This window comes from Lissotriton helveticus, chromosome 6 (genome assembly GCF_964261635.1).
Source record: "Lissotriton helveticus chromosome 6, aLisHel1.1, whole genome shotgun sequence".
Taxonomy (NCBI): Eukaryota; Metazoa; Chordata; class Amphibia; order Caudata; family Salamandridae; genus Lissotriton; species Lissotriton helveticus.
In genome coordinates, this window is record NC_136067.1 from 2,015,312,548 (window position 1) to 2,015,456,726 (window position 144,179).

Here is a 144,179-nt window from a genome sequence, read left to right on the forward strand (position 1 = left end):
CCTGCCTCTTACTGCATGCAAATGCAATGCGTGCATTTTTAACATTGCGGCGGGTGCAGCTTGAAGCTCCACCCGCCGCAATGTTAAAAATAGAGGATGTGACCACAACCCTTGCGGTCACATCCTAATTGCACAGGAGGGAACTCCGCATGCCATGCGGAGGTTCCCTCCTGCTCTGGGGTCGCGGACGGACGCAAGTCCGTCCGCGATCCTAATGACCCCCTATGTTTGTATTTGTTGTCGACGTACTCACTACTCTACACTCAAACTTGAGATTTATTAATGGTCACCTTATATGCTAAAGAAAGAGGAAACTGTTTTATATGAGCATACAAGTCTTTAACAAGCAAAAAATCAACAGCACAATGTCCAATCTGCTTTACTTCTTCAATCTGATCAAATTTATTCCTCAAGAATTCAATTTCATCTCTGTTTGGATAATAAACAAAATTAAAAACTTTTCCAATGGCTCCATTTACTAAACCTTTTTCAACATCCAAATTACGCTGAAAAATGACCCGACAGTTTTCACATACATATAAAGTATTTTTTAAACCAGCTCTCTTAGATATAGACTATTCCAAAGTATCCAATTTTGATTTTATGGCTCTCATTTACATTATTTGTTGTTTTTTCCAGCTTCAAAAGTTCTTCATTGAATGTAGAACACTCATGCAGTGTTGGCATTACGAAAAATATAGACTTTGTTCTCCAATTATTTTGTACATTATTTCAGGACCAACATTTTCATTTGGAAAAAACTTTGTAAGTAGCTGACTTTGACAAGTGTTTTAAAAACTGGTTGCCCTTTTACAGAAGTAAGTTGTAGTAGGTCGCCCAATACAATTACATGTTTTCCTCTAAATAAAACATCATAATCTGTTTTTAAAATCTGCCGAATTCTTAAATGTAAAAAGGCAAGATTTACATTTGAGAACATGCTCACCTCATCAATGATCAGAAGTTTACTTTTCTTTAGTACTCTTCAAACTTCATAACAAGCTTCTCCAGATAGCTTGTGATATTCCAACTTATTTTCATGTCCAACTGGTTACATTAGTAAACAATGTAATGTAATTCCTTTAATGTTGTGTGCTGCTACCCCAGTTGGAGCTGTTACAACACAAGATACATGTGATTCAGTGATTTTCTGTAGATAAATGGTCAAAACATTAATAAAGAAACATTTTCCTGTACCAGCTTGACCACTGATATACATTTGAATAGGTTTAAATGATTTGCAGTTACATTCTTTTTTTCATAAAGTAAAACATGGTCTATCTTTTGTGTAACTTGCTGATATATTTCTTTCTGTTCAATATTTAATTGTTCTTCCAAGTTTCTAAACTCCATAATATCCTGTTGTGCGTGTTGCATTGCCGTTTACACTTCACTCATGGCTATTGCTGCTTCATTTTCAAGAATTGGTTCTCCTAGTGGATCTTGACTTAGTGGAGAAGAACTTTGACTATATTGAGAACTGCCTCTAGCAATTTCAGCTGCAATAATAGTTTCTTGTTCAATCTCTTCATTCAACATTTTGTGGATCATTTAAAAAAATGGTGCATTCAATGCTATCTTTACATGTATTAAAAGAATCTTAATAGCACTCAAAATCTCCAAGTAATTCCATTTCTGTAGGCCAAGGCTTGAAGAGTTGCAAAAGTGCTAAATAGAAAAATTCCTTTGTATCTGCAGTATCACAACTAGGTTTCCTGTGATTAATAAGATTTCAATTTTTTCATCCAATTACTGCATATTTAATTTTTCTGTAACATTTCTCTTTAATATTTCAGTACTTCATAGAGACATATGTTTTCCAGATGTGGACTTCTTTTAGGATAGTACGTATCCAACATGTTTGTTTTAACAATATCTGTACTTTCTGGTTCATTTAATGCTAAGTATTCGATTTCTTGTACAGATTTCAATACTCGATTTTGTGTTGCAGCAAGACCTAGACTTACCCAAATGATTCCTCTCGACTTTGAATATAAACTTGCGGATGTCGAACAATCGTGGGATCTAATCTCTTGATGGGAAAGCATCTTCAAGCTAAAGCTGTACAATGTGTTACTTAGAGTCTTCTCTTGTGAAATTTCTTCCCACATTTCTTTCAATTCTGTCTTTTCAGATTTTGTTATGTATGACGTAATATAGCGAGCAACAGCTATCGAATTATCTGCAACATACTGGATATCCATATGTGCATTCCACATTGTCAAAATCACTGAATTATAATCATTAATATATTTTGAATGTTTGCTTCTTTTTATATTGTAAGTATTCTTCAGAAATTGAGTTATATTGTACCTCACTGCTGACATGAAACTGTTGACTCTTTGGAAATGACTGGGCGTGGGAATCCAAAACGACATTTTGTATAAAATATTTCCTTTGACTTTTATTTCTGTTGACAATATTTCCAACATCGGTGAGTTTGAAACCGTAACACTTGTTGTCTTAAGGTATTTTCTTCTCCTGTTTTTGAAAATACCCTTGTAACATAGTCTTCAATGAAGGATAAACCAGTCTCATCAAAATCCATTCCAAATGTAGGTGCATCTTTCATCTATTATAGTATATGTTTATGAGGAGCACCACTGGCTTGGTACTCCTTTCTCCAAAAGAAATCAATAATTTCTCAAAGAGGAGTTTTTTGTTAAAATTGCAGATAAAATACATCATAGCTTGAAACCTATGGTTAAAATATCTGCACACATTTACAGGATCCAAGGAACACAGTTCTACAGCTGTGTTGAGTTCAATGTTTTTAATATTTGAATGTGCTTCTTGTAGAAATTCAAGTTAATAGTCCCATGCGTATTCAGCACAGCTTAGCGTAACAAACCATGTAGGGGTTCCTAAGTTCCTTAACATACAATTAAGTTCTCAGTGATGACAATACCAATACTCATTAGTACCTCGTTGACACTCCATCAAATAATCAGTTGAGATTCTAAATGATCATCTCTTTGTTGTACTTTGTCCATGGATTCCTTTGCAGAAACATGTTGAAGATAAACTCCTGATTTTAATCTGTGGTTCAATGCATATGAAAGTCCATACAAGTCACTTTCAAACAAAAGATGAAATATATATGGAATACAATGTCGAAATATCGGATCTTCTGAGTACAATCTTGCTGTACAATATTCTGAAGCTGGAATCTGCATGGGTCGATCATCATATTTTCCACCTTTTCCAGTGGGGAACTGCTGTGGAAAACAACGGGCTTCTAAACTTCTCTCCCAAATACTCATTGGAGTTTCCTTTGCTTTCTTCATTTGGAATAATTCAATTGTATTTCCAATCACTTCCTTTGAATGTAAATGATGTATATTATAATATTCGTAAATTTCTTCACTCCTGGGGATGTCTACATTTTCGATTTGGCCAGTAGAAACGTCACTATCTTCTTCTAAAACTAGCTCTTATTCTTCCAGATATGCATTTTTTGTAATAAAAATTGTTTTTTTTTGTGAGATATAACGTAGCCTTCTGTACTTTGCTGACATCTACTAACTCTTGCCATATTTTATGACTCTTTGTTGGAACACTGTTAAGTAGAAAAACTACAGGTTTAGTTCCATCTCTCTCTACACCAATAGTTTCAATATTTTCTTTAAATTTAGAGTTAAATACACAGCTCTTACTTTTAAACCCCTTTGTAAATATGATGGAGGTAGCTTACCTGTTTTAGGCACCATACGAATGAAACAGGTGCACAGATTGAATCAGAATGGACTCATACAAATTTAAGTCTACCAGTTCTGCAGGAATAGCTACCAGCTCTAGGTTATTATATACAGCTCTAGCTGGCATTTTGTTCTCTTCTAATTTGCTGTAACAATATTTATAAATAGGTTGATCAATACCCAACTCAAAAAGAACTTCCACCAACAAATAAGCACCAAATCCCGGCAACTTCTCAATGTTTTCCTTTTCACTTTTTAAATACAGATCAACATTCCTAGTTTGATTTCTATAGTAGACAGTGCTTTTGTAAACATTGGAAGTACAGTTTTTAAAGAGGGTATGGCATATATTGCCTTGTCTCAAGTAAGAACATTTTCTGGATTGTATTTGATTGAATTTGATGAGAAAAAGGTTAGTGCAGACGAACATTGTGTAAGAGAGTATAATCAGTTAAGAAGACTGTATGCTCCTAACTTAGGTGAATATCTCACATATGAAAAGCGTGTAGTATGTCCGAAAGAAACATATGAGAAACACTCTAGAGAGGTTGGAAAGAAGAAAACAATTTCACGAGAATGTTGAGGCTGAAAGAAAATGAAAAAGGACACTGTGGATGATATTGTAGGATACCAGTTAGAAAATAGTTCAGGTATCAACTGCTATGTTAATGTAATTGTGAACGGTGTGTTGTTTTCTAGAAGATCTTCATCATCAAATTATGGAAAATCGAGAAAATAGATAATGTTTTTTGTTACATTTTATTTTTGAAAAGTTAAAAACTGATAAAATTAAAATCCATACTGCTACTGACATATGGCATCTTTTAGATATATGTACTGGTTCTTCACAATATATACTTAATGTACAACAAAATCCTCAAGTATTTCTTATGTTTGTTCTTGTCTTGTAGTATTGGAAGATGAAGAAACACTAATTGAAAATCCTTTTGGTCTGTGTTACAGATGAGATAATAAATGTGAAGGCTGTAAATTTTCTTCTACCACTGAAAAAGACGCTACACTGTTCATATATTTGACAATTCCAGATTGCAAAACAGTGTCTTTACAAAATTAGTAAAATCAGCTTATCAGATGAACGAATTGTGTGGCAAATCAAGTGTCAATTTTAGGAAAAACTTTAAAGCAGTGGCTATTATTTTCCATGATGGAACTAGTATAGCATCTGGACAATATACTGTGTATTTAAGATGCAATAAAGGATTGACACATTGTAATGATGCCCATTTGGAATTGAAATGTTGGTTGCCTTAGGAATTGCTATCAGATATTTTTGGTGCCAAAGTTTTGAAAACATCATTCATCCTATTGGGACAATATAAACATGAATTAATGAGTTAATTTTGGATATTTTTAATGCAAATGATTACGGAAACATCATTCGGCCTATTGGGAAGATGTCAACAATTAGTGTTTGAATTATCGTTTATTCTCTTTGATATTGCATTTGGAAAATTGTTTTTGAAAGAAGTAGTTATTATATTTGATCTTTGTATTATATGCAATGTATATGAGAGTGTTTATGTTTGAAAAAGTGTAAACAGATAGTTGAGTTTGTTGTAAATATTTTGAACACTGATTTGTTTTTACATCTCATTGATTGTATTTCTTTGCCCGCTGTTATATGATGATCAACATTGAAATCACTGTGTATAGTGAAGTTCAATAGAATCTGAAAACAGCAAAATAACATGAATAAGTTATGTAATTCAAAAACTATGTTGTGTACTTAAACCTATAACATTATTTGCAATAAGTTTATGTTTTTTTCTCTTTTACAGAAAGTAAAAGTAAACTTTGAAAATATTTTAAATTTACTTTAAAATAAAACACATGTAGGGCAAGATGGCGGTCTAGCGTTAGAACAGTTTGCAGCAGGGCAAGATGGCGGTCTAGCGTTAGACCGGTTTGCAGCACCTCACTGAGCTCCGCTTCACTGCGATGATCGAAGATGACCCAAGCTAAAGACTGATGGCTGTTTGTTGATTATTGAAAAGAAAAATTGTGGAAGCCGAGGGAAACTGTGTATCGGAGCCTGAGTTTACGCCCTAATCTGCATCTGCATTCTTGCTTTTTACTTGTTGCTACTTATTACGGGACGCTATGCTACAAGGGATACTACAATGTAGCAAATTTAGGGGAAGCCACGAAAAACACTCAAACTTTCCTGGATTTACACGGAGATCCGTGGCTCCCCCGTACAGCGCATCAAGCAGATTCCGACCTGCTGCAGTGACTGTGCTTCGGTGGGTGTGTCAGGCGGTGCAGCCGCTGCAGCAGAGCTTCGAGTTTGTGGTGTGTGGCTTCGCCTGCCGGGTGCAGCCGCGTTTGAGGAAGAAGACGCCGAGAACGCCGACACTACCAGCAATGCCGCCGAAAAATGCCTCAGCCGCCGCAGCCAGAGCACGGGTCGCTAAGGCAGCCAGAATACTTCGCAAGGAGGCGGAAAGGCAACAAGGAGAGGGCTCATTGGACGGGGGAGAGTCTGACAGCATACCAGCCAAGGCGGTGAGATCCAAGGCAAAGAAACAACAGACTACACTGCCCACGACCAACACCCCAAGACAGGAAGTCCTCACCTCACCAAGAAAGCTAAGTACTACTGGGGGAGGTCAGTACTCGATTTATTGTTGAAGAAGAAACAATCGGCTCAGGCTAGTTCTCAGGCTGAGACTGAGTTACCGTTATCCACATCTTTGAATGATGGTCAGAACAGCATATTGGAGGAGAGCCTCTCAGTTCTCGCCATGTCTCAGACAAACGACGCTTTGAGCTTAAACAATGGAGTACCTGACCCCCAAAATGCTCCCGCCATCTTCCAGGCCATAATTGGGGATATGCCTAGTAACCTAACTGTCAGTGAGACCTCTGAGACTGCTGAACCCATACAAAATAGTGAGTTGGTAGAGGGGCTAAAAACTAATGTGAATCAAGCAGAGGAGGGGCGCGCTATGTCATTCACAGGCCCAGGTGGAAATATTTTAGGGGTACAAACTGAGCTGGCTAATCTGACTGTGGAGACAGCACTAGCTATAAACCAGACTATATCTATAACACCGACCTTGCACTCAGCTTCCACTGAAGAACTACTGTCTGGATCCCCACACATCTATCCCGAGCAGATTTTAGTAAATGAAGGTATTGATGAGCTATTACCAAATGTAACCTTGCTACAAAACGCTCAGATCCTGGAGGGTGAAAAAGATCTTAGCGAGTTTTATTCTTTTTCTGACGAGATCGGAGAGGTTGGAGCTGATGTTGTAGGGGAATGGTCAGAGAGCTATGAATCTACGGAGGAGGAGGAGGAAAACGAGGAGTCGGAACCTCATCCTTATTCTTCAGAAGATAGCTATGGGGAAGGAAGACAGAATGTTAACACTATTAAAGCTAAGTCTAAAGCAGGGTCTAGAGTTATGCAAAGTAATCCAGGACACTCTGATACCTGTCACGGTGCCAGCTCCGGTATCTCGGAGATACCTTCCACGGCGGTTGGGACTATTCTACAAGTGATAGCAGCTCATAGAGAAGAGACCACGCTAGACAGCAAAAGATCCCGGGCAGCTTTGCGCAAAATGCAAGGGGTTGTCAAGAAGCTCTCCAAAACCTGTAACCATATAGGCGAAAGAGTCACAGAAATGGAAGTAAGGGTGATGTCGGCGGAAAAAGACTCCTCTGAGAATTCTGAGAAAATCAAGCTTCAGGAGGCAGAGCTGATGGATATTAAATGGAAGCTTGAGGATTTTGAAAACAGGCAACGGCGCAATAATTTGCGCATTTTAGGTGTGACGGAGAAAATGGAGGGGGAGAACATGCGAGCTTTCATTATTAAGCTTCTCAGCGAATCTATGCCTGAAGTGCAAAATTGGAATTGGGATCTGGAAATTCAGCGGGCCCATCGAGTCCCGTTCAACTTACCACCTAAGCCAGGGGTGTACCCCCGTGCTATCTTAGTATATTTCGTAAATTTCTTGTTACGGCAGGTGGTGGCAGAGAAAGGGAGACCTGATCACAAATTATCTTTCAGTGACTTTTCATTCTTTTCAAGGCCCGATTTTTGTCACGCAACCGTGGAAAGACGGTGGCGGCTGCGCCTACTGATCAAACCATTCCAAGATAAGGGAGCCCTGGCATTCTTGAACAATCCCGCTAGACTAAAAATTATTCATGGTGGTCAGACAAAGTTTTTTCAGTCTGAAATAAAAGCAAAAGCCTATCTTGATGAAATATCCTAGATAAACTTTAGATAAATTCATAGGTATTTCTAGTAATAATCTGTATATGCTCAAGAAAGAACAACATTTAATCACGATCGGTCTGTATTTTGTAACATATACGTTGATATTTTTGTAATAACTGGCTGGTTTTGCTGAGAACTACATTGATGTCTGACAATCTATAGAAGCCACTTAGGCCATGGACATGGACATGGTCTATGATTTTTTTCTCTTATTTTACTTTTTATGCTTATTATTGACTTTGTTTTTTTTGTCAGGAAGCAGTAGCTCAGTAGAAGTGCAGCAATTTCATCACACGGACTCTGGTGGAGTCTGAATGCCTACGCAAAGGGGAGAGGGGTAAAGGGGGAATGTCTTGGGGTGGGTTCTGGGGGGGATTCTTGGGGTGGTGGGAAGGGGGAGTGTGGGGAAGGGGGGGTAAAAATAAAAAATAAACCAGGTCTATTAGCAAGAGTAAGTCTAATTTTTGAAACAATGGGAAAGGAGGTACAGCAGGACAAGGACTATTATTTGAACAAAGTTATCAGGCAATCTTTCTACATTAACAATGGGTAAACTTACTGTTCAGTCCTGGAATGTAGGGGAGCTCTTATCCAGAGACAAGCGCCTTAGATTGGGGGAATTAATGAAAATAAATCCTGTAGATATTTTGTGCATTCAGGAGACACATATTCCTTGGAGTAAAAGAGCTCTATTAAACCTCAAGGGGTATAACCTGTTGATAACAACATCCCAATCTTCAACTATGAGGGGTGTAGCAATTTTTGCGAAATCCAGCTTTGGACAGGGAATACGTTACTTATCCGACGCACATGGAAGGTGGGCAATCGTTAAACTGGCCAACGGAATTACTATATGCTCCGTTTACGGATCAAATCATGATGACCCCGCAATATTCGAAATTTTAGAAATAGAATTAGCTACGTGGCAAGGCCCGTTAATTTTCTGTGGCGATTTTAACATTTCACTTCTGCCATTACTCTCGGCTCAAACGCCAAAACAGAAATATATGGGTAGGAAACCAAGGGTATATTGTGCTGTTAAAAGTCTGGTATATAGCTTGGGTTTAACTGATATATGGTTACAAAACAATCCCAATGACCCCGGCTATACATACTTTTCCCACCCCCATCAAAATCATGTCCGGATAGACTACATCTTTACTTCCAGGGACTTAGCACCTTATTCATACATAAACAAACCACCTAAAATAACCTCGGATCACAATACTTTAGTACTGCTATCTACTCAAGATACCAATCCTGCTCAAAAGAGGTCTTGGTCCTTTGATAGGAAGCTGCTATCTAATAATGAATACATCAATTATATTAAAACCTGGACTGATGAATTTTTTAGTATGAATCGCTTTAGCGCGTCAAGAAATATTGTATGGGATACCTACAAATCTGCACTAAGGGGCGAGACTATCAGCTTCCAAAATAAAACTGGAAAAATCCTAAAAAAAGAATATGAACTGAAAATTGCAGCCTTAGCCAAAGCCGAGGAAGAACATACTGCCAAGAATATACAAAAACAAGAAGCCAGGCATTTGATGATGCAGGTAGCAGTGCTGAAATCCGAATTAAACACTAAACTTAGCCAGAAAGCTGCCCAAATATATCAAGCACACAGGAAACATGTTTATGAAAGTGGGGAGAAAGTGGGTAGACAATTGGCACTTTGTACACGTCAGAAAAATTTTAGGAATAACATCTCCTCAATAGTAGATAATGGACAGACTTTTACCCACGTGATAGATATCAACCATCAATTTCAAAGGTATTATCAGAATCTCTATTCAGAGGAAACTCCAGCTACTGAAAAGGATATAATAGACTATCTGGATAATTTTCTTACTAACTCTGAGGCTATGAAGTTATTAGATGATGCCACCAAGGAAGAACTTGAAAAAGAAATCACACTAGCAGAGGTCGGTGCTGATTTATCATTATTATCATCTGGTAAAGCAGCAGGCCCTGACAAATTACCAATTGATCTGTTTAAGGTCCTTAGCCACCAACTATGTCCTATTTTACATGATTTATTTCTTGGGATCCAATATAATGGTGTTCCACCAGCCTCTTGGGATGAGGCTACAATAATCGTTTTTCCAAAAAAGGGAAAATCCCCGGAACAGCTAACCTCGTACCGTCCTATATCCCTGATTAATTCGGACTCCAAATTGTATGCAAAGGTGTTGGCGCTCAGACTCAGTAGGGTCGTTGAACATCTTGTCTCCCCGTGGCAACATGGCTTTATTCCTGGTAAAGGAACCACAGAACACACCCGTAGGGCAATTGCCTTATTTGATGCCAAAGTTGCCACGGGGGGACAAATGTCGATGATCCTACTTGACGCTGAGAAATCCTTTGACCGCGTCTCATGGGACTTTCTTTGGGAAGTTATGAAACGTAATAATTTCGGCCCTAAATTTATCAAATCTATTAAATCAATGTATTTCCGCCCCAAAGCAAAAATTCTAGCAGCAGGGTCATTATCGGGACATATCAACATTTCTAGGGGCACTAGGCAGGGGTGTCCTTGCTCACCCCTGCTTTTTGCTCTATATATTAAGCCCCTTATTGTGAAATTATTAGAAAGCAACATTATTAAGCCTGTTATTAGTTATCACTTTGAAACTAAAGTATTGGCCTATGCTGATGATATCGCAGTCACTACATCCAACCCGAATGAGGCTATCTGTGAAATAGAGAAAGTGACTACTGAATTCGGACGCTGCTCGGGTTATTCTCTTAACAAAGGAAAAACGATTATTCTGTCAACCGATAATACCATCTGTCTGGATCAACGAAGAGCCGAAAAGGCCACGTATTTGGGTATTGTTCTTTGTACAAATATTAAGTTACTACCAAAAGCTAATTTTGATCCGCTAGTGGTTAAGATCAAGAACGATTTCGAAAGGGTTAACAGCCTCCATCTCTCTATTATAGGAAGAGCCAACTATGTAAAAATGAACACGCTACCCAGATGCCTCTATTTATTCCGGGCGATTCCGCTAGCCATTGATCAGGAAACGCTAGTGTTGATTAATTCACTTATATCGAAATTCATGTGGCAAAATGGGAAGATTCGGAGATCACTTGCATTATTATCACTCCCGTTTGATAAAGGTGGCCTTACAATACCTAATATAATTCTGTATCATTGGGCAGCATTTCTAAAACAGCTTACTCCCATGATTAGTGGTGATAGTTTAGAGAGCCCAGAAGGCTTTGAAGAAATACCCTCAATATATGAGCTCCTTTTAGGTCAGGAGGCTAAGGGCTTACTCCTACGGAAGACCGAGGCAAGAAATTATAAGGACTTTAAGGGAGAAGTTATAGCTAGCGCACAGAGAATTTGGAATAAAGCGGCCAAATATATGCATATCGGGAAGATCAACCGATATACGCCGCTCTGGCGTTCTAATCCCATTCAAGGTCAGGATTTTGCTTCCGTTGCAAAGAAATGGGACAAGTTAGGAATCAGAACAATTGGCGAGTTTCTAACAAATGATTTTGACACTACCTTTTTTGATCTGAAAGTAAAATATAATTTACCAAATGGAGATTTTTTTAAATTTGCACAGATATTTGCTAAATTAAAGGCCAAAGAGTCCCTAATTTGTCTTACTAAAATTGACATTTTGGATGCAATTCCTAGAATAAACAACAGGATTGGAACCTTGTATAATATTCTCCTGAGTAAGAAACATGATGATCTTGATAAAATTGAAAATAAATGGGCTACAAAATTAAATAACCCTAATGTAGACATCGATAGAGTGTTAGAGATGAGCCAGAAGTTACTTATGGCTAGTAATCTTAAAGCGCAACTGTATAAAACTGTATTTGACCTTTATTTTACTCCCGCTAAATTGTTTTTGTGGGGTAAACGTGAGAATGATTTATGCCCAAGGACCGGCAACCCTTATTCATATGTTTTATAATTGTCCTGAATTGATACTGATCAAAAATATGTTATTATCCTTTTGGGAAGAGATATTTAGTCATAAAATATCAGAATCAGAAACCTTGTTTCTACTAGGGCATGATTATTCCTTAAATTTAACTAAATCTGAACAAAGATTAATCTTTATAGGCACAGCAGTATTAAGGCTAATTCTGTCCGCTTCCTGGAAAGAAGCAGACCCGTCAAGTTTTCAGATGTGGCTAGCGCCTTTCCTAGCGGTCTATAGATATGAAACCGCTATATTTGAAACAAGAGGAGTCAAATCTAGGGCGCACGGGGAAGCAGTCTGGCGTCCAATTGCTAACTGGAAAGCTGGCATTATTCCTAGTGGTATTGGTTGATCCAAAAATTTTGTATTTATTTCTTATGTCCTAAGTGCTTAGTGTTGTACCTGAGTTTACTCTGTCTAAATCAATGTTTCTTCTTTTGTTTGATTAACTGTTCAGCTTGTATCACCTGCTGTATGATTTATTTATGTTATGTTACTCTATGTTATTTTAGTAAAGTGACTCTTGCTTTTCCTGGTAAAAAACAATAAAAAATAAAAAATAATAAAACACATGTAAAATATTTTTTATGAGATTGATATCTACTTCAATACAGAAGGTAAGATGAACTAAACAAATTATTAGGAATTAATGTTTACAATCCCTTTTATTGCAGTAATTTTTTTTTTTAACTCAGTCATCTGATTTCTCAAATCACTTCAGCAGTACTCACGCACGCCTTCAATCACCGAAGCATAACCTTTGTACATATAAAATCATCCAGGCATTACTAATCCACATATTTAGTCAGTTTGTCAGTACCCATACACTCCTGCAATTATCCAGAAATTACTTCTAGAGTCTTGTAATCACCCAAACAATAACATATACCAGTGGTCCCCAAACATTTTTAGGCGTGGGCCACATCATCTTTTCTTTCTGTGATGAGGGGCCGGGGTCAGTCTTATAACAGGAAATGACCTCTCCACACTATCGCCTCACACCTGTCAGGCATGGATACAATTCACCACAGGCAGACAACTCCATGACAGCAATCAACTCGAGCAAAAAAGATAGCCTTTTGTCCAAGCTAGTATATTCAGAATACACATCCATGGTGTCTGACAACACCTTCCCCTAGTCAGACAATCGCAATTGTGGTAAACATAGTAAGTAAATGCCGGGAAATACAGTGATTTTATTTTAAAAACACTATCTCACAATACTACATTTATTGCAGTATTATCCTTCCGTGTTTGGTACTTTTCTCTTGTAGCACACTGACCATTTGCTACCTCTTGTTCACTTTCGATACTTGCACAAATGCCACGACTGCCCAAGTAACGTTTGTTCTTGTGTCCTCCATTTATTGCAGTATTATAACTCTACTTGTACTTTGTACCCAGCATTCTGTTTCCTCAATTCAAGGTGATTTTGAAAGACCGGTAATTGATGACTAAATACATTTCTTGAAAGCTAGGAGGAGCGTTTGTGAATGCCAGTGAGCATTTCCCTGTGAGGATTTCAACTGCCTTGAAAAAGTCTGGTTGGGGCAATACTCAGTTAAACTCAATATAGGAGGCCGACACCTTTGTTAAAAATCTATGTCTGAATTCTTAGTAGTGGTGCAAATTAATACGCTTATGAGGTTTGGATTTAATCATCTTCCTCTTTTGAAAACGCTATATTTAATAAAAAACGCACAATAATAATCTCCATGGACCCCCCCCCAGCTAATAACACCTTTGCTTCAGGTAAGGTCCGCGCTACATAAAAAATGCACATTAATAAAACAAGTCTCCATGGACCCGCCCCCCCAGCTAATCACACCTTTGCTTCGGGTAAAGTCAGCGCTACATAAAAAACGCACATTAATAAAACAAGTCTCCATGGACTCCCACCCCCCAGCTAATCACACTTTTGCTTCGGGTAAAGGCCGCACTACATAAAAAACGCACATTAATAAAACAAGTCTCCATGGACCACCACCCCCCAGCTAATCACACCTTTGCTTCGGGTAAAGGCCACGCTACATAAAAAACGCACATTAATAAAACAAGTCTCCATGGACCCCCACCCCCCCAGCTAATCACACCTTTGCTTCGGGTAAAGGCCGCGCTACATAAAAAACGGACATTAGTAAAACAAGTCTCCATGGCCCCCCCCAGCTAATCACACCTTTGCTTCGGGTAAAGTCCGCGCTATATAAACCCCCCCAGCCTCCATGGACCTCTCATTCTCATTCGTTCACTGCTGCCCGCTCCATCCATGGTCCCACTCACCGGCTCACAAGGCTTACAAGGTTCCCGCGCCACTCCCGGTCTCCGCGGTCTCTGTGCCTGTCCCCGACACCGGACTCTTTGCGCACCCCACGCACGAATACGCGTGACGTAAGACGCGCGCGTACGCCGTCCAGTCAAGTGAAGTCACAGGCAAGCTTTGATCTGCGCATGTGTCCGAGGCAAAATCAGGTATAGACCGTAGGAATAACTGAATAACCCCGTGAATCTGGACGCACCAGGAGGGCCACTCGATTTCATTAGAAGGGCCGTAGTTTGGGGACCCCTGACATATACACTCCTTCAATCATCTACACATTAGTCTTGCACTGATGGAATACCACAAGCAGTAACCATGCACTCATGCAATCACCCAGGCATTATCTATACACTTACAAAATCATCCAAACAATACCTATCCACTAACAAAATCACCCAGACAGTACCAATGCACTTATGCAATCATTCAGGCAGTACTCATTGACTCATGGAATAACCCAGATACTACCATGCATTCTTCTAATCACCAAGACACTACTCATTCACTTCTTCGATTACGCAGGTACTACCCATGCACTCCAAGAAACACCTAGGGGCCAGATGTAGGAGGCCATTTACCGACGGGAACGGCCGATTTCGGCCGTTACCGACCGGTAAATGGGTATTTGTGATGTAGGGGGCCAAAATTTACCGATTCGGTAAATTTACTGAATCGGTAAATTTACCAAATCGGTAACAGAATCGGTATTTTTACCGATTCTGTAAGTGCCAGATGTAGGTGGGACTCTTCTGAGTCCAAAAATGCTGACAGATTCAGTATTTTACTACCCAATCCAATTGGGTGGTAAAATACTGAAACCAGGTGTGCATGCACATGTGTGCATGCACACCTATGCCATGTGACAGACAGACATGCCCTTGGGGCATGTCTGTGTGCCACATGGCACACATGCCTGTATTTGGGGTGCTAGAGGGTGTCAAAGTGACACCCTCTGCACCCTTGCTGGAATCGGTATTTACCGAATCTGTAAATACCGATTCGGTAATGCCCATTGATTCCTATGGGCTTCAATCATCAAATCAAATCAAATCATCATCAAACCGATTCTGAAATACCTACACCCCCCCCCCCTTTATTTTACCACTTCTTAAATACCGAATCGGTAAAATTCGGTATTTAAGAAGTGGTAAAATAGATTTACCTACATCTGGCCCCTAGTCACTACTGATGCACCTATAAAATCACCATACACTATCTTTACACTCCTCCAAACACTCAGGCAGTACCCATGAACCAATGCAATCACTAAGACACTAACCATGCATTCAAGTAATCATGCAGGCATTATAAATAAACTCATGTAATGACACAGGCATTACCCTTGCACTTATAAAATAACCCAAACAATACCCATGCAGTTACAAAATGATCCAGGTAGTACACATGTTGTCTTGCAATCACCTAGACAGAACTCATTCACTCATGCAGTAACCCAGCCACCACCAATGCAATAATTTTCTAATAACTCAGACAGTACTCATTTACTCCTTTAATTACCCAGCTAGTAGGCCTGCACTCCTCCAATCACCCAATCACTATTCCTACACTTAGAAAATCACCATAGATACATTATCTTTACACTCCTCCCGACACCCAGGCAGTACCTATACAAAAATGCAATCACCAAGACACTAACCATGGATTCATGCAATCAGCCAGGCATTACCATGGTACCATATACTTATGAATATTAAAGTGCATCATTCACCATGGCAGGCTCAGTCATTAGCCTATGACAAAGGGAAGAGTCCCGAAATGCGTCGGCTCCTGAATGAACTGCTTTCATCCCACCGACTTTTGCTTGCAGTCCTGATGTTAATAAAAGAAGCTTTCACTTACCTGTTGTTTGGGCTCCTTCGTCTGTGGCAAAAATCATTTGTTGGAATTTGTACGGCCGTTTGCCAGGCCGTGAAGGAGACCCGCTGCGTGTTAGCAGACCTGTTGACTGTCACATGCAGACATCGCATCAGGACAGGAGCTATAACCAGGGCACCAAGGTGCTGGCACAGGCAAAGGAGAAGGACAGCTAACCTACTGTGGTAACAAAGATGAATTACGGACAACCTGCATGGCGGCTCACTTGAGGATTACATCGATACACTACAAGTACCAGGATGCTGTGTGGCGGCATTTACCGCGATGTGGCCCTGCCCACTGGGGCGTGGTACTTATGAATATTAAAGTGCATAATTCGCCATGGAAGGCTCAGTCTCATTAGCCTATGACAATGGGAAGAGTCCCGAAACGCGTCGGCTCCTGAATGAACTGCTTCACCGACTTGTGCTTGCAGCCCTGATGTTAACAAAAGAAGCTTTCCCTTACCTGTTGTTTGGGCTCTTTCGTCTGTGGCAAAAATCATTTGTTGGATATATATATACATATTACCTACTGGCGGTCGCCAGTAGGTATATATAGTTAGGATTTTTTTCCTATGGGATTTTTGAAAATTCTATGTCTAATAACTTTGGCGTTTGTGGACTGAATTGGCTGAAATTTTCAGGAATATGGAACATTTTGTTTCTGAGCAGCCCCTGAAATTTTGGGGGGGTTTCGTCAAGGGGGGGCCGAGAAAAAAGGGGGGTCCCAAAACGCGTTTTTCCCATGTTAATTTCCATAGGGCGGTTGGCCTCACTTTTAGCCCGAACGGCTGAATGGATTTGCACGAAACTTGGCAAATTTGTAGGGACTGTTAGCCCGATGTGCCTTTGCTAGGTCTCAATATATGTGCTCCAGTGGATTTTGAGAAATTAACGTTCAAAAAAATATATATATCTGTAAGCGCGCTCCGGGCAGCGCCCCGATTCGCGTACCTGACGCGTAACAGAACTTCGCGAAGCTGATTGGCTCTCCGGTGTCTGTCAACATTCTAAACAGTCCGGAGCGGCCGCCATCTTGTCTCTCGGTAGGATCGAGAGACAAGAGGAGGCCAAAACAAAGGGGTAAATGACCATAAGGGGGCATAGTAGATCCTCCCTGACCCCCTAGGTTTGATGTGGAGGCTTTAAAAGGACCCTGCGGGGCAAAAAAATAAATATTTTTTTTTGTTTTTTTGCGTGGGAAGCGCCCGGTACGCGCACCGGGAAGCGGTCTGGGGAGCGTACTATAAGGAAAAAAGAATGATAGACTATGATATTTTGAAATATTGTATGTTTATTGATTGTTCTTTTTGTTGTTTTTTTTTGTTTTTTTTATTTAAGTAGCAGTATTTATGATTATTAAATATAAATTTATTTTTGGGATTGTGCACAGTATACTATAAGTCTGACTTTACATTATAATCAATTTGGTACTAGTTTATGAATTACATATAAAAATGATTAAAGACTCAAACAATTTTTTAATATTAAATATAATTTTATTTTTCCGATTCTTTTTCAAAATTTAATAGAACGTCTAACATTTGACTGTCCGATATGTCTTCTTTTTGACTGAACATAACTTCCACCATTTGACCGTCCTCATATTGAAGTAAGAAATCCACAGATTCTACACATTGTAGAAGTTCATGGTCTCGTGATTCATCCATGAATTCCAAGTCAATGGGTTCAATGATTCCCTCATTGTTCATGTGTAGGACAATTTCAAAGGAAACGTTCTGTTCTCCTTCCATTTTTGTGCTGAAATTTGCATACAAAATAAATATATCAGTAGAGATAGGGCACTGTTGGGTTTAAGTTCAGACGGGTACTTTTGAGGCGTGAAGTAGTACTATTAAAAAGTGCCTGTGAAAAAGCCTAAGTAAATTCATAATTATACCACAGAAAACTAAATCAATCCATAATTATATTAAACAAGCCTTTCTCAATGTCTAACTCTTACAGAGGGATAGTATATAACTATCTGAAAATGTTTTCAAATGTATAAAATAACATGTTACCTTTTAAAAACAAGTTTAAGTTGTGAGTGAAAATGATCTTGCAATGTAGTTCAGGAAGTAGTAGTCAAAATGGCTTTGTTTCTCTCTCTTTTTTTATATATATTCAGGTACATACCCAATCAAATGTGAGGTAAAAAAGTAGAAAATGAAAGTAACATTTTAATTGGTTGTCAATTCCAACACTTCAGATGTGTTTTGAGAAGTAATTTACCTCAGGGTATTTAGAGAGGTCTACAGGCTAAATGGCTAAATGGAATTTCAATCAAATTTGTGAAAATGGTAGGGATTGGTATGTAGTATGAGCTAATCTATATTTGGTGAAAGTGTCTCCAGTCATTTTTCTGTAAATTACTTTCCCACCTTTTTTAATTGAGCGCTTCCCGGTGAGCGCCCCGGTACGCGAACCGGCAGCGTTACGGGAGTCCTCCATTTTGTATTACGGTAGAATTAGGATACAAGATGGAGGGCAAAAAATGTTCAGAATGGGTAGAAGGGGGCACGGTAGACGTATCCTGACCCCCTAGGTTTTCTGAGGGTGGCTGAGGAGGTCCATATGTGCGAAAAAGAAACATTTTTTTAAATATTTTCGCGCGGTTAGCGTCCGGTGCGCGTACCGGGCAGCGCTCCAGGAAGCGTAAATTGTGAAAATTAGTAAAAAACATTTAAAATTTGTTTATGGTGATCATAGTTAGGGTAGCTCTGAGAAGAGCTTTTGGGTTTATGGTAGATTTAGGTACTTATAAGTAGGTACCAATGCACAGTCTTAAATTCAGAATGAAAATTCTGTTCCCCTCATCTGAGAAGTGAACTCCATCTCCTCTGTAGATATCTTGCATGTAGTAACGCAAGTTATTGTTGTACATGGAGCCCATTCCATGGTCTCTCATGTAAGCTGAAACAGACTTATTAACATGCTTCCTCGATTTCTCAATTTGTGGACAAAATTGGTTCGACCACCTCCATTTCTGTCTTTGGCATATATTTGAATATACCAAGGCAGTTTGAGGAAAAAGTGCCATCAATTGGTCAAAGGTGTCCTTTAAAAGCATTTCCAGACCTACCCCAGTCAAAGTGCCCAAGTCATTACCTCCACAGTGCACAATTAACAGGTCAGGTTTTGGCAAATGCAAAAAGGTTTTCACCAATGGTATCAATTGGTGACATTTTAATCCTCTGTGGCCAATCCACTTAATTTCCACATTTTGTAAATTGAGGTTAGGTAAATTTCTGTTATCAGCATACCTTTGAGCCCAGTAGATGTAACTATGTCCAACAATCCAGACAGAAAACATGGTGAGAGAAGGTTCTGCTGCAGTCAGATGAAGTGTGGCAATGAAATGGCAGTTGAAAAAATAAGAGTTTAAAATGAAAAAAACTGTGGAGTTTCTGTGTTAATGAAGCAGTAGCAGTGATTGGTGGATTTTGATTGCTGAAAACAGAAAGTTAGGGTGCATGGATGAGTTCTTTGAAAGATGTAATTTGAATGGTCAAGAAAAAATCATTTAATGAAAGATTGCACTGGATATGCAGGTGTACTGAGAGTTCAGAGTTCAAATGAAACATTGTTGTGTGAACTTGCAAACATCGGAGGTCTTTCAGGAGGTGGTTGCTATGCAAAAAAAGCAGAAAGGGCAGAGGGGGGAAGGGTGTTGATTTGAAAAAAGTGAGGGAAGAGTTTTGATTGGGTGACATGAGAGATATGTGTGATGAATTACAGCATTTCTGTGCCATTGTTGGTTGCAGCCTCTGGAGTGCATACCTTTTGCTCTGCTAAAGACAAATTGGTGTGTGTCTGAGACTGTTTTGAAACTCATAAAGTATTTGCTAAGGTGAGAAAAGATTCATTTAATTTAAATAGAGAATAGTATGCCTTAGGGATACATTTATGAAGAAAGTTGTGTATTTAAAATGTTGCTTTGTGTGAAGTGTTTTACAAATAGATTTAGTTTCTTTGAGTTACATAGCCATGTTAAAATTAATGCAAAAATGATGCAAGGGCCTTAAAAAAACGATTTCATGTGTCTTAGGGCATTTTAACTCACTTCCCCATGAATGTAGGAATATAATTGCTTTACAAGATGTGTTTAAAAACGTTTTTTGAAATCAATTAGGTTTCTTGATATGTACTGCTAGAGTTTAATAGGTTGCTTGGGGCATATTTACAAGGCCTTTGAGTCTCTCTGATGTTATTTTTCCCATTTTAATTTAAGACCTTTCCTTGTGGTGCAAGGTCCTTGTAAATACGCCCCCATCTGTGCTTGGCAAATTTAGATTTTTATTTTTTGAGTTACATAGCGATGTTAAAAGTGACCCAAAAATGGTGCAAGGGCCTTAAAAAAACGCTTTCATTTGTTTTAGGGCATTTTAAGTCATTTCCCGATGAATGTAGGTATATAATTGATTTAGATGATGTGTTTAAAAACGTTTTTTGAAATCAATTAGGTTTCTGGATATGTAGTGCTAGAGTTTCATAGGTTGCTTGGGGCATAATCATAAGGCCTTTGAGTGTCTCTGATGTTATTTTTCCCATTTAAATTTAAGACCTTTCCCCATGGTGCGAGGTCCTTGTAAATACGCCCCCATCTGTGCTTCGCAAATTTAGATTTTGATTCTTTTAGTTATATAGCCATGTTAAAAGTGACCCAAAAATGGTGCAAGGGCCTTAAAAAAACACTTTCATGTGTCTTAGGGCATTTTAAGTCACTTCTCCATGAATGTAGGAATATAATTGCTTTACAAGATGTTTTTAAAAACGTTTTTTGAAATCAATTAGGTTTCTTGATATGTACTGCTAGAGTTTCATAGGTTGCTTGGGGTATATTTACAAGGCCTTTGAGTTCTTTTGATGTTATTTTTCCCATTTTAATTTAAGACATTTCCCCGTGGTGGAAGGTCCTTGTAAATACACCCCTATGTGTGCTTGGCAAATTTACATTTAGATTTTTTGAGTTATATAGCCATGTTCCATATAGTGCTCACCTTCTGCGTAGTCTTTGATATGCTAGACTCCATCTGCACAATGAGATACCTAAGCAAAGGAAACACAGGTGATGTGATTGTGAAATGAGGAAAAGAAATTCCACATTTTTCAATTACATCACCTGTGTTTTCTAACTTTACGAATGACATTGTGCAGATGAGGTTTAGGCCTGTACACAGACACAAAAGAGGTCTGGCCTTTGTTCAAAAGTGAAGTGGACATGACTAGCTTCAATGGTAGGCCTGTACATGTATTATCTCCTCTGTACTCTTCAACAAGCTTAAATTTCATCTGCAACCCTGAGTAGGCCTCACCTCAAACAAACCTCTGAATAGGCCACACCTTATCGTCATCCTGAATCAATCATTTAAAATGTTAGGGACAGATTTATAATAGCCGTGTGCCTCTTTTGCGCCACTGTGCGTCACTTTTGTGACGCAGTGGCGGTGCAAAAGATTTGCTATGTGGCGACATATTTACAACTTGATACATCTAGGCAGATGTGTCATGTTGTAAAGTGCTGTGCCACATGAAACCGATGCAGCAGTGATGCAAAAGATGCACCATGTTGCAAGGCAGGCCTCACTTCATCTCCAACAAGATACCGTCAGTTTAAACTGTAAACATTTAGGACTGTGTAGGGGGCATGGAGAAGCTGAATCTTCTGTAAATGTCAAAATTGTTGTATACAGTGCTCAACTTCTGTGTACTCTTTGATATGCTAGACTCCATCAGCACAATGAGATAACTAAGCAAAGGAAACACAGGTGATGTGATTGTGAAATGAGGAAAAGAAATTCCACATTATTCAATTACATCACCTGTGTTTCCTAACTTTACGAATCACATTGTGCAGATGAGGTTTAGGCCTGTTCACGGACACAGAAGAGGTCTGACCTTTGTTCAAGAGTGCAGTGGACATGACTCACTTCATTGGTAGGCCTGCACATGTATTATCTCCTCCGTATTCTTCAACAAGCCTAAATTTCATCTGCAACCCTGAGTAGGCCTCACCTCAAACAAACCTCTGGATAGGCCACACCTTATCGTCATCCTGAATCAATCATTTAAAATGTTAGGGACAGATTTATGATAGCCATGTGCCTCTTTTGCGCCGCTGTGAGTCACTTTTGTGACGTAGCGGCGGCGCAAAAGATGCGAGTCTGGCCTTTGTTCAAGAGTGAAGTGGACATGACTTGCTTCAATGGTAGGCCTGCACATGTATTATCTCCTCTGTACTCTTCAACAAGCTTAAATTTCATCTGCAACCCTGAGTAGGCCTCACCTCAAACAAACCTCTGGATAGGCCACACCTTATCGTCATCCTGAATCAATCATTTAAAATGTTAGGGACAGATTTATGATAGCCGTGTGCCTCTTTTGCGCCGCTGTGATTCACTTTTGTGACGTAGCGGTGGCGCAAAAGATGCGCTATGTTGCGACATATTTACAACTTGATGCATCTAGGCAGATGTTTAATGCTGTAAAGTCCTGTGCCACATGAAACCTGTGTCAGGTTTCATATAGGCGTTTTGTTGCAGGGTGGGCATTCATTTGCATGAAAGCCCTGTAAAACTAACACAGTGAAATTTAGAAGATTTCACTGAGTCAGCTTTATAGCATTGCTGAATCAAATCCTTACGCCTGTTTGAAACAGGCATAAGGAGTGATGCACCATGCAATGTGTGGCTTGCTCCTGTGCATTGCAGTAGAAAAGTCGCGCTTACGACGTGATTCCTGCAATGTGCTGCTTTTGCGGCACAGATGCGTGACGCATCTGTGCTGTTTTTACTCAATGGTGCTCCACATTGTAAATGCGGCACACCATGGGTGGCAGAGCAGCGGTGCACATTAACTGGTTGGAAAAAGATCTCCGCCAAAGAGCCCCTCTTTGAGGTGAGCCCGTCGGGGATTGCACCGCCTCCCCGACGAGGAGCAACCGCCGATGATGAAGCATGACACCCTTCTGGGTGTGTGAGGCAAATCCATCCAACAAAATGGATGCCCTAGGGTGTTACTCTTACACCTTTGGTCACGCCAGTTAGATCTTCCCTTAGTCACACATAGGAACAGTCCGGCAACTCCTTTTTGTTGTATTCTCAGATACGGGCACACGCTGTGACTGGACCTTCCACCAATCTGAGTGGTAATTAGTGTCCATTGATCAAATGATCACCTCTCCTCCCTCTTTTTGACAAAAAAAAGATTTAGTGGATGTTAGGAAAGTCAAAAAGGCAACATTGTATTTGAAAAAAAGCAATAAGTACTATAAGAATGTATATGTTGCAGAAGAGGAAGTAAGTGAAGAAGAGGATAGCGATTTGTGTGCTGGTCAAATTGAGAGAGTAGAACCCTCTAAAAGTGAAGAAATATATGAACATTATAGTGTTCATCCTTTGCATTCCAAGGAAGTCATGGGGAATGCTATTGAGTTGTTTCAAATGAAACAAGCCAAAGGGAGTCCCATTAGTGTTTGGGAGGAAAGTTTGGAAGCTCGGTGTTTCCCACAGCTATTTCCAACAGGTCAAGGAGGAAGATATGATCAGCGACCTCATCAAATTCCTGCTTCTGAATACCGGACTTTACGATTGTATGCAGAAGATCCTAGGTTTCGACAATGCATTCCGTATTTGTTTCATCTCCTGTTTGAAAGCGATCTGTCTGGACTGTCATATGCAGTGAACCACATCTTGAAAAGTGGTATACAGATGCAAAACATCTCGGCAACTGACTTTATGGATAAAGTCAATGTGCAAGACAGTATTTTGGATTCTCACCTGATTAATCTCATGGCGTGTCAGCGTGGTACTAATGAGTACTGGTACCGTCGTCATGGTGATTTAAAATGTATGCTGAGGAACTTAGGAACTCCCACATGGTTCCGCACTCTCAGCTGTGCCGAGTATGGCTGGGAAGACTTACTTGAATTTCTACGAGAGGCAAATGGAAACATTGAAAATATCGAATTCAAGACACCCGGAGAACTGTGCTCTTTAGATCCAGTGAATGTATGCAGGTACTTCAATCATAGATTTGAAGCTATGATGTCTTTCATCATGAACAAGAAAAATCCACCTCTTGGAGAGGTGTTGGATTTCTTCTGGAGAAAGGAGTACCAAGCAAGAGGTGCTCCTCATATACATATGCTGCTGTGGATCAAGGATGCACCTAAATTTGGAACAGATCCAGAAGACTTAGTGATGAGTTTCATAGAACAGTATTCTACATGTGCTGTTCCAAACGCAAAGGAAGACAAAAGTCTAAGAGAACAAGTTTTACGCTTCCAAAGCCATCGTTGTGGAAAGTACTGTCGTCGTAAATTCAGAAACAAGGACAAGTTCTACACCAAATGTCGTTTCGCCTTTCCACGACCGGTGATTTCTAAAGGAAGAGTGAACAGTTTGATGTCTTCGCTGCGACATAATGTGATGAAAAAATCACCTAAAAACACATACAATTTGAAAAGGAACGAAGAGTCCAAGTACATCAACGACTACAACTGAGTGATTTTGTCCATGTGGAATGCTAACATGGATATACAGTTTGTGGCTGATAACTGTATGGCTGTGGCTCGGTATGTGACATCTTACATCACCAAAAAAGAAAAGACAGAATTGAAGGATATGTGGGAGGACATTTCCCATGAAAAGAGCCTTAGTAAGAAGTTGTACAGTTTCAGTCTGAAGATGTTGTCACATCAAGAAATCGGAACTTACGAATGTTCTGACCGGTTGTCTTCAGCAAGTCTCTATGCCAAATCCAGGAGTATCGTTTGGGCGAGTCTTGGTCTTGCTGCAATGCGTAATCGAGTTCTGAAACCTGTGCGGGAAATTGAGTATTTGGCGGAAAAGGAGCCAAACAGTACCGATATTTTGAAGACCAACATGTTGGATACATATTATCCAAATAGAAGCAGTCACCTCGAGAATGTTTGTCTGTATGAGGTTCTTCAAAACTACATATTCAAGAGGAACATCAAAGAAGATATTGATAAAGGAGTGTATGCTGTAATTGGAAGTGAGGGATGTCTGGTCAAGCAAAGAAAATGCCACTTGGTAAACCATCGAAAATTGAGTGGCGAATCTCCTGAAAAAAAGAGTTTTTCTATTTAGCACTTTTGCAACTTTTCAAGCCTTGGCGTGCAGAAGAGGAACTGCTTGGAGATTTCCTCTGTTATGAAGACTCTTTCAATGCCGCCAAGGAGACCATAGAATGTCCTGTTTTTCCCAAATATCTAGAAATGTTGAATGCGGAAATCGAGCAGGAAGCAACGTTTGCAGCCAAGATTGCTAGAGACAGTTCTCAGGACAGTCAGAGTTCTGTTTCATTGAGTCAGGATCCACTAGGAGGACCAGTTATCGAAAATGAAGCTGCCACTGCCATGATTGAAGTGGAAAGAGCCATGGCACATGCTCAGGAGGATGCGGTTAACTTAGAAGACTTGGAAAGACAACTCAACGTTGAGCAGAGGAAAATATATGACGAAGTTACCAACCAAATTGATCATGGATTAAGTCATGAGAAGAAAGAATGCTCATGTACTTCGTTGAAGCCTGTCCGACTGTACGTGAGTGGAGAAGCGGGAACTGGAAAAAGTTTCCTCATTAAAGCAATTTCATGTTATTTGCAGAAAAGGACTGAGTCATCGCTGTCTTGTGTTGTCACCGCTCCAACTGGACTGGCAGCACATAACATTAAAGTTATTACTTTGCATCGTCTACTGATGCTGCCAGTGGAGCATGATAACAAATTACAATACCACAAGTTATCTGGAGATGCTTGTTGTGAAGTTTCAAGAGTCTTGAAGAAAATGAAACTTCTTATCATTGACAAAGTAAGCATGGTTTCCAATGTCATGCTTGCCTTTGTGCATTTGAGAATGCAAGAAGTTCTCAAAACAGAGTATGATGTGTTATTTGGTGGCAAACACATCATTGTTTTCGGTGATCTTCTGCAGCTGACACCAGTGAAAGGACAACCTGTGTTCAAAATGCTCACGCATGAAGATACCAGGAAGTGCCTAGGGAGCATTGGCAACGTTAATATATGGTTAAACTTCAATTATGCTGAACTGTGTGAAAATATGCGTCAGGCGAAGGATGAAGATTACAAGAATATTCTACAAGATGTTAGAATCGGAAAAGTGACCGAGCATGGGAAAGAAGCTTTACATGCACGATTACTGTCAAATTTGTATCCAGAACAAGACGTTGTGCCTGAGAATATTTTTCAGAAAATCTGGAATATGTTTGATGCCAACTCTTGCAGAATGTGCCATCTTCAACAACAAAATGTTGTATTTAGAAAACCAAGAGATTGTGAAACTGGAAGCTATTGACAGAGTAGAGCATATGGGATCAACAATTATTTTGTCTGAGAATTTGAAATCAAAATTGGATTCATTAGAGAAGACTATATCTAAAACTGCAGGTTTTGAAAAGACTCTGAATGTGTGCTTAAATTGCCGTATAATTTTAAGAAGGAATTTACATGTTGAAAGAGGTCTGGTAAATGGATCAATGGGTAATGTTGTTGATTTTGTGAAATACAGAAATAGAGACGGAATTGAATTTTTACAAATTAAATTTGATGGCATTGAGGAAGTACAGCTAATTGGTCGTTGCTCTGCTAGGTTTTTGCTTGTAAAAGACTTATATGTTCGTCGTAAGCAGTTTCCTGTTTACTTGGCATATGCGGTGACAATCCATAAATCGCAAGGTTTAAGTGTAGACAGTGCATTGGTGAATATTGGCAGTTCTGTGTTCAAGGAGGGTATGGCATATGTGGCATTGTCACGAGTTAGAACTTTATCGGGATTGTACTTGATTGAGTGTGATGTCACAAACATTTGTGCGGATCTAGATTGTGTTAAGGAATACAATAGGTTAAGAAGAGAGTATGCGCCACATTTGCCTCAATATCCTTTGTTTGAGAAACGTGTGGTAGGCCGGAAACGAAGAAATGTGACCAATAGTAGGGAGGTTGTAGCAAAAAGACGAAAAGTCGATGAACCAGAAATTATAAGCAGAAAGAAAAAGGATTTTGTTGAAGATGTTGTTGGTTTTCAATTTGAAAACAGTTCTGGTGTCAACTGCTATGCTAATGTAGTGGTTAATGTTTTGTTTTCTCTAGAAAATGTAAAAGAAGAGACTGTGGTCAATTCAGATCAAAGATTTTGCAGTTTGTTGAATTCTGTGTTAGAGAAATGTAGCACTGATAGAACAAAAATAGAAAGTGTGTCTGAAATTCGAAATCTGTTAGACAGATGTTCAGGTCAAACACAATTCTCTCAAAATATTCAGCAAGATTGTCAGGAGTTTTTAATGTATATGCTTGATGTATTGCATGATGAAGGTGTAGATATAGATCACCTGTTTGGGCTTTCTTATCAATGGCAGCATGACTGCGAGAACTGTAGGGTATCAAGTACTACTAGTGTAGACTCAGAAAAATGTATATATTTAACTTTGCCAGACAGTAAATCAGTGTCCTTTAATAAGCTAGTAAAAGCAGCTGATCACAACATGGAGTGTAGCCAATGTAAGTCTGAAATGTTGTCAACATTATTTATACAAACATATGGCCAGTATGTCATTTTAATGTTCCAACGATGTAGGCCTGATGGAACAAAATTGACAACTTTAATTAAAAATGTTGTGGCTTCGCAGTTGTCAATATCAGGAAGGACTATTGTAACTGCAGCAATTATATATCATGATGGCCCGTCAACAACCTCAGGACAATACACAGCTTATTTAAAGTCTAGAAACGGCTGGTCATTCTGCAATGATTCTGTTTTAACTTTAAAAAAAAAATTGCCTTTTGACCTTAAAAATTCTTACCTGGTGTTTTTAAAACCAAAATTTTAGGGAAGGAATCTCTGGATTTTCTCTGAGGAATTTGAAGAGGTTCTAATGGCTCCTACACTATTTGGCCTTGAGGATAAGTGTAGTACAGAGTCAAAAGTTATTTTTGAGTTTTAAAAAGTTCCTGGAAAAAAAGAAGGTTTTCTTACAGAAAGTGGTGGGGACGGATTAGTTAAAGGACAACAGAGTATTTCCCAAAGCAAACGGTGTTCTTACCATAACACTTAACGTCATGGAAAAATAACTGCACTTTGAATAATTTCAGAAAAACTGTTTCTTTTTATAAGCTAATTGAAGCAGCCAATCAAAATATGGAGTAGGGGTAATGCAAGTCTGCAGTGCTGTCTAGATTATTTGACCAAACTTTTGGTTATAATGTCATTTTAAAATTCCAACTATATAAACCTGATGAAAGTAAGTCTTCAACTTTAATTACAAATGTTGTGGCTACACAGTCGTTGATTTTAGGAAGAACATTTGTAACTGCAGCTATTATATGACATGATGGTCCTTTGACAAGATCCGCTTATTACACAGCTTATTGAAAATGTAAAAAAAGCTGCTGTTTCGGAAATGATTCCCATTTCACTACGATACAATGTTGCCTTTTTACTTAAAAATATTCTTACTTTCTGTTTTCAGAAAAGAGAATTTAGGGTAGGTAAGTGGCCTATAATGATTCTAGGGGTTGATATAATTGTATCTACTGTTTTAAATTGCTTTGTGATTAAAAGTGATGTAGAGAATTAAATAATTGTCGTAGTCATAGAGGTAGTGTAAGTCTGCTTCATAGTAAGCAGTATCAGTGTCATAGGAAATGTGGAACATGAGTGAGCAAGAAGGGTGAGATATTACTAGTACAGGATTGTGAAAGTGATCTTGAACGTTTTCTTTCTGAAAGTTGCGGAAATACAAAATGACGGGATTTGCTTAGAAGAATTCCAAGAGTTATAAATGGCTCTTACATGATTTGGCCTTGTGGAAAAGTGTGGTAGAGAGCGAGAAGTCATTTATTGTATGTAACATATTTGTCAAAACGATGGAGCTTTTCTTTCAGAAAGTGGCGGGCTGGAAATATTAACAGCACAACAGAGTGTAAGCTGTTCATAGGATATCCTTCGACGTCATGGAAAGTAAGTTACTTTTAAGGAGTTCTGATTTCTGATTGGTTATGTTATATGGGTTTTTTAAACACAATCATTTTGATTGTGTTTTTTTCCCCGCTGTTATATGATGAATACCTTCAAGTCACTGTTTTTAGTGAAATTTGATATATTCTGAGAACAGCATAAATAAACCATTTAACATGTATATTTAATTCTGTACTTTTTGTATTTATGATATACATTTAGAACTGTGTAGGAGGCATGGAGAAGCTGAGGCTTCTATAAGTGTCAAAGTTGTTGCATACAGTGCTCACATTCTATGTAGTCTTTCATATGATAGACTACATCTGCACAATGAGATACCTAAGCAAAGGAAACACAGGTGATGTGATTGTGGAATGAGCAAAAAAAATTGCACGTTTTTCAATTACATTACCTGTGTTTCCTAACATTACACATCACATTGTGTAGATGAGGTTTAGGCCTGTTCCAGGAGACAGAGGAGGTCTGACATTTGTTCAAGAGTGCAGTGGACATGACTCACTTCGTTGGTAGGCCTGCACATGTATTATCTCCCCTGTACTCTTCAACAAGCCTAAATTTCATCTGCAACCCTGAGTAGGACTCACCTGAAACAAATCTGTGGATAGGCCACACCTTATCAGCATCTAGAAACAATCATTTAAAATGTTAAGGGCAGATTTATGATGGCCGTGCGCCTCTTTTGCGCCGCTGTTCCGTCACTTTTGTGATGCAGCAGCAGTGTAAAAGATGCACCATGTTGCAAGATAGGCCTCAGTTCATCTCCAGCAAGATACCGTCAGTTTAAAATGTATATAATTAGGACTGTGTAGGGGGCATGCAGAAGCTGAGGCTTCAGTAAGTGTCAAAGTTGTTGCATGCAGTGCTGCACTTCTGCGTACTCTTTCATATGCTGGACTACATCTGCACAATGAGATACCTAAGCAAAGGAAACACAAGTGATGTGATTGTGAAATGAGCAAAAGAAATTGCACGTTTTTTCAATTACATCACCTGTGTTTCCTAATATTACGAATCACATTGTGCAGATCAAGTTTAGGCCTGTCCAGGGAAACAGAGGAGGTGTGGCCTTTGTTCAAGTGTGAAGTGGACATGACTCACTTCATTGGTAGGCATGGACATGTATTATCTCCTCCGTATTCTTCAACAAGCCTAAATTTCATCTGCAACCCTGAGTAGGCCTCACCTCAAACAAACCTCTGGATAGGACACACCTTATTGGCATCCTGAAACAATCATTTAAAATGTTAGGGACAGTTTTATGATGGCTGTGCACCTCTTTTGCGCTGCCGTTGCGTCACTTTTGTGAGACAGCAGCAGTGCAAAAGATGCACCATGTTGCAAGATAGGCCTCACTTCATCTACATCAAGATACTGTTAGTTTAAAATGTATATTTTTAGGACTGTGTAGGGGGCCTGGAGAAGGCTTCTGTAAGTGTCAAAGTTGTTGAAAAACTGTTTGTCCTTCAATCTTTTCCCTTGTCTTTTCTAATTTTTAAATACATGTTTTAATATTTTTCAAATGTTTGTTCTCTTTTTCACAGATTGAAAGTATAAAAATAACAAGTAACTAAGTTAACGACAATTATAAGGTAAATGTTTTGCACTCTTTTCGTTACATTTCTATCACATTTAACTTCTATTAGTTCCACTGCTTCATTTCTTTAACCCTCACTTTCCTGCCTTTGCTACTTCCCTCATTCCTTTCTCTATTACTTACTTACTCTACTGCTTCCACTCTTTTTCTCAGTCCCTCTCTTCTCATAGTTCCTCACTCTTGTTCACTCACTCCGTCTCTATGATTTGACTTACATGATTTGGCCTTGTGGAAAAGTGTGGTAGAGAGCGAGAAGTCATTTATTGTATGTAACATATTTGTCAAAACGATGGAGCTTTTCTTTCAGAAAGTGGCGGGCTGGAAATATTAACAGCACAACAGAGTGTAAGCTGTTCATAGGATATCCTTCGACGTCATGGAAAGTAAGTTACTTTTAAGGAGTTCTGATTTCTGATTGGTTATGTTATATGGGTTTTTTAAACACAATCATTTTGATTGTGTTTTTTTTCCCCGCTGTTATATGATGAATACCTTCAAGTCACTGTTTTTAGTGAAATTTGATATATTCTGAGAACAGCATAAATAAACCATTTAACATGTATAATTAATTCTGTACTTTTTGTATTTATGATATACATTTAGAACTGTGTAGGAGGCATGGAGAAGCTGAGGCTTCTGTAAGTGTCAAAGTTGTTGCATACAGTGCTCACATTCTATGTAGTCTTTCATATGATAGACTACATCTGCACAATGAGATACCTAAGCAAAGGAAATACAGGTGATGTGATTGTGGAATGAGCAAAAAAAATTGCACGTTTTTCAATTACATTACCTGTGTTTCCTAACATTACACATCACATTGTGTAGATGAGGTTTAGGCCTGTTCCAGGAGACAGAGGAGGTCTGACATTTGTTCAAGAGTGCAGTGGACATGACTCACTTCGTTGGTAGGCCTACACATGTATTATCTCCCCTGTACTCTTCAACAAGCCTAAATTTCATCTGCAACCCTGAGTAGGACTCACCTGAAACAAATCTGTGGATAGGCCACACCTTATCAGCATCTAGAAACAATCATTTAAAATGTTAAGGGCAGATTTATGATGGCCGTGCGCCTCTTTTGCGCCGCTGTTCCGTCACTTTTGTGATGCAGCAGCAGTGTAAAAGATGCACCATGTTGCAAGATAGGCCTCAGTTCATCTCCAGCAAGATACCGTCAGTTTAAAAGGTATATAATTAGGACTGTGTAGGGGGCATGCAGAAGTTGAGGCTTCAGTAAGTGTCAAAGTTGTTGCATGCAGTGCTGCACTTCTGCGTACTCTTTCATATGCTGGACTACATCTGCACAATGAGATACCTAAGCAAAGGAAACACAAGTGATGTGATTGTGAAATGAGCAAAAGAAATTGCACGTTTTTTCAATTACATCACCTGTGTTTCCTAATATTACGAATCACATTGTGCAGATCAAGTTTAGGCCTGTCCAGGGAAACAGAGGAGGTGTGGCCTTTGTTCAAGTGTGAAGTGGACATGACTCACTTCATTGGTAGGCATGGACATGTATTATCTCCTTTGTACTCTTCAACAAGCCTAAATTTCTTCTGCAACCCTGAGTAGGCCTCACCTCAAACAAACCTCTGGATAGGACACACCTTATTGGCATCCTGAAACAATCATTTAAAATGTTAGGGACAGTTTTATGATGGCTGTGCACCTCTTTTGCGCTGCCGTTGCGTCACTTTTGTGAGACAGCAGCAGTGCAAAAGATGCACCATGTTGCAAGATAGGCCTCACTTCATCTACATCAAGATACTGTTAGTTTAAAATGTATATTTTTAGGACTGTGTAGGGGGCCTGGAGAAGGCTTCTGTAAGTGTCAAAGTTGTTGAAAAACTGTTTGTCCTTCAATCTTTTCCCTTGTCTTTTCTAATTTTTAAATACATGTTTTAATATTTTTCAAATGTTTGTTCTCTTTTTCACAGATTGAAAGTATAAAAATAACAAGTAACTAAGTTAACGACAATTATAAGGTAAATGTTTTGTATTCTTTTCGTTACATTTCTATCACATTTAACTTCTATTAGTTCCACTGCTTCATTTCTTTAACCCTCACTTTCCTGCCTTTGCTACTTCCCTCATTCCTTTCTCTATTACTTACTTACTCTACTGCTTCCACTCTTTTTCTCAGTCCCTCTCTTCTCATAGTTCCTCACTCTTGTTCACTCACTCCGTCTCTATTACTCTCACTGTCTCTGACTGATCACTCTTTCACTACTTGTTCATTATGCTTTCTCTGTGTAGTTGAAGCACACTAAGGGGCATATTATCAACACAGCCAATAAAATTATCGCTGCTTTTATCGGCAGAAAACTGCTGCAAAAGCGGCTTTAGTGGCACATTTCTGCCGATAAAAGCTGCAAAACTTTTATCGCCTATGTTGATAATATGCCCCTATGTTATTTACATTTCTTTGCTGTTTCAATTATTCCTTTTCTGTTACTTCTTCTTTTCTGCTTTCTGTTTTTTCTCTGTGTTATTCCACATGTTTTAATCTTATTTTGAACATTCACTCATATTCTCGAAGAAACTCTTCTTTGGTATTTTTCTACTCTCCTTTTTTTCTTTCACTTCCTTATCTATTTTGTTTTTCACAATTATACCCTCTTCCATCTTTTCTTCGGTAAATAGATCTATTAAACAGTATCTCTGTGTTACTCCCTATAGCTGTCTTTCTTTTAACATTACTCTCTGTTTCCTTCCCTTATACTTACTCTTCTTTTTTTTTTTTTTTTTTTTTTTGGTTCGCTCCCGGTTCGCGTACCGGCGAGCGAACCGGGAAGCGAACCAAAAGAAATAGAGGTTGCCAGAGTGCTAAACATTCTAGCAATTTTTTTATAAAGGGGAGGTAGTTCTGAAAAGAACTTTTTTTAAAATTATTTTTGTTGTTTTATATTTTTTTTAATATTTTTCTGAACAATTTTTTACTTTTTTTGTATTTTTTGAACGGTTTTATATTTTTTTTGTTTTTTTTGAGGGGGAACAACGAAAAACAGGCATTAGAAAGGGCTCAACAGGAGCAAAAAAATATATATTTTTTGGGGCGTTTTGAGCACTTGTGATTTTCAAATGCTCTGTTTATCAAATTGATAGTCATATTTGCACATGAGAGTAGGTTACCACAATAAAGGCACACTATCTTCATGTGCACAAAATTCTGTTGAATGTTCGGCACTGTTTCCCGCGCCTCTGGCCCCGACAGAGTTACCTGTGCCGATGTACTGGCCACAGGAGTTGGTGTGTTGTCTTGGAGGTGACGCATCTCTGCAACACTGTAATTCAGTGGATGCCACCTCTGCATATGACGGTGCATAGTATAGTTGCCGTAACTATACTTTTTATCTGTGCCTCTAGATGAAACATCTTTACATATGAGGCATGTCACGTGGCGAGCATTCACTTTTTTTTGGCCTTGAGGAAAAGAAAAAAACTGCCAAATAAAACTATCTTTGTGGTGAGATATCCGGGGCTCCTCACGTAAAAACTGTCTTGGCTGTACTTCCTCTTCCTCTTCTTCGTCCTCTTCCTCCTCTGGGATGGGAAGGAACTGTGGAGGTGGTCCTTCCTTCCTAGGGAGCTGCGCTTTGCGCCTCGGTTCGCGCTCCGGAACACTTCCGGGTGCGCTAACGCGGCGCGTCATAATACGCATTACGCGGCAACGCAATACGTCGCGCTTACGCGACGCGTCACGATGTTGTTTTCTAACGCGGCAGTTGCGCTAACGGAACGTTTACCGGTTCGCGGACCGCGTCGCGGCACCAAACTGAGCTAACGGGAAGCTACCTGGTGCGCGGACCGGTAGCGAAACAAAAAAAAAATTAAAAAAATGTATATATATACATAAAAAAATTATATTAAAAACATATCAAATATATTTTTCGATTTAAAGAAGAATACATTTTAAAGCTTTTGATATTTGCTATTAAAAAACCATTGAAATTCACTGAAAAAACCATAGGTTATAGACCATATTGAATTTTCAAGGTTTTGTAAATGCTAATTGTTAGACGGGACCTGGAGGGTCGGCCGAGCACAGTGATCGCACAGACAGGTAACTTCCCCCCCACAGATGGACACCACACAAAAGTTCAGGGTAACACCTTTTATAGGCACTTCTGGTAGTAGAGTGGTACGATACAAGGCGATCAGGACACGATGATCCTCTCAACTCTAGTCTCTAGTAAGGGAAGGGGGTAGCGGGACAGTCTTGGTACCCACGGGTACGGAGGTGTAACGGTGATAGCTCACAATCCTCGAGCTCGTTGTTCGGATGGGTCAGACCGCGGCAGCGCCGGCAGGTCCCGAAGAGGTCGTAGGTGGTGATGGGCCGCGGCAGCGCCAGCAGGACCCAACGAGGATGAAGGTTACAACGGGCCGCGGCAGCGCCAGCAGGTCCCACGAAAATGCAGGTTGCAACGGGCCGCGGCAGCGCCAGCAGGTCCCACGAGGATGAAAGTTACTACGGGCCGCGGCAGCGCCAGCAGGTCCCAACGAGGATGGAGGTTGCAGAGGGCCGCGGCAGCGCCAGCAGGTCCCACGAGGATGAAGGTTGCAGAGGGCCGCGGCAGCGCCAGCAGGCAGGACAATAGTTCACTAGGCAGGGCTGTGGCAGCGCCATCAGTCCGTCAAGGATGAGTTCGTCGCGGTGTCTCTCGACTCCAGGATACAACTGCCTTCCTGTCCTGGGGCTGCCTCAGTTATAGGTCTGGCCCCCTTTGATGTCCGGACCCTCGCTCTTGGAGGTCGGGAGGTCTGGGATGAGGGAGTCCAGACACCCAGCAGGGGGGTGGAGCCAGCGCCCGAGGAGGCTGGGGGTGCTCGGCACCTGGCGGGGGAGAGCCATCGACACTTCGTACTCCTATTGACCTGCCAAGTGGGCCGTTCACCTCCTGGGTGGAGGGTGGTGCCGGGATGTCGGGGCCTGGCCAGGCCCAGGGTTGGGGTCGGGCTGAGGCCGCGCGGCCGCGTGGTGCCGTGCCCAAGATGGCGGCTGGGCCGGGCAATGGTGCTGACGGTGGCCCGGGCCCTGTCCTGCGGGGAGGGAGCGAGCCCTTCATGTGGCCTGTCCAACATGCGTCCCCCCCAGCTGAAGGCGGGGAGAGTCACCCATCTTCTTGGGGACTTTCCTCGTCGAGGCGGAAAAAGCGGGACAGGCCATCCGCGTTGGCGTGGTCTTGGCCAGGGCGATGTTCCACAGTGAAGTCCATCCCCTGCAGGGAGATGGACCATCGCAATAGTTTGGGGTTCTCCCCCCGCATCTGCATGAGCCATTGCAGGGGCCGATGGTCCGTCTGTACCCGGAAATGGGTTCCGAAGAGGTACGGCCGGAGCTTCTTGAGGGCCCATACCACAGCGAAGGCCTCTCGCTCAATGGTGCTCCAGCGCTGTTCTCGGGGCAGTAGGCGTCTGCTGATGAAGGCCACTGGTTGGTCCACCCCTTCGGTGTTCAGTTGGGAGAGGACGGCCCCAATACCATGGTCGGAGGCATCGGTCTGCACGATGAACTCGCGGCTGTAGTCGGGGGCCTGGAGTACGGGAGCAGTGCACATGGCGGCCTTCAGCGTCTCGAAGGCTGCTTGACAGTCGGGCGTCCAGTTGACTCTCTTTGGGCTGTTCTTGGACGTGAGTTCCGTGAGGGGCCCCACAATGCTGCCATAGTCCCTCACAAACCGCCGGTAGTATCCGGTGAGCCCCAGGAAGGCTCGGACCTCTGTTTGTGTCTCGGGGGGTTGCCAGGACCGGATGGCAGCTACCTTGAGTTGGAGGGGGGCCACCAGACCGCTCCCCACTTGGTGTCCGAGGTAGGTTACGGACCCCTGGCCGATTTGGCACTTGCTGGCCTTTATGGTGAGGCCGGCCTGTTGGAGGGCCTGCAGGACCTCTCGGAGGTGGTGGAGGTGGTCTGCCCAGTGGCGGCTGTATACCGCGATGTCGTCCAGGTAGGCGGCGCTGAATTCTTCGAGGCCCGCCAATACCTGGTTCACCAGTCTTTGAAAGGTGGCTGGAGCGTTCTTCATGCCGAAGGGCATCACTCTGAAGTGGTAGTGTCCGTCCGGGGTGGAGAAAGCGGAACGTTCTTGGGCCCTGGGGGTGAGGCCGATCTGCCAGTAGCCCGCTGTCAGGTCAAAGATGCTTAGGTAGCGGGCTGCCCCCATGCGGTCGACTAGTTCATCTGCGCGGGGGATAGGGTGAGCGTCGGTTCGGGTGACCGCGTTCAGCCCCCGATAGTCGATGCAGAATCGGAGCTCCGGTGTGGTGCCCGCTGCCGCGGCCTTGGGGACCAGGACGACCGGGCTGGCCCAGGGACTGTCCGAAGGATCGATGACCCCGAGGGCGAGCATCTTGGAGACTTCTTCTTGGATGCATGTACGTACCCGATCCGGTACTCGGTACGCCCGGTGTCGGACAGGAGGGCTGTCCCCCGTGTCCACGTCGTGCAGGCACCAGGAGGTGACTCCGGGTGCGAGGGAGAACAGGTTTGCGAACGGCAGCAGGAGGGCCCGGCAATCTTGACGCTGCTCTGGGGTCAGGGCCTCGGAGAGTCGGACCCCGTCCACCGAGCCATCCCTTTCCCGAGTCCTCAGTAGGTCAGGGAGGGGCTCGGAGTCTCCTTCCGTACCACTGTCGGTAGCCATCAGCAGGCTGAGTTCTGAGCGCATGAAGTGGGGTTTGAGCCTGTTGGCGTGGAGGACCCGGAGGGGGTTCCGGGGGGACTCCAGGTCGATGAGATAGGTGACGGGACTCCTGCGCTCGATCACCTTGAAGGGCCCCATCCATTTGTCTTGCAAGGCACACGGTTCGATGGGGGACATCACCCATACCTGCTGACCCGGTTCAAACTCGATGGAGGAGGCATGTTGGTCGTACCACTTCTTCATGTCCTCTTGACTGGCCTCCAAATTGGCTTTAGCGATTTCCCTGAATTTCCGGGTCTGATTGCGGAGGGTCAGGAGGTATTTGTAGACGTCCGGGGGGGTCTTTAGGGGGGCCATCTCCCATTCCTCCTTCACTAGGCTGAGAGGCCCGCGAACGGGGTGTCCGTACAGGAGTTCGAAGGGGCTGAAGCCGAGGGACTTCTGGGGGACTTCTCGGTAGGCGAAGAGGAGGCACGGTAGTAGCACGTCCCACTGGCGGCGTAGGGGTTCTTCCAGCCCCATGATCATCCCCTTGAGGGTGCGGTTGAACCGCTCGACTAGTCCGTTCCCCTGGGGGTGATAGGGGGTGGTGAAGCGGTAAGTGACTCCGCACTGCTGCCAGAGGGATTTCATATACTTTGAAATAAAGTTCGTACCCCTGTCGCTGACGACTTCCCGGGGGAAGCCCACTCGAGAGAAGATCCCCATCAAGGCTCGACCCACTACTGGGGCTGTTATAGTACGAAGGGGGACCGCCTCAGGATAGCGGGTAGCGTGGTCCACCAGGACCAGGATGAAGCGATGCCCCTGTGCTGTTCGGGGGTCCAGGGGCCCCACAATGTCTATTTCCACCCTTTCGAACGGGGTGGTCACCACGGGGAATGGTTGTAGGGGTGCCTTGAGTTTGCGGCCGCTCTTCCCACTGGCCTGGCAGGTCGGGCAGGACCGGCAATGGTTGGATACGTCATTTCTCATTTTGGGCCAAAAAAAGTGAGTCACCAGGCGGTGGTAGGTCTTGTCTTGGCCCAGGTCAGGGGGACATCATGGGCTAGGTTCAACAGGAAGTCTCTGAAGTGGAGGGGCACCACCAGCACTCGCCCGGCCCCCAGTTCTGCGATTTTCTGTTCGCTGTACAAGAGATCATTGTCCCAATAAACCCGGTGGGCCCCGGTGGTGTCTCCTTGGCTCTGGGCGAGCGCTTGCTGTCGCAATCCCTCGAGGGAGGGGCAGGTCTTTTGCTCCTGCCGGAATTGTTCCTGGGTGGGCCCCCCTTCTTGACGCCACTGAGCCAGGTCGGGAAGCTCGGGGGGCTGTGTGGACCCCTCTGGGGTGGGGTCCGGGTGGTCGGTCTGGAGGAAGTCTTCTTCTGGAGTGATCGAGGGCGGAGGTGCTGCCCATTCTGGTTCTTCTGGTCTAGGGATGGTGCGGGTGGCCATGGACCGGGTGGTTACGCACGCCCAGTCCGGGAGACCCAACATTCCCAGATGCTCTCTTCTTTCCACAGCGGCCCACGGGGAGCTCTCGAGATCGTTCCCCAGGAGGCAGTCTACGGGGGCATCGTCACGGACAGTTACTTTCAGCATGCCGGACACTCCTCCCCATTCGAAGGGGACGCAGGCCATCCGACACAGGCTCTCCGAGTTATCTGCCGATCGGACGGGGCAAAGTACGTTTGGTAGGATTTGTTCTGGGGTCACCAGGTGACAGCGGACGGCCGTCACACTGGCCCCGGTGTCACGCAGGGCCTCGGCCTTGCGCCCATTGATGCTCACCCATTGGCTGTACTTCCGAGTGTTGGCGGGCAGGGGAGTCCGCGGGACCATGTCTCTTCCTCCTAGGCATGCCAGGGTCATGGCGGCGGGTTCCCACTCGAACTGCTCCGACTCATAGGTCTCCGTGTCTTCGGAGACTTGTTCTTCTCCCAGGGCGGCGGCCGCCATCTGGCGGGGCCCGGGGGTCTGGTTCTTCGGGCAGGTCGGGTCACTGGCATAGTGGCCGACTCGCTGGCATCGATGACACGTCACGTTAGCTCGGAACCCCGGGCGCATCGGGGGGTTTCCCCGGCCTGCTGGGGCCGGGGTGGCGTTAGTGGGTGCGGCCGGGACGGCGTCTCTGCCCCGGCCCGGGCCTCCTCCTCCTCCTCGGGGACGATGATGACCTTGGTTGGTTCTGTTCTGCTCATTCGGCCCACTCCGGGCCACTCGGGTGCTCTCCCACCGGTCAGCCTCGGTGGCGAGCTGCCGGGGTTCAGTCAATTTACTGTCGAGGAGGTGCTGCCTGAGCTCGACGAAGCAGTTGTTGGAGAGGTGCTCCCACACAATGAGATTGAAGAGTTGTTCGTACGTGGTTACGTTGTTACCCTTGATCCACCCCTCGAAGGCTCGGCTGAAATAGTTCACGTATTCCAACCACGTCGTACCTGGGATCCGGGTGCAGTTGCGGAACCTCTGGCGGTACATTTCGGGTGTAAGTCCATATCGACTGAGGAGGGCGGCCTTCATGTGGTCATAGGACGTCATTTGATGGTCCGGAAGCTGCAGCAGGGCATCACGACCCTCGTTGACGAATCTCCCCCATAGACCGGCTCCCCAGTCACTTCGAGCGACCCGGTGGGCGGTCATGGCAATCTCATAGGCCTTGAACCACTGCTGTATGTCGTCGTTCCGGTGATATTCTCGGACTACATCCTTGGGGATGTGGACCTTCTGCTCGGTAGGACCCGGGGGGTGCGGTTGCTCGGGCACCCCTAGGTTTTTGTTCAGTTTGCGTATTTCTATCTCCGCTAGTTTGCACTCGTGCTCGTATGCCAGTCTTTTTTCTTCGAGGTCTCTCTGTCTCTGTTTTTCCTCTCGCTCTTCTCTGAGCCGTAAGTGTTCTAAGTTAATTTTTTGTTCCGCCAGTTTCAATTCTCCGTCTAATCTGAGTCGTGCCAAGTCTAACTCGTGTAATCTATTTTTTTCCCGCTCTTGGATCTCTTCACGGGAGGGGCCTGTTCTCCGTTCCTCCGTCCGGGTGGTGTTGACTTCCGGGGCTGCGGGGTCCCGGGGGGTGGCGGTATTTGTCTCTGTCCAGGCTTCTAGGGCGTTTTTGAAGTCTTCTTTTGTGCTTAGCCCGGTGGTAGCAATGCCTAAGTCCATGCAAAATTGTTTGAGCTCTCGGTGGTTGTATTCCTCCAGCTTTTCCATCTGGAACTTCTCCGCCGAACCGCTCTCTTTGGTCGTCATTGTGGTTTTAGTCGTGGGGTGAGTTACTGTCTGTACGGTACGCGTTGGTTCGGATCGCGCCGCTAGCCACCAATGTTAGACGGGACCTGGAGGGTCGGCCGAGCACAGTGATCGCACAGACAGGTAACTTCCCCCCCACAGATGGACACCACACAAAAGTTCAGGGTAACACCTTTTATAGGCACTTCTGGTAGTAGAGTGGTACGATACAAGGCGATCAGGACACGATGATCCTCTCAACTCTAGTCTCTAGTAAGGGAAGGGGGTAGCGGGACAGTCTTGGTACCCACGGGTACGGAGGTGTAACGGTGATAGCTCACAATCCTCGAGCTCGGTGTTCGGATGGGTCAGACCGCGGCAGCGCCGGCAGGTCCCGAAGAGGTCGTAGGTGGTGACGGGCCGCGGCAGCGCCAGCAGGACCCAACGAGGATGAAGGTTACAACGGGCCGCGGCAGCGCCAGCAGGTCCCACGAAAATGCAGGTTGCAACGGGCCGCGGCAGCGCCAGCAGGTCCCACGAGGATGAAAGTTACTACGGGCCGCGGCAGCGCCAGCAGGTCCCAACGAGGATGGAGGTTGCAGAGGGCCGCGGCAGCGCCAGCAGGTCCCACGAGGATGAAGGTTGCAGAGGGCCGCGGCAGCGCCAGCAGGCAGGACAATAGTTCACTAGGCAGGGCTGTGGCAGCGCCAGCAGTCCGTCAAGGATGAGTTCGTCGCGGTGTCTCTCGACTCCAGGATACAACTGCCTTCCTGTCCTGGGGCTGCCTCAGTTATAGGTCTGGCCCCCTTTGATGTCCGGACCCTCGCTCTTGGAGGTCGGGAGGTCTGGGATGAGGGAGTCCAGACACCCAGCAGGGGGGTGGAGCCAGCGCCCGAGGAGGCTGGGGGTGCTCGGCACCTGGCGGGGGAGAGCCATCGACACTTCGTACTCCCATTGACCTGCCAAGTGGGCCGTTCACCTCCTGGGTGGAGGGTGGTGCCGGGATGTCGGGGCCTGGCCAGGCCCAGGGTTGGGGTCGGGCTGAGGCCGCACGGCCGCGTGGTGCCGTGCCCAAGATGGCGGCTGGGCCGGGCAATGGTGCTGACGGTGGCCCGGGCCCTGTCCTGCGGGGAGGGAGCGAGCCCTTCATGTGGCCTGTCCAACACTAATTCTTAACTATATATCGTCTATAACCTATGGTTTTTTCAGTGAATTTTCAAGGTTTTGTAAATGCTAATTCCTAACTATATATGGTCTATAACCTATGGTTTTTTCAGTGAATATATATATATTCACTGAAAAAAACATAGATTTCACACCAGTTATAGTTAGCTGGACATTTCACTCATACAAAACCATTGAAATTCCCCCGTTATAGTTAATTGTACTCACTATAACTCGCGCGCCCGCAATCCACTGCTGATGATGTCACATATTACATCATTCATGACATGGTCAGTGACATCACTGATGACATCACTGATGACATCTCAAATGACAGTGGGGGAGTGAGGAAAAGGGAACGGGAAAGTGAAAGGGTGAAAAAATACAGACAGGAGAAAGTGGAGTGAGGAAGGGTAGTGACGGTGAGTGAAGGGCAGTGACACTTAGGGGAGGTGTATGAGGGTGAGGGAAGGGAATGAGAGAGAAGGAAGGAGATTAATAGAGAGGAAAGGGGACTGAGGGATAAAGTAGGAGTGAAGGAAATAGAAAGAGAAAGACAGGAAAGGTGAGGGAGAGAAAGAGAGAGAGTGAGAGAGAAAGAGAGGGAGAGCAAGTGACTGAGAGGGAGTAAGGCGGTTAGACTGAGTGAGATAGAGAGAGAGAGAGGGAGAGAGAAATGGAGTGAAGGGGAGTGTGGGACTAAAGGAATGGGAGTTAGCAAAAGTGAATGAGGAAAGAGGAGTAAGGGAAAGGGACTGACGGATGGAGTGAGGGAAAGAAAGTGAGAGGCAGTGAGAGAAGTAGAGTGAGTGAAAGAGAGTGCGGGATGATATGAAGGAAAAAGAGTAAGGGGAAAGTGAGAAGAGACTGAGCAATACAGCAAGACAAGGGTAGTGATGGAGGAAGATAGGAAAGAGAAGTGAGGGACAGAGAGGGAAAAGACAAAGTTGGACAAGGTGAGTGAGGATGCAGGAAGAGTACTGATAGTGAGAAAAGGAGTGTAAAGGTGAATGAAGAGGAGTAAGGATAATGAGGAAAGGAGAGTAAGATGAAGAAAAGGAAGGTGAGTAAAAGAGAGAGTGAAGAAAGGGAATCAGAGATCAAGAAATAATAGAGTGATGAAAAGGTATTTTTGTTTGTCATACTTACCTTTTAAATAATGACAAGTTATTAGTACTTTTTATTATAAATATAGTATCTGTGGAAGACAAGAACAAATTGAGTTATAATATATAATTCACAATACCAAAGAAAGTAGAAGTGAAAGAAACAGAAAGGGAAAGAAAGGAAGGGTGAGGGAGAGAGAGAAAGCGAAAGAGGGAGACAGAAAGAGAGGGAGAACAAGTGAGTGACAGAGAGTGAAGTGGTTAGACTGAGTGAGATAGAGAGAGAGAAAAAATGAGTGAAGGGGAGTGAGAGACTAAAGGAATGAGAGTTAGCAAAAGGGAATGAGGAAAGGGGAATAAGGGAAGGGTATTGTCAGATGGAGTAAGTAAAAGAGAGTGAGGGTAAGTGAGGGAATACTAGCATATTGTGTAGAGGAGTGGTTTTGCTTCTTGACCTTCAAAGAGGAAGATTTAAATGTACATTTCAACAGGTAAACAAAAGAATTGCTGAATTTCAAAAAGAAAATTAAGTACGAATGTTAGAGGAACTCTGGTCCAACTCTAAAAAGATTACTATGTCAAGCTTTTACAATTCTGAATGCTACGTTTTCTGTGAGACGATGCCCATCCATAACCATGCTAAGTTTTCTTTAGCTCCATGCACATATGTAGTGTAAACTATCAAACACTTTAAAATGCTACCCTCCCACTACTTCTAAAGGTGGATGTAGAATTCAACAGTTTTTCACAAAATAGAATTGGACGTCACTAAGTACAAAGTGTTTCTGTATTATGAAAGCTCTAATTTGTCCCTTAAACATTCCAGCAAAGTCCAGACACATACTAACTGAAACACACCAACCATTAGTAACCTGTTAAATTTACCAAACAACTCTTTCAAGGTGTGATCAATCTAAAAAAGAAGAAATTAGGTGTTCCCTGGGCTTTTGATTCAAAGCGGGGACTTAGATCATTCATTCATCTCAGCGACTATACATTCAACCACTCTTTCAATCCCGTGCCCTTAGTAGAACCACAAAAACAGTGAATTATGTGTACAAAAATTGCAGAATTTTTATTTTTTGATTAAAAATATATTCAGTACATAATAAAACAATGAATTCATTCATATATGGTTAAAAACAATGTTCACCTAATCAATGTTGACATGGAACTCAGAGTTTATGGTAAGATACTCGGATACACATATAAGTATACTTTCCATACACAATAATTACAATGTTGCAAACAGTTTAAAAATTATACACAATTAATACATCCCCTACGGGATATCAATCTAAAAAATCCTCCTTTGGCACAGCAAATATAGTGCAACACTTAATCAACTCGCACCCCAACAACTTTGCTTCACTGCAACACAGAGATTGCAGAACAACCCACTTCCTGCTGCATCAAGCACATCAACTACTGCAACATCATCTTCAGCAAACAGTCCATACTCACATATTGATCTTCAATTTGGTAAACTTAATTTCTATGCATTTATTGCAAATAACTTTTGTGTTACGGGAAACAGTCTATCAACCTCATCAAAAACAACAAACAGAAGCGTCACTGCCCTAACATTAGTTATTATACATTCATCAAACTTTTTTGTTGTAAAAACTACCCCGTCCAAAGGCAGTGGAAATTTGCCCACTTGCTGCCTTTCTTGGCTGGAGTTATGAATTATTCTAAAATTAATTCACATTCAAAATGCAGACCCTTTATTTAGCCTTCATGCTAACTACAAACTGTGAATGCCAGTGAGAAATTTGCACACTTGTGTCCTTTCTTCCGTCCTTTCTACCGCACAGTGACTGTACATTCTGCACTTGCACTGTTTGCTCAGATGTGATACTCATTTCTCAGGCTCCCACTACACAATCTGACGCACAGTCTGTGTACTGGACTAGAAAACCAAACACCCACTTCCTTTACAAAGCCGTCGGTAGTGTCCACGTCTGCTGTCTTTCTTAATTTTCACCTTATTCTGCATCCACTAGCCCAAACACACCTACTTCCTGCGTTTCTTGACTGTCTTTGCCAACTATTATTTTAATTCAAAGTAGAGACCCTAAAAAGGGCCGAATGTTGTTATTTTTAAACACTACGGCCCACAGTGGGAACTTAGTACACTTCCTTTGCTTCCTTAGATGTGGTAGTCATTTCTCAGCCTCCCACTGCGGAATCCATCACCCTCTCTGTATAATAAAAAGGATATCCAAACATCCACTTCCCTGACAAGGTAGAGAGTAGTTTGCATATCTGCAGCCTTTCTTATTTTTCACCTAATTCATCTTCTACTCGATCTAGACACCATCCACACGTGCACACACTTACTTGCTGCCTTTTTGGCTGGGGTTATCAATTATTCTTCAATTTCATATTCTAATTCAAAGACAAGGCCCTTTAGCAAGCATTTTTGTTGTAACTACTTCCCCAACTAAACACACTAGGTAATTTGCACACTTTTGCAGCCAATAAAAATATTGTAAATAAAAAATGTTGTAGCTGGTCAACTTTCAATATCAGGAAGAACTTTTGTAGCTGTTGCAATTATTTTTCATAATGGACTTTCTACAACCTCTGGACATTACGCTGTTTATTTAAAATCACCAAAGCTTGGATACATTGTAATGATAGTCAATTAGTTTATAAGCAACGTTTGCCTAAAGAGTTACCAAAATCTTACCTAATATTTTTAAACTCAAAATGTTAAGATCAAATTTTTGCCTTTCAGGATTACTACTGTTAAGGTAGATTACTCTGGTGTTGTAGAGTATTTTATAAGTGAGGGTGAACAGCTTGAAGGTGATCCTATTCTTAGTATTAAGGCAGTGTAGGTGTATCAGGTGGTGAATGATGTGGCTGCAGCAGAGGACATTGATAATCAATCAGGTGGAGGTCTTTTGGACTTGTACGTGTTTGACTGGAATTCCTGTATACAGTGTTTAGCCACTGTGTAGTCTGCTGCTAATGAAGGACAGTGTCACTGTTTTTCTTTTGTTTAGGATCCAATTGTAAATGTTGCAGAGCATGTGGAGGGTGTTATAGCAGTATGAGGAGACGGTGTAGATTTGCTTACACATAAAAAGGGAGGAGTTGAGGATGAATCCTAGGTTGTGCACATGGTTGAAAGGTGTTGGTACTGTCCAAAGTGTACTCAGCTAGCATAAGTCGTCCGAAGCTGAGGGGGTGGGTCTGAGGATGAGTACCTTCATTTTGTGTGAGTTCTTGTTTAGAGAGCTGCTCTTTATGTACTTGGTGACGTTGCAGCCTTTCTTATTTTTTACATTATTCAACTTCCACATTATCTATACATACACACACACACACCAACTTTCTACCTTACTTGCCTATGGTTAACAACTATTCTTCTATTTCATATCCATATTCAAAATGCAGGCCCTTTATCGAGCCTTTTTGTTGTAGCTACTACCCCGGCCGAAGGCAGTGCGAAATTTCCACACTTACTGCCTTTCTTGGCTGGGTTTATCAATTAATCTTGAATTTCATATTGTGATTCCAAGTCAAGTCCCTTTATTGAGCCTTTTTCTTCCAGCTACTACCTCGACCGAACGCAGTGGGAAATTTGCACACTTGCAGCCTTTTTTGGCTGGGGTTATCCATTATTCTTCAAGTAATTCAAGGTTCCGGCCCTTTATTGAACATTCTTGGTAACTACTACCCATGAATGGCACTGGGTAATATGCACACTACCTCACTTTCTTGCGTCCTTTCTACCGCACAGTGTGTGTACTTTCTGCACTTCCAAAACTCCTTAGATGAGATACCCATTTCTTAGGCTCCCACTTCAGAATCCGACTAACACTCTGTAATGGACTGGAAAACAAAACACCCATTTCCTTTACAAGACAGTGGGTTCTTTCCGCTAATGCTACCTTCCTTCCTTTTCACCTTATTCTACATCCACTACCTCAAATACACCTACTTACTCCATTTCTTGCTGCCTTTGCCAAGTATTATTCTAATTCAAAATGGAGTCCCTGAAATGGGCCTGGTGTTGTAATTTGTCAGCCCTACCGCCACAATGGTAACTTAGTACACTTACATTCCTTCATTTCATGTGGTAGTCATTTCTCAGACTCCCACTACGAAATTCGACAATCTATCTGTATAATGAGGTGGGAAACCAAACATCCACTTCCCTGACAAGGCAGTGGGTACTTTGCAGCCTTTCTAATTTTTCACCTTTTTTATCTTCTCAATGAACACATCATCTACACATAAAACACACGAACTTGCTGCCTTTTTTTGGCTAGCGTTATCAATTATCCTTAAATTTTATATTCTGATTCAAAATCATGCCCTTTATCGAGCCTTTTTGTTCTAACCAAAGTGGAAACAATACTATTTTGGAATGGGTAAGGTGAATAGACATATTCTACATTTGTTAGTACTGTATTTTATTATAAGAGCCTGAACATTTTCCTAAAGTCATAAGGAATGACTGGTTTCAAAATTTAAGAAAACAGAAGAACAGAATATCCTTATAAGTATTGTACTTAAACTCTACTAATTAAATGTTATTAGATAATGGTCTTTATATAATATTTTTTGTAAGCCAAAATAGCTGAAAAGGCATTTATATATTACGAATACTGAAAAAATTAACTGTTTATATTTTTATACAAGGAGCAACAACATAAAGAAAACATTATGAAAAGAGAACAGCCTCATACTGAGGAGATTTTGGATATTACCATGAGTGTAATTCAAGAACTAATCGTATCTATCACAGGCAATGAGAGTGAAGAGGGAAAATTAGTGCTCCAGGCATGAGCTATGATTTCAAAGACGAAAGCTTTGATGCACACTTTCTAGAAGCATTAAATTATGTAGAAACTTTAGCACAAATGAATTCCGATACTGCTAACGAGGAAATTAATGTGTATGAAATACCGGATGAACTGATTCCAAGTCAAGGCCCTTTATTGAGCCTTTCTGTTCTAGCTACTACCGCGGCTGAAAGCAGTGGGAAATTTGCACACCTGCAGACTTTTTTGGCCGGGGTTATCACATATTCTTGAAGTAATTCAAAGTTCAGTCCCTTTATTGTACCTTCTTCGTAACTACTATCCATAAATGGCAGTGGGTAATTTGTACACTTGCGTCCTTTCTTGGGTCCTTTCTACCGCACAGTGTGTGTACTTTGTGCACTTGCTAAACTCCTTAGATGAGATACCCATTTTTCAGGCTCCCACTGCAGAATCCGATGCACAGTCTGTGTAATTGACTGGAAAACCAAACACCCACTTTCTTTACAAAGCAGTGGGTAGTTTGCGCGTCTGCTGTCTTTCTTATTTTTCACCTTTTTTAACTTCCACTCAATCAACACATCATGTACACAAACACACACCTACTTTCTACCTTTCTTTGCTATGAATAACAAGTATTCTTCTATTTCATATTCATATTCAAAATGCAGGCCCTTTATTGAATGTTAGAGGAACTCTGGTCCAACTCTAAAAAGATTACTATGTCAAGCTTTTACAATCCTGAATGCTACATTTTCTGTGAGACGATGCCCATCCATAACCATGCTAAGTTTTCTTTAGCTCCATGCACATATGTAGTGTAAACTATCAAACACTTTAAAATGCTACCCTCCCACTACTTCTAAAGGCAGATGTAGAATTCAACAGTTTTTCACAAAATAGAATTGGACGTCACTAAGTACAAAGTGTTTCTGTATTATGAAAGCTCTAATTTGTCCCTTAAACATTCCAGCAAAGTCCAGACACATACTAACTGAAACACACCAACCATTATTAACCTGTTAAATTTACCAAACAACTCTTTCAAGGTGTGATCAATCTAAAAAATCCTCCTTTGGCACAGCAAATATAGTGCAACACTTAATCAACTCGCACCCCAACAACTTTGCTTCACTGTAAAGTAAAGTCCACATTTATAAAGCGTACAATCACCCGTAAGGGTCTCTAGGCGCTGGGGGCCGTCGGGAAGATTAAGCGAGCTATTGCCCAGAGTCACATGGTGCTGGGCTAACCTGCCGCCGGAGCCGGGGATCGAAGCGTGGTCCCCAGATTCCAGCATCAGTCGCCCTGGCCGCGGCGCCACAACTCTCACTGCAACACAGAGATTGCAGAACAACCCACTTCCTGCTGCATCAAGCACATCAACTACTGCAACATCATCTTCAGCAAACAGTCCATACTCACATATTGATCTTCAATTTGGTAAACTTAATTTCTATGCATTTATTGCGAATAACTTTTGTGTTACGGGAAACAGTCTATCAACCTCATCAAAAACAACAAACAGAAGCGTCACTGTCCTTAACATTAGTTATTATACATTCATCAAACTTTTTTGTTGTAAAAACTACCCCGTCCAAAGGCAGTGGAAATTTGCCCACTTGCTGCCTTTCTTGGCTGGAGTTATGAATTATTCTAAAATTAATTCACATTCAAAATGCAGACCCTTTATTTAGCCTTCATGCTAACTACAAACTGTGAATGCGAGTGAGAAATTTGCACACTTGTGTCCTTTCTTCCGTCCTTTCTACCGCACAGTGACTGTACATTCTGCACTTGCACTGTTTGCTCAGATGTGATACTCATTTCTCAGGCTCCCACTACACAATCTGACGCACAGTCTGTGTAATGGACTAGAAAACCAAACACCCACTTCCTTTACAAAGCCGTCGGTAGTGTCCACGTCTGCTGTCTTTCTTAATTTTAACCTTATTCTGCATCCACTAGCCCAAACACACCTACTTCCTGCGTTTCTTGACTGTCTTTGCCAACTATTATTTTAATTCAAAGTAGAGACCCTAAAAAGGGCCGAATGTTGTTATTTTTAAACACTACGGCCCACAGTGGGAACTTAGTACACTTCCTTTGCTTCCTTAGATGTGGTAGTCATTTCTCAGCCTCCCACTGCGGAATCCATCACCCTCTCTGTATAATAAAAAGGATATCCAAACATCCACTTCCCTGACAAGGTAGAGAGTAGTTTGCATATCTGCAGCCTTTCTTATTTTTCACCTAATTCATCTTCTACTCGATCTAGACACCATCCACACGTGCACACACTTACTTGCTGCCTTTTTGGCTGGGGTTATCAATTATTCTTCAATTTCATATTCTAATTCAAAGACAAGGCCCTTTAGCAAGCATTTTTGTTGTAACTACTTCCCCAACTAAACACACTAGGTAATTTGCACACTTTTGCAGCCAATAAAAATATTGTAAATAAAAAATGTTGTAGCTGGTCAACTTTCAATATCAGGAAGAACTTTTGTAGCTGTTGCAATTATTTTTCATAATGGACTGTCTACAACCTCTGGACATTACGCTGTTTATTTAAAATCACTGAAAGCTTGGATACATTGTAATGATAGTCAATTAGTTTATAAGCAACGTTTGCCTAAAGAGTTACCAAAATCTTACCTAATATTTTTAAACTCAAAATGTTAAGATAAAATTTTTGCCTTTCAGGATTACTACTGTTAAGGTAGATTACTCTGGTGTTGTAGAGTATTTTATAAGTGAGGGTGAACAGCTTGAAGGTGATCCTATTCTTAGTATTAAGGCAGTGTAGGTGTATCAGGTGGTGAATGATGTGGCTGCAGCAGAGGACATTGATAATCAATCAGGTGGAGGTCTTTTGGACTTGTACGTGTTTGACTGGAATTCCTGTATACAGTATTTAGCCACTGTGTAGTCTGCTGCTAATGAAGGACAGTGTCACTGTTTTTCTTTTGTTTAGGATCCAATTGTAAATGTTGCAGAGCATGTGGAGGGTGTTATAGCAGTATGAGGAGACGGTGTAGACTTGCTTACACATAAAAAGGGAGGAGTTGAGGATGAATCCTAGGTTGTGCACATGGTTGAAAGGTGTTGGTACTGTCCAAAGTGTACTCAGCTAGCATAAGTCGTCCGAAGCTGAGGGGGTGGGTCTGAGGATGAGTACCTTCATTTTGTGCGAGTTCTTGTTTAGAGAGCTGCTCTTTATGTACTTGGTGACGTTGCAGCCTTTCTTATTTTTTACATTATTCAACTTCCACATTATCTATACATACACACACACACACCAACTTTCTACCTTACTTGCCTATGGTTAACAACTATTCTTCTATTTCACATCCATATTCAAAATGCAGGCCCTTTATCGAGCCTTTTTGTTGTAGCTACTACCCCGGCCGAAGGCAGTGCGAAATTTCCACACTTACTGCCTTTCTTGGCTGGGTTTATCAATTAATCTTGAATTTCATATTGTGATTCCAAGTCAAGTCCCTTTATTGAGCCTTTTTCTTCCAGCTACTACCTCGACCGAACGCAGTGGGAAATTTGCACACTTGCAGCCTTTTTTGGCTGGGGTTATCCATTATTCTTCAAGTAATTCAAGGTTCCGGCCCTTTATTGAACATTCTTGGTAACTACTACCCATGAATGGCACTGGGTAATTTGCACACTACCTCACTTTCTTGCGTCCTTTCTACCGCACAGTGTGTGTACTTTCTGCACTTCCAAAACTCCTTAGATGAGATACCCATTTCTTAGGCTCCCACTTCAGAATCCGACTAACACTCTGTAATGGACTGGAAAACAAAACACCCATTTCCTTTACAAGACAGTGGGTTCTTTCCGCTAATTCTACCTTCCTTCCTTTTCACCTTATTCTACATCCACTACCTCAAATACACCTACTTACTCCATTTCTTGCTGCCTTTGCCAAGTATTATTCTAATTCAAAATGGAGTCCCTGAAATGGGCCTGGTGTTGTAATTTGTCAGCCCTACCGCCACAATGGTAACTTAGTACACTTACATTCATTCATTTCATGTGGTAGTCATTTCTCAGACTCCCACTACGAAATTCGACAATCTATCTGTATAATGAGGTGGGAAACCAAACATCCACTTCCCTGACAAGGCAGTGGGTACTTTGCAGCCTTTCTAATTTTTCACCTTTTTTATCTTCTCAATGAACACATCATCTACACATAACACACACGAACTTGCTGCCTTTTTTTGGCTAGCGTTATCAATTATCCTTAAATTTTATATTCTGATTCAAAATCATGCCCTTTATCGAGCCTTTTGTTCTAACCAAAGTGGAAACAATACTATTTTGGAATGGGTAAGGTGAATAGACATATTCTACATTTGTTAGTACTGTATTTTATTATAAGAGCCTGAACATTTTCCTAAAGTCATAAGGAATGACTGGTTTCAAAATTTAAGAAAACAGAAGAACAGAATATCCTTATAAGTATTGTACTTAAACTCTACTAATTAAATGTTATTATATAATGGTCTTTAAATAATATTTTTTGTAAGCCAAAATAGCTGAAAACGCTAGTTTTGTATTTATATATTACGAATACTGAAAAAATTAACTGTTTATATTTTTATACAAGGAGCAACAACATAAAGAAAACATTATGAAAAGAGAACAGCCTCATACTGAGGAGATTTTGGATATTACCATGAGTGTAATTCAAGAACTAATCGTATCTATCACAGGCAATGAGAGTGAAGAGGGAAAATTAGTGCTCCTGGCATGAGCTATGATTTCAAAGACGAAAGCTTTGATGCACACTTTCTAGAAGCATTAAATTATGTAGAAACTTTAGCACAAATGAATTCCGATACTGCTAACGAGGAAATTAATGTGTATGAAATACCGGATGAACTGATTCCAAGTCAAGGCCCTTTATTGAGCCTTTCTGTTCTAGCGACTACCGCGGCCGAAAGCAGTGGGAAATTTGCACACCTGCAGACTTTTTTGGCCGGGGTTATCACATATTCTTGAAGTAATTCAAAGTTCAGTCCCTTTATTGTACCTTCTTCGTAACTACTATCCATAAATGGCAGTGGGTAATTTGTACACTTGCGTCCTTTCTTGGGTCCTTTCTACCGCACAGTGTGTGTACTTTGTGCACTTGCTAAACTCCTTAGATGAGATACCCATTTTTCAGGCTCCCACTGCAGAATCCGATGCCCAGTCTGTGTAATTGACTGGAAAACCAAACACCCACTTTCTTTACAAAGCAGTGGGTAGTTTGTGCGTCTGCTGTCTTTCTTATTTTTCACCCTTTTTAACTTCCACTCAATCAACACATCATGTACACAAACACACACCTACTTTCTACCTTTCTTTGCTATGAATAACAAGTATTCTTCTATTTCATATTCATATTCAAAATGCAGGCCCTTTATCGAATGTTAGAGGAACTCTGGTCCAACTCTAAAAAGATTACTATGTCAAGCTTTTACAATCCTGAATGCTACGTTTTCTGTGAGACGATGCCCATCCATAACCATGCTAAGTTTTATTTAGCTCCATGCACATATGTAGTGTAAACTATCAAACACTTTAAAATGCTAACCTCCCACTACTTCTAAAGGCGAATGTAGAATTCAACAGTTTTTCACAAAATAGAATTGGACGTCACTAAGTACAAAGTGTTTCTGTATTATGAAAGCTCTAATTTGTCCCTTAAACATTCCAGCAAAGTCCAGACACATACTAACTGAAACACACCAACCATTAGTAACCTGTTAAATTTACCAAACAACTCTTTCAAGGTGTGATCAATCTAAAAAATCCTCCTTTGGCACAGCAAATATAGTGCAACACTTAATCAACTCGCACCCCAACAACTTTGCTTCACTGTAAAGTAAAGTCCACATTTGTAAAGCGCACAATCACCCGTAAGGGTCTCTAGGCGCTGGGGGCCGTCGGGAAGATTAAGCGAGCTATTGCCCAGAGTCACATGGTGCTGGGCTAACCTGCCGCCGGAGCCGGGGATCGAACCGTGGTCCCCAGATTCCAGCATCAGTCGCCCTGGCCGCGGCGCCACACCTCTCACTGCAACACAGAGATTGCAGAACAACCCACTTCCTGCTGCATCAAGCACATCAACTACTGCAACATCATCTTCAGCAAACAGTCCATACTCACATATTGATCTTCAATTTGGTAAACTTAAATTTCTATGCATTTATTGCGAATAACTTTTGTGTTACGGGAAACAGTCTATCAACCTCATCAAAAACAACAAACAGAAGCGTCACTGTCCTTAACATTAGTTATTATACATTCATCAAACTTTTTTGTTGTAAAAACTACCCCGTCCAAAGGCAGTGGAAATTTGCCCACTTGCTGCCTTTCTTGGCTGGAGTTATGAATTATTCTAAAATTAATTCACATTCAAAATGCAGACCCTTTATTTAGCCTTCATGCTAACTACAAACTGTGAATGCCAGTGAGAAATGTGCACACTTGTGTCCTTTCTTCCGTCCTTTCTACCGCACAGTGACTGTACATTCTGCACTTGCACTGTTTGCTCAGATGTGATACTCATTTCTCAGGCTCCCACTACACAATCTGACGCACAGTCTGTGTAATGGACTAGAAAACCAAACACCCACTTCCTTTACAAAGCCGTCGGTAGTGTCCACGTCTGCTGTCTTTCTTAATTTTAACCTTATTCTGCATCCACTAGCCCAAACACACCTACTTCCTGCGTTTCTTGACTGTCTTTGCCAACTATTATTTTAATTCAAAGTAGAGACCCTAAAAAGGGCCGAATGTTGTTATTTTTAAACACTACGGCCCACAGTGGGAACTTAGTACACTTCCTTTGCTTCCTTAGATGTGGTAGTCATTTCTCAGCCTCCCACTGCGGAATCCAACACCCTCTCTGTATAATAAAAAGGATATCCAAACATCCACTTCCCTGACAAGGCAGAGAGTAGTTTGCATATCTGCAGCCTTTCTTATTTTTCACCTAATTCATCTTCTACTCGATCTAGACACCATCCACACGTGCACACACTTACTTGCTGCCTTTTTGGCTGGGGTTATCAATTATTCTTCAATTTCATATTCTAATTCAAAGACAAGGCCCTTTAGCAAGCATTTTTGTTGTAACTACTTCCCCAACTAAACACACTAGGTAATTTGCACACTTTTGCAGCCAATAAAAATATTGTAAATAAAAAATGTTGTAGCTGGTCAACTTTCAATATCAGGAAGAACTTTTGTAGCTGTTGCAATTATTTTTCATAATGGACTTTCTACAACCTCTGGACATTACGCTGTTTATTTAAAATCACTGAAAGCTTGGATACATTGTAATGATAGTCAATTAGTTTATAAGCAACGTTTGCCTAAAGAGTTACCAAAATCTTACCTAATATTTTTAAACTGAAAATGTTAAGATCAAATTTTTGCCTTTCAGGATTACTACTGTTAAGGTAGATTACTCTGGTGTTGTAGAGTATTTTATAAGTGAGGGTGAGCAGTTTGAAGGTGATCCTATTCTTAGTATTAAGGCAGTGTAGGTGTATCAGGTGGTGAATGATGTGGCTGCAGCAGAGGACATTGATAATCAATCAGGTGGAGGTCTTTTGGACTTGTACGTGTTTGACTGGAATTCCTGTATACAGTGTTTAGCCACTGTGTAGTCTGCTGCTAATGAAGGACAGTGTCACTGTTTTTCTTTTGTTTAGGATCCAATTGTAAATGTTGCAGAGCATGTGGAGGGTGTTATAGCAGTATGAGGAGACGGTGTAGACTTGCTTACACATAAAAAGGGAGGAGTTGAGGATGAATCCTAGGTTGTGCACATGGTTGAAAGGTGTTGGTACTGTCCAAAGTGTACTCAGCTAGCATAAGTCGTCCGAAGCTGAGGGGGTGGGTCTGAGGATGAGTACCTTCATTTTGTGTGAGTTCTTGTTTAGAGAGCTGCTCTTTATGTACTTGGTGACGTTGCAGCCTTTCTTATTTTTTACATTATTCAACTTCCACATTATCTATAAATACACACACACACCAACTTTCTACCTTACTTGCCTATGGTTAACAACTATTCTTCTTTTTCATATCCATATTCAAAATGCAGGCCCTTATGGCCGGGATGCCCGCCACCCCCTCCCAACACATATCCCCAAGGATGGGAAGTCGGACAATAGTTGAACTTTTGGAAGGCGGGAGGGAGTCACCCTCCCGGCCGTATTTATTAAAATATGAAACAAAATTTAAAACATTAAATAAAAGTTTCATCATTATGCATTATGTACAATTTGTCATTTATTACATTTCGATGCAGTCATGTACTTTTGGCTAACATCCTGAAAATGCATACACTCTAACTCAAATTGTACATCCTAGCATTAAGGGCCAACGGCAAGGTCTTAACCGGTGTCAGATCCCTACTACCAGACTCCCGCCCTCACTGTGTGAGCGGCGCATGCGCAGAGGGCTCTACCCTCATTGCCAACTGTAACTTCCCTTGTCGTGGTGGGGGCCCCCTTACTACTCGACGCCATCTTAAGGGTCGTCCGAGTTCCCGTATGAGGTCTCTGTAGGAAGGACAGCGTGGACTCTCCCCCCATCCCCACACTCTCTATCCGCCGTCGCGGATATCCGGCCCCCGGGAAATTAGTAGGAGGGGCATCTAACCGCCTCCCCCCTGGGAGGGGCCCATGGCCATCTCCCCATAGGCGCCCCATCCTTAGTGGGTGCCGCCTCCCCGTGGAAGGGGCCAATGGCCGTCTTCCCCCGGGCGCTCCCATCCATTGTGGGTGGCGCCCCACTCTAGGGACCTTGAAATAACTGCTCACCGATCATGACCTTACCGCCCGACAAATAAATACGACAGTTGTTTACCTACTAAGGAAAGAAAATTCCACATCATCTTACTGTGTTATCAACTGCTCTTTCCTGCAAGAAGACATTTCTGCAATGAAAAATTCAAATCTTTATTCTCAGCGTTCCTTCATTCTCTCACCAAGGAAAAAGAGGCCTATACCTTCATCACTCATAAAACGTTATTTTCTCCAAAAACTTGCTATAAGGGGGCTGGTGGGTGGGTCAAAATTGCTGCTTGTTTCGTCGAGGGCTCACGAGCAACGAGTGGGTGCAGCCTTCCGATCCGAGGAACAAGAGGACGATCTTCTGGATTCCCGCTCCTTTATTCTTCTGTGGGAGGGCGTGTACCCATCCCCAATACGCCTACGGGGCGTGGTCTTCCGTCGAGGTGTCTAGGACAACCCCTCTCGGGCGGGGGAAGGCGCGCCCCGGCTACGCCACTTCGGGCATACCAGCCGGGCTATGCCCACCCCGCCCAAAATGGTTTCCCGGGAGGTTCGGGGCACCCATCCATACGTTCGGGGGGACCGAGCGGTCGCCCCTTTTCCATATGGCCGGGATGCCCGCCACCCCCTCCCAACACATATCCCCAAGAATGGGAAGTCGGACAATAGTTGAACTTGTGGAAGGCGGGAGGGAGTCACCCTCCCGGCCGTATTTATTAAAATATGAAACAAAATTTAAAACATTAAATAAAAGTTTCATCATTATGCATTATGTACAATTTGTCATTTATTACATTTCGATGCAGTCATGTACTTTTGATTAACATCCTGAAAATGCATACACTCTAACTCAAATTGTACATCCTAGCATTAAGGGCCAACGGCAAGGTCTTAACCGGTGTCAGATCCCTACTACCAGACTCCCGCCCTCACTGTGTGAGCGGCGCATGCGCAGAGGGCTCTACCCTCATTGCCAACTGTAACTTCCCTTGTCGTGGTAGGGGCCCCCTTACTACTCGACGCCATCTTAAGGGTCGTCCGAGTTCCCGTATGAGGTCTCTGTAGGAAGGACAGCGTGGACTCTCCCCCCATCCCCACACTCTCTATCCGCCGTCGCGGATATCCGGCCCCCGGGAAATTAGTAGGAGGGGCATCTAACCGCCTCCCCCCCTGGGAGGGGCCCATGGCCATCTCCCCATAGGCGCCCCATCCTTAGTGGGTACCGCCTCCCCGCGGAAGGGGCCAATGGCCGTCTTCCCCCGGGCGCTCCCATCCATTGTGGGTGGCGCCCCACTCTAGGGACCTTGAAATAACTGCTCACCGATCATGACCTTACCGCCACAGACCGGATAGTTGACCGACTATCCGGTCCCCCCAACTCCTCCTAAAGGTCATGCTTCCTCAAACCCCTTAGCCATGAAATGAAGTCTCCTATGAGTAAGTCATTCCCCTCCCTGGACAGGTGAACCCCATCGCTCAGATACATATGATCACCACGAATACACCCATGAGGAATGTTATGCAACTGTGCAGAACGGAACAATCTACCAATTTTATTATTGACCCGTTTAACTGAATGGTTCAGTGCTGACACCGAAAGGCCCCCCTGCCACCTCCTTCTAGGAATCATGTGGGACCAGGCAATCGTGCACCCCGGGACTCTTTTAGCCAACCAGCTAACAGCCGACAAAACTCGTTCAAGTAACATTTGTCTACCCAGTGTCACCAAGTCGTTGCCTCCCAGGTGTACTATGACTACCGATGGCGGTGACCTATGCCGCCCTAGAAGTCCCTCGAAAAATGGCTCAAAGTTGTCAAAAATGAGCCCACCCTTCCCATGGAAGGCCACTCTGAACCCGTATTCCCCAGGTGCGTGAATCGCGTCACCTTCCTTGAATACGTCGCCGGCGCGCCTCACGTATGAGTGGCCCACGACCCATACCATCCTCTCTCCAGTCGGTGGCCTCTGACCGCTGGTCTCCTGATGCTGGGTCGACCTCAAATTCCGCCCCGCGTGGCAGGCTCGTGAAACTGTAAAGTAAACAAAGACAGAAAACAGTGAGTGCATGTCAATTGATCACTCACAACATGTGCAATCGCACATACCTCTTGAAGCAATTCGAGGACCAACGGCCCAATTGTTTCACTTCCTCAGCACTCTGACCCCTGGCTGTAGCCTCTGTAGCAGCCACTATCCTAAAGGAGTGGGTCCCAAAATCGCACGGGTCCATGCCCGCGTCAGCGATTGCCAGTGCTAGTACCCTCTGAAACTGAAATCTCGTCAGTGGGGTGCCATCCATATGTCGGAGCAAACTCCCCCCCCATGCGGCCGCTCTTAGCACCAAATAGTCTTCCACGCACTTCAACGGGCAGATGGGGGACCCACGTTTGCGCTGTACGACAACACTATTTCCCATAGCCCCCTGGTCAGTCTTGGACCTGGCTATCACGATTACCATCGAATCACCCCTTATTTGGATGTGATCCCTGCACAAGCCTCCCTCCATATCTTTCTTGTTCCTAGCGACAAGTTCGCTCACCCTCATAGCCCCATGGAATGCCAATGTGAACGCTGCCCGGAACAGAACTGCTTCAAAATGGGAGGAACACGTCTCATCCAGCTTTGCCAAAAGCAGAGACAGTCTTTCTAAGCCAATCGGGTGCCTCGTATCTTGCTTGCAACCCTCAAGGCGCTTCCAGCCGCGAAGGGCTTTCTTCACCAAAAAGGAACCCATAGGGTCCCTTATTCCGTGTACCTGGGCCATGAAGGAAATGGCCGCCCTATGCCTACTGGCCGTTGCCACTGATCGGCCCTCTCTGTGCAGTGCAATCAGGTACCCCAGGAAGGATTCCTCCTGACCCCAGTTCCGACTCTCTGTGGGACCCAAATATGTGCAATAGGAACGAAACGCTCCTTCGTATGCTTTCCTCGTCCTGGGGGCTAGACTCGCTGCCACGAGGTCTTGTAATCCGGGGCACCGATTAGCCACATTGCTTCGGGGAATGGTGCTGCCTCTAGGTCCGCAGTGGGCAGATAACCCCTGAATGCCTGCATATGTGAACGAGAGAGTGCATCAGCCGCATGATTCAGTACACCTGGCACATGTTTCGCCCTGAACTGTACATTCCATCTCATGCAAAGCAGCACAATTTCTTTCAACAATCTTAGGATCAATTTGCAGCGTGCTGCCTGTTGGTTAATACACTCGACAACAGTCATGTTATCAAACCAAAACACCACCGAGCGGTCCCTGAAGTCGTCAGTCCATGTCATCAGAGCAACCCAGATGGGGAATAACTCCAGGAACCCAATGTTACCTGTGAGACCGTTGGAGTGCCACCAGGTTGGCCACGTTCGTGCCGACCATCGATTACCCAAGATGGCGCCAAAACCCACGCTCCCAGCCGAGTCGGTCCATAGACCTAGTTCCTCCGAAGACTCTGGCGGGGAGTTCCACACGACTCGACCGTTGAAGTCCGCCAGAAATGCCAACCAAATCCGCATATCCTGGCGAACCTCCCCCGACAGTCTCGTACGGTGGTGACCCTCTTTGAGACCTACCATTGCTTGCGCGATAGAGCGCGAAAAAGGGGCGGGCCATAGGCATCACCCTCAAGGCAAAATTAAGCTGACCCACCGTTTGTTGTAACTGGTAGGGTCACTTTCTCCCCATCCAGGCATTGCATCAAGGAAGCCCGGAACTTGACCACCTTTTCCATTGGTAATCGGAAACACCCCTCCACAGAATCAAGTTCAATTCCCAGAAACTCCAGTGAAGTAGATGGTCCAACCGTCTTACCTGGTGCCAATGGGACCCCAAATTCACACATGAGGATGCAGAAATCATGCAGCGCCTGTGCGCAGTTCGTATCACCAGCTGCCCCCAAGAACAGGAAGTCATCCAGATAATGCATAACATGTCTATGCCCTGTGGCCTCGGTGAAGGCCCATTCCAAAAAAACAGCTAAACATTTCAAAATAAGCACAAGAAATGGAGCAACCCATGGGCATGCATTTATCCATGTAATAACTTCAAAGAAATGCAAAACCTAGCAGGCGCTGATCCTGCGGGTGCACCGGAAGCAACCGGAACGCTGATTCGATATCACATTTCGCCATCAGCGCCCCAGGGCCTAGGTGGTTCAACATGGCCACGGCATTGTCGAACGATGCATATCGTACTGAACAAACTTCTGGGTCAATGGCATCATTCACCGAGGAACCCCTAGGAGCAGAAAGGTTATGTATGAGTCTAAACTCCCCGGGATCTTTCTTCGGGACAACCCCTAACGGGGAACAGATGAACTCGGCCACCGGCGGGCGATGAAAGGGCCCAGCCACTCGCCCTAAACTGACTTCTTTTGCTATTTTCTTTTCTGCCACGCCAGGGTTGTGCTGTACCGATAACTGGTTTCTACAAAAGGAGTTCCCCCGAAAATCCCCCACTGGGATGTGGAAGCCATGTAAGAATCCCTTCCTCAACACCCCAGCGGATACATGATCAGGGTATTTGTTTAACCACGGAATCATAACCATGAGATCAATGGGTGTGGGCAATCCGTCACTAAGGTCTACCTCACTCCTGCTTAGACCCACCTTTTCCCCCCGTCCCGCCATTTTTTGATCTACATGCACTTTCCGGGTGTGAGGAATTCCCACAGCCGGTACACACATGCTTAAACTTGCATGTCCCCTGTGGTCTGTTACAGTTGCCTCGATTGAAGCCCCAACAGACCCCCCCTTTTCCGCCATTCCCGCCAACTCTAGGCTGGTAGCCCCCACCTGTGCCTGCTCGAAAGGGCACCCCGGGCTTTTGGCGGACCACTCCGGACCCGCTCCCGCCCGGCGAGGACGTACCTGTCGCCCCTGGCAGGAGTTGCTTGTGCCATGACACCGAGTCCAAACAATCCCAAGACAAAGAAGCATCATATTCTTTTGCTTTATGGAACTTCATGTCATAGCCTTTCCATTCTTCTCCCTCATACATTGAATAAAAATCCATAATGCGATTCTGATAGCAAACCAACTCAGTCATAACCTCAGGTTTACGTTCCCCCATGACTGCGGTAAATATAGAGAAGGCCTTAACCCAGTTCGTCACTGTCTCGTCCACCCTGAACTCGGCCATCTTGGCGCGCCAGACACTCGGGTGCCACAAATCTTTCTGCGTTTTAGCATACTCCCTCTCGCGATGGTCGGTTAACAATGAAAACATGTTGACATACTTGTCTCCCCATATTAACTCTTTCGTGGCCATGGGAATGTGCTGTGCAACCTTTTCCCGCCTTGAGGGTATTGAGCCCTCCCCCACCATTGGCAATGCGAGCTTACCCGGATCGGCCGTTGCTGCCGCCGTCTTTTCTTGACCAGCTGCTGGTACTCCAGGTGCCACCTGTGGGGGAACAAGAGGAACACTCGCCTTTGCGACATCTCTCGATTGCCGTAACTGCTTTATTAGTACTCTGGCTTCTTCGGCCGGATCTCCCGGGCTCACTGTGCCCCCCACCTTCAACTTAAGCCATGCCGTCAACTGTGCGGCCAATTCTGGGGGCATCTCATCATCCTCGGCCGGGGTTATCACCACCGGGATCGGCTGGCCTAAATCTGGGTTCTCAGCCGGTACGAGGGGGGTGATAGGGGGTACCTCTGAGACTGGGACCCCCCCGAAACAGCCCTCTCCTTTACACACTTCCCTCTAACCCCGGGGACAACTCCCGGCAAGGCCGGGCCTATTACCTTTTTCGGCTGACTTGGGTCATTCAATGCGGCCAATTGCTTCTTCACCTCCGCCAAATCTCTACCGAGTGATTGGACCTGACCGAGCTTTCGGTCCATACAAGCCATCCGGTTCGACAACAGGCGTAACACCCTTTCCGTCTCGGAACCCTTTCCTGCTTTCTTGCTAGGCATGGTTTCGAGTCCTCTGCCAAGGTCCTTCGAAACTGAAAGAGAAAAAACAGGATTACCATGTTCAAAATTGCTGCTTGTTCCGTCGAGGGCTCACGAGCAACGAGTGGGTGCAGCCTTCCGATCCGAGGAACAAGAGGACGTTCTTCTGGATTCCCGCTCCTTTATTCTTCTGTGGGAGGGCGTGTACCCGTCCCCGATACGCCTACGGGGCGTGGTCTTCCGTCGAGGTGTCTAGGACAACCCCTCTCGGGCGGGGGAAGGCGCGCCCTGGCTACGCCACTTCGGGCATACCAGCCGGGCTACGCCCACCCCGCCCAAAATGGTTTCCCGGGAGGTTCGGGGCACCCATCCATACGTTCGGGGGGACCGAGCGGTCGCCCCTTTTCCATTATCGAGCCTTTTTGTTGTAGCTACTACCCCGGCCGAAGGCAGTGCGAAATTTCCACACTTACTGCCTTTCTTGGCTGGGTTTATCAATTAATCTTGAATTTCATATTGTGATTCCAAGTCAAGTCCTTTTATTGAGCCTTTTTCTTCTAGCTACTACCTCGACCGAACGCAGTGGGAAATTTGCACACTTGCAGCCTTTTTTGGCTGGGGTTATCCATTATTCTTCAAGTAATTCAAGGTTCCGGCCCTTTATTGAACATTCTTGGTAACTACTACCCATGAATGGCACTGGGTAATTTGCACACTACCTCACTTTCTTGCGTCCTTTCTACCGCACAGTGTGTGTACTTTCTGCACTTCCAAAACTCCTTAGATGAGATACCCATTTCTTAGGCTCCCACTGCAGAATCCGACTAACACTCTGTAATGGACTGGAAAACAAAACACCCATTTCCTTTACAAGACAGTGGGTTCTTTCCGCTAATGCTACCTTCCTTCCTTTTCACCTTATTCTACATCCACTACCTCAAATACACCTACCTACTCCATTTCTTGCTGCCTTTGCCAAGTATTATTCTAATTCAAAATGGAGTCCCTGAAATGGGCCTGGTGTTGTAATTTGTCAGCCCTACCGCCACAATGGTAACTTAGTACACTTACATTCCTTCATTTCATGTGGTAGTCATTTCTCAGACTCCCACTACGAAATTTGACAATCTATCTGTATAATGAGGTGGGAAACCAAACATCCACTTCCCTGACAAGGCAGTGGGTACTTTGCAGCCTTTCTAATTTTTCACCTTTTTTATCTTCTCAATGAACACATCATCTACACATATTTTGGCTAGCGTTATCAATTATCCTTAAATTTTATATTCTGATTCAAAATCATGCCCTTTATTGAGCCTTTTTGTTCTAACCAAAGTGGAAACAATACTATTTTGGAATGGGTAAGGTGAATAGACATATTCTACATTTGTTAGTACTGTATTTTATTATAAGAGCCTGAACCTTTTCCTAAAGTCATAAGGAATGACTGGTTTCAAAATTTAAGAAAACAGAAGAACAGAATATCCTTATAAGTATTGTACTTAAACTCTACTAATTAAATGTTATTAGATAATGTTCTTTATATAATATTTTTTGTAAGCCAAAATAGCTGAAAAAGCTAGTTTTGTATTTATATATTACGAATACTGAAAAAATTAACTGTTTATATTTTTATACAAGGAGCAACAACATAAAGAAAACATTATGAAAAGAGAACAGCCTCATACTGAGGAGATTTTGGATATTACCATGAGTGTAATTCAAGAACTAATCGTATCTATCACAGGCAATGAGAGTGAAGAGGGAAAATTAGTGCTCCAGGCATGAGCTATGATTTCAAAGACGAAAGCTTTGATGCACACTTTCTAGAAGCATTAAATTATGTGGAAACTTTAGAACAAATGAATTCCGATAATGCTAACGAGGAAATTAATGTGTATGAAATACCGGATGAACTGATTCCAAGTCAAGGCCCTTTATTGAGCCTTTCTGGTTTAGCTACTACCGCGGCCGAAAGCAGTGGGAAATTTGCACACCTACAGACTTTTTTGGCCGGGGTTATCACATATTCTTGAAGTAATTCAAAGTTCAGTCCCTTTATTGTACCTTCTTCGTAACTACTATCCATAAATGGCAGTGGGTAATTTGTACACTTGCGTCCTTTCTTGCGTCCTTTCTACCGCACAGTGTGTGTACTTTGTGCACTTGCTAAACTCCTTAGATGAGATACCCATTTCTCAGGCTCCCACTGCAGAATCCGATGCACAGTCTGTGTAATTGACTGGAAAACCAAACACCCACTTTCTTTACAAAGCAGTGGGTAGTTTGTGCGTCTGCTGTCTTTCTTATTTTTCACCTTTTTTAACTTCCACTCAATCAACACATCATGTACTCAAACACACACCTACTTTCTAACTTTATTTGCTGTGAATAACAAGTGTTCTTCTATTTCATATTCATATTCAAAATGCAGGCCCTTTATCGAACCTTTTTATTGTAACTACTTCCCCGGCCAAAGACAGTGGGAAGTTTCCCCACTTATTGCCTTTCTTGGCTGGGATTATCAATTATTCTTCAATTTCATATTCTGATTCAAAGTCCTTTTTCGAGTCTTTTTGTTGTAGCTACTACCCAAGCCGAAAGCAGTGGGAAATATGCACACTTGCTGCCTTTCTTTCCTAGGGTTATCAAATACTATTACATTTCATATACTAATTCAAACTCATGTCCCTTTATCAAGCCTTTCTCATGTAGATATTGCACAGCCAGAAGGCAGTGGGAAATGTGCACACTTGCTACCTTTCTTAGCTGGGCGTATCAATTATTTCTCTTAACATTCAAATTCAAAGTGCAGGCCCTTTATTGAGCCTTTTTGGTAACTGTTACTCGCAATGAGTAAGTAATTTGCACACTTCCTATTGTTCATGTATAATAAAAAGCTTAACAAAAGTCTACCAATATTAAAAAAAAGCCACTATGGTCTATGTTTATCAAATCTTCTGTTTCTTATCCTAATTCAAAGTACAGACCCTTCATAGAGCCTTCTTGGTAACTGCTACTCGTGAATGGCAGTGGATAATTTCCACACTTGCAGCCTTTCTTATTTTTTCACATTATTCATCTTCCACTCAATCAACACATCATTTACACATACACACATCTACTTGCTGCCTTTCTTGCCTATGGTTATCAACTATTCTTCTATTTCATATCCGTATTCAAAGTGCAGGCCCTTTATCGAACCTTATTGTTGTAGCTACTAACCCAGGCGATGCCTGTGCGAAATTTGCACACTTCCTCCCTTTCTTGGCTGAGATTATCAAACACTCTTCAATTTCATATTCTGATTCAAACTCATGTCCCTTTATCAAACCGTTTTCATGTAGATATTGCACGGCCAGAAGGCAGTGGGAAATTTGCGCAGTTGCAGCCTTTCTTAGCTGGGCTTATCAATTATTTTTCTTGAAATTCAAATTCAAAGTGCAGGCCCTTTATTGAGCCTTATTCATAACTATTACTCATCAATGGCAGTGGATAATTTGTGCACTTCCTGCTGTTCATGTATAATAAAAACCTTAATGAAAGTCTACCAATACTAAAAAAGAGCCAGTGTGGTCTATGGTTATCAAATCATCTATTTTATATCCTAATTCAAAGTACAGACCCTTTATTGAGTCTTCTTGGTAACTACTACTCGTGAATGGCAGTGGATAACTTCCACACTTGCAGCCTTTCTTATTTTTTCACATTATTCATCTTCCACTCAATCAACACATCATTTACACATACACACACCAACTTGCTGCCTTTCTTGCCTATAGTTATCAACTGTTCTTCTATTTCATATTCCAATTCAAAATGCAAGCCCTTTATCAAGCCTTTTTATAGTAACAACTACCCAGCCAAAAGCAGTAAGGAATTTGCATACTTGTTGCCTTTCTTCACTGGGGTTATCAATCATTCTTCAATTTCTTATTCTGATTCAAAGTCAACGTCCTTTTTCAAGCCTTTTTGTTGTAGCTACTACCCCAGCCGAAGGCAGTGCGAAATTTGCACACTTGCTGCCTTTCTTGACTGCAGTTATCAATTATCCTTCTTGCAATACAAATTCAAAGTACAAGCAGTTTATTGAGCCTTCTTGGTAACTACTACCCGTGAATGGCAGTGGGTAATTTGCACACTTTCAACCTTTCTTATTTTTTTACATTATGCATCTTCCACTCAATCAATATACACCATCTACACATACACAAACACACCTACTTTTTAACTTTCTTGGCTATGGTTAACAACTATTCTTCTATTTCATATCCATATTCAAAATGCAGGCCCTTTATCAAACCTTTTTGTTGTAGCTACTAACCCAGCCGATGGCAGTGCACATTTTGCACACTTCCTGCCTTTCTTGGCAGGGATTATCAATTATTTTTCTTGAAATTCAAAGTGCAGGCCCTTTATTGAGCCTTCTTTGTAACTATTACTCATCAATGGCAGTGGGTAATTTGCGCAATTCATGCCCTTCATGTATAATAAAAAGCTTAATAAAAGTCTACCAATATTAAAAAAGAGCCAGTATGATCTATTATACTGTGTCCTTAGGTTCTGTTATCTGTGACTAAATAGCATTCTTCAATCTTTGTGTGAACAACTGCCTTCAATCTACACTACGAACAGCAGGTTTCACAACTTGAATTCAACTTTCCTTCTACATTAAGGACAGCATTGAATCTAGCCTTGCTTTCCTTAAGGTAGAGACAATTATACCATGACTTATTTAGAAAAAAATGTCCTACTTTTTGGAGATATACTTCAACTTAACTTCTATGATTGGTCAACCTATTTTTATGAGAAAACTTAGTTTTAAAGTCTTTGCTACCAATACATACTGCTTCGATAATGGATAATTGCAGACTCCACAAAACGTACTTGCTTCAGGTGCCACTAACTCATTCCACCACTTATCAGTGCAGCATTCACACACACTAAATTAACAATATTGTTCAGCTGTCACACAGACATGAAGTCTTGGTAATCGCTACCTCCTACCATCACCACATATCCATATTCATCCAGAATTGAACTGATTCTTCATTCAATCTACACCACAGACAGCAGGGTTCACAACTTCAATTCAGCTTTGAATCTACATTTGTATTCACTATATGTGCTAAGAGCTGCTTCCAATGTATTCTGCGGTCACTAGAGTTCAAAACTTCATACCAGGACCACCACTACTACACAAAAAATTGAATCCAACCTTGTTTATTGAAGGTACAGACTAATGGATTCTATGTCTTCGATTTTGTAAAAGAATGTGACAAATAGCATTAATCTATAACACACTACGGACAGCAGGGTTCACAACTTCAATTCAGCTTTCTATCTACACTAAGAACACCATTAAATCCAACCTTGTTTTTCTTTATAACCAAGACAATTGTACTGTGTCCTCAGATTCACTTAACTGTAACGAAATACCATTCATCAATCTTTCTGTCAACAACTACCTTCAATCTACACTGCAAACACCAGAGTTCACAACTTAAATTCAGCTTTGAATCCAAATGTATCTTCAGTATCTCTGCTAAGAACTTGTTTATGTAGATACTACCCCAACAGAAGACAGGTGAAAATGTTGCACTGCCTTTCTTCGCAGGGGTTAGGAATTCTTCTTCTTATGATCCAAATTCAAAGTACAGACGCTTTATTCAGTCTTCTTAGTAACTACCTCCCCTTGAATAGCAGTGGTTAATTTCCACACTTGAACCCTTTCTTGCCACACACAGTCTGTGTTATGAGCTGAATATCTAAAGAACAACTTCCCTGACAAGGCAGTGGGTAGTTTGCGCGTCTGTACCCTTTCTTATTTTTTACCTTATTCATCTTCCACTCAATCAATACATCATCCACACATACACACACCTATTTGTTGCCTTTTTGGCTGCGGTTATCAATTATCCTTCAATTTCATATTCTGATTCAAAGTCGCAACCCTTTATCGAGCCTATTTCTTGTAGCTACTACCCCAGCCAAAGGCAGTTGGAAATTTGCACACTTTCTGCCTTTCTTAACTAGGGTTATCAATCATTCTAGAAATAGCTAGAAACTCAGGAACAATATTTTAATTTGCAAACGAATTGCAAAGTAATCGTATCTGTAAAACTTCTTTGCCATGTTCACTCTTTTTTCCAATTCTTATATCTTATAGAATACTTCCATAACTAGCATCATATACTTGTTGCATATTTGTAATAAATTCCATATATTCAACATATGACCAAATATTAACATTTCCAATGCTACATTACATCTTCTACTTAATCTACCTCTGGAACATGACAACAAATTATAATACCACAAGCTATCTGGACAAGCTTGTTGTAAAGACTCTTAAAGAAAATTAAAGATCTCAATATTGATGACGTAAGCATGGTATCAAACTTAATGCTTGCCATAGTGCATTTAAAAATGCAACAAATTATTTAAACAGAGTATGACATATTACTCTCAATTTATTTAAGACAGAGACAATTATGCTGTGTCCTCCGATTCTCTTAGCTGTGACTAAATAGCATTCTTCAATCTTTGTGTCAACAACTGCCTTCAATCTACACTACGAACAGCTGGGTTCACAACTTGAATTCACCTTCCTTCTACATTAAGGACAACATTGTATTCAGCCTTCCTTTCCTTAAGGCAGAGACAATTATACTGTATCCTCAGTTCCTTTTATCTGTGACTAAATAGCATTCATCGAACTTTGTGTCAACACTGCCTTCAATCTACACTACGGACAGCTCAGTTCACAACTTCAATTGAGCTTTCCTTCTACAATAAGGACAGCATTGTATTCGGCCTTGCTTTCCTTAAACCAGAGACAAATCTACTGTGACCTCAAATTCTGTTAACTGCAACTAAATAGCATTCTTCAATCTTTGTGTCAACAACTGCCTTCAATCTGCATTGCAGACAGCTCAGTTCACAACTTCAATTCAGCGTTCCTTCTACATTAAGGACCGCATTACATTCAACATTGTTTTCCTCATCACAAATAAAATTCTACTCTGTCTTCAGATTCTGTTATCTGTAACTAAATGGCATTCTTCAATCTTTGTCTCAACAACTGCCTTCAATTTATACTGCAGACAGCAGGCTTCACAACTTCAATTCAGCTTTCCTTCTACATGAAGGACAGCATTACATTCAACATGGTTTTCCTTATGACAGATACAATTCTACTCAGTCCTCAGATTCTGTTATCTGTAACTAAATAGCATCCTTCAATCTTTCTGTCAACAACTACCTTCAATCTACACTGCGGACAACTGAGTTCACAACTTGCATTGACCGATCTTTCTGTCAACAACTACCTTCGATCTACACTGTGGACAGCCGAGTTCACAACTGAATTCAACTTTCCTACTACATAAAGGACAGCATGGCATTTAACCTTGCTTTCCTTAAGGCAAACACAATCATACTGTATACTGAGATTATATTATCTGTGACTAAATGGCATTCATCGACCTTTGTGTCAACAACTGCCTTCAATCTACACTACGGACAGCCCAGTTCACAACTTCAAGTAAGCTTTCCTTCTACATTAAGGAAAGCGTTGTATTCAGCCTTGCTTTCCTTAAGGCAGAGACAATTCTACTGCGACCTCAAAATCTGTTATCTGTAACTAAATATCATTCTTCAATCTTTGTCTCAACAACTGCCTTCAATCTACACTGCAGACAGCAGGGTTCACAACTTCAATTCAGCTTTCCTTCTACATTAAGGACAGCATTACATTAATCACTGTTTTCCTTATCACAGATTCAATTCTACTCTGTCCTCAGATTCTGTTATCTGTAACTAAATAGCATTCTTCAATCTTTCTGTCAACAACTATCTTTAATCTACACTGCGGACAACTGGGTTCACAACTTGCATTGACCGATCTTTCTGTCAACAACTACCTTCGATCTACACTGTGGACAGCCGAGTTCACAACTTGAATTCAACTTTCCTTCTACATTAAGGACAGCATTGCATTTAGCCTTGCTTTCCTTAAGGCACACACAATTATACTGTATCCTGAGATTCTATTATCTGTGACTAAATGGCATTCATCGAACTTTGTGTCAACAACTGCCTTCAATCTACACTACGGACAGCTCAGTTCACAACTTCAATTGAGCTTTCCTTCTACATTAAGCACAGCATTGTATTCAGCTTTGCTTTCCTTAAGCTAGAGACAATTCTACTGTGACCTCAAATTCTGTTATCTGCAACTAAATAGCATTCGTCAATCTTTGTGTCAACAACTGCCTTCAATCTACACTGCAGACAGCAGGGTTCACAACTTGCATTCAGCTTTCCTTCTACATTAAGGACAGCTTGTTTTCAGCCTTGCTTTCCTTAAGGCACAAACAATTATACTATGGCCTCACATTCTGTTAACTGTACAAAACAGCATTCATCAATATTTGTATCGAGTAGTACCTTTGATGTACATTACGGACAGTAGGGTTCGCAACTTCAATTCACGTTTGCATGTACATTTCTCTTATGTCTACAAAGAAGAGCCTTCAATAAATTCTGCACTCACTAGAGTTCACAACTAGATACCAATACCCCCAGTAGTACAGAAAACATTCAATACAATCTTGTTTTATTTAAAACAGAAATTTTCACAATATCATCATATTTTCTTACAGTTTGTACATTAGGAAATACAGCCAAAAAGCATTCCTCCATTTCTGTGTCAACTACTGCCTTCGACCTACACTACGGACAAGAGGATTAACAACTTCAATTCACCTTTCCATCTACACTAAGGACACCATTGAATGTAGCTTTGCTTTATTTAAGACAGACAATTGTACTGTGTCCACACATTCTGTTAACTGTGACAAAATTGCAATCATCGATCCCTTTAATGAAGGCCAAAAGTAAATTGAAAAGAGAAACTAATAATAATTTTTGAGATTTGTCTTGGGAGAATGGAACGATATATCAAGTTCTAAGCCTTTTTTTATGACAAGTTATCTTCAGAGTAATGATTTGCATGCAGATGACACTAGTATTTGTACCTATGAGGTTAGAAAAGGTTGCGCTATTGTGAAAGTTATATTGTTCCTAGAAATGCTAAAGAAGTGTTACCAGAGGAACTTTTAGGGACACGTCCTAAAACTCCAGTGAACACTTCCAATTGCAGTAGTATTTATACTGTAAGTTAAGAATCTATTACATTTTTTATGCAACTTCTTACCTAACTATAATATCAAAAGTGTTAAACAAAAGATTAAGATGTGGCAAGCACTAGACTCTTGCAGAATGAGAGAAAATACTGGTTTGCATAGTCATTCTCTGGCTTGTCTTTCTAAAAAAGTATGCCAAAGTGTTTTTCACCAATTCAGAATGTTACCAGTTCATCATACTCAAATCAGAAAATTAATCAGAACATTGTATTACGCAAAAATTCCAGCACTAATGTTAAAAAAAATTGAACAGTACTCTTTTCCGTGCATCTGTATCAGATGTAACAAATTCAGCTTAGTTACTTTGGACCTCAGGAAAACCGTGCTGAAACTGAGATATTAATAGAAGAAAATGTGGAACAGAATGTACAATGTTATACTGTAGATAATTGTGAGCAACATATTACAAAGGTTTAGCTGATTTCACTAACACCAAAACACAAAACAACGAATTATTCTTCCATTTGTTTTCAACAAACTCATTATAAAAATCAAGCCAGGACTGCAAATCTGTATTTAAAAAGGAAAATAATAATGACGAACAATTTCGCAACTTATTTGTCAGAGAATTGTTTTGAATTGGATTCTAATCACCATATTTCAAAGTATTTTTATAACAAATTAGATAAGAACAAAATGCCTTCTAGTGCTGTGCATAATAATGTAGACTTCGTAATAATTCCTTCTGAACTGATGGATTTAAATACCTATGAGTCTATTCTAATTAAATGTGTGCATCCATTTCAGGCTATTATTCATATATAGCCTAAGACAGAAAAATATCCTCCTTTTGATTCACAGAGAAAACCCACCTACTGCTCCACCAAGCACATCAACTGCTGCACCACCATATTCAGCAAGCAATCCACACCCACAAATTAATCCTCATTTTGGTAAAATTAACATTCTATGCATTTATTGTGATGAAGTTTTGTCTTGCGATGAACAGTCTATCGACCTGTTAAAATGCATGGATCAGAAGCTTCACTATGCTCAACATTACTTTTTTGACATTATCTTCTAATTAGTATCAACTACCTCAGCTGAAAGCAGTGCTTAAATTGCACACTTTCTGCCTTTCTTGACTGGTATTATCAATTATTCTTCAATTTCACATTCTGATTGAACGTCAAGGCCCTTCATCGAGCCTTTTTGTTGTAACTACTTCCCCGGCTAAAGGCACTGGGTAATTTACACACTTACAGCCTTTTTTATTTTTTACATTATTCATCTTCCACTCAATCAACACACCATCTACATGTACACACACTTCTTGCTGGCTTTCTTGGCTATGGTTATCAACTATTCTATATCATAATCGTATTCAAAGTGCAGACCCTTTATCGAGCCTTTTTGTTGTAACAACTACCCCAGCCTAAGGCAATTAGAAATGTGCACAATTGGTGCCTTTCTAAAGTGTGTTAGTGTTTCCTGCAACTTTAAGGATACAGACTGGGCAATTAAAGGTATAAAAGACAAATTTACCGGTGCATGGAAGAGTGCATACGTAGTCTATAGGGGTTTGAAGCAATCCATGCCCTAAGTCCCACTTTGCAACATGACTACTTCTGTACTACCTGAATGATAACAATTCTGAAACAAGAATGTCTCAAACCATTTTAATAAATGTATTCTTATAACATCTCATAACTTAATAGACCTTCTAAAATAATTTCATCATGTATTTCATATACCTCATTATCAATTTCAAAACTCATATGATCATACTCGATGTCATCTAATGCTTCCAGAAAATCAACATCCATACTTTATTCTAGAAAATCACAGCTAATATCTGCAGCATTTATATCTTCCTCTTCATTCTCGCTACTAGTATGTTCAGCTCTTCTATGACACTGTGACTAGTTTTAAAAATATCTGTTGTTGATTTTCCATACTGAATTTCTTCTGTTGTAGCTCCTTGTACATAAACACTTCTTTTTATATTAACTATAATATCAGCTCATGTGGTGATTCAAAAAAATTATATTAAATATTTATTTTGTAATAAAACAATATTTTGTACATGAGTGTACTCTATTTTAAAAACATTGCAAAATTAAATACAATAAATAGTGTCACTCTACATTGTGTCAAGTGCTTTATTTATCTTACTTACTGTGTTGCAAACTTTAAACAGAGACGACAGCAGTGCCCTCATTACGTTGTCAATTAGGGTGGAGGGAGGCAAAGAAAACAAAACTGCCACAGACGCTACGCTGTGGAACTCATTCTAAAGAGAGGTAGAACCATACTGTAAATAAAACAGAATACAGGTAAAGAAAAAGAAAAAAACGTACATGCATGACAAAGTCACTGGAGTAATACTCCGTTCCCCGACACAAAAAAGAATTTTGCAAAAACTATATCTACGAATGTTTAAGGAGCTGCCATTCCCCGGGATTCAAAGAATATCAATAGGAACCGTGTGGGGAACACCAATGCCCGCACGGTCCCAGCTGGCTCCCAGCTGGCTCCCCACATCCTTCGAGAGCCGGCATTGCTTTGTCAGAGAGAGCGGTTTATATGCTGCTCTCTAACGAAAAGCAATCTAATTCCTACTTGAAGGACACAGCAGCTTAACTTGCTCTCTCTTTTAAGTAGGAAACCGGTTTGCTGTGCTAAAGTGGGAGCCACGACCCTCCCGCCCTACCATACCAAATAGCAGTGTCCCGGGGGTAGACACCCCGGGACACTGCAGGAGTCGGCCCTGAGACATAGTGGTCCCCAGTGGTCCCCAGAACAATCAAGAGCTCCAGGACAGAGGCAGCGCAACCCCCTCCCAACATTAAAAATCCCCAAAAAGTGGTAACCCCTGGAGCTAGGAGGTCCGTGCCCTCACGGCCACCCTATTTTAAATATTACTGCCCCAGGAAGGTGGCGGACCCTGGGGCATGTACGAGGGCCATGAGGCCCCCCCCAGCCATACTTCAAAATAAAACGTCCTACTTTGAAGCGTTGGCAGCCAATCAACATGCAACTCGTCATTGTACGGATTTCGGTCCGCGTAGGCCACAATTTTTCCATTGTAAATAAAAAAAATATATAGAGCTTAAAAATCCATGAACGACCCCCTGAGCAAGCCTACAAGATCAGGATGTTTCTACCATGCCCCCTTTTCTTATTTCTCACCTTTTTTTTTTAACTGTTTTTTTGTGACTCCGTTCTAGCGACCAACAACACGGCTGCCAATACTTCCTGGTTTGGAGTGTCGACAGACAGTTGACAACCAATCAGCATGCAGCTCGTGCACGTAAATTCACGTAATCTGCGATTTTTCTATTCAAAATAAAAAAATATATAGAGCTTAAAAATCCATGAACGACCCCCTGAGCAAGCCTACAGGTTCAGGATGTTTCTACCATGCCCCCTTTCCTTATTTCTCACTTTTTTTTTAAACTCTTTTCTTGTGACTCGGTTCTAGCGGCCAACAACACGGCTGACAACACTTCCTGCTTTGGAGTGTCGACAGACAGTTGACAACCAATCAGCATGTGTAAATACGCGTACTCCGCTATTTTTCTATAAAAAAAATATATAGAGAGAGCTTAACAATCCATGAACGACCCCCTGAGCAAGCCTACAGGATCAGGATGTTTCTACCATGCTCCCTTTCCTTATTTCTCACCTTTTTTTTAAAACTGTTTTCTTGTGACTCGGTTCTAGCGACCATCAACACGGCTGCCAACACTTCCTGGTTTGGAGTGTCGACAACCAATCAGCATAATCAGCATGCAGCTTGTGCACGTAAATACGCGTACTTAAAGATTCCAGCAAAGTCCACACACATACTAACTGAAACACACCAACCATTAGTAACCTGTTAAATTTACCAAACAACTCTTTCAAGGTGTGATCAATCCAAAAAATCCTCCTTTGGCGCAGCAAGTATAGTGCAACACTTAAACAACTTGCACCCCAACAACTTAGCTTCACTGCAACACAAAGATTGCAAAACAATCAACTTCCTGCTGCATCAAGCACATCAACTACTGCAACACCATCTTCAGCAAACAGTCAATACTTACACATTGATCTTCGATTTGGTAAACTTAAATTTCTATGCATTTATTGCGAAAAACTTTTGTGTTATGCAAAAAAATCTATCAACCTCATCAAAAACAACAAACAGAAGCGTCACTGTCCGTAACATTAGTTATTAGACATTTAACAAACTTTTTTGTTATAAAAACAACCCGTCCAAAGGCAGTGGAAAATTTGCACAATTGCTGCCTTTCTTGGCTGGAGTTATGAATTATTCTAACATTAATTCAAATTCAAAATGCAGACCCTTTATTCAGCCTTCATGCTAATTACAATATGTGAATACCTGACAGCTGGGTTCACAACTTGAATTCAGCTTTCCTTCTACATTAAGGACAACATTGTATTCAGCCTTGATTTCCTTAAGGCACAGAATTATACTGTGTCCCCAGGTTCTGTTATCTGTGACTAAATAGCATTCTTCAATCTTTATGTCAACAACTGCCTTCAACCTACACTACGGGCAGCTAGTTTCACAACTTGGATTCAACTTCCTTCTGCATTAAGGACACCATTGAATCCAGCCTTGCTTTCCTTAAAGCAGAGACAATTATGGCATGACGTATTTAGAAAACAAAATAGCCTACTTCATGGAGATATACTTCAACTTAACTTCTGTGAACAGACAACCAATATTTATTAGAAAACTTAATTTTAAAGACTTTGCTACCAACACATCCTGCTTCGATCATGGATAATTACAGACTCCACAAAACCTACTTGCTTCACATGACACTAACTCATTCCACCGCTAATCAGCGCTACATTCACACACACTAAATTAACAATATTGTGCAGCTGTCACACACACATGAAGTCGTGGTAACCACTACCTCCTACAATAACCACATATCCATATTCATCCCGAATTTAACTGAATATTCATTCAATCTACACCACAGACAGCAATGTTCACAACTTCAATAAATCTTTCAATCTATATTTCTCTTCACTATCTGTGCCAAGAGATGCCTCCAATATATTCTGCAATCACTAGAGTTCAAACCTTCATACCAGTAGCACCACTTCTACAGAAAAAAAAGAATCCAACCTTGTTTATTGAAGGTACAGACTAATGGATTCTATGTCTTCGATTTTGTAAAAGAATGTGACAAATAGCATTCATCTATAACTGTGCTCACTAGAGCCTTAAATCTACACTACAAACAGCAGGTTTCACAACTTCAATTCACCTTTCTATCTACACTAAGAACACCATTAAATCCAACATTGTTTTTTTTATAACCAAGACAATTGTACTGTGTCCTCCGATTCACTTAACTGTAACGGAATACCATTCATCAATCTTTCTGTCAACAACTGCCTTCAATCTACACTGCAAACACCAGAGTTCACAACTTAAATTCAGCTTTTAATCCAAATTTGTCTTCAGTATCTCTGCTAACAACTTTTGTATATACATACTACCCCAACATAAGACAGTTGAAAATGTTGCACGTGCTGCCTTTCTTTGCAGCGGTTATGAATTATTATTCTTATAATCCAAATTCAAAGTACAGACGCTTTATTCAGCCTTCTTCATAACTACCTCCCCTTAAAAAGCAGTGGTTAATTTCCACACTTTTATCATATCTTGCCACTCACAGTCTGTTTAATGAGCTGAATATCTAAAGAACAACTTCCCTGACAAAACAGTGGGTACTTTGCACGTCTGCATCCTTTCTTATTTTTTACCTTATTCATCTTCCACTCAATCAACACATCATCCACACATCCACACACCTACTTGTTGCCTTTTTTTCACTGGGATTATCAATTATTCTTCAATTTCATATTCTGATTCAAACTCTAGACCCTTTATTGAGCCTTTTTGTTGTACCTAATACCCCCAGCCGAAGGTAGTTCGAAATTTGCACACTACCGGCGTTTCTTAACTAGGGTTATCAATCATTCTAAAAATAACTACAAACTCAGAAACAATATTTTCATTTGCAAACAAATTGCAAAGTAATAGTATCTGTAAAACTTATTTGCCATGTTCACTCTTTTTTCCAAGTCTTATATCTTATACAATACTTCCATAACTAGCATCATATACTTGTCGCATATTTGTAATAAATTCCATATATTCAAAATATGACCAGAGATTAACATTTCCAATGCTACATTACACCTTATTTTTTATCTACCTCTGGAGCATGACAACAAATTACAATACTACAAACTATCTGGAGAAGCTTGTTGTGAAGACTCTTGAAGAAAATTAAAGTTGTCAATATTGATGACGTAAGCATGGTATCAAACTTAATGCTTGCCTTAGTGCATTTAAACATGCAAAAAATTAGTAAAACAGAGTATGACATATTACTCTTAATTTATTTAAGACAGACAATTATACAGTGTCCTCCGATTCTCTTATCTGTGTCTAAATAGCAGTCTTCAATTTTTGTCTCAACAACTGCCTTCAATCTACCCTACAGACAGTTGGGTTCACAACTTGAATTCACCTTCCTTCTACATTAAGGACAACATTGTTTTCAGCCTTCCGTTCCTTAAGGCAAAGACAATTATACTGTATCCTCAGTTCCTTTTATCTGTGAATAAATAGCATTCATCGATCTTTGTGTGAACAACTGCCTTCAATCTACACTACAGACAGCTCAGTTCACAACTTTAATTCAGTTTACCTTCTACATTAAAGACAGCATTCTTTTCAGCTTTGCTTTACTTAAGGCAGACACAATTGCACTCTGTCCTCAAATTCTGTTAACTGTACAAAATAGCATACATCAATGTTTGTATCGATTAGTACCTTCGATCTACATTACAGACAGCAGAATTCACAACTTCAATTCAGTTCCCCATATACATTTCTCCTCACTATGTGTCCTCAGAAGTGCCTTCAATCAATTCTGCACTCAGTACACTTCACAACTAGATACTAACACCACCAACACTACAGAAAAAAAACAATACAATCTTAATGTATTTAAAACATAGAGAATTTCACAATGTCCTCACATTTACTTACAGTTTGAAGAATAGGACATTCAGATTTCATTTATTTATTTTAGAGATGCTTCTACTGTATGTCTTTAGAATTTCTTTAAATAAGTGAGAAATACAATTTGTCTATCTCTATTAACAACTACCTTCAATATACACTGAACAGAGAACATACAAGCTCAGCGCCAAACATACTACTTACTCACTGCACCAAAAATCATCACAAAAAAGAGTGAATAGTTTTATGTCACAGGGCGACATACTTTACCTTTTAAATGAAATTCATGCAGAATTCAATCGACATAACACATTACTTCAATTACTGTACCTCGCCCAATCACACATCATCACTGGGTACATTCAACAGCGGCCCCAAACATTACTAACAGTGCACCAAAAATTAACACATCACCAATATTGTTGTCCTCAGATTCTGTTATCTGTAACTAAATAGCATTCTTCATTCTTTGTCTCAAAAACTGCCTTCAATCTACACTGCAGACAGCAGAGTTCACAACTTGCATTGAAAGATCTTTCTGTCAACAACTACCTTCGAGATCTACACTGCAGACAGCAGAGTTCACAAATTCGATTGAGCTTTCCTTCTACATTAAGGACCGCATTACATTCAACACTGTTTTCCTCATCACAAATACAATTCTATGTCCTCAGATTCTATTATCTGTAACTAAATAGCATTCTTCAATTTTTCTGTCAACAACTACCTTTAATCTACACTGCGGACAACTGAGTTGACAACTTGCATTGACCGATCTTTCTCTCAACAACTACCTTCGATTTACACTGCAGACAGCAGTGTTCACAACTTCAATTGAGCTTTCCTTCTACCTTAAGGACCACATTACATTCAACACTGTTTTCCTTATCATAAATACAATGCTATGTCCTCAGTTTCTGTTATTTGTAACTAAATAGCAATCTTCAATCTTTGTCTCAACAACTGCCTTCAATCTACACTGCACACAGCAGAGTTCACAATTTCAATTGAAATTTCCTTCTACATTAAGTACGGCATTACATTCAACCTCAGTCCCAAAGATTTCTAACTCAGTGCACCACAAATCATCACCACATCACCATATTGATTGAGGTGACCTAAATAGAAAAAACATATAACAAACTTTTCAGAGACATGCTTCAACTTACTTCTGTAAATAAACAACCAATATTTATTCAAAAACTTGATTATAAACACTTTGTTACCAATGCGTCCTCCTTTGAACACTCCTCATCGCAAACTCCACAAAACTCTGTTGCTTTAGATGCAACTTCCTGCCTTTCTTGCCTGGGATTATCAATTATTCAATCTACACTGCAAACAACTGGGTTCTCAACTTGCATTGACCAATTTTCTGTCAACAACTACCTTTGATCTACACTGTGGACAGCCGAGTTCACAACTTGAATTCAACTTTCCTTCTACAATGAGGACCGCATGACATTTAACATTGTTTTCCTTATCACAAATACAATTCTATGTTCTCAGATTCTGTTATCTGTAACTAAATAGCATTCTTCAATCTTTGTCTCGACAACTGCCTTCAATCTACAATGCAGACAGCAGAGTTCACAACTTTAATTGAGCTTTCCTTCTACATTACGGACAGCATTGTATTCAGCCTTCCTTCCCTTAAGCCAGAGACAATTCTATTGTGACCTCAAATTCTATTATCTGCAACTAAATAGCATTATTCAATCTTTGTCTCAATAACTGCCTTCAATCTACACTGCAGACAGTAGAGTTCACAACTTGCATTGACCGATCTTTCTGTCAACAACTACCTGCGATCTACACTGCAGACAGCAGAGTTCACAACTTCAAATGAGCTTTCCTTCTACATTAAGGACAGCATTACATTCAACACTGTTTTCCTTTTCACAAATACAATTCTATTTCATCAGACTCTGTTGTTTGTAACTAAATAGCATTCTTCAATCTTTGTGTCAACAACTGCCTTCAATCTACACTGCAGACAGCAGAGTTCACAACTTGCATTGACCGATCTTTCTGCCAACAACTACCTTCAATCTACACTGCAGACAGCACAGTTCACAACTTCAATTGAGCTTTCCTTCTACATTAAGGTTCACATTTCATTCAACACTGTTTTCCTTATCACAAATACAATGCTATGTCCTCAGTTTCTGTTATCTGTAACTAAATAGCAATCTTCAATCTTTGTCTCAACAACTGCCTTCAATCTACACTGCACACAGCAGAGTTCACAACTTCAATTGAACTTTCTTTCTACATTTAGTACCGCATTACATTCAACCTCAGTCCCAAAGATTTCTAACTCAGTGCACCACAAATCATCACCACTTCACCATATTGATTGAGGTGACCTAATTAAAAAAAATATATCAAACTTTTCAGAGACATGCTTCAAATTACTTCTGTAAATAAACAACCAATATTTATTCGAAAACTTGATTGTAAACACTTTGTTACCTATCCGTCCTCCTTCGACCACTCCTCATCGCAAACTCCACAAAACTTTGTTGCTTTAGATGCAACTTCCTGCCTTTCTTGCCTGGGATTATCAATTATTCAATCTACACTGCAAACAACTGGGTTCCCAACTTGCATTGACCAATCTTTCTGTCAACAACGACCTTCGATCTTCACTGTGGATAGCCGAGTTCACAACTTGAATTCAACTTTCCTTCTACAATAAGGACCGCATGACATTTAACATTGTTTTCCTTATCACAAATACAATTCTATGTCCTCATATTCTATTATCTGTAACCAAATAGCATTCTTCAATCTGTGTCTCAACAACTGCCTACAATCTAAACTACAGACAGCAGACTTCACAACTTCAATTGAGCTTTCCTTCTACATTAAGGACCGCATTACATTCAACACTGTTTTCCTTATCACAAATACAATTCTATGTCCTCAGATTCTGTTATCTGTAACTAAATAGCATTCTTCAATCTTTATCTCAACAACTACCTTCAATCTACACTGCAGACAGCAAAGTTCACAACTTCAAATAAGCTTTCCTTCTAAATTAAGGACCGCATTACATTCAACACTGTTTTCCTTATCACAAATACAATTATATGTCCTCAGATTCTGTTATCTGTAACTAAATAGTATTCTTCAATCTTTGTCTCAACAACTGCCTTCAATCTACACTGCAGACAGCAGAGTTCACAACTTCAATTGAGCTTTCCTTCTACATTAAGAACCGCATTACATTCAACACTGTTTTCCTCATCACAAATACAATTATATGTCCTCAGATTCTGTTATCTGTAACTAAATAGCATTCTTCAATCTTTGTCACAACAACTGCCTTCAATCTACACTGCAGACAGCGGAGTACACAACTTGCATTGACTGATCTTTCTGTCAACAACTACCTTCGATCTACACTGCACACAGCAGAGTTCACAACTTCAATTGAGCTTTCCTTCTACATTAAGGACTGCATTACATTCAACACTGTTTTCCTTATCACAAATACAATTCTATGTCCTCAGATTCTGTTATCTGTAACTAAATAGCATTCTTCAATCTTTGTCTCAACAACTGCCTTCAATCTACACTGCAGACAGCAGACTTCACAACTTCAATTGAGCTTTCCTTCAACATTAAGGACCGCATTACATTCAACACTGTTTTCCTTATCACAAACACAATGCTATGTTATCAGTTTCTGTTATCTGTAACTAAATAGCATTCTTCCATTTTTCTGTCAACAACTACCTTTAATCTACACTGCGGACAACTGAGTTGACAACTTGCATTGACCGATCTTTCTCTCACTAACTGCCTTCATTCTACACTGCAGACAGCATAGTTTACAGCTTCAATTGACCTTTCCTTCTACATCAAGGACCGCATTACATTTAACATTGTTTTCCTTATCACAAATACAATTCTATGTCCTCAGATTCTGTTATCTGTAACTAAATAGCATTCTTCAATCTTTATCTCAACAACTACCTTCAATCTATACTGCAGACCGCAAAGTTCACAACTTCAATTGAACTTTCCTTCTACATTAAGGACCACATTACATTCAACACTGTTTTCCTTATCACAAATACAATTCTATGTCCTCATATTCTCTCATCTGTAACTAAATAGAAATCTTCAATCTTTATCTCAACAACTCCCTTCAATCTACACTGCAGACAGCAGACTTCACAACTTCAATTAAGCTTTCCTTCTACATTAAGGACCGCATTACATTCAACACTGTTTTCCTTCTCACAAATACAATTCTATGTCCTCAGATTCTGTTATCTGTAACTAAATAGCATTCTTCAATCTTTATCTCAACAACTCCCTTCAATCTACACTGCAGACAGCAGACTTCACAACTTCAATTGAGCTTTCCTTCTAAATTAAGGACCGCATTACATTCAACACTGTTTTCCTTATCACAAATACAATTCTATGTCCTCAGATTCTGTTATCTGTAACTGAATAGCATTCTTTAATCTTTATCTCAACAACTGCCTTCAATCTACACTGCAGACAGCAAAGTTCACAACTTCAATTAAGCTTTCCTTCTACATTAAGGACCGCATTACATTCAGCACTGTTTTCCTTCTCACAAATGCAATTCTATGTCCTCAGATTCTGTTATCTGTAACTAAATAGCATTCTTCAATCGTTGTCTCACTAACTGCCTTCAATCTACACTGCAGACAGCATAGTTTACAACTTCAATTGACCTTTCCTTCTACATCAAGGACTGCATTACATTTAACATTGTTTTCCTTATCACAAATACAATTCTATGTCCTCAGATTCTGTTATCTGTAACTAAATAGCATTCTTCAATCTTTATCTCAACAACTACCTTCAATCTATACTGCAGACCGCAAAGTTCACAACTTCAATTAAGATTTCCTTCTACATTAAGAACCGCATTAAATTCAACACTGTTTTCCTTATCACAAATACAATTCTATGTCCTCAGATTCTGTTACCTGTAACTAAATAGCATTTTTCAATCTTTATCTCAAAAACTACCTTCAATCTACACTGCAGATAGCAAAGTTCACAACTTCAATTAAGCTTTCCTTCTAAATGAAGGACTGCATTACATTCAACACTGTTTTCCTTATCACAAACACAATTCTATGTCCTCAGATTCTGTTATCTGTAACTAAATAGCATTCTTCAATCTTTATCTCAACAACCACCTTCAATCTACACTGCAGACAGCAGACTTCACAACTTGCAATGACCAATCTTTCCGTCAACAACTACCTTCGATCTACACTGCACACAGCAGAGTTCACCACTTCAATTGAACTTTCCTTCTACATTAAGGACCACATTACATTCAACACTGTTTTCCTTATCAAAAATACAGTTCTATGTCCTCATATTCTCTTATCTGTAACTAAATAGAATTCTTCAAACTTTATCTCAACAACTGCCTTCAATCTACACTGCAGACAGCGGACCGCACAACTTCAGTTGAGCTTTCCTTCTACATTAAGGACCGCATTACATTCAACACTGTTTTCGTTATCACAAATATAATTCTATGTCCTCAGATTCTGTTATCTGTAACTAAATAGCATTCTTCAATCTTTGTCTCAACAACTGCCTTCAATCTACACTGCAGACAGCAGACTTCACAACTTCAATTGAGCTTTCCTTCTACATTAAGGACCGCATTACATTCAACACTGTTTTCCTTATCACAAATACAATTCTATGTCCTCAGATTCTGGTATCTGTATCTAAATAGCATTCTTCAATCTTTATCTCACTAACTGCCTTCAATCTACACTGCAGACAGCATAGTTCACAACTTCAATTGACCTTTCCTTCTACATCAAGAACCACATTACATTCAACACTGTTTACCTTATCACAAATACAATTCTATGTCCTCAGATTCTGTTATCTGTAACTGAATAGCATTCTTCAATCTTTGTCTCAACAACTGCCTTCAATCTACACTGCAGACAGCAGACTTCACAACTTCAATTGAGCTTTCCTTCTACATTAAGGACCGCATTACATTCAACACGGTTTTCCTTATCACAAATACAATTCTATGTCCTCAGATTCTGCTATCTGTAACTAAATAGCCTTCTTCAATCTTTATCTCAACAACTACCTTCAATCTACACTGCAGACAGCAAAGTTCACAACTTCAATTAAGCTTTCCTTCTACATTAGGAACCGAATTACATTCAACACTGTTTTCCTTATCACAAACACAATTCTATGTTCTCAGATTCTGTTATCTGTAACTAAATAGCATTCTTCAATCTTTATCTCAACAACTGCCTTCAATCTACACTGCAGACAGCAGAGTTCACAACTTCAATTGAGCTTTCCTTCTACATTAAGAACCGCATTACATTCAACACTGTTTTCCTTATCACAAATACAATTCTATGTCCTCAGATTCTGTTACCTGTAACTAAATAGCATTCTTCAATCTTTATCCCAACAACTACCTTCAATCTACACTGCAGATAGCAAAGTTCACAACTTCAATTAAGCTTTCCTCCTAAATTAAGGACCGCATTACATTCAACACTGTTTTCCTTATCACAAATACAATCTATGTCCTCAGATTCTGTTATCTGTAACTAAATAGCATTCTTCAATCTTTGTCTCAACAACTGCCTTCAATCTACACTGCAGACAGCAGAGTTCACAACTTCAATTGAGCTTTCCTTCTACATTAAGAACCGCATTACATTCATACTGTTTTCCTTATCACAAACATAATTCTATGTCCTCAGATTCTGTTATCTGTAACTAAATAGCATTCTTCAATCTTTATCTCAACAACTGCCTTCAATCTACCCTGCACACAGCAAAGTTCACAACTTCAATTGAACTTTCCTTCTACTTTAAGGACCACATTACATTCAACACTGTTTTCCTTATCACAAATACAATTCTATGTCCTCATATTCTCTTATCTGTAACTAAATAGAATTCTTCAATCTTTATCTCAACAACTGCCTTCCATCTACACTGCAGACAGCAGACCTCACAACTTCAATTGAGCTTTCCTTCTACATTAAGGACCGCATTACATTCAACACTGTTTTCCTTATCACAAATACAATTCTATGTCCTCAGTCGGTTCGAAAAAGATCGGCAGAAAATGCAAGCAGCCGTCAGAAGTACAACTGAATCAGCAGGCCTACCAGCGTCAAGTTCAACTTCTGAATCTGTGGGCGAAGGAAGTCACTTTCCCTCAAAGCCGTTAACGACACCAGCAGCAACCGTATCATCATCCTCACCTGCACCAGGCCCCAAAATATTTTCGGAAGCGGATTGGCTAACTCATAAAGGGTTTGTTTGTTCCAGTGCTCAATCAATCAATCAATCAATCAATCATGGACATTTGTATAGCGCGCTACTCACCCGGCAGGGTCTCAAGGCGCTGGGGAGGAGGGGTCCTTTACTGCTCGAAGAGCCAGGTCTTGAGGAGCTTCCTGAAGGAGAGATGATCCTGGGTCAGCTGGAGGTGGATCAGGAGGGAGTTCCATGTCTTGGCTGCCAGGTAGGAGAATGATCTTCCCCCGGCGGTGGCTTTGCGGATGCGTGGTACGGCAGCGAGGGCGAGGCTTGTCGAACGTAGCTGGCGGGTGGGCACGTAGAAGGTCAGGCGATTGTTGAGGTACTTGGGGCCCAGGTCGTGGAGGGCCTTGTGTGCGTGGGTGAGGAGCCTGAACGTGATCCTCTTGCTGACGGGGAGCCAGTGCAGGTCTTTCAGGTGGCCGGAGATGTGGCTGTGTCGGGGATGTCCAGGACGAGTCGTGCGGAGGCGTTCTGGTGCGCTGGAGTCTTTTCTGAAGTTTGGCTGTGGTTCCGGCATAGAGGGTTTTTCCGTAGTCCAGTCGGCTGGTGATGAGTGCCTGGGTGACCTTCTTCCTGGTTTTGGTGGGGATCCATCGGAAGATCTTTCGAAGCATGCGCAGGGTGTTGAAGCATGATGACGAGACGGCGTTGACTTGTCTGGTCATCGAGAGGGAGGAGTCCAGGATGAAGCCCAGGTTGCTTGCGTGGTCCGTTGGTTTGGGGGTGGTGCCCAGGGCTGGGGGCCACCAGGAATTGTCCCAGGCAGAGGGCGATGATCCCAGGATGAGGACTTCCGTCTTGTCTGAGTTGAGTTTCAGGCGGCTGGTCTTTATCCATTCGGTGACGTCTTTCATCCCTTCGTGTAGGCTGGTTCTGGCGATGGCGGGGTCGTTGGTGAGGGAGAGGATTAGCTGGGTGTCGTCAGCGTAGGAGATGATTTTGAGGTTGTGTTTGCGTGCGATGGTTGTGAGAGGGCTCATGTAGACGTTGAAGAGGGTTGGGCTGAGTGATGACCCTTGTGGTACGCCGCAAATGACTTTGGTGGCCTTGGATCTGAACAGGGGGAGGCGGACTCTCTGGGTTCTTCTGGCGAGGAACGAGATGATCCACTCCAGTGCCTTCTCTCGGATTCTGATGTTGCTGAGGCGCTGTACTAGGGTGCGGTGGCAGACAGTGTTGAACGCTGCAGAGAGGTCCAGGAAGAAGGGGGCCGCTGTTTCCCCGTTGTCGAGCAGGGATCTGATGTCGTCAGTGGCTGCGATGAGGGCGGTCTCGGTGCTGTGGTTGGCTCGGAAGCCGGACTGCGAGGAGTCGAGGGATCTGTTCGTCTCGAGGAAGGCGGCAAGCTGTCTGTTGATGGTCTTTTCGATGACTTTGGCAGGAAAAGGGAGGAGCGAGATGGGGCGGTAGTTCTTGAGGTCGGTGGGGTCGGCTGTTGGTTTCTTCAGGAGGGCGCTGATCTCGGCGTGCTTCCAGGTCTCCGGGAAGGTGGTGGTGTTGAAGGAGGTGTTGATGATGTCCCAGAGTTGGGGTGCGATGATGGATTCGGCCTTGTTGAAGACGTGGTGGGGGCAGGGGGCAGTTGGTGATCCGGAGTGGATGGTGTACATCGTGCGGGTGGTGTCTTTGGTGCTGACCGGGGTCCAGGCTCAGAGGGTGGTGGTTGGGGGCATTGGTTCGGTGGTTGGGAGCGTGGTTGGTGAGCCAATGTTGTTGTGTATGTCGGCGATCTTGCGGTGGAAGAACGAGGCGAGTGAGTCGCAGAGGTCTTGCGAGGGAGTGATGTCGTTGTTTCCGGCGCTGGGGTTGGAGAACTCTTTGACGATGCTGAAGAGTTCCTTGCTGTTGTGGGCGTTGTTGTCCAGTCGTTCTTTGAATGCTGGCTTCTTGGTGGTGCGGATCAGCTGGTGGTGTTTGCGGGTGGCGTGCTTGAGGGCCGTCATGTTGTCTGTGGTCTGGTTGTGGCACCAGGCTTTCTGGAGGGTGCGGCAGTTCTTCTTGGAGATCTTGAGTTCGTCGGTGAACCAGGGGGCTTACTTGCTGCCGGGCCTGCTGGGAGGGTTCTTCAGTGGTGCGAGGTCATCTGCGCAGTTGGTGAGCCACTGTGTGAGGTTGCTGGCTGCTTCGTTGGGGTCGGTTGTGCTGGCGGGAGGGTTCTGGCGGAGGGAGGTGGTGAGCTGCTCGGCGGTGATCTTTCTCCAGCTCCTGTGAGGAATCTGATGCGGGTGGTGGTGGCTCGTGGTTCTTCTGAAGCTGAAGTGGATGCAGCTGTGGTCGGTCCAATAGAGTCCGGTGGAGTGGCTGAAGGACATGTGCTTGCTGGAGGAGAAGACGGGGTCAAGCGTGTGGCCAGCGTAGTGGGTGGGGGTGTTCACCAGTTGCTTGAGTCCGAGGTTTGCGAGGTTGTCCAGCAGGGCGGCGGTGTTGCGGTCCTTGTTGTTCTCCAGGTGGAAGTTGAGGTCCCCTAGGAGGACGTAGTCAGCGGAGGGGAGGGCATGCGGGCTGATGAAGTCAGCGATGTATTCGCTGAATTGGGTGCGTGGTCCCGGGGGTCTGTAGATGAGGGTGCCTCTGAGGGTGGTCTTGGGGTCGGTGTGTATCTGGAAGTGGAGGTGTTCGGCGGCGGTGAAGGTGTCGTCGGGGTTGGTCGTTATGCGGATGGTGTTCTTGTGTACGATGGCAATGCCTCCTCCAGTCTGGTAGACGCGGTCCTTCCGGGTGATCTTGTATCCGTCCGGGATGGCTATGGCGATGTCAGGCGCTGAGGAGGCGTTCATCCAGGTTTCTGTGAGGAAGGCGACGTCTGGTGATGTTGTGTCGAGCAGGTTCCAGAGTTCGACTGCGTGTCTGAGAAGGCCACAGATGGTACACAAAGTGGAGCAACCGTGGAGAACCTTGAGTTGATGGTGCAGGCCTATCTAGATGAGCCAACACAGGTCTTTGTTAATACGAACCCATGGCTGTATTGGTACAGGAAAATGGCTCTATGGCCACTGATCACCAACCTGGCTATAAATTATTTGTCTTGCCCACTCGCAAGTGTATCTTCTGAACGTGTTTTCAGTGCTGCTGGTGCCATTGTAACTTCATAAAGGACCCGCCTCTCGGCCAAAAATGTGGAGAGGTTTTACACTGATCAAGATGAATCAGCACTTGATACCACCAGATTACATAGTACGTGAATGCACGCAGGAAGAAGAGGACACCGACTTAGGTGACGGAAGTTCTTCTCTGTTACCTGACCTACTCCCGTCTCAATTCATGAAGTTTGAGGACGAGCTCTACTTCCCTGACACCGAGCCCTGAAAATGACTTCCTTTTTTTCGTCCTTATTCACTTTTATTCCTGTGTGTCTTTCTTTGTTTTGCAACTTTTGCCACAACAAAACTCTAATCACAAAAAGTCCATCAGCAGCACTGTCTTCATCTTATATTCCTTATTGATTTGAAGGTGCCTCAGTCTGCATTCCTGAGGTTCACAAGTTCACAACTCAATCATGCTCCTTTATACTCGTCCTCCAGACTCCCCCTATCCATTTCCCTCAAGGCAGATGGTTGGATTACGACGAGTCCCCTCAAGTGGGACTGAAATTACTGACTGACTATCATGCTTGCTGATTGCTGACAGAGTTACTTCTGATATTGACAGGAGAGGCTGCCCTGTGGGCCCTCACTTTCCAAAGAAGATGCGGACAAAAAGTAGAACAGGTAATGAATAATTGAGAAGATGGCATGCAGTGGACAGCAATGGCTGTCTGGCTCTGATGAAACCAATTGCTGTTTGTTTTTTGTGCATGAAATGATGATTCATATGTCTTGTCTTAGTTATTATTTAATCTTTCAAACAGTAATTGTACCTCATGTCAACAACTCTTTTTTTTTACCTTGTTTGATTAAAATTGTACTTCAAATTCAGGGGCCACTATATTGTATTTCACAAAATATGCAAAATGTCCTTGGAGCGGACTCAATTGCCAATATACCATGATGATTGATTAAATAACATATCTTTTTGCTTTACAGTCACTCACTGGGATGGATGGATCAACAGCGTCGATTTACGGAAGAACAATGGCCAATTCTTGAGTGGCAAACAGGTAAACCAGTCTACAACAACTACTACAGCAGGACTACATGTCTGTCTATTCGTGGTATGTATTGGTCGTGGGCGAGGCAGTGTACTGTTGTTGTTATGCCAGGCAGAGTCCACTCCAGACAGAAGTTCATGTAAAATTGTGGCTATGTGGTTTGCTGCATACAATTAGATATGCTTTGTCTGTCTGACAAAGAGCCTAGGTATGCTACATCAGGTTGCTTCACTCAGTGGTGCCTGCCTTGACCCTCTGCATGGCACTACCTGAAGCTTGGGCCAAACATCCGTTATGTTTGCAAAATTTGCTGTTTTTCGGTATTTCGCAGATCTCGCAAAAGTATCGAAAAATCGCAAATTCTTGAGCGGAACGGATTTTTGGGCCATGCAGACGGTCAAGGCAGGCACCACTGAGTGAAGCATCCTCCTGATGTAGCATACCTAGGCTCTTTGACACAGACAGACATAGCATATCTACGGTTTAGGGTTTGTGGGTTTAAGTTGGTATGGTTCACGCTGATTCTAGGGCTCGGGCCCGATGCAGGCTCGTTCATAATGATGTTGGCAATGTTTTAGGGGGGTTTGGTGTTCTTTGGTCCAGAATTAGCAGAATTTTGGCCTTTTTGGGTGTTTTGCGGGCGCGTGTGTTTGGGTGAAAACTAAATGAAAACTAGTCGTAGACCTTCTTCTTCTTCTTCTTTTCCAAAGAGCGCAGTGGTTCAATTTTGTTCTGCCTTGCTGAGATTCTTGTGAATCGCTGGAACAAGTGACTGTCCAGGTGAGTTTCAAAAGGATCGAAGTAGTAGAAGTGCTGAAAACAGAAATGTTTTTTGAACAGCGCAATTTGCATTGTTATGAATATACCAGTATTGCATGTTTTTGGGGGGCTGTTTGGGGGGGTTTCTAGGTTTTTGTGGGTGGGTTTTGGGGTCTGGGAGCACTGCTGGCACAGTCTAATGTTGATTGCATTTGTTTTTCAGGAAATCCATGGTGGAAAAGGGGAGTTAGGGCCTAGCTGCATAGCGCATTTGGACTGAATTCCAGGTAGGCCCGAAATTTGCTAAGTCTCACTTTTTGTGGTTTTGCTTTTTGGCTGTTTGGGGGTGTTAAACTTGTTTCCGCCTGGGTTGACGGGTCTGGGGGCATTGCTGTGAATGTCTAATACCGGATAAAAGTGGTTTGGAGAAAATCGGAGGTGAAAAAGTTTTTCCATTTTCAAGCATTTCGCTCACTTTAGCGTTTTCGGGGGGGCTGTTTGGGGGGGTTCCTAGTGTTTGTGGGTGGGATTTGGGGTCTTGGAGCAACGCTGGAAGAAAATACATGGCGGCAAAGGGGAGTTAGGGCCTAGTTGAAGAAAGCGTTTGACACTATTTTTAACTTAGGGCTCGTTAGGGTTAGCAGTATTGCATGTGTTTGGGGGCATTCGAGATTTTGGCAACTGGGTTCTGGGGTCTACTCTTGGAGCATTTGTCGAGAAATGTCTAATTTTGGTTGCAAGTGGTTTGAAGAAAATCCATGGTGGAAAAAGGGGGGATATGGGCCTACTTTACTTTCAAAGTACGTTTTGTCACCATTTTCCACTTTGTGGTCTGATTGGCGGTATTCTACATTTTAGCGTCTGTGTTTAAGGGTCTGGGAGCACTGCTGGGAAGGTCTAATTTTGTTCTAAAATCGTACTTTACACTAAACCTAGCTTGAGGGGAAAGATCCGCAAAATTCGCCCATACTTATTTGTCCTTCAAAAGGAGACTCAGAGTACGCCCTTTCGAAACTATTGTACTGTTGATTCTTAAACTGAAAGTGTGACTTTTTGCACTACACAGCGTACGTACCTTATATTTTTTTCTCAGTGGTGTTTTAATATCACTTCCTGTTTTTGCATCAACATTTACAGGGCGGGTTTCACCCTGTGCAATGGAAAAAAGGATAAAGTCAGGTATCACGTTAGCGACCCGCAATTAAGCATCCGCCAGTCAGGCAGTGGACAGGGTGTCTTCTGGTCACCAACATTGATCGATGGAGCGTCAGATGGAATGTAGGAGTACCGCAAATAAGAGGAAAGGCTTGATGTATGCAACTTCCCAAATTCAACAGGACAAGTACAACAACATACAGTAACAGTATCCATTCATTTCTACTTATCTTTTAAGTAATGTTATTGCTGTGAACTTCTATGATTGTGACTCTGCATTTCTTTGCTCTCTGCTTCTAAATTCATCCCTCCAGCCATTGTATAGTTTTACTTTGCTATTTTTCAAACTAATTTAATGAACAAAGTGTTTCTCTGAGTGCTGAGATAGGCAAAAACACATATTTACTGCAGCCCTGTACTGTCGCATTCTTTCATTCATTAGAAAGTACTACTTAGTTTAAGTAACCTAACCATCCATTTAGCAATCAACTTCATGCCTGCAGAAGTGCATGCACTTCCTTTATGTCCCTTAAAATATTTATGGATATCTTCGTATCCAAAGATTTGTTTATCTTCATTTGTTGTTTGTCCATGCTGTGTTTTTTTTTCCTCTCTCAACAAAACTTTCCCAAAAAAAACCCATTCCCATCCAATTTCCAAACCCTAACCCTCTTCCCCCGGGCTGTGTGGTTTTCATTGATGTGAGAGTAAATGACAGCAATAATTCCACACACTCGCTGGAGAGGATAAGGTCATAGCAACTGAAAATGAATTACATTTCAAGGCTGGTGAAGGAATCGAAGGATATATTCTTACTCAGCTTGACACAGACCCATGACTATTGGCAAATGAAAGCAGATTTTCATGGGCGCCATGAAATGGATTGATCATGAAGAACATCCTCCTCCTACACGTGGCAAATGATTACGCTGCTGTGTCCTTCACCTTCAGTACTATTTCACCGCTAGCGCTTTTCCTGGCGCTTACCTGGATTGTTGCTGGCTGTTTGCTGTCTGACTTCACAGCTCGCCTCACTCGGCTGGGGGCTGGATTGTGTTGCTGCACCTGGCGCTGTGGTTGTGCTGGGCTTGGGTGCGAGGCGCTGCGGGACTGTGAGTGTGTGCAGGGACTCCATTGCCCAGGAGTCCCTGCGTGACCCTGCAAGACCTTCCGGTCCGCTCTCCGCATGGCCCGCCCAACGCCCACAGGAGGGTACTTTACCTCCCCTCGACCAACTGCTCCCTGGGACACCTTTTGCACCGCTAGCGCTTTTCCTGGCGCTTACCTGGATTGTTGCTGGCTGTTTGCTGTCTGACTTCACAGCTCGCCGCACCCGCTCCGCGGGTGCCGCTTCGCCTCACTCGGCTGGGGGCTGGATTGTGTTGCTGCACCTGGCGCTGCGGTTGTGCTGGGCTTGGGTGCGAGGCGCTGCGGGGCTGCGAGTGGGTGCAGGGACTCCATTGTCCAGGAGTCCCTGCGTGACCCTGCAAGACCTTCCGGTCCGCTCTCCCCGTGGCCCGCCCAAGGCCCACAGGAGGGTACTTTACCTCCCCTCGACCAACTGCTCCCTGGGACACCTTTTGCACCGCTAGCGCTTTTCCTGGCGCTTACCTGGATTGTTGCTGGCTGTTTGCTGTCTGACTTCACAGCTCGCCTCACTCGGCTGGGGGCTGGATTGTGTTGCTGCACCTGGCGCTGTGGTTGTGCTGGGCTTGGGTGCGAGGCGCTGCGGGGCTGCGAGTGTGTGCAGGGACTCCATTGCCCAGGAGTCCCTGCGTGACCCTGCAAGACCTTCCGGTCCGCTCTCTCCCCGTGGCCCACCCAAAGCCCACAGGAGGGTACTTTACCTCCCCTCGACCAACTGCTCCCTGGGACACCTTTTGCACCGCTAGCGCTTTTCCTGGCGCTTACCTGGATTGTTGCTGGCTGTTTGCTGTCTGACTTCACAGCTCGCCGCACCCGCTCCGCGGGTGCCGCTTCGCCTCACTCGGCTGGGGGCTGGATTGTGTTGCTGCACCTGGCGCTGTGGTTGTGCTGGGCTTGGGTGCGAGGCGCTGCAGGGCTGCGAGTGTGTGCAGGGACTCCATTGCCCAGGAGCCACCGCGTGACCCTGCAAGACCTTCCGGTCCGCTCTCCCCGTGGCCTGCCCAACGCCCACAGGAGGGTACTTTACCTCCCCTCGACCAACTGCTCCCTGGGACACCTTTTGCACCGCTAGCGCTTTTCCTGGCGCTTACCTGGATTGTTGCTGGCTGTTTGCTGTCTGACTTCACAGCTCGCCTCACTCGGCTGGGGGCTGGATTGTGTTGCTGCACCTGGCGCTGTGGTTGTGCTGGGCTTGGGTGCGAGGCGCTGCGGGGCTGCGAGTGTGTGCAGGGACTCCATTGCCCAGGAGTCCCTGCGTGACCCTGCAAGACCTTCCGGTCCACTCTCCCCGTGGCCCGCCCAACGCCCATAACGGTCCCTACATCTAGGAACGGGACTCCCACAGCGCGGGACGCAGCTCGGGGCGAAGACCGGGCTAAGAGCGGGCCGTTTGAGGCCGTTCGAGGTCTGAGCGGTCTGGTCTGGGCCCCATCTCTTTCGCCCTAGTATCGCCCGCTCCCTAACTGTCATTGGCCACTAACTTTGTCCAGGCTGGTAGCATACTTTTGCATTCATGTGTACTCGTGTCACTCGCAATAGGGCTGCCAAGGGGGGGTTGGTTCACAATGGTCCTATGGATGACTTTATAACACGCACAAATATCGCCATAGACCAGGAAATTACTAAACTCCAAACTAGAGTGTCCCTTGCCTTGACTTGGAGGCTGCTAGGAAGTTGTCACTTGAGTTTGCTAACTCCAAGAAATCTTCCCTAGGGCACATAGCATCAGCCATCACTCCAAAGCGCGTACACAACCAACAGTGTGTAACAACGATGGCTGATGTTCACGTCACCCCAGCTTTGCTTATCCCTCCGCCTCCCCCGTGCCCACTACCCCTGTCCGAAAGCTTGCCCATCCCTGCGGGTAGCCCTCTCCATCCCCCCATTTCTGGCTCCTATTCCTCAAATATTTCTGCTGCGTCCACTTGCTATGGTGGACTAGATAGCATCCCGGCCAATTCACACAAAAGAAAACGTATCCCTAGTTCAACTTCTTCACAGAAGAAGACCAAAAACCGGGGAGTATCCCTTCCCAACACTGTCAACACTTCAGCTGACGGTAGTCTGGGAAGGCTCCACACTTTCCCACAGGCTCCTTGGTGCACTGATAATGATGGATTAGCTCCTGTTGCCACCAAAAGCAATCCATCGACTGAGAGAGCAGACCTCGTCCTAAATGACCAGGAGGGGTGGGAAAGGGAATTCATAGGAGTGGTTTGGGATACCCTAAAAAGTCTTTTATCTCCCCTGGATTTAAGACTCTCCCGAATCGAGAACCATCTCCTAGAGATGGAGAAAAGCATTATAGCCTTGGCTACACTCGGCTTGAGAGGTCTTGAACACCAGGGTTTGATAGAGAATAACACTACTCTTCAGGTTTCTACCCCTTCCCCCACAATCGCGGTTGGCCTGACTTCCAACCCTACTGCACCTTGTCCCTCTCAGCCTATCCCTAAACCACGCTCTAAGAGAGTCGTCACTACAAATCCGGCACCCCCGCCCGGGGTTAACACCCCAAACGTTTCCACCCTAAAACACACATCCGTACTAATATGGCTGCCCCTAGGAGGCAGAATCTTAATAGTTTTGATATTTGATATTTATTAAAATTTGTAAAGCGCGACTATCGCTCCGGGAGGAGCATCTTGGCGCTGAGCACACAGAGAAACCAGCGTTAGAGAGCAGGAGTTATTTCCAGCCTCCGCCTTACTCAGGTCTCCCAGAATAAAAATTCCTCTCGCCCTACTGGGGGTCCTCACACCAAGAGCAATTTTCGAGGGGGGTACATTGATCTCCCGCCTGAAGCCAATGATTATGCGGTGGTTCTGACGGGCGTGCCAGAGGCAGAGAATGGCCACCACGAATACCACCGCTCCTTACATAATAAGGTCATGCACTGGCTTAATACGTACAGACCGATCCCTAATGGCAGGAGGAGTATAGTCAAAATGGTACGCAGAGTACCGTGGGTGGGCTCAACAAGGAAATCCATTCCCGGCGATTGTATATTCGTGACTTTTGAAGATCCTTACACGGCTAATCAAATCTGCTCCTGGGGGGTTCAAGATGGGGGCTCCTCTATTGTCCCGAGGCCATTGTCATTCTTTTACCCACCTCGTGTTGTACACCCACACGGGGGTAATTGGTCCATGGTTCCCTACCAGCCTAGCTGGGGGTATTCCTCCAGGGAGTCTAATCCAACTAGAGGCTGGCTCGGGATAACAACCTCAAACAGGTTGACTGTCTCGAGGATGTTGACTGACTTCCAATGTCTCCTGTCCTGGCACCTCCTACCCAGCTGCAGGTATTCTCGGCGGAAGTTGGTACCTGTCCCCCGTTGACTACCCAGGTGGGGTCTAGCCCTGTCCTTACTGTTCAAACTAAGACTCAGGCCTCCCCTGCACAGGGCTCGCTGTATTTTTCCAACATTAACTGTAACACCAGTACTTCTGCAACTGTGAGTGAGATAGCCTTTGCCTCGCCATCTCCTACAGTCTCTCTTCAGTCCTCCCGGCCTGTTGGCTTCGACATTGCTCCCCCAGCCCTCGCCCCCTTGACCCGCAATAGTCCCGTAGGTAAATCACAGCTCAAGATCCTAAGCTGGAATGTGGCAGGGCTTGCTCGAAACTTCGATAAGCCAGACTGGAACTCCTTAGTGGAGCCCTTTGGGATCTGCCTCCTCCAAGAAACCTGGTGCTTGGAGCCCTTCCATAGGGTGGGTTTCACGACCTACTCTGTACCAGCATCCAAACCTAAGGGCAGTAAAGGCCGCCCCTCTGGTGGCCTACTTATCTGGGTCAGTATCACATTGGGGCTTTCTATAAGGCACATAAATATTCAATCTCCAGACCTCATGAGACTTACTATACAGTGCCCGGGGGGCAGGAAGCTAGAGGTGTTCAATATGTATCTTAGGGGGGCTAGGGGGGGAACTCATTGCTTTCTTCAACTGGAGTCGAAGAGGAGCTCAGTGGTTGCAAAATTGATTCTCTCATTGTCCTGGCTGGAGATTTTAATTGTTGTTGCGAACCGCTAGCCAGCGAAGACATCTTGGACACTTGGGAAGACGATGCTAAAAGAGGCATCCCTTTGCTCGTTCTTGATCCAATCAAAAAATGGACCCAGAATGTTATTGATATTAATTCTCTCTGTTTAGAATTTGACCTTAGGGCCACCAATGGCCGTTCTAAATCAGATTCCAGGGGTGCGCACACCTTCAACAGGGTGGGCTACACCTCGAGAATAGACTATATACTGCTAAACCATAACTTATGGCAGTATTTCCAAGACATGGAAGTCCAGCAAACAAAGGATAGCGACCATAATCCCTTGGTCCTAACCCTTGCCCTCTTGTGGGAAGTAGGGATTTCAACATCAGCTCTTTCCAGTTGGAAATCATCCCACGAAGTCGTGCCATCCAATTGTGGTAGGCGACTAAAATGGGCAAAGGTCGCCGCGGACGAGGCAAGAATGGCCCAAGCTGGGATTATAATGATGAAAGCTGAGCGCCTTTTGGGTGCGCTGGACTCTGATAATGACGTTCTCGCGACATTTACGGAGACCATCGCATCCCTTAGTAACCTGTTTATAGTTCCTCAGGGTAGGGCCAGGGCCACTCGGAGAGCTCCAATTGGGGGTAGAGACCAATGGTACTCCTCTGCCTGCCGTGCAGCCAAAAGCGAACTCATCCGGGCGGTTGGTAAGAAAGACTCCGCCCAGATCTCACGCGCTAGGAAAAACTATAAAAAAGCCCAAGCAGTGGCAAAGGATACCCATGAAACAAACTTTTGGAAAGATCTGATGGACGCCTCTTCCAATAAGGACTCAAGGGGTTTCTGGGCCTTGCTCAGAGGAAGGGATAGGCCGGTCGACTCACTGCTGACATGCAATATCACAGGGGAGGCCTGGTTGGCTCATTTTTCTAAACTCTATTCTAATCCACTAGGGGCTTCTGGCCAGAATAGGGGTCCCAGACACAGTGTGCCGGTAGCTAACACAGATCTAGTCTACACTTTTGCACCCAAAGAGGTTGAAGTAGCGATCAGGTGCCTTGTGCCTAATAAGGCGGCAGGCCCAGATGGCGTCCCTGGCGATTTGCTCCGGACTAACTCGGAGGTGTGGAGCTCACTCATTGCCCAACTCTTGAATGAGGCCATGACGGGCGGATGCCTCCCAGATTCATGGAGGGGTGCGGAAGTCGTCCCTATTTTTAAAAAAGGTTGCAGGGATGACCCTGCCAACTACCGTCCCATAAGTCTGCTTGATTCTACCCAGAAGGTAGCAGGGAAAGTAGTTTTAGGGAGGATTTTGCAGTGGGCCGAAGAAAAGCAGGTCCTGTCTGACTTTCAGGCCGGTTTTAGAACAGGCACTGGCACGATTGAGCAGACATTCCGATTTCTTATGCTTTATTGGAAAGTGGTCAAGCTGGGCAAAGGCAGTCTGTATCTGGCCTTTATAGACCTTCGGACTGCCTTTGACCTAGTCCCACGCAACCAATTGTGGGCTGTCCTTGAGGGTTTGGGCATCCCCCCGTACCTGCTCGCACTGATCATTAAATTCAACGAAAGCAACTTTGCTCAAGTTAGATGGGGCGTACAGGGCCAAAAAACACCTCGTATCTCTGTAGACAGGGGCGTCCGCCAGGGGTGTGTGCTAGCCCCCATTCTGTTTTCTCTATACCTAAACGGAGTGGTGGAGCACCTTCTTAAAGTACCAGCAGATGCACCCTCCCTGGCGGGCAGGAAGATTCCAACTCTCCTGTTTGCAGATGATACCCTGTTGATTTCGAAATCCCCGCTAGGCCTCCAAACGTTGCTATCAAGGTTCCAGGGCTTTTACGACTCCAGGGGCTTGGCTATCAACATCAGCAAAACCAAGTTCCTGGTGTTGAATCCCCCTAGGAAGACAGTACACCCCCTACCCTTGACTCAGTCCCATTAGAAAGGGTAAGGGAATTTGATTATTTAGGCATCCGACTCTGTGACTCTATGAGCTGGAAGGCACACCACCAAAAAATCATTCTGACTCATAGGAGGGTCACAGGTGCGCTATTAAAAGAACATCGTGCCTCTCCCCTTAAACCTGTCGGGGTGATACTAGATATTTATAGAGCAAAAGCTGTGAGTGCGGCGTTGTATGGGGCAGAGCTCTGGGGTACGCAGAAATTTGACACTCTGTCCCATCTTGAGAACAAATTCCACAAAGACCTAATGCGGCTACCTCACAGCTCTCCCACTCTTCCCCTACTACTTGATACAGGCACTCGCTCCATAGCCGAGCAGGCAAAGCTGCGCCCTCTCCTATTATGGGCCCGTATATGGAATGTTCCTGAACTTTCAAGTTACGCAGATGCACTACGTGAACTCCTCTCAACCCCGGGCTGGTATAAGATCGGCTGGCTCGCGGAAGTAAAGCGCCTCCTTTACGAACTGGGCCTGGGAGACGCTTGGGTTAATAGATCTTCACCACCTAAACAGCTGCTTAAGAAAATATTTTGGTCATGGGTGGGAAAGGAGAGAGTGAGCCACTCCAACCTATGTAGATCTGCTGCGGAGTTTTTGACTATCAAAGATCTCCCTCTTAGAGAACCCTACCTGGACCTGATCTCCAACCCAACAGATAGGGCACTGTATTTTAAATTTAGGGTTGGAGTTCTGCCCCTAGGTACATGGACAGCGAACTGGAAACCACCCTGGCAAACCATAGCAACCTGTCCTTTCTGTGTTAACAGGGATGAATCCATTGCCCATCTAATGTTTGAGTGTTCAGCGTATGTTGCCCCTCGACGCAGATGGCTGAAACCCCTTTGCTTGAGGCTGGGCACCCGGTCACACGTGGAGGCCTTATTGCTGCTAAGATCAGACACTCACCCCTTGATTGCTTATTGCCTGGCAACATTTTTGGGATGGGCTTGGAGGATAAGATCTGCGAGGAAATTGCTCCTCCAGTAATAGTCATCCATCCTGACTCTCTTGGCTTTTGCTACTTGTTGCCGTGTCCTTTTTTTCTTTTTAATGATGGCACATCGCTCTCTGTTGTATAAATGTATTTTAGATGGCTGAATTGCACAATTGTTGTACATTTTAAACCGTCTCCCATTGGACTGACGTTTTAGATGGGCGGACTGCATAACTGCTCTATATTTTAAAATTGTTTGTGTACTGTAATGCTTTTAAGAAATGATAACTATTTCGAAATAAAGCTATACAACCACAACAACTATTTCTTATAGTAGTCGCCAATGTCAAATTCCACGCAAGTAGTAGTTATACTTTCAATACTTTAGCATTTGTAAGGCTACATTTTGGCACTGTTCTAGTGTACTGTCACGTGATATAGTATCTATCGTACCATTCTAATGCTCCGCTCAGGTCAATCAAGGTTTCAATTTCTTTTTTATCATATGCTGCAACTGCCACTGTGTACCACCACTAGTACCACCGCAATGATGCTATTTCAACCGCCCAAGATTGCCAACCTTAATCGCCATTTGCCATGCCGCCAGCCCTGTGCCTAGCCCTATTTTCAAACACGAATTACAGGTAAGATAAGCATTTGGGGGGAGGAAGAATAATAGAGTAGTATGATAGACGAGAGACTGGCGGTAGTACTAGTAAAGTCCTAGGACAATTGAATTCACTAACTCTCTGAGAGGCACTTACTTTTGTAAACATTTGGGCAATTACTTACACAATTTGAATCAAGAAGCCACTTAAGTTTCAGGAAAACAAACTTACAGTCAACCCCCCCCTCCAGCCTCAACTGCAGTAAAAACACGTATGCTATGTTTAAGTTGAAAGTAATAATTATTTATATCCGTGAAATAAAAAGTCCCCAAAGTCCAAAAAACCCAACTCCCAATTCCCACCCCCCAAAAGTCTTTAAAAAAGGGGCAAGGGACAGTCTCTCCTTCTCTAATTCCGCCGGCGGCGTACTTTTTGGGCCAGGTGGTCATGCTTCTTGTGGAGGTTCTTGAGCAGGATTCTCAGTTTCTTCTGCTCCTGCTCAAGGTAGGACACCCCGAGGGTTAGGCGGTGCACGCGTGCCTTGCACCTGCTGTGGGGGGGCAGCTGATTTTTTGGCTGCTTGGCGGTGGAGGGTGGCTGCGGGACCACGGCTCCGGACCGCTGGAGGCCTGAGCTGACTGGCTGACCCAGGGAGCACGGAGGAGGATGCAGCTGTCCCTGTGGATGTTGTGGTGGTCTCCGACTGCGTTTCCTCCTCCTCCTGGGCCACCAGCCGCCGATATTCGGCGACAGTCGCCTCCAGTTTCCGTTGCCAGGCCCGTCTAGCCAGCTCCTTCCGTGACAGTTTGGAAAGAGCATCTATATGAAGAAAGAAAAACATAGTCTGTAACCAATGCTCTTTAAGATTAACACAAAATAATTCAGCAGAAAGTTGTGTCACAGTAGAACTAGCAACTTGCAAGCACAGTACATAACATTTAGGGACTGTATCTATCTAACCTCACACTTCTTCAGCCTAGCTCTAACATTAGTGGGAGTTTCAGGAATCAATTCTATAAGCACTATGGACTCACTACATTAGAGTCGACTATGACTGTACACCAGTCTTATTCTGCTTCTTCTCTCTTGTTTAGCGAAATTGGTACGTAAACTTCTGGAAGCCGGCATAATGCCAGCGCAGTCAACTTGCACCCGAGAAAAACAGACACACGCCATGATGACACGGGCTTGCGTTACTGTACCAGTCCAGTACATGCAGGTGGTGAAGGTCTTACTTTTCTATTACGGGGGGCACTGAGAAAACTCTGTTACAAGGGCTACTGCTTAATTAATTTAACTTTCACCGTACAGTGCCAATGACTACTAGAAAAGGAAAATGAAGAAGATAAATAATATGATTATCTATCCCTTCACAGGATATGGGATGACTTTAGGTGCTTTGTTTTTTATTGAGTGAACACTGATAGGCCACACATGAATGACAGAGTTGTACTAAAATTATTAACAGAGTTAGTGAGTGGCCCCCGTAATCGCCGGATATATGCTGTGCTTGCAATACAAAGTACTGCTACTATTCATGGTAGTATTCTGAAAAATTACAACTTCTTTTCCTTGCCTTTCCTACACTGGAACGGACGTGCGGGTGCGGTGTTACATGCTCTTCAAAGTAACACTTAGTTCATCCAGTGACCGTCTACTCCCTCTACATACACATATGCTACCTATGAGTCAGATAGTACCATGATCCAGGCATCCATCCATTCAAAGTAAATGTCAATCATTCTTCTTAATGTCTCAAGTGGACAAACCTTACTTTTTCTCACGGGAAAACAACATTTTCATTTTATTTTGGAAACCGCAAGCCATGCATCCATGCTTTTCTTGCATTTGAATTTCAACCAAAGGATATATTAGGCACACAAACAGTTTCTGTTTCACCCACCCAGGCAGCCCTCTTTCTTTTCTCCTTCCACCCATCCTTGCTTCATCTTTCAACCGGCAATGCATCATATTCCCTGCCACCTCGGGCAGCATTGAAAAACACGTATCATTCTTTGCCAGTCATCATTACTTTTAACTCGCTCGTCCTTCCACACTTACTTAAACCCTACTTTCCCTTTTCGTTCATCCCATCCATCAAGTTCATCTCTGATCTGACTTGGATTCTCGAAAAAACTTTCACAGCTGAGTTGAAGTCAATTTAGAGGAGGCTACTACCTGGTTAATAAAAACTTAGTTCTAAATTTGTAAGTCTTCCTAACAGTATAGTATACTTGTACTGTACAACATATACACCCGTGCAGAGAGCACACTCTGCAGTCTGCTATCTCAATAAGTAAGAAATATAATAGTTTACCACTGTCCGCCACTACCATGGCAACCCCCACAGCAGCTTCTGCCGGCTGTTGCACCGCCTCTGCCCCAAGAGTTCCCACCTCCGCGCTGGCCCAGGCACCGGTGGATGGTTGTGCCGATGTTCCGCCTAGAAAATACATTTCAGATTCTTAGATGCCATATACACCACTCCCTAGTATTTTGTCTAGGAATGAAAAAATGTCACTACGACTACACAAACAAATGTAATAATTAGTGACTGTCTAGTAAAAACTAAAAATTACACTTTTTTTCAGGGAAGGGTGTTGCTTGTTTTGCTACAGTTTTTGGCACAACTGATGAATGCTTGCTTTTTAACATGCACGGTTTTCTCTTAACAGACAGAGGCTTCCCTTCTAAGAACAAGAGCAATATCAGATTATTATCACTAGGACGGAGTCAGCAACGATTCAGCACCACAAAGAAGATTTGAAGTTCCAACCAGGTGAGGGCTCGCCCACAATTAATGTGTGAAATCACTAAGCACTTTTCCATTTTCAATCCACCGTTTATGTTGTATGATGAACTTGATTTTAATAAATGTTTTTACTTTTAATAAAGCTTTAAAACTTACATAGACTCTGTGGTTTTTAGTCATGAGTGAGTGAGCGAAAGGGTTTGCAATTTGCAAGCATGAGTCCGTGGCTCTGACAGTTCTGGACTCTGACTCCGTAGTCTTATGTCCTGTGTTGGATAATCCTCCTCGGGGATCAATCATCGATGAATTAGGGAGCTAAATGACTCTGTCACACTAGCTAGTCAGTAAGGAGATGGGGGTTCAAATTCTGTTATGACTGAGGTATGTGGAAAGTCTAACTGCGCCTATTATAATTGATAAACAATGCACTATTTAGTGTCCATAGTTCTGTTTGTGCAGAATTGTCCCTGCAACACTAGTAGTATGGATTGTCCCCCTATCCAATCAAAAAGTAAACTAGTATCTTATTCTTTCTTGGTGGTCTTTGACAGTTTCTTGTTGGGAATTGTCAAAGCATAAACATTTAGAAGACTTCAAAAGACATTATGGACAACCCTGAGGACTGCAATCAGTGCATAGAGCTATTGATGAATAGAATGGGAGTTTCATTTAACACCTTTTGCCAACTGTGCAAGCTTAGTTAGCTACACAGACAGACTAATATTAATAATCTAGCAGCACCACAGGGAGTCATAGTAGAGGCAGGATAAGAATTTAGAAACAGTCTACAAGAAGATCAAAGACGATGTAGGAGAAATCGAATGAGGAACGTTAGTAAAAAATAGGTACTCTAAAAGGTAGGGAAGTATAATTATTAATATTAACATGAAAACTTACTGGGGCCAGCAGAGGAGCCCTCGCCGGACAGATCCTGGACTTCCTGGTCCTCGTCCGCCGGCGCCGCTACCTTCTCCTCCTCTGTCCTCTTGCCCCTGGGGGAGCTGATGTACAACATGAAAGAAAGAACCAAACATGGATGATTGTTGTCAACCAAATTAAACATTTCAAAAGAACAATAACAAATTATTTCGGGGAAATAGCAAATAGACAACAATTGCACTACATTTATTGACCTATCTGGTGTGGTCTACTAAGATATTAGTATTGCTGGATTCGTGGACCGTCGACTTGGAAAGTTATGTAACTCACTAAACCAACTACAAAAAGGTTCGACTAGGATTGGCAGGCAGAACTCCGCAGCACACGAAGTGACAGACAAAGTCCATCGTGATTGCAGACCAGTGAGAACAGTAAAAAGTAAGTTTCCTACTACATAACCAGTCATTAAAATACTCAAACTATCAATCCACCACCACTCTTATTAGTGGCAGGTGTACAAAGGAAGGACTGGACTTGAGTCTCTAGGGGCAGATTTACAAGTCCCTTGCGGCTCTTTTGCTCCGTCGTTGCGTGACTTTTGTGACGCAGCGGCAGCGCAAAAGAGGGCCATGGTGCGGGGTATATTAACAACGTGACGCATCTGGGAGATGCATCACGTTGTAAAGCCTTGCACCATCAGGGGGCGTTCCAGAGCATGGGAGGGCGTTCCTGAGCAGGAACGCATCCTAAAAGTAGCTGAGTGAAATCTACAAGATTTCACTCAGTAACTTTTAGGCCAATGCTGCGTCACTCTAAACCCTGCGGCTGCTTGAAGCAGACATACGGCTTGAAGCAGCATTGGGGAGATAGGGCACCCAAGAGCATTGCTGGAGCTGCGTAGTGGTTCATGAATAAAAGAACGCTGCTGAGAACTACTTTTTGTGTATGGATCGTATTTACAAAGAAGCTTGGATGGGCACATGTTAATACGTAAAGTTTCAAAAAAACGCAATTTGGTGAAAATGTGGAACAGACGGATATATTGAATACAACATAATAACGGCAATGGTTGAAATATGGATAAATATGTACGAAGACAAATGAATAAACGAACGGTGGATCTAGTATCCTCAAAATAAAAATGCAGTGCATCAGGGTGCGGAGTGTGAATGTAGCTCTCCTCACTTTTGGATTTTGATAAATGACGCGATGGCAAGGCGAAACCCAGATAGCACGCAAATGGTCAAGTATGCTAAGAATATGGAGTGGTTTATTTTGGTAAATATGGTGTGCACACCACCACATTCATCATTAACACTGAACTGCCACACGTTGGTGATGCACCCTAAGATGAAACGTGTTTGCACAAGAGGAATTGCCGTCTGAAAGATGCCACAGTTTTCAAACAGCTAGTTCCCGTCAGCGTCATTTGAGGCAATTTGAAAGGACAGAGATGCTAGTGTATTGAATACACATATGTATAACACGATTGATTTATGTTCTGTGCACATATAGTTTTCTATGGAAATTTTGATGCATTATGGGGATGTGAGTTTTCGAAGGCACGCACAAGGGGAATGTTTCATTTAGATTGTTTGCACGTGAAGGTGGGAGGCTGAATATGTTTATAAATTGAGCTGCAAGAGAAGGAACAACTAAGAGTTTGTGATGAACCCGGGTCTGTGGTTAAGAGAAAATTAAAGCAGGTATGCATGGCGCGTTGTCGGAGTCAGCAAGTTTTGATAAAACATTGAGCCTTCTGTATTCAAGCATTTAAACTGACAAAACCATTCGGTATGCGCGAATGATTAGATAGGTCTAAACGCACAGAAAGCAGGTTTCAGGAGTAAAGCTAGACGAGTAAAACTCAATAATTGTGTCAGGGTTTTCCTTAATGGTTTAGGGCTTAAGAATTGTGTGAGACAAAAGACCGGGTGGATACATTTGAATGCACGAAAAAATCTTGAAAAGCTTGATTGTAAAGTATCATCAGGGTGTTTGAGTTTCTTTTTGAAACATGAGGGGTGATTTTAAGTGAGTGTATTTTTGCGTAATTTAATGATGCAATGATGTCATTTGAACTATGGTATTTGTACGAAGTAGAATTTAGAATTAAATTTGGGTTCTTTTAAATTAATGTAAATCTCGTTATGTCCAATTTCAGTTACCCCTGACAAAGAGCAAGTAATTGCGCGAAATGCATTGGGTCATGAATAAAAGAACGCTGCTGAGAACTACTTTTTATGTATGGATCGTATTTACAAAGAAGCTTGGATGGGCACATGTTAATACGTAAAGTTTAAAAAAAATACAATTTGTTGAAAATGTGGAACAGACGGATATATTGAATACAACATAATAACGGCAATGGTTGAAATATGGATAAATATGTACGAAGACAAATGGATAAACGAACGGTGGATCTAGTATCCTCAAAATAAAAATGCAGTGCATCAGGGTGCGGAGTGTGAATGTAGCTCTCCCCAGTTTTGGATTTTTCTACACTCAACACAAGCATAACCTTTAGTGCTGTGTGCAGTATGATGACAAATCCAATCGATGCCGGCAATTAATGATGATGGATTAGGTTCCTTTGGTAAGTCACCTTCCAAATACACTGATCATGGGTGGGCAAGCAGAAGAAAATCCTTGCCCTGCCTTGAAATTGAAGTAGTGTTCTTTCGCCACAACTGCCCCAGCAATCCTGGGATCAATTATTGGTGTACATTTAATTTAGGCACACCTCAATAAATCAAAAAGCCCAGGGATGAGGATTAGGGTTTGATGAATGATTGGGAAGGGGGGTTTTGGGAAAGGTTTGACAAAGAAAAACAGTACGCATGGACAAACAACAAAACACAATCTTTGCAAATGACCATATCCATAAATCTGTTAAGGGAGAAAAAGAAAATGCATGCATGATGATGATAACTTGAAGGTTAATGATAAGTAGTCTTAACTAACTACTAATAGACAATTAGACAGTACAGGGCAGCAGTATTTTAATATTATGCAATTTGCCTTGCATGTCTGTCTACCCGGATTACATACAGTTTGTGTTCTATTGTACCGGGCTTACTTTTAAAGATAGCAAAGAAAATTTAAAAATTGCTGTAGGGATGAATTATAAGCAAAGAGCAAACATAATAATAACAACAACATACAGTAGTAATGATTGAACACAAAAAATGAATCAAATTATTTAAAAGATAATAAGAGTTGAAACTGTTACTGTATGTTATCCTGGTCAAATGGAGAGTTGCATCTCTTCATTCCTCTTGGTCCTTCCTTCCATGGACGCTCCATCCATCCATCAATCTTGGGTGATGCCACTGCCTGCCTGGCAGATGTAGATTCATTGGAAAGGTAAGTGTGAGTTGTTTTTCCCAGTATAGCACAGGGTAAGGGCCGGCCTGTAATTGTAGATGGAAAAACAAAAGGGCTATTGATAAATCCAGTTGAAAAAAATGCTTAAATTAGTGGAGTTCAACAAGAACACTTTCAGTGGTGGCATGGATGGATACGGCATGTCTACTCCAGTCTGTTTCCAGCATTAACCTACAACAACAACAGGACAGAGCAGGCCCACGGCACCCTTGACCCATCCTCCATTTAGCGTACATTTTTTGACAGAATCAGACAAAGCACATATGCAGTAACATAGCATTTTACAAATTAAGGGACTAAATCAATGCACCACTGTCAGTCATACCACTACACTTGACTCCACCACTACAACGAAATGTAGGTCTGATGTGGTTGTTGTTGACTTGTTTAGCTTTTTATGCCACTCATGAGGACACCCTGATTTATTCCATTAATCCTCTCTAATCCTACTGAGTGACTGTGAAGTTGTTATGTCACTGTGGTTATCATGGTATTGTCCAACTCATTGTGCAGTGCACAGATTGAGTCCCCTTTCCATATTCAAAATGCAATGGATCGGCCTGCAGTAGAAGTACAAATTTGTTATTTAAAAACAAGAAGTGAAAAATTAGATAATAGTACACAATGAATTAACTTCATGCACAACAAACAACAACACAAATCAATCAGTCAGCGACAGCGTCCAATGCATGGAATCATTCATTACCTGTTCCTTCTCATCTTCAGTTAATGGGCACTCTCTCTCGGCTCGGAAGGGAGGATACCTATAGTAGTCATCATCATGTGCTCCACTGCTTTTGGAGGGACTCAACGAGGAAAGATTTTCTTTTTTCTTCTAATATGCTACATCCAATCATCATCTGGCTTGAGGGCAATGGATTTAGGGCAATTCAGGAGGATGGAGGAGCAGGTCTCGGAGGAGTGGACTGAAATGCAGTCAGCTTAAACTCATATATGGCAATAAAAAGACTAGAAGACGGTGGTGATGGATTTGTTGTGATTCGAAGTTTCAAACCAGAAAGACAGACACATAAATAAAAGTAAATGAGGGAGGAAGACAGTAAGAAGTGCAAGCCAAAGTGTCAGAGAAGTATAGCTCTTCCTCAAACTCTGGGGGTTCAATGAGAAGTAGGTAATCATAGTCTAACATACATTGGGCGAGAGACAGGTCCTTCTCACTGTTACAATGGAACCAGCAGCACTGAAAACACGTTCATAAGAGACACTTCTGACAGGGCAAGCCAGACAGTTTATCACCAGCCTGCAGAGCACTGGCCTTTGGCCTCTTTTCCCATACCAATACCGCATGAGTTTTGGTCAATGTAGACCTCTGTTGGGTCATCCAGATAGGCCTAGACCATCTGCTCAATGTTAAGGGGTGCTAGACTTTGTTCGGCCTCTTTTGTGTTTGCATCAGCACTGGACCTAGCAAGTCCTTGCTGTAAATTCCAATCCTTTGATATTTTTACTGGGGCTGGTGATGACGATCTGGTTCTTGCTGTTGTTGATAGTATTGGTGACAGTGGTGAGCCAAACACACTTCCCTCAGGCTCTGAAGTATAACTTGACACCGGATGCCCTGCTGCATTACTTGTTGTGGGTTTGAGTAGCGGGCCTTTAATTACCTGCCGTTGATTTTCCAATTTCCTCGCTGCCTCAGCTTTCCAAGTTTTGTACCGGGCAACATCCGCTTCTGAAAAAGGAAATGATGTCTTAGTGTTCAGTGCCAATTTGTACCGTGGATACAGAATTGTGGCACAAATGTAATGTTCTAGTGACAAAATCTTAGTTTGCACCCTTGGATTTTCTTTTAAGCAAAGGGATAAGCTCTCCACAAACTCAGATGCTTTGCTTTTTACCTATGTAGGCTTCAAACACCTCCTTTAGTAAAAACCTCAAAAAAGAAGCATGTCTGTCAGGCATTTAACTAGGCACCATTGGTCCATCTGAAGGGTCATGCATCCCCTCTTTGCATGACCTATTCATTGATTGGTCTGTACTGCTCAAATAGACGGTCACGCATGTGATAAGTTGAGTTCCAAAGTGTTGCCACCTCATGGATGTGTGCCTTGACTGCCATTCTATAGTCACGTTGAATGATCCTGAGCTGCTTCCGGGCTTTAAAAGAATGGCTGAAATGAGTGCATATTCTTTGGCAGGTGGTCCGTAAGTTGCTGACTATGGCTTCTTTTTTCAGAAATTCTTCAACTATAATGTTAATGCAGTGCACCAACCATGGGACCCTGAAATAGCAACCAACCTCCAAGGCCTTAAGGACATTACTGCCATTATCCGTGGCAACAAAACCAATGTTAAGCCCTCTTGGGGGCAGCCAAGAGCTTGCTGTTAAACTCTTCGAAAATGTTTGCAGCAGTATGAGATTTCTCCATGGCGAACATGGCTACAGTTGCATGTTTCTGTGTAGCTTTAAGAATCTCAGCCATGTCAACAGCACCTACTTCAGATAGCTTTTCTCTAACCCCCACAAATGAGATCCAGTGTGCAGTGATGCACAAGTAATCAGTGAGTTGACAACTGGTCCACATGTCTGTTGTCAGGTGGATATTGTTAACAGCACTCAGCTGCAAAGCTTGTCCAAACAATTCCATCACATCATGATGTAGAGCTGTAACTGTTACTCTGGCAAAATATGGCTGGCTGGGAACCTCCCATTTAGGACAGATAACTGACTCAAATTCAAGGAAACCCACCCCTTCCGCAAATGAAATAGGGAGAAGGTCCAGCGTTAACATTTCAGCCAGCTTCGCATTGTACAACTGTGCCCTTGGGAGGTTGTTTTGGTACTGTCCCTCCAACCTAAGCATGCTCTCAATGGTAGGCTGGATTATTTTCCTTTGTGGTGCATCTGTATTCTTGAACCCAGTTAGGCTCAACGCTGACACACTGTATCTCATTGCAGTACTCAGTTGCCTTGGTGTCTCAGCCTGACTCTTACTACGGTGCCACTGAGATGTTGCTGAGGAGGTGGGCAAGACCACTACATTGTGGGAACAGGGCTAGAAATGTCTTCCTCTTGTTCACCTTCCACTGTCAATCATATCTTCCCATACTTCTTCATCCCCAACAACAGCAATGGGTTCAGTATGACTATTTTCTAAGCGAAGTAGGTGAGCCTCCCACTGGATACTGTGGTATTTTTTAAGATGACTTGTTTGGACTCCGGTACCATAGTTTGTACCAAGCTTTATCCACCTAACATCCTGCTGACAAATTAAGCATATAGCAATGTTCTCCTCCTTACTGCTAACCAAAAAGCAGTCCCAAAATGGGGAGGAAAACTTTCTGGAGCTGCGTGAGGTGCCACTTTCAAAACCAAATGAACTGGAGGGTGTGCCAGGAATTTGTGCAGGTATACTACCACTACCTCCTGAGGTAGTGGTTGAGCTGGGTGTAGGTCCTGGCCGGGCCTTTGCAAATATGCATATATGGAAGCTGGAGGAGGTCATGTCGGTGTTAACTACAACCCTCACTGTGCTTTTGGATAGGGTCAAAATGCTGGTCTCCGTCTCCTCTGAGTGGGAGTGAAGTTCAAGATGACAGGCTCGTCATCATCATCATCCCCCTCTTCCACATCTACCTCCATAACTCTAAGGCTTTCTGAAATCTTCCTTTTCACTAGCCTTTTCTTGTGGCGTGCATCACTCTCAGACTGAGCTGGTGGCTTCGATTGGCATCTCGATCATCAGAAGCGAGGCTTGAAGAAGAAGTTTATGGACTAACCCTCTATTTCCTTGCTGGGGGTCTGGAAGACAATAGATCTTCTGAAACAGTGGTTTGCTCCTCCTTGTTTGCAAAAAGCTTGATTTCCTGAACTGGCCCTACTTCAGGAGGAACAACTACTATTGTGGGCTTTTGTTGCTGCTGTTGTTGTGACTTTGGTTCCGGCTGTTTTTGCAGCTGTGGTTCCGGCTGTGGTTCCAGTTTTGGTTCCGGCTGTGATTCCAGCTGTTGTTCTGGCTGTTGTTCCAGCTGTGGTTGTGGCTGTTGTTGTGGCAGTTGTTCCGGCTGTGGTTGTGGCAGTTGTTGCGGCTGTTGTTGCCCACTTATCTGAGTTTCCGCCTGGGAGTGCATTGATTGGGTACTACTTTGCGCTAATGATATTTCAACATCACTGCTCATTAGTAGACTGGTTACCTCTGCCACACTCATGGGCTTGGGCCTAGGTTGGTGGGGTGGGACTGCTGATGGAGCAAGGATTTGCATATAAGCAACTTGCTGGATGAATTTTCCCATCTAATCATAATAAAGTACTAATAAATGTTTATTATACTAATTTACACAAAATTCATACAGAATATAGAAGCAGGGGAAGCTTGCCTTAGTGTCTACTAACAAGTAACTGGATTGAGACGAAAAAGGGTGCCAAAAAACATGGGAATTGAATTGTGCATGCGCCAACTGCATGATGTCATAATCTTGGAGGGAAAGCTTTGCTTCAGCGCATTAATACCCAAAATGGCCACTTCCGGAACTCACATGCTAAGCATCTGCTTTGCTTGAAACTAAACTGTATTTTATACTAAGTGCTAATGCATAAAGAATTATTTTGATTGAATTGGATTAGAGTAGACATAAGTGGTATACAGTCAAACCATTTTATTTGAATCTAACATCTTGTCTTTTTGACTTCTCTGGTAGTTCGTAATTGGGCCTAAAATGAGAGACGATGTTAAAACTAACCCTGGACGAAGTAATACGTTACCCTCGCGTAGTTTGCAAAGTTTGCGCTACTTCGCACTATGCGAATTGCACGTAGCACAGTGCAAACACGTATAGTGCAGTGTAGCGGTCATTTTTTGCTTGCTCACGGTCCTCAATGTGAAGTTGGCGACTGCGAGCGAGCAAAATGACATCCCGGTAGGACTTTTTTGCGACAAGCAACATCAAATTGCCGATCGCGAGCGTGGAAAATAAACTTCCCAGCAAGATTCTCAATGCGGGGAGGTCAGGTTTCTCATTGCGAGGGGTTGCGTATCCTCATTACCGCTCGTGATGAGAAACTACCAGTCCATGTTGAGAAACTGCAGCAGAAAATGACTGCTTGCACTGTGCAAGATGCGGTTTGCACTGATTGCACAGTGCGGACTAGCATCCGGCATTGTGCAATCAGTGCGAACAGCATTTTGCACAGTGCACTTCGCAGTTCGCGTAGCTGCGCACAGCTCGCATAGTGCAAAGCACATTTCGCGTAGCTACGCATGGCGCTACTACACAAACTACGCCCAGGGTTAGTTAAAACCAATGTCGGTAATGCGCGCAGTCGCAAAGGAAAGCAACCCTAGAGTCGTGATCTCAAGTCTTGGAACCCGATCAAGGACGACCTTTTCTCATAGGCAGAAAGATGACGGAACATCCTGAAGACTCAATGAACAAATGTATTAATGTTATACAATGTTAAATTTAATATGAAAAATGGGTGGGAATAAAGCTTGGGTAAAACAAATTTAATGGGCAGGAACATAAGACAATGCTCTTAAGAAAAGGAATAAACGATTATCCCCTTGGCTTGTTCAATCAGAATACACAAGTTACACAAGTTTGAAACATTTGGGGGTGGAAATGCCACCAAATGGTATAATTGGGATAGTTAAATGAAGTAGCCTGAAGGCTGCCTGATTACTGAGAGATAGAGATGCTGTCCGATTGCTGATCAAATTACCTGAAAGCAGACTTAGAAATTTTCCATAATTGAAATTAGGAATGAGATTTGTGGAAAAGGACGTAGGACGCGAGGGAGCTAGGATCGATATTGCGGAAGACAGTCGAGGAGGGAAACTAGTATTAGAAAGAGGTTTGACGCTGGTGTTAAATCCAGATGAGGTGACCTGTCCTGTCCTAATCCTGTCCTGAACATGTTACCTGTTATTTTGAGGGACCCAAACTATTGGCCAGAGGGGTCTGATCTTCCACCATCCTAGGTAAATTTATATATATATAGAGAAAGAGAAAGATTTTCAGGCAAAAGAAAAATGTCTGTATCTTATACAATTTAACAGACTTAAGTCACATGAAAGTATCATTGCACAGTCTATTCTACAGTATTTAGATACATATGGTACATGCAGTTTCGAAGACGTTTTGATCCCTAGGGGAAAATTCATGGGATCATCTTCAGGACATAAGATATTAACATGCCTGCATAGAAGCAATTCTAGACATTCAAAGTGTTCATGTCTAGGTTCAAATAAATCAAATTGATTAACATATGATCAATAAGAAGAGGACAAATAATGGAGGGAGAAAAAATAAGAGGGAAGTTGGGCATTAATGAAGGGTAAAGGCATACCATAACATTGCTTGATATAGTAATGGAACCAAAACGACCTTCATTATTCCCTTTGTTTTCATATGGGAAGTACTCACCGGTACCACAGATCATAGAGTTGGGCATCAGCTGGAGTACCATACTTCATATAGCTGGGCATCACATGAGGTACTACAGTTCATAGAGCTTGGCGTTCGGTAAGCTGCACCCCTACTAAACAAGCAGTTGGGATCCTCCCACTAAGATTACTGGCCAAGCACTGACCTGTGTCTTCCGAGAAAGCAAATACACTGGTCATTAGAGGCAAACACACAGCAAAGAAGCTAACACACAAACTAGCAAGAGCTGCCCAGGACATGTCTTTGGTACAGTTTGCTGAACAGCCATGGAGTCTGGGAAAGAGAGGAGTTACAGGATACTCAGGGAAATTAGGGGACAGGGAAGATAGAATTCAGGGGAAATAAAATTAAAGACCCCAGAGGAATTTAACTGACACAGAGCCAGTCTGTATCTGACCGATTTTAATAATGGAAACTCACCCACTTTAAATTGAAAAATAACACTGACTAACAGAGCTCTTAAGGATGTCAGTTCAACAACGTGAGTGCAGATCTTTAACCAAGGCCACCTCGGTGTAACCACAGTTTCTGACCAATCAGGATGGAAAACCCAGATTGCACTGGACTGATCAAAATATTGTTGCATAATTCTCTGGCAAGCCATCCACCTACTAAAGCTGCATGGTGGGAAACTGAAACCGACATTATGACTTAAACCTTCAATGAGATCCGTAACCATAAATCAACAGTCGCAACAACTTCCAGCATCTAGGTTGAACATTTGTTGTGAGTGGTTTAATAACCTCACATTTCATTGTCACAATGCCTGGATGCCCTCATGGGTGATTAGCCCCCAGTCACAGCCGACAAATGGTGGTTTTGCGCAGGGGTTGGGGGAATATATATAAAATAAAAAATGTACCTTCCTCCGCGACCACATCCAGTGCATCCCGCGCTGCCTCCTCAGCTACTGGCAGCGTTTTGATTGGTGAGGAGCAGCAGGGAGCTCCCCAGCCGGGCCATTTTCTCTATGTAGGCTAAATGCATCAGCATACCTAGAGAAAAAGGGAGAGTGGGAGGTCCAGCTTGAGGGCAGGGGGGAGTGGCTTACCACTGTTGTAGGTACTGATTGAGTGGTCGGCTCCAGGTCTGACCAAACAGTCAGTACCCACAACAATGGACCAGCTACTCCCCCCTGCCCTCGAGCAGGACCACCCACCCATCCGCCCCCAACCCGACACTTCTGCTTTCTCGCTGTGCAAGCACCCTCAGGATTCAAGGGGAGTTAATCCCCCAACTTAAAACGCGCCACGGGGTGCGTTTGTACAGTGGTGAAGGTAGGGGGTGGAGCCTGAGTTCACCTGTGTGCAATCACACCCTGTGGCACGGTTTAAGTTGGGGGAATAATTCCTTGTCAATCCTGAGGGTCCCCAGGGGCCAACTAGTCCACCAGGTACCTTCAGTAAGCGCCACAGAGCTGCGTTGCAGAGTGTTGCAAAAAGGGGCATGGCCTCTGAACACCTCTCTGCAGCGCAGCCCCCTGGCACATACTGGAGGTATCTGGTGGGCTAGTTGGCCCCCAGGGACATCATTCATGACCATGGTCATCATTCATGACCATGTCTTGAATGATGTAATATGTGACATCATCAGCAGTGGATTGCTGGCGTGCGAGATATAGTAAGTCAACTAACTATATTGGAGGAATTTCAATGGTTTTGGACAAGTGAAATGTCCAGCTAACTATAACACCCCAAAAAACTACAAGGTTTTTTAATGCTAAATCCTAACTATATCAGGCCTGAAACCTATGGTTTTTTCAGTGAATATATATATATGTATATATATATATATATTTCCTACTGGCGGTCGCCAGTAGGTAGTTATAGTTAGGACCTAGCTACCATAGGAAATCCGCAACATTCTATTGGGAATAACCTTGGCGCCGGTTGAGGAATTTGTGTGTAATTTTCCATAATTTAGGCCAGCTCCGCTCCACTGCTTCCCTGAAAGTTTCGGGGGGATTCGTGAAGTGGGGGCCGAGAAAAAATGGGGGTCCCAAAACATGTTTTCCCCATGTTAATTTCCATAGGACGAATAGACAAGGCTACAGCCCGAACCGCTGAACGGAATTACACCAAACTTTGCAAAATTGTAGGGACTGGTACGCAGAAGTGCCTTTTCTATATTTGGTGAAAATTGCTCCAGTGGTTTTTTCGAAAATTAACTTCAAAAACACATATATATCTATACGCGTACCGGGGAGCGCACCCAGCGCGCCACGGGAGTGCGCGAGCGGAAAGCTGATTGGAGGTGAAAATAAAAAGGGAGAAATGATTAAAAGGGGGCAGGGTAGACACCCCCTTACCCCCTAGGTTTTCTGAGGGGGGCCTAGAAGGACCCTGAAGGGCAAAACAACATTTAAAAATAAAAAACATGTTCACGGGGTAAGCGTTGGGTGCGTTCCCATGTACGCTAGCAGGTACGTGTACCCTGAGCGCACCACGGGGAAAAACAGTGTAAAAAATTAGAGTAAAAAATAATTCAGAGTGCTTAGAGGTAGGGTAGCTCTGAAAAGAGCTGTTGTGTTATGTGGGTGTTTTTTGTACCTACAAGTAGGTACCAATGCAGAGTCTCAAATTGAAGAGGAAGACTCTATTCCCCTCATCTGTAAAATGTACACCATCTCTCCTGTAGATGCCTTGCATGTTGTAACGCAAGTTATTGTTGTATATAGAACGCATACCATAGTCTCTGAGGAAAGCAGAAACAGATTTATTCACATGTTTCCTTGCTTTCTCAATCTGTGGACAAAATTGGTTGGACCAGTTCCATTTTTGCCTTTGGCATATATTAGAAAATACCAAGGCAGTTTTGGGAAAAAGTGACATCAATTGCCCAAAGATGTCCTTTAAAAGCATTTCCAGACCTACCCCAGTCAAAGTGCCCAGGTCATTGCCACCACAGTGCACAATTATGAGGTCAGGGTGTGGTAGATGCATAATGGATTTTACCAATGGTATCAATTGGTGACTTCTCAATCCTCTCTGTCCAATCCATACAATGTCAACATTTGGTAAATCAAGGTCAGAAATACCTCTGTTACTTGCATATTTTTCACTCCAGTAAACAAAGCTATGACTCACAAACCAGACTTTTGGTATCTTGAAGGCAGATGTGCTTGTATTCAGATGAGTTGTGAAAATTAAATGGCAGTTTGAAAGTAGGAGTTATGAAAAAAAGTGGTTGAGATTCAGTGCACTTGAAAAACAAGAAATGATTGGTGGATTCTCAAAATTCACCACTGAAAATTAGGGTGCATGCTTTTTTTTTTTAAAGAAGTCATTTTAATGGTTGAGAAAAAGTAATTGAAAGAAACACTGCACATGATTAGCTACTACATTGAGAGGTCAAACACCCTTGCTGGATTCTTTTGCAACATAGTATGATGAACTTTTCATCTGTGTGCTGAGTTAGGTGGGAGTTACCATGGTAACAGGGTGAATGAGCACTGGGGGGATGGGTGAATATTATGTGAGTTTCAAAGTGTTGAAATGTAGAACCAATTGAAATGTTAGTTTGGTTTTGAAATAGTGTGGGAAGAATTTTTATTGGTTAAGTCCAGGGATATGTGTGAAGAATTACAGGGAATCATGGCCATTACATTTCAGGGCCATTACATTTCATATTACAGATAACCAACTTTCAACCATCAGCTCCCCTTCCTTTCCAGAGTTTGTTAGCGTATCAGAGGAAGATATCTCTCGTCTAATCTCTAGCACCAAATCAGGATCTCCCCAGGACCCATGTCCTCCCTCCATCCTCAATTTAATTCCTGATGCCATTTCTCCTGCTCTGACCAATATTTGCAATACTATGTTCACCACGGGCACATACCCAGTTGTATGGAAAAAGGCTATAATCAAGCCACTCTTAAAAAAAGCCACCCTTGACCCTACTTCCCCTTCCAGCTACCGACCCATTGCCTGTCTCCCTTTCCCTGCAAAGATTTTTGAGAGACTCATGAATATACAGCTTTCCAGATTCATTGAAACGAACACTTTGCTGGATAACACCCAGTTTGGGTTCAGGAAAGCGCATGGACCCTAGACAGCACTAATAAAAGCGGCAGATGAGATTAGAATGGAGCTAGACAAAGGCGGTGCGGCAGTTCTAATTCTTCTCGATCTATCCGCGGCCTTTGACGCGGTCGATCATCCCACTCTGATCGATCGTGTCTCGGCAATCGGTATCCAGCACAAAGCCAAAGACCTTCTCGCCTCTTTTCTAGCCAACCGCTCCCAAGCCGTGAAATTAGCTCCTTTTCTCTCTCACACCTTCTCCCTTCCATGCGGAGTGCCGCAAGGCTCCTCGCTAAGTCCGACCCTGTTCAATATCTATGTTTCGACTTAGCGAGGGTGATCAAATCGTACGGCATTAGTCTTACCACATACGCCGACGACACCCAGCTGGTTCTTTCCATACACCATGACGGATCCTTAGTTGCCGCAAACTTTCAACAGGGAATGCTTGCCATCAGCTCCTGGATGTCCTCCAACTGTCTTAAGTTGAACTCTGAAAAGACAGAGGTGATGACATTTGGGAAGCTTGAACCCGCTTGGTCCCCCCTTTGGTGGCCGTCTGAGTCGGGACCTCCACCTAAGCCTGTTACTAAGGTGCGTAACCTTGGAGTTATGTTCGATGATAGACTGCTCTTTCATCATCATGTTAACTCCATAGTCTCCTCCTCGTTCTTCACCTTAAAAAAGATCAGAAAGCTTCTCCCCTACCTTCCCATCTCAGCTGGCAAAACCTTGATCAGTGCCCTTATCTTCTCAAGAACGGACTATTGCAACGCCCTTTTGCTCAATGCGCAGCAAAAAGTTATTAACAGGCTTCAACTGGTGCAAAATGCCGCTGCCAGAATCTTACTGAGCATACCCAAGTCCACCTCCTTCACTCCGCTCATTCAACAACTTCACTGGCTGCCTGTAAAAAGCCGTACAAAATTTAAGGCTCTTTGTATTGCTTACAAAGCCATTAACAACTCTGGCCCCCAGTTTCTCAAACAAGCTTTCTGTCCCCTTGTAACACCTAGGACCCTTCGGTCATCTTCAGCTCACCTGCTCAATGTCCAACGTACAAAGAAAGCCAACTGGGGTGACAGATGCTTTGTGATTTCCACGGCCAAACTATGGAATTCACTTCCATTATCTATTAAAACTGCCCCTTCCCTCCTTAGCTTTAGGAAGCAAGTAAAAACCTGGCTGTTTCCCCCACTAAGAGCTTTATTGTCATCAGCTGATCAGATTAAGCGCCAAGACACCCCTGGGTATTTGCGCGCTCTAAAAATTGCCAAAATAAATAAATAAATAACATTTGTGGTTGCAGTGTTTCAGGTGCATTTCAGAGATTCTGCTTAAGAAAATCTGGTGTGTGTGACTGACACTGTTCTAAATCTTCCAAAGCATTTTTAAAGGTGAGTAATGATTATTTTAATAAAGATAGACTGCTGTATGCACTATGGGGAAGATTAAGAAGCATATTGTGCTTCTTTATTCTTGCATTGTGTATCACGTTTTTTTGTAATGCTGTTTAAAAATTAAATGGTGCATATTGGAAATGTATTTTGGAAATGAGTTAGGTTTCTGCTTTGTTTTGTAGTGGTCATTTAAATGCCCCTCGAAAAATGTTAGACCTGTGAAGGAGATGATATTGTCTATAGCAATAGAAGGAGAAAGCAATTTATTGAAATTCGTAGACGAATGTTGTATAACAGAATAGTATCAAATGTATTAAAAAATGTAGAGATGTATCAAAAGAAGACTGCTTTTTACAAGAAAAAAAAAGCATAGTGAAGATTGTGGATGAATCATTTAAAGTGAAAAATAAATTATATTGTTTAGTAATCAATAGAATTCGTACACTAGATAAGGTAATGAATGTGTTCAAATCAAAATGTAAGTGGAAAAGAGTAATTAATCGGACTAATTTTTGCAATGTTTTTTCTGGAGAATGGAAGCATAGTTCAAGTTGTGAGCCATTTTTTAATGAAGAAAGTTAATTTCGGGATAATGATTTGGTGCATGCATTTGACACCAGTGGTCGAGCATATGAGGTGAAGGACGGTGGTCCGGTTGAAAAAGAAAAAATTGTGCCTAGAAATACAGAAGAGGTGTTAGCTGATTAAGTTTTAGGGAGATGTCCTAAGGCTCCAGTGTATACTTGGAATTGTAGTAGTATTTGTAGTGTGCGACAGGATTCAATTGATTTGGTTCTCAGTTTCTTACGGACATATACTAAGAAAAGTCTCAAACAAAAGATGAAGATTTTGCAAGAGTTAGATCCTTGTAGGGTGAGAGAAAAAACAGGTTTGCATGGGCATTCACTGGCTTGTATTTCAAGAAAAGTATGTCAGAGTGTTTTTCATCATTTTAGGATGTTAGCAGTGCATCATAATAAAGTGAGGAAATTAGTGAGAAGGTTGTATTATGCAAAAAGTCCAGCACTTAAGCTAAAACAGTTAAACAGTGCTCTTTTGCATGGAACTGAAATAGATGTGAAGAACATTTGTGAAGAAATTGAGTTTTGTTACTTTGGTGAAAAAGATGACAGTGCAGAAACTGATACAGTAATAGAAGGTAATGTGGAAGAGAATGTAGAGATTTCAAGTACAGAAACATTTGAACATGAAATTACAAAGTTTATGGTCAATTCAAGTGAAAGGCCTAATTTTACTTGTGTGTGTTGTCGACGAACTCCTTATAAGAATCAGACTAGATTAGTTAATTTAAATGTAAAAAGTGAAATGGAAAATACTGAGTGGAAGGATTTAGTTGGTAGAAAATTGTTTTGATTTGGGTTCTAATCAACGTATTTCTAAATATTGTTATAATAAATTAAATGAAAACAGAATGCCTGCTAGAGCTGTTCATAATAATCTGGAGTTGGTAGACATTCCTTCTGAATTGATGGATTTAAATACCCATGAGTCTATTCTGATTCAATGTGTGCATCCTTTTCAGGCTATTGTTCACATGGAGCCTAAGACAGGGAAATTGCCTCCTTCAGACTCACAGAGAGGATTAAAGGGAAGAGTTGTTTATTTGCCTCTAGATTTTAAGAAAAATATTGATACAATTGGTGTAGTAAAAGTAGAAGAGGAACCTCTGGTTATTCTAGTTAATGGTGTTCCGAAAAAAGAGTAAGAAAATCTGGCAAGAATTAGTGGATGTTAGGAAAGTCAAAAGGGCAAGGTTGTATTTGGTAAAAAATAATCACTACTACAAAAATGTATATGTAGGCGAAGAGGAAACAACTGTAGAAGAGGACAGTGATTTCTCAGCTGGGCAAATTGAAAAAGTTAATGTCTCTAGAAGTGAAGAAATTTATGAACATTATAGTGTTCATCCATTGCATTCCAAAGAAGTCATGGGGAATGCTATTGACTTGTTTCAAATGAAAGAAGCAAAAGGAAGTCCCATTAGTGTATGGGAAGAAAGTTTGGAAGCTCATTGTTTTCCACAGTTATTTCCAACAGGTCAAGGTGGACGATATGACGACCGACCTGTTCAAATTCCTGCATCTGAATACCGGACTTTAAGATTATAGGCAGAAGATCTGAGGTTTCGTCAATGCATTCCATATTTGTTCGATCTACTGTTTGAGAGTGACTTGTCTGGACTTTCTTATGCAGTGAACCATATTCTGAAAAGTGGAGTATATCTACAAAATGTTTCGGCAAGGGACTTTATGGATAAAGTGAAACTTCAAGACAGTGTTTTGGAATCTCAGCTAATTAATCTTATGGCATGTCAGCGTGGTACTAACGAGTATTGGTACCGTCGTCATGGGGAATTGAAATGTATGCTAAGAAACTTAGGAACTCCTACATGGTTCCTCACTCTTAGCTGTGCTGAGTATGCTTGGGAAGACTTACTTCAATTTCTACGAGAGGCAAATAAAAACATTGAAAATATTGAATACAAGACACCTGGAGAACTGTGCTCTTTGGATCCAGTTAATGTATGCAGGTATTTTAATCATAGGTTTGAAGCTATGATGTCTTTTATTACAAACGAAAAAAATCCTCCGCTTGGAGAGGTTTTGGATTTCTTTTGGAGAAAGGAGTATCAAGCAATAGGTGCTCCTCACATACATATAGTGCTATGGATTAAAGATGCCCCAAAATTTGGAACAGATTCAAATGAGACAGTGATGAGTACCATTGAACAGTATTCTACATGTGCTGTTCCGAAAAGTACAGAAGAAAACAATTTAAGACATCAAGTTTTACGCTTTCAAACCCATCGTTGTGGAAAATACTGTCGTCGAAAATACAAATCCAAGGACAAGTTCTACACAAAATGTCGTTTTGCATTTCCACGTCCAGTAACATCGAAAGGAAGAGTGAACAATTTTAAGTCTTCTCTGCGACATACTGTGACAAGAAAATCACCTAAAAATACATACAACCTAAGAAGAAATGTGGAGTCCAAATACATAAATGACTACAACCCAGTCATTTTGTCCATGTGGAATGCTAACATGGATATTCAATATGTTGCTGACAACTCTATTGCTGTGGCTCGATATGTGACGTCTTACATCACAAAATCAGAAAAGACGGAACTGAAGGAAATGTGGGAGGAAATTTCACATTAAAAGAGTCTAAGCAAGAAATTATACAGTTACAGTCTGAAGATGTTGTCGCATCGAGAAATTGGAGCATATGAATGTTCTGATTGGTTGTCATCAGCAAGTCTATATGCCAAATCTAGAACAATCATTTGGGTGAGTCTAGGTCTTTCTGCAACACGAAACCGAGTTTTGCAATTCGTACAAGAAATAGAGTATTTGGCGGAGAAAGAACCAAACAGTACAGATATTTTGAAGACAAACATGTTGGATAAATACTTTCCAAATAGAAGTAGTCATCTTGAGAACATTTGTCTCTATGAAGTTCTGCAAACCTATACTTTTAAGAGAAACGTCACAGAAGATATCAATAAAGGTGTATGTGCTGTAATTGGAGTCAAGCTATCCAGGCTGAATGAAGGCTGATAGCCAGAAACCGGTCCTTGGATGCTTGATTCCAGTCTGGGAAAGACATGGCCTGGCAGTTCATTAATGAAAGAAGGGGGTTCCCCGGAGGGTTTTACAGATGTAGGCGGGCCACAAGGGGAAGAAAACTGGAAAATAGAAAGAAGAACGTAACCCCGCCTAATGATGCAATGGTCCTAACAATAGGATCCCAATGTAAGTAGGGTGATTAACCTAGGAGCCTAGCAATGCACATAACAAAAGGAGGTCAATCCAATTATACCAATAGCCAGTTTTTAGCAAATATATATTCTTTTATTTTAAAAAAGATTGTACAAAAATAGATAACATTTTAATTCCACAAAGTATCAAATAACATATATTGATGCAAAAGAAGATAAGAAAAAGAAAAGTTCATCCTATTTGGTAGCCTACCCAGTAACAATTCATACTTCAATCACACCCTCATGTTCTCATTTACCAAATTAATCTACCTAACATTCTATCATTCAACTTTCATTCTTCCACGCATCCCTATCGTCCTGGCGTATGCAACATAGAATTAGTGAGTTTGTTGCATAAATCAGAATGTTATTCCAGATAGGTGACATTAATACGGCTCCTAATGGATATTAAACAGTTTGCCGTATGTTCTGGAAACACAAGCCGACGCACGTTTCGGTGACAGGCCAGAAGGGCCACACCTTCGTCAGGGCTCAGGGTGTTGACTGGGAGGGGTTGAAACAAACATCTGGAAATAAAAAACAGTATCTTAATTTTTTCGTTCTATAAAAATACAATCATAGCATGTTCAGGCATGTACTTTTTCCACTTTTCAACAATTTTTAACAAAGATAAACATTGATTATTGAATGATAATATCGTAACTGTATGGTTGACTTTCTGTGGCTGTGCAATGCTAGACTACCTAGTGACACTCCTGGTGACAGTCTCCCGGTTAGGTGAGATCTGTAAAAGGCATAAAGATAACCTTTACTAAGCGACCCATCGAGTACGTTTCATCACATCTCTCGTATATCACAATATTGCATTCATTCATCCTAGAGCATGTTTGACTGAGTGCCAAAGAAATAGTTTATATTTAAAATTACTAATAAAGGTCCAGGTCCCTAGGGGAGAAGAAGAGGTTATTTACTGTAGTGAAAGAATGGTAAGTGCAATATCTGGATATATATTCCTTCAAGAATTCACCATTAGGATTTAGAAGACCACATAGGATCTGCGCAGGTTATTTTAGATACAACAAAGGTCTAGTTTTCATAATGCTTGACGAGTTATCCTCTTGGTTAAAAGAACCCTTTTTGTCAAGCTGAAAAAGACAAATTATTAAGAAAGATAAGATATTTTTTTACCTATTACAAAGTTCTAGTCATAGGGACACAGTGGCTTGAGACCGGATGTCCTATCTGCAGCAGGTCCAAGTTTCTATTTCAGCTCACACCGGATCCTGTGATGGAGAATCTATAAGTCAAAATAGACTTTAAATTGAACATTTGTTTTTTTCCAGACAGGAATATTGTATTTATTTAGGGGCATCAACGGATGTCCGTTTTAATTATGAGGCCCCTAAAACAATAAGGCCAAGGTTTGGAAATGATGGGCTTCTCACAGTACCTGAGACAATCATTTGATAGTTCTTCACTGTTGATAGGGAGTGTGTACCCAGATATTGAAAGACAAGGATTCCTAATAAACAAAGGGAATACTCATTTTTAGATGGACTATCACATTTACGCGAACCCATAATGGTTAGTTTAAGATGGATCTTCCATTACCCCAATGTGATGGATATCGCGGTACTCCATACAATAAAAACCGGCTCCAAGACTCAGCAGTTTCTAATAGGGTCGATTCGCCACCCTTTCTGCTATTCGAATAGGTAGGTGGCTATCAGTAAGCAATTCCTAATGGAAAATAAATAAAGGACCAATAATGAATATACACCAGAAGTTATCCTCTAGGTGGTACAGCATAGGACAAAGAGTTGTTCTCTATTATATACACACCGTTTAGGACACAAGGCAGGGTCCGCAAATAATAATGGTGTGGTTCCGACGTATTTACCGCTAGCACGTTAAGCTGGTTATGGTCAGAGAAAGGATTCCTAAATAAACGATAAACGCCAATAATAAGTGACCACCATTCTAAATATCCTCTAGTAGTTGAAAACAATCAGGTTGAAGTGTATACACACCGTAGGTAGATGAATTCGAATACCGCCGTATTCTCTGCAATTTAAACGGAGTGTAGCTGTGAATAGCGCTACCTATTGGGGGGTAGATAATAGAACATAGACAGTGATAAGTAAATCACTTAACACGTCAGACCTCCATGGTGAGGTATCGCCTGATAACATACCTTGGAAAGTGACAGATCGGTCTGTACAAAGTGGGGTTCCGCCGAATCACCGCATCGACCTTCCGGCACCGGAGACAGGACTCTCGAAGATTTAGAGCCTGTTCGAGTTTAAATAGCCCGCTCTTCGTATCACAGAAGAGAGGCATCAGCTGTGTCGAATAACTAACATCGACGGCAGACTGAATTCTTTGGATGGATAGAGGGCGGCCATCTTAGAGTGGCTACTCAGCGGTATAAGAGACGGACCTCAATCCTTCAGTGTATCAAGTAGAGAGGTACATGGCGTCCACCTTAAGGTAATTACCAAACGGTAATAAAGATCAACATTGGGCCTCTTTCCTCTAATTTTACTGAAGAGAACAAGGCGGCCATCTCAGAGTGATTACTCAAAGATGAAAATAGAACCTTGTTCCTTCAGTGACTTACTAGTCGCCATCTTGAGAAGGGTTTTTACTAAATTGCTTTTAGCCAAAAGGCATGTTCTAGGGGCATAAAATCCACCAAAGGTGCGTGATGTTAAGGTATCCTCGTTATAATGTTTTAAAAAAATATATATCAAATAACAGATATTGCCAAATAACAAAGTATTTCCTACTAGTTTATACTACATTCATTGAATATAGAGGTCGAACATCATTGTCAAGGAGATACTTTTTACAAAAATGCCTGGTGCCAAGGACATTCTTCATTGAGTCCTTGATCCATGGCAGTTCAGACTGGACTGTTCCCATGAGGCACAGGGTCAGAGCTGATTTGCATATAGCCAGTGTCTAACCCAGGGTGGTGTGGAGTACAAAAAAACGGTGGATTTAGGCCCAGATCCTTGTACTGGGGTGAATGTATGACATTGTTCTACATTCTGTCCATCAACTGTGTTTTTTGCAATTTTCACCCCGAGTGGGCTGGGTATGCTCAGACGTGAGTCCCAGGCTCTCCACACCACTGGAGTCAAGCTATCCAGGCTGATGAAGGCTGATAGCCAGAAACCGGTCCTTGGATGCTTGATTCCGGTCTAGGAAAGACATTGCTTGGTAGTTCGGACTGGACTGTTCCCATGAGGCACAGGGTCAGAGCTGATTTGCATATAGCCAGTGTCTAACCCAGGGTGGTGTGGAGTGCAACAAAACGATGGATTTAGGCCCAGGTCCTTGTACTGGGGTGAATGTATGACATTGTTCTATATTCTGTCCATCAACTGTGTTTTTTGCAATTTTCACCCCGAGTGGGCTGGGTATGCTCAGACGTGAGTCCCAGGCTCTCCACACCTCTGGAGTCAAGCTATCCAGGCTGAATGAAGGCTGATAGCCAGAAACCGGTCCTTGGATGCTTGATTCCGGTCTGGGAAAGACATGGCTTGGTAGTTCGGACTGGACTGTTCCCATGAGGCACAGGGTCAGAGCTGATTTGCATATAGCCAGTGTCTAACCCAGGGTGGTGTGCAGTGCAAAAAAACAATGGATTTAGGCCCAGATCCTTGTACTGGGGTGAATGTATGACATTGTTCTACATTCTGTCCATCAACTGTGTTTTTTGCAATTTTCACCCCGAGTGGGCTGGGTATGCTCAGACGTGAGTCCCAGGCTCTCCACACCACTGGAGTCAAGCTATTCAGGCTGAATGAAGGCTGATAGCCAGAAACCGGTCCTTGGATGCTTGATTCCGGTCTGGGAAAGACATGGCTTGGTAGTTCGGACTGGACTGTTCCCATGAGGCACAGGGTCAGAGCTGATTTGCATATAGCCAGTGTCTCACCCAGGGTGGTGTGGAGTGCAAAAAAATGATGGATTTAGGCCCAGATCCTTGTACTGGGGTGAATGTATGACATTGTTCTACATTCTGTCCATCAACTGTGTTTTTTGCAATTTCCCCCCCGAGTGGGCTGGGTATGCTCAGACGTGAGTCCCAGGCTCTCCACACCACTGGAGTCAAGCTATCCAGGCTGAATGAAGGCTGATAGCCAGAAACCGGTCCTTGGATGCTTGATTCCGGTCTGGGAAAGACATGGCTTGGTAGTTCGGACTAGACTGTTCCCATGAGGCACAGGGTCAGAGCTGATTTGCATATAGCCAGTGTCTAACCCAGGGTGGTGTGGAGTGCAAAAAAACGATGGATTTAGGCCCAGATCCTTGTACTGGGGTGAATGTATGACATTGTTCTACATTCTGTCCATCAACTGTGTTTTTTGCAATTTTCACCCCGAGTGGGCTGGGTATGCACAGACGTGAGTCCCAGGCTCTCCACACCACTGGAGTCAAGCTATCCAGGCTGAATGAAGGCTGATAGCCAGAAACCGGTCCTTGGATGCTTGATTCCGGTCTGGGAAAGACATGGCTTGGTAGTTCGGACTGGACTGTTCCCATGAGGCACAGGGTCAGAGCTGATTTGCATATAGCCAGTGTCTAACCCAGGGAGGTGTGGAGTGCAAAAAAAATGATGGATTTAGGCCCAGATCCTTGTACTGGGGTGAATGTATGACATTGTTCTACATTCTGTCCATCAACTGTGTTTTTTGCAATTTTCACCCCGAGTGGGCTGGGTATGCTCAGACGTCAGTCCCAGGCTCTCCACACCGCTGGAGTCAAGCTATCTAGGCTGAATGAAGGCTGATAGCCAGAAACCGGTCCTTGGATGCTTGATTAAGGTCTGGGAAAGACATAGCATGGTAGTTCCGACTGGACTGTTCCCATGAGGCACAGGGTCAGAGCTGATTTGCATATAGCCAGTGTCTAACCCAGGGTGGTGTGGAGTGCAAAAAAACGATGGATTTAGGCCCAGATCCTTGTACTGGGGTGAATGTATGACATTGTTCTACATTCTGTCCATCAACTGTGTTTTTTGCAATTTTCACCCAGAGTGGGCTGGGTATGCTCAGACGTGAGTCCCAGGCTCTCCACACCACTGGAGTCAAGCTATCCAGGCTGATGAAGGCTGATAGCCAGAAACCGGTCCTTGGATGCTTGATTCCGGTCTAGGAAAGACATTGCTTGGTAGTTCGGACTGGACTGTTCCCATGAGGCACAGGGTCAGAGCTGATTTGCATATAGCCAGTGTCTAACCCAGGGTGGTGTGGGTTGCAACAAAACGATGGATTTAGGCCCAGGTCCTTGTACTGGGGTGAATGTATGACATTGTTCTACATTCTGTCCATCAACTGTGTTTTTTGCAATTTTCACCCCGAGTGGGCTGGGTATGCTCAGACGTGAGTCCCAGGCTCTCCACACCTCTGGAGTCAAGCTATCCAGGCTGAATGAAGGCTGATAGCCAGAAACCGGTCCTTGGATGCTTGATTCCGGTCTGGGAAAGACATGGCTTGGTAGTTCGGACTGGACTGTTCCCATGAGGCACAGGGTCAGAGCTGATTTGCATATAGCCAGTGTCTAACCCAGGGTGGTGTGGAGTGCAAAAAAACGATGGATTTAGGCCCAGATCCTTGTACTGGGGTGAATGTATGACATTGTTCTACATTCTGTCCATCAACTGTGTTTTTTGCAATTTTCACCCCGAGTGGGCTGGGTATGCTCAGACGTGAGTCCCAGGCTATCCACACCACTGGAGTCAAGCTATTCAGGCTGAATGAAGGCTGATAGCCAGAAACCGGTCCTTGGATGCTTGATTCCGGTCTGGGAAAGACATGGCTTGGTAGTTCGGACTGGACTGTTCCCATGAGGCACAGGGTCAGAGCTGATTTGCATATAGCCAGTGTCTCACCCAGGGTGGTGTGGAGTGCAAAAAAATGATGGATTTAGGCCCAGATCCTTGTACTGGGGTGAATGTATGACATTGTTCTACATTCTGTCCATCAACTGTGTTTTTTGCAATTTCCCCCCCGAGTGGGCTGGGTATGCTCAGACGTGAGTTCCAGGCTCTCCACACCACTGGAGTCAAGCTATCCAGGCTGAATGAAGGCTGATAGCCAGAAACCGGTCCTTGGATGCTTGATTCCGGTCTGGGAAAGACATGGCTTGGTAGTTCGGACTGGACTGTTCCCATGAGGCACAGGGTCAGAGCTGATTTGCATATAGCCAGTGTCTAACCCAGGGTGGTGTGGAGTGCAAAAAAACGATGGATTTAGGCCCAGATCCTTGTACTGGGGTGAATGTATGACATTGTTCTACATTCTGTCCATCAACTGTGTTTTTTGCAATTTTCACCCAGAGTGGGCTGGGTATGCTCAGACGTCAGTCCCAGGCTCTCCACACCGCTGGAGTCAAGCTATCCAGGCTGAATGAAGGCTGATAGCCAGAAACCGGTCCTTGGATGCTTGATTCTGGTCTGGGAAAGACATGGCTTGGTAGTTCGGACTGTACTGTTCCCATGAGGCACAGGGTCAGCGCTGATTTGCATATAGCCAGTGTCTAACCCAGGGTGGTGTGAAGTGCAAAAAAACAATGGATTTGGGCCCAGATCCTTGTACTGGGGTGAATGTATGACATTGTTCTACATTCTTTCCATCAACTGTGTTTTTTGCAATTTTCACCCCGAGTGGGCGGTATGCTCAGACGTGAGTCCCTGGCTCTCCACACCTCTGGAGTCAAGCTATCCAGGCTGAATGAAGGCTGATAGCCAGAAACCGGTCCTTGGATGCTTGATTCCGGTCTAGGAAAGACATTGCTTGGTAGTTCGGACTGGACTGTTCCCATGAGGCACAGGGTCAGAGCTGATTTGCATATAGCCAGTGTCTAACCCAGGGTGGTGTGGAGTGCAACAAAACGATGGATTTAGGCCCAGGTCCTTGTACTGGGGTGAATGTATGACATTGTTCTATATTCTGTCCATCAACTGTGTTTTTTGCAATTTTCACCCCGAGTGGGCTGGGTATGCTCAGACGTGAGTCCCAGGCTCTCCACACCTCTGGAGTCAAGCTATCCAGGCTGAATGAAGGCTGATAGCCAGAAACCGGTCCTTGGATGCTTGATTCCGGTCTGGGAAAGACATGGCTTGGTAGTTCGGACTGGACTGTTCCCATGAGGCACAGGGTCAGAGCTGATTTGCATATAGCCAGTGTCTAACCCAGGGTGGTGTGCAGTGCAAAAAAACAATGGATTTAGGCCCAGATCCTTGTACTGGGGTGAATGTATGACATTGTTCTACATTCTGTCCATCAACTGTGTTTTTTGCAATTTTCACCCCGAGTGGGCTGGGTATGCTCAGACGTGAGTCCCAGGCTCTCCACACCACTGGAGTCAAGCTATTCAGGCTGAATGAAGGCTGATAGCCAGAAACCGGTCCTTGGATGCTTGATTCCGGTCTGGGAAAGACATGGCTTGGTAGTTCGGACTGGACTGTTCCCATGAGGCACAGGGTCAGAGCTGATTTGCATATAGCCAGTGTCTCACCCAGGGTGGTGTGGAGTGCAAAAAAATGATGGATTTAGGCCCAGATCCTTGTACTGGGGTGAATGTATGACATTGTTCTACATTCTGTCCATCAACTGTGTTTTTTGCAATTTCCCCCCCGAGTGGGCTGGGTATGCTCAGACGTGAGTCCCAGGCTCTCCACACCACTGGAGTCAAGCTATCCAGGCTGAATGAAGGCTGATAGCCAGAAACCGGTCCTTGGATGCTTGATTCCGGTCTGGGAAAGACATGGCTTGGTAGTTCGGACTAGACTGTTCCCATGAGGCACAGGGTCAGAGCTGATTTGCATATAGCCAGTGTCTAACCCAGGGTGGTGTGGAGTGCAAAAAAACGATGGATTTAGGCCCAGATCCTTGTACTGGGGTGAATGTATGACATTGTTCTACATTCTGTCCATCAACTGTGTTTTTTGCAATTTTCACCCCGAGTGGGCTGGGTATGCACAGACGTGAGTCCCAGGCTCTCCACACCACTGGAGTCAAGCTATCCAGGCTGAATGAAGGCTGATAGCCAGAAACCGGTCCTTGGATGCTTGATTCCGGTCTGGGAAAGACATGGCTTGGTAGTTCGGACTGGACTGTTCCCATGAGGCACAGGGTCAGAGCTGATTTGCATATAGCCAGTGTCTAACCCAGGGAGGTGTGGAGTGCAAAAAAAATGATGGATTTAGGCCCAGATCCTTGTACTGGGGTGAATGTATGACATTGTTCTACATTCTGTCCATCAACTGTGTTTTTTGCAATTTTCACCCCGAGTGGGCTGGGTATGCTCAGACGTCAGTCCCAGGCTCTCCACACCGCTGGAGTCAAGCTATCTAGGCTGAATGAAGGCTGATAGCCAGAAACCGGTCCTTGGATGCTTGATTAAGGTCTGGGAAAGACATAGCATGGTAGTTCCGACTGGACTGTTCCCATGAGGCACAGGGTCAGAGCTGATTTGCATATAGCCAGTGTCTAACCCAGGGTGGTGTGGAGTGCAAAAAAACGATGGATTTAGGCCCAGATCCTTGTACTGGGGTGAATGTATGACATTGTTCTACATTCTGTCCATCAACTGTGTTTTTTGCAATTTTCACCCAGAGTGGGCTGGGTATGCTCAGACGTGAGTCCCAGGCTCTCCACACCACTGGAGTCAAGCTATCCAGGCTGATGAAGGCTGATAGCCAGAAACCGGTCCTTGGATGCTTGATTCCGGTCTAGGAAAGACATTGCTTGGTAGTTCGGACTGGACTGTTCCCATGAGGCACAGGGTCAGAGCTGATTTGCATATAGCCAGTGTCTAACCCAGGGTGGTGTGGGTTGCAACAAAACGATGGATTTAGGCCCAGGTCCTTGTACTGGGGTGAATGTATGACATTGTTCTACATTCTGTCCATCAACTGTGTTTTTTGCAATTTTCACCCCGAGTGGGCTGGGTATGCTCAGACGTGAGTCCCAGGCTCTCCACACCTCTGGAGTCAAGCTATCCAGGCTGAATGAAGGCTGATAGCCAGAAACCGGTCCTTGGATGCTTGATTCCGGTCTGGGAAAGACATGGCTTGGTAGTTCGGACTGGACTGTTCCCATGAGGCACAGGGTCAGAGCTGATTTGCATATAGCCAGTGTCTAACCCAGGGTGGTGTGGAGTGCAAAAAAACGATGGATTTAGGCCCAGATCCTTGTACTGGGGTGAATGTATGACATTGTTCTACATTCTGTCCATCAACTGTGTTTTTTGCAATTTTCACCCCGAGTGGGCTGGGTATGCTCAGACGTGAGTCCCAGGCTATCCACACCACTGGAGTCAAGCTATTCAGGCTGAATGAAGGCTGATAGCCAGAAACCGGTCCTTGGATGCTTGATTCCGGTCTGGGAAAGACATGGCTTGGTAGTTCGGACTGGACTGTTCCCATGAGGCACAGGGTCAGAGCTGATTTGCATATAGCCAGTGTCTCACCCAGGGTGGTGTGGAGTGCAAAAAAATGATGGATTTAGGCCCAGATCCTTGTACTGGGGTGAATGTATGACATTGTTCTACATTCTGTCCATCAACTGTGTTTTTTGCAATTTCCCCCCCGAGTGGGCTGGGTATGCTCAGACGTGAGTTCCAGGCTCTCCACACCACTGGAGTCAAGCTATCCAGGCTGAATGAAGGCTGATAGCCAGAAACCGGTCCTTGGATGCTTGATTCCGGTCTGGGAAAGACATGGCTTGGTAGTTCGGACTGGACTGTTCCCATGAGGCACAGGGTCAGAGCTGATTTGCATATAGCCAGTGTCTAACCCAGGGTGGTGTGGAGTGCAAAAAAACGATGGATTTAGGCCCAGATCCTTGTACTGGGGTGAATGTATGACATTGTTCTACATTCTGTCCATCAACTGTGTTTTTTGCAATTTTCACCCAGAGTGGGCTGGGTATGCTCAGACGTCAGTCCCAGGCTCTCCACACCGCTGGAGTCAAGCTATCCAGGCTGAATGAAGGCTGATAGCCAGAAACCGGTCCTTGGATGCTTGATTCTGGTCTGGGAAAGACATGGCTTGGTAGTTCGGACTGTACTGTTCCCATGAGGCACAGGGTCAGCGCTGATTTGCATATAGCCAGTGTCTAACCCAGGGTGGTGTGAAGTGCAAAAAAACAATGGATTTGGGCCCAGATCCTTGTACTGGGGTGAATGTATGACATTGTTCTACATTCTTTCCATCAACTGTGTTTTTTGCAATTTTCACCCCGAGTGGGCGGTATGCTCAGACGTGAGTCCCTGGCTCTCCACACCACTGGAGTCAAGCTATCCAGGCTGAATGAAGGCTGATAGCCAGAAACCGGTCCTTGGATGCTTGATTCTGGTCTGGGAAAGACATGGCTTGGTAGTTCGGTCTGGACTGTTCCCATGAGGCACAGGGTCAGAGCTGATTTGCATATAGCCAGTGTATAACCCTGGGTGGTGTGGAGTGCAAAAAAACGATGGATTTGGGCCCAGATCCTTGTACTGGGGTGAATGTATGACATTGTTCTACATTCTGTCCATCAACTATGTTTTTTGCAATTTTCACCCCGAGTGGGCTGGGTATGCTCAGACGTGAGTCCCAGGCTCTCCACACCACTGGAGTCAAGCTATCCAGGCTGAATGAAGGCTGATAGCCAGAAACTGGTCCTTGGATGCTTGATTCCGGTCTGGGAAAGACATGGCTTGGTAATTCGGACTGGACTGTTCCCATGAGGCACAGGGTCAGAGCTGATTTGCATATAGCCAGTGTCTAAACCAGGGTGGTGTGGAGTGCAAAAAAACGATGGATTTAGGCCCAGATCCTTGTACTGGGTAAAATGTATGACATTGTTCTACATTCTGTCTATCAACTGTGTTTTTTGCAATTTTCACCCCGAGTGGGCTGGGTATGCTCAGACGTGAGTCCCAGGCTCTCCACACCACTGGAGTAAAGCTTTCCAGGCTGAATGAAGGCTGATAGCCAGAAACCGGTCCTTGGATGCTTGATTCCAGTCTGGGAAAGACATGGCCTGGCAGTTCAGACTGGACTGTTCCCATGAGGCACAGGGTCAGAGCTGATTTGCATATAGCCAGTGTCTAACCCAGGGTGGTGTGGAGTACAGAAAAACGGTGGATTTAGGCCCAGATCCTTGTACTGGGGTGAATGTATGACATTGTTCTACATTCTGTCCATCAACTGTGTTTTTTGCAATTTTCACCCCGAGTGGGCTGGGTATGCTCAGACGTGAGTCCCAGGCTCTCCACACCACTGGAGTCAAGCTATCCAGGCTGATGAAGGCTGATAGCCAGAAACCGGTCCTTGGATGCTTGATTCCGGTCTAGGAAAGACATTGCTTGGTAGTTCGGACTGGACTGTTCCCATGAGGCACAGGGTCAGAGCTGATTTGCATATAGCCAGTGTCTAACCCAGGGTGGTGTGGAGTGCAAAAAAAATGATGGATTTAGGCCCAGATCCTTGTACTGGGGTGAATGTATGACATTGTTCTACATTCTGTCCATCAACTGTGTTTTTTGCAATTTTCACCCCGAGTGGGCTGGGTATGCTCAGACGTCAGTCCCAGGCTCTCCACACCGCTGGAGTCAAGCTATCTAAGCTGAATGAAGGCTGATAGCCAGAAACCGGTCCTTGGATGCTTGATTAAGGTCTGGGAAAGACATAGCATGGTAGTTCCGACTGGACTGTTCCCATGAGGCACAGGGTCAGAGCTGATTTGCATATAGCCAGTGTCTAACCCAGGGTGGTGTGGAGTGCAAAAAAACGATGGATTTAGGCCCAGATCCTTGTACTGGGGTGAATGTATGACATTGTTCTACATTCTGTCCATCAACTGTGTTTTTTGCAATTTTCACCCAGAGTGGGCTGGGTATGCTCAGACGTGAGTCCCAGGCTCTCCACACCACTGGAGTCAAGCTATCCAGGCTGATGAAGGCTGATAGCCAGAAACCGGTCCTTGGATGCTTGATTCCGGTCTAGGAAAGACATTGCTTGGTAGTTCGGACTGGACTGTTCCCATGAGGCACAGGGTCAGAGCTGATTCGCATATAGCCAGTGTCTAACCCAGGGTGGTGTGGGTTGCAACAAAACGATGGATTTAGGCCCAGGTCCTTGTACTGGGGTGAATGTATGACATTGTTCTACATTCTGTCCATCAACTGTGTTTTTTGCAATTTTCACCCCGAGTGGGCTGGGTATGCTCAGACGTGAGTCCCAGGCTCTCCACACCTCTGGAGTCAAGCTATCCAGGCTGAATGAAGGCTGATAGCCAGAAACCGGTCCTTGGATGCTTGATTCCGGTCTGGGAAAGACATGGCTTGGTAGTTCGGACTGGACTGTTCCCATGAGGCACAGGGTCAGAGCTGATTTGCATATAGCCAGTGTCTAACCCAGGGTAGTGTGGAGTGCAAAAAAACGATGGATTTAGGCCCAGATCCTTGTACTGGGGTGAATGTATGACATTGTTCTACATTCTGTCCATCAACTGTGTTTTTTGCAATTTTCACCCCGAGTGGGCTGGGTATGCTCAGACGTGAGTCCCAGGCTCTCCACACCACTGGAGTCAAGCTATTCAGGCTGAATGAAGGCTGATAGCCAGAAACCGGTCCTTGGATGCTTGATTCCGGTCTGGGAAAGACATGGCTTGGTAGTTCGGACTGGACTGTTCCCATGAGGCACAGGGTCAGAGCTGATTTGCATATAGCCAGTGTCTCACCCAGGGTGGTGTGGAGTGCAAAAAAATGATGGATTTAGGCCCAGATCCTTGTACTGGGGTGAATGTATGACATTGTTCTACATTCTGTCCATCAACTGTGTTTTTTGCAATTTCCCCCCCGAGTGGGCTGGGTATGCTCAGACGTGAGTTCCAGGCTCTCCACACCACTGGAGTCAAGCTATCCAGGCTGAATGAAGGCTGATAGCCAGAAACCGGTCCTTGGATGCTTGATTCCGGTCTGGGAAAGACATGGCTTGGTAGTTCGGACTAGACTGTTCCCATGAGGCACAGGGTCAGAGCTGATTTGCATATAGCCAGTGTCTAACCCAGGGTGGTGTGGAGTGCAAAAAAACGATGGATTTAGGCCCAGATCCTTGTACTGGGGTGAATGTATGACATTGTTCCACATTCTGTCCATCAACTGTGTTTTTTGCAATTTTCACCCCGAGTGGGCTGGGTATGCACAGACGTGAGTCCCAGGCTCTCCACACCACTGGAGTCAAGCTATCCAGGCTGAATGAAGGCTGATAGCCAGAAACCGGTCCTTGGATGCTTGATTCCGGTCTAGGAAAGACATGGCTTGGTAGTTCGGACTGGACTGTTCCCATGAGGCACAGGGTCAGAGCTGATTTGCATATAGCCAGTGTCTAACCCAGGGTGGTGTGGAGTGCAAAAAAAATGATGGATTTAGGCCCAGATCCTTGTACTGGGGTGAATGTATGACATTGTTCTACATTCTGTCCATCAACTGTGTTTTTTGCAATTTTCACCCAGAGTGGGCTGGGTATGCTCAGACGTCAGTCCCAGGCTCTCCACACCGCTGGAGTCAAGCTATCTAGGCTGAATGAAGGCTGATAGCCAGAAACCGGTCCTTGGATGCTTGATTAAGGTCTGGGAAAGACATAGCATGGTAGTTCCGACTGGACTGTTCCCATGAGGCACAGGGTCAGAGCTGATTTGCATATACCCAGTGTCTAACCCAGGGTGGTGTGGAGTGCAAAAAAACGATGGATTTAGGCCCAGATCCTTGTACTGGCGTGAATGTATGACATTGTTCTACATTCTGTCCATCAACTGTGTTTTTTGCAATTTTCACCCAGAGTGGGCTGGGTATGCTCAGACGTGAGTCCCAGGCTCTCCACACCACTGGAGTCAAGCTATCCAGGCTGAATGAAGGCTGATAGCCAGACACCGGTCCTTGGATGCTTGATTCCGGTCTGGGAAAGACATGGCTTGGTAGTTCGGACTGGACTGTTCCCATGAGGCACAGGGTCAGAGCTGATTTGCATATAGCCAGTGTCTAACCCAGGGTGGTGTGGAGTGCAAAAAAACGATGGATTTAGTCCCAGATCCTTGTACTGGGGTGAATGTATGACATTGTTCTACATTCTGTCCATCAACTGTTTTTTTTGCAATTTTCACCCCGAGTGGGCTGGGTATGCTCAGACGTCAGTCCCAGGCTCTCCACACCGCTGGAGTCAAGCTATCTAGGCTGAATGAAGGCTGATAGCCAGAAACCGGTCCTTGGATGCTTGATTAAGGTCTGGGAAAGACATAGCATGGTAGTTCCGACTGGACTGTTCCCATGAGGCACAGGGTCAGAGCTGATTTGCATATAGCCAGTGTCTAACCCAGGGTGGTGTGGAGTGCAAAAAACGATGGATTTAGGCCCAGATCCTTGTACTGGGGTGAATGTATGACATTGTTCTACATTCTGTCCATCAACTGTGTTTTTTGCAATTTTCACCCCGAGTGGGCTGGGTATGCTCAGACGTGAGTCCCAGGCTCTCCACACCACTGGAGTCAAGCTATCCAGGCTGAATGAAGGTTGATAGCCAGAAACCGGTCCTTGGATGCTTGATTCCGGTCCTGGAAAGACATGGCTTTGTAGTTCGGACTGGACTGTTCCCATGAGGGACAGGGTCAGAGCTGATTTGCATATAGCCAGTGTCTAACCCAGGGTGGTGTGGAGTGCAACAAACGATGGATTTAGTCCCAGATCCTTGTACTGGGGTGAATGTATGACATTGTTCTACATTCTGTCCATCAACTGTGTTTTTTGCAAATTTCACCCCGAGTGGGCTGGGTATGCTCAGACGTGAGTCCCAGGCTCTCCACACCGCTGGAGTCAAGCTATCTAGGCTGAATGAAGGCTGATAGCCAGAAACCGGTCCTTGGATGCTTGATTAAGGTCTGGGAAAGACATAGCATGGTAGTTCCGACTGGACTGTTCCCATGAGGAACAGGGTCAGAGCTGATTTGCATATAGCCAGTGTCTAACTCAGGGTGGTGTGGAGTGCACAAAACGATGGATTTAGGCCCAGATCCTTGTACTGGGGTGAATGTATGACATTGTTCTACATTCTGTCCATCAACTGTGTTTTTTGCAATTTTCACCCCGAGTGGGCTGGGTATGCTCAGACGTGAGTCCCAGGCTCTCCACACCACTGGAGTCAAGCTATCCAGGCTGAATGAAGGTTGATAGCCAGAAACCGGTCCTTGGATGCTTGATTCCGGTCCTGGAAAGACATGGCTTTGTAGTTCGGACTGGACTGTTCCCATGAGGGACAGGGTCAGAGCTGATTTGCATATAGCCAGTGTCTAACCCAGGGTGGTGTGGAGTGCAACAAACGATGGATTTAGTCCCAGATCCTTGTACTGGGGTGAATGTATGACATTGTTCTACATTCTGTCCATCAACTGTGTTTTTTGCAAATTTCACCCCGAGTGGGCTGGGTATGCTCAGACGTGAGTCCCAGGCTCTCCACACCACTGGAGTCAAGCTATCCAGGCTGAATGAAGGCTGATAGCCAGACACCGGTCCTTGGATGCTTGATTCCGGTCTGGGAAAGACATGGCTTGGTAGTTCGGACTGGACTGTTCCCATGAGGCACAGGGTCAGAGCTGATTTGCATATAGCCAGTGTCAAACCCAGGATGGTGTGGAGTGCAAAAAAACGATGGATTTGGGCACAGATCCTTGTACTGGGGTGAATGTATGACATTGTTCTACATTCTGTCCATCAACTGTGTTTTTTGCAATTTTCACCCCGAGTAGGCTGGGTATGCTCAGACGTGAGTCCCAGGCTCTCCACACCACTGGAGTCAAGCTATCCAGGCTGAATGAAGGCTGATAGCCAGAAACCGGTCCTTGGATTCTTGATTCCGGTCTGGGAAAGACATGGCTTGGTAGTTCGGACTGGTCTGTTCCCATGAGGCACAGGGTCAGAGCGGATTTGCATATAGCCAGTGTCTAACCCAGGATGGTGTGGAGTGCAAAAAAACAATGGATTTGGGCCCAGATCCTTGTACTGGGGTGAATGTATGACATTGTTCTACATTCTGTCCATCAACTGTGTTTTTTGCAATTTTCACCCCGAGTGGGCTGGGTATGCTCAGACGTGAGTCCCAGGCTCTCCACACCACCGGAGTCAAGCTATCCAGGCTGAATGAAGGCTGATAGCCAGAAACCGGTCCTTGGATGCTTGATTCCGGTCTGGGAAAGACATGGCTTGGTAGTTCGGACTGGACTGTTCCCATGAGGCACAGGGTCAGAGCTGATTTGCATATAGCCAGTGTCTAACCCAGGGTGGTGTGGAGTGCAAAAAAACGATGGATTTAGGCCCAGATCCTTGTACTGGGGTGAATGTATGACATTGTTCTACATTCTGTCCATCAACTGTGTTTTTTGCAATTTTCACCCCAAGTGGGCTGTGTATGCTCAGACGTGAGTCCCAGGCTCTCCACACCACTAGAGTCAAGCTATCCAGGCTGAATGAAGGCTGATAGCCAGAAACCGGTCCTTGGATGCTTGATTCCGGTCTGGGAAAGACATGGCTTGGTAGTTCGGACTGGACTGTTCCCATGAGGCACAGGGTCAGAGCTGATCTGCATATAGCCAGTGTCTAACCCAGGGTGGTGTGGAGTGCAAAAAAAAACGATGGGATTAGGCCAGATCCTTGTACTGGGGTGAATGTATGACATTGTTCTATATTCTGTCCATCAACTTTTTTTTTGGCAATTTTCACCCCGAGTGGGCTGGGTATGCTCAGACGTGAGTCCCAGGCTCTCCACACCACTGGAGTCAAGCTATCCAGGCTGAATGAAGGCTGATAGCCAGAAACCGGTCCTTGGATGCTTGATTCCGGTCTGGGAAAGACATGGCTTGGTAGTTCGGACTGGACTGTTCCCATGAGGCACAGGGTCAGAGCTGATTTGCATATAGCCAGTGTCTAACCCAGGGTGGTGTGGAGTGCATAAAAACGATGGATTTAGGCCCAGATCCTTGTACTGGGGCGAATGTATGACATTGTTCTACATTCTGTCCATCAACTGTGTTTTTTGCAATTTTCACCCCGAGTGGGCTGGGTATGCTCAGACGTGAGTCCCAGGCTCTCCACACCACTGGAGTCAAGCTATCCAGGCTGAATGAAGGCTGATAACCAGAAACCGGTCCTTGAATGCTTGATTCCGGTCTGGGAAAGACATGGCTTGGTAGTTCGGACAGGACTGTTCCCATGAGGCACAGGGTCAGAGCTGATTTGCATATAGCCAGTGTCTAACCCAGGGTGATGTGGAGTGCATAAAAATGATGAATTTAGGCCCAGATCCTTGTACTGGGGCGAATGTATGACATTGTTCTACATTCTGTCCATCAACTGTGTTTTTTGCAATTTTCACCCTGAGTGGGCTGGGTATGCTCAGACGTGAGTCCCAGGCTCTCCACACCACTGGAGTCAAGCTATCCAGGCGGAATGAAGGCTGATAGCCAGAAACCGGTCCTTGGATGCTTGATTCCGGTCTGGGAAAGACATGGCTTGGTAGTTCGGACTGGACTGTTCCCATGAGGCACAGGGTCAGAGCTGATTTGCATATAGCCAGTGTCAAACCCAGGGTGGTGTGGAGTGCAAAAAAACGATGGATTTAGGCCCAGATCCTTGTACTGGGGTGAATGTATGACATTGTTCTACATTCTGTCCATCAACTGTGTTTTTTGCAATTTTCACCCCGAGTGGGCTGGGTATGCTCAGACGTGAGTCCCAGGCTCTCCACACCACTGGAGTCAAGCTATTCAGGCTGAATGAAGGCTGATAGCCAGAAACCGGTCCTTGGATGCTTGATTCCGGTCTGGGAAAGACATGGCTTGGTAGTTCGGACTGGACTGTTCCCATGAGGCACAGGGTCAGAGCTGATTTGCATATAGCCAGTGTCTCACCCAGGGTGGTGTGGAGTGCAAAAAAATGATGGATTTAGGCCCAGATCCTTGTACTGGGGTGAATGTATGACATTGTTCTACATTCTGTCCATCAACTGTGTTTTTTGCAATTTCCCCCCCGAGTGGGCTGGGTATGCTCAGACGTGAGTTCCAGGCTCTCCACACCACTGGAGTCAAGCTATCCAGGCTGAATGAAGGCTGATAGCCAGAAACCGGTCCTTGGATGCTTGATTCCGGTCTGGGAAAGACATGGCTTGGTAGTTCGGACTAGACTGTTCCCATGAGGCACAGGGTCAGAGCTGATTTGCATATAGCCAGTGTCTAACCCAGGGTGGTGTGGAGTGCCAAAAAACGATTGATTTAGGCCCTGATCCTTGTACTGGGGTGAATGTATGACATTGTTCCACATTCTGTCCATCAACTGTGTTTTTTGCAATTTTCACCCCGAGTGGGCTGGGTATGCACAGACGTGAGTCCCAGGCTCTCCACACCACTGGAGTCAAGCTATCCAGGCTGAATGAAGGCTGATAGCCAGAAACCGGTCCTTGGATGCTTGATTCCGGTCTGGGAAAGACATGGCTTGGTAGTTCGGACTGGACTGTTCCCATGAGGCACAGGGTCAGAGCTGATTTGCATATAGCCAGTGTCTAACCCAGGGTGGTGTGGAGTGCAAAAAAAATGATGGATTTAGGCCCAGATCCTTGTACTGGGGTGAATGTATGACATTGTTCTACATTCTGTCCATCAACTGTGTTTTTTGCAATTTTCACCCAGAGTGGGCTGGGTATGCTCAGACGTCAGTCCCAGGCTCTCCACACCGCTGGAGTCAAGCTATCTAGGCTGAATGAAGGCTGATAGCCAGAAACCGGTCCTTGGATGCTTGATTAAGGTCTGGGAAAGACATAGCATGGTAGTTCCGACTGGACTGTTCCCATGAGGCACAGGGTCAGAGCTGATTTGCATATACCCAGTGTCTAACCCAGGGTGGTGTGGAGTGCAAAAAAACGATGGATTTAGGCCCAGATCCTTGTACTGGCGTGAATGTATGACATTGTTCTACATTCTGTCCATCAACTGTGTTTTTTGCAATTTTCACCCAGAGTGGGCTGGGTATGCTCAGACGTGAGTCCCAGGCTCTCCACACCACTGGAGTCAAGCTATCCAGGCTGAATGAAGGCTGATAGCCAGACACCGGTCCTTGGATGCTTGATTCCGGTCTGGGAAAGACATGGCTTGGTAGTTCGGACTGGACTGTTCCCATGAGGCACAGGGTCAGAGCTGATTTGCATATAGCCAGTGTCTAACCCAGGGTGGTGTGGAGTGCAAAAAAACGATGGATTTAGTCCCAGATCCTTGTACTGGGGTGAATGTATGACATTGTTCTACATTCTGTCCATCAACTGTTTTTTTTGCAATTTTCACCCCGAGTGGGCTGGGTATGCTCAGACGTCAGTCCCAGGCTCTCCACACCGCTGGAGTCAAGCTATCTAGGCTGAATGAAGGCTGATAGCCAGAAACCGGTCCTTGGATGCTTGATTAAGGTCTGGGAAAGACATAGCATGGTAGTTCCGACTGGACTGTTCCCATGAGGCACAGGGTCAGAGCTGATTTGAATATAGCCAGTGTCTAACCCAGGGTGGTGTGGAGTGCAAAAAACGATGGATTTAGGCCCAGATCCTTGTACTGGGGTGAATGTATGACATTGTTCTACATTCTGTCCATCAACTGTGTTTTTTGCAATTTTCACCCCGAGTGGGCTGGGTATGCTCAGACGTGAGTCCCAGGCTCTCCACACCACTGGAGTCAAGCTATCCAGGCTGAATGAAGGTTGATAGCCAGAAACCGGTCCTTGGATGCTTGATTCCGGTCCTGGAAAGACATGGCTTTGTAGTTCGGACTGGACTGTTCCCATGAGGGACAGGGTCAGAGCTGATTTGCATATAGCCAGTGTCTAACCCAGGGTGGTGTGGAGTGCAACAAACGATGGATTTAGTCCCAGATCCTTGTACTGGGGTGAATGTATGACATTGTTCTACATTCTGTCCATCAACTGTGTTTTTTGCAAATTTCACCCCGAGTGGGCTGGGTATGCTCAGACGTGAGTCCCAGGCTCTCCACACCGCTGGAGTCAAGCTATCTAGGCTGAATGAAGGCTGATAGCCAGAAACCGGTCCTTGGATGCTTGATTAAGGTCTGGGAAAGACATAGCATGGTAGTTCCGACTGGACTGTTCCCATGAGGAACAGGGTCAGAGCTGATTTGCATATAGCCAGTGTCTAACTCAGGGTGGTGTGGAGTGCAAAAAACGATGGATTTAGGCCCAGATCCTTGTACTGGGGTGAATGTATGACATTGTTCTACATTCTGTCCATCAACTGTGTTTTTTGCAATTTTCACCCCGAGTGGGCTGGGTATGCTCAGACGTGAGTCCCAGGCTCTCCACACCACTGGAGTCAAGCTATCCAGGCTGAATGAAGGTTGATAGCCAGAAACCGGTCCTTGGATGCTTGATTCCGGTCCTGGAAAGACATGGCTTTGTAGTTCGGACTGGACTGTTCCCATGAGGGACAGGGTCAGAGCTGATTTGCATATAGCCAGTGTCTAACCCAGGGTGCTGTGGAGTGCAACAAACGATGGATTTAGTCCCAGATCCTTGTACTGGGGTGAATGTATGACATTGTTCTACATTCTGTCCATCAACTGTGTTTTTTGCAAATTTCACCCCGAGTGGGCTGGGTATGCTCAGACGTGAGTCCCAGGCTCTCCACACCACTGGAGTCAAGCTATCCAGGCTGAATGAAGGCTGATAGCCAGACACCGGTCCTTGGATGCTTGATTCCGGTCTGGGAAAGACATGGCTTGGTAGTTCGGACTGGACTGTTCCCATGAGGCACAGGGTCAGAGCTGATTTGCATATAGCCAGTGTCAAACCCAGGATGGTGTGGAGTGCAAAAAAACGATGGATTTGGGCACAGATCCTTGTACTGGGGTGAATGTATGACATTGTTCTACATTCTGTCCATCAACTGTGTTTTTTGCAATTTTCACCCCGAGTAGGCTGGGTATGCTCAGACGTGAGTCCCAGGCTCTCCACAC